This window comes from Chionomys nivalis, chromosome 2, assembly GCF_950005125.1.
Source record: "Chionomys nivalis chromosome 2, mChiNiv1.1, whole genome shotgun sequence".
NCBI lineage: Eukaryota > Metazoa > Chordata > Mammalia > Rodentia > Cricetidae > Chionomys > Chionomys nivalis.
This window is the reverse complement of record NC_080087.1, coordinates 21,545,542-21,689,720: the sequence shown is the minus strand read 5'-3', so window position 1 is coordinate 21,689,720 and position 144,179 is coordinate 21,545,542. Positions and strand designations below refer to the sequence as shown.

Genomic DNA, 144,179 nt, shown 5'->3' with positions numbered 1-144,179 from the left:
ACGTGACTAGCTTTAATTCTGGGTCAGAATCCCTACATCCTGCACAACCTTTAGACCCTTGCTTGCTTCCACAACTAGTACCCTAACTTCCTTTTGTATAGGAACCCCAAAGGCCCAAGTCAAGAGTCAGTTCTGATAGTTCTATACCCTTCATCTATAATTTTAATTTTTTTTCTCACTGTGATTGAACCTAGGGCCTCATTCATGCTAGAAAAGCACTTTAGTATTGAGTTTTAACTCCCTCCTTTTCCCCCCTAAAACCAGGCTTTACTAAGTCGTCTAGGCAGGCCTTGAACTTGGAATCCTCCTGCCTCAGACTCTGAAATAGCTAAGATTAGAAGCTTGCCTCATCAATGTCTAACTATACGGTAATTTTTTAATTCATCATTTTATTTGTGGTTTGACTGTGAATTTAAGAACCTCAGGGTGGGCAAGATATTGTGGCACATGTGTTTAATTATTTGTCACACTTGCAAGGCAGAGGCAAGTGGATCTCTGCAAGTGCCAGGTCAGTTTAATCTACATATCGAGTTTCAGAATAGCCAGGACTATACAGCAAAATTCTGTCTCCAACAAACAGAAGAAAATCTCAGTTTGGGGGACAACTCAGTCAGTAAAGAGCTTTTGGCAAGCCCGGTACCTGAGTCCTATCCCCCTATCCATGCAAAAACAAGCCAGGTGTGTTGGTGCATGCCTGCACTCCTAGTACAGGGGCAGCAGACTAGCCAGTTGGTGAGTTCAAGGATAAAAATAAAGATGACAAGGTAGACAATGCCTGAGGAACAACACCTCAGGTGTCCTCTGGTCTAGACATATGCACTTGCACACACTGAATCTCCCTCCTCATTCACAGAATTCCAAGCCTGGATCCTGAAATTCGTTAATGGAAACTCAAAGGCACAGACTCCCCAATAGTTGTTTTCTTCACTTGTCCTTTCTTTCCACTTGACTGTGTGGGAGTCGGGATGACACGTGACAGCAGATCTCAACATAGAACAGAATCGAAATGCAGAGAATATGAATTCTAGCCTTGACATTCACATGTTTATAACCCAGGGGAAATGATTTAAGCTTTTCCTCTGGCCCGTGACACACCTGTCAGATCATGTAGGATGTATGGTAAATGTCATATTTGATCTATGGCAGATACCAGAAAGTAGCCATGGGCTTTCCCTTTCAGCAGAATGAAATAATTAGCAGATTGGTTATTTTGGAGCAATGGTCTCTAAACATTAACATAGAATCATCTTCAGGAATTTTATACACATACATTGTATCTGAGGTTCATGGCCAACCTGTTACTTCTGATTTTCAGCTGCTCCCAGGCTCAAGGCATCCTGGAATTACAGGTCAGTCTTGAGAACAGTTTCTGCAATGAACTCTTACTATTCATCTCTAAGAGAACCCAGTCAAACTTTGGTCATCTGCCTAATTTGTCACTAGCTCTGGAAAGATGACCGTTCTTCAGTTATAGCAGATATCACTATCAGAGCTCCATCAGTTCATAAGGTTATAGTAAGATTTAGGTGGTCAGAATGTTAATGGAAATTCTTGAGGGATCAGACATGGTCTGCTGTTGTAATAGGAGGAGTGGCGGGGCTATATCCCTACATCTCCCCCTTTTGTCTAAATAAGATAGAACTAAACCAAATACAACTATATACAATAATAACAAATAATAAATATAACAAACAATACTGAGAACAAAAGTTTTGCTAAACATTCTATCTCAAGGAGTCTAAATAACATAAAGAGTAACTATAATTATATAATCTTTAACTCCGTCAAAGATCTGAGAAGGGAATAAATATTACTTAACAAAAGAGAGATATCCAAAATGTGCAACAATTGACAGAGACAACTGACTACCTGGGCAATCACCTAAAGTCTCATTTGTAATGTTGAGTCAACCAACTTTGGCTAAGGCCTAACATAACTGACATACCATTTTTAGAACTATCCTACCCTGTCTTGGCAGGATAAGACAATCCTGTTTCATCCACTTAGGGATATTCTGTATCTTTGTCAGAAGTTGAGGTATGGGCTTTTCTTAACCCAAAGGCCAGTTCTGCCAAGAAGACAAGCTCCCAGTGGAGTGTCTTTGGTGCTCAACATTCTCTCAGGAGTAGAGTGGCATTGCCAGGAGTAATTGTGTCTCGTTGGCATAGAAATTTTAGGTTAGATTAAAGGCAATTTTTTACAGCTCTTCGAAGAGGCTGAAGATCGTACTATCTATACTAAATATAATCTCTATGTAACTAAAAGACCTGATAAACTTAAAAATAAATATGACAAACATATAATTTTCAATACCTATCTAACTTGAAGACTAAAAGAATAAACAACTGTGCAATATATGAAGACAATGATCTTTAACTGTAAAAAATGTCATAGTATCAGAGGTAGAAATGTACATTGTAATATGGTAGATGTATCAATACAATATAGACAAAGTTATAAGCATACTCATACAAAAATAGAGGTAATAACACTCACATTCAATATTTAATATATCAATATACTACACAAAATATTAAAAATGGGTTAGATCAATATGTAAGAGCTAGCCAATAAGAGGCTGGAACTAATGGGCCAGGCAGTGATTAAAAGAATACAGTTTCCGTGTAATTATTTTGGGGCATAAGCCATGCGGGCGGCCGGGTGCCGGGGACACAGCCCCGCCGCTCCATATTACAACAGTCTGCTTTTTTAAAAATTTCTTTTCTCTTTCCTTTTCCCTTTCTCCTTTCCCTTCCCAACCTTCCTCACCTTCCTCCCCATACCCCCTATATGTATGTATTCTTGTGTAAGAAGAAGTTAAAGTTTGTTGTCTTCCTCCATTGCTCTGCACTTTGGTTTTGGGGCCAGGATCTCTTCTGGAACCTATTTGTAGCTGCCCTGCAAACCTAGGATCATGCTGTCTCTGCGGTGGGGAGTGGAGTTCCGTCTACATATTATGTGAGCTTTATACAGCCTCCCTTTTGTCTTTTCCACTTTTCTTCAAGCTGGACTCAACCCCTCAGCTCCAACACTTTCCAGGCCCTGCTGAGAATCTTTCCTAGGAGAGTTCTTTAAAGCCAACAGAACAATTTGGCATGGAATCAGGAGGCTTATGTTAGAGGTCCTGAAAGGTCTCGCTTGAGGTACTGGGTGGAGAGAGGAGAACAGGCAAGAAGTGCATTTGGACTTTACTTGAGAAGTTTTCCCTTTCTACCAGCTCTGCATTTAAAGATACAATACTAAAATAAAAGACAGAAGTAAAAATGTATTAAAAGATAAAGGACTCAAGCTGACTTAAAATTCATAAACAGTGGCATCCAGCCATATCCTTCAGCTGGTTTAGATGGCAACGTTACTACTCGGAGGAACGGAGATCGCAAGGGTGGGTTGATATCGCTGGGAGTGGGTCGTTTAGTCTGGAAAGCGGTGCATACTGCTCCTTCTGGTTTCTTGTTTCTCATCTTGCTAGCATCTTGTGCTTGGATGGCCTGGAAGCCAGAACTAGCTCAATCTGTACTGAGCTATGGCAAACAAGCACACGAGTAGGAAAGTGGCCTTTTCCAGATCCAGCTCACTCCAACACAGCGTCTGGAAATGACTGTTGGGGAAACCTTAGCAAAACAAGCCAGTAGAAGACACCGACGAAGCTACTTTCATTTATTTGGGATGAGGAACTGAATACAAACTTTAGGCTAAAGGGGCAAGTTGTGAAGAATGTTGGGAGCTGAAGTCAACCTCGCAATCTGTATCTATAGACTGAGAGGTTTTTCTGCTGTGTTGAAACACAGAACACAGACCGGAAATCGATCTGTTCTGCCATCCTGGAGGCTCCTGACCATGTTCCACAGTTCCTCTGAGCAGTTCTGCAGGTATTTCGCAATACTGCAAGTGCTGTTTAACAGATTGCAGTCTCAGAAACAGAAAAACCCTGAGGAGTATTCTGCTCTCTTCCGCTCAGCTGCCCCCCGAGACCTGAGAGACCATCTATCACTTTAGATGAGGGAATTCTTCTTAGATGCTCTGCCAAATGACCCTATTTATGGACATGACAAGCCTGATGCCCGATGACACTCTTACACAAAAAAACTAAATTCCCTAAATAAAGAAGACCTCCTTACCCACTGAAACTTCCTTACTCAAAAATCAGGGCTTGTGGCACGCCTCAGTGTGTAAGGGTGCTTGCTGTGAAAACTGATGACCTGAGTTCATTCTCTGGGTTTCGCATAGTGGAAGAAGAAAACTGACTGCAATGTGTTGTCTTGTGACCACCCCTTGTTCATCATAGCATGCACAGGCACACATACACACATACACACACACATGCACACATACACACATGTGTGCACATACACACACACGCGCACACACATGCTAAAATGAAAGTTTAAAATCATCTTAAAAATCATGCCTAACTGTTGAAATAATATGATTTCTCCATGGTTCTCACAATGGATGCATTTACCAATATAAGATTGCAGAAACACCAAAAGGAAGAAAATAGGGAGCTTCAGAAAAATCTCTCTTTAGACAAAAGCATCCTTCCTATTCTATTTGAGATGTCTCAATGAACCGGTGGTTAGCAAAATCCTTTAAAATTATTGCTGTTTGCAGACACTTTAAAGCTATTTAATTTACTTTGGGTAAGGAAATGAATCCACACTTTAGCCTAAAACTGCTTCTTACATCATACATTTATATAATTACTGATTATTACATAATAACATATGAGTTTACTGATTCTTATATATAATATAAGAATTTTATATATCTACTGATATATGCCATTGATTCTGGTTGTGGGGCCCTTAGCAAGAACAGAAACACACAGCACAATGTATCTTCTAATGGGAGGCAGTGGGAAGAAGGCTGGGCCTTCCTAGACCAGAAGAGTAATCTTTAATCAAACTAAAAATAAAGGTGCATGGTCAGATATTTTAAAAATTTGCTAAGAAGAATCCTATGGAGTCTTCATTTGCATATGGAAATAGATTATGTAATTAAAAACACAAAACCGGAGTTTGAGTCTTCTGGGGACCTCAAAAAGGTCCCCCAGGGTGCCATACCTTGTATGGCTCTGCTGTGTATCTGGATGTCCCTTTTATTCCTTTCTCTGTCCTCAGCTAATTGCTTTGGAGTGCCTGATTTTTGTGTGCCATTTGGAGTTCTGAATGAATTGGTCGAGGCTCTTTCCTCCTTGTGCACAGTGGAAGGCGTCTGTACACACACAAAGTAGACAGCAAATAGAAGAGGTATGTAGAGTCGGGACAGCTTGGAGGAAAGTTGGATGCAAAATTTTCCTCCTGTTGTCTAACTACAGAGAAATAAAATCCAAATTTCCAGAAGCCAAATTTCCAGAAGCCAGATTCCCTTGGTGTGTAGCGTGTTCTTACTGCATGGAGAGTTCCAGAACATGAAACAACTTCCTGAGCTTCCACGTGCCATGCCACGCTGTAAATGAGAACCAGAGTCGACTCAGAGTACAGACAAGCCATCCCTGCCTGAGAAACAGAGTTTACCGAAATAAGAACCCTCCATCGCCCACGATCTCCTGTCCTAAATCCAGCCTGAAAGTTTGTTACCCTGACCCTCTGTTCCTTCTCCTTTGGCGTTGTTACTGATAAATAAAAAATAATCTGAGATTCCTCCAGATGAGAATAAGGGGATGGGACATGATAAGCTGGCAGCTTTAGAGCAAAGTAGCAAAATATAGTTGCATACTCCTGAATATATATTGAAAACTTGACTTGTGATCCCAGTAGTTGATCCCAGGAAAAGCCTGTCTGGCTTCCAACTGAACTTAAGGCATTTATTTTTATTATTTTAGGTAGTTTCTTGCAGTTTAGCCCACTCTTACATGGAACTAATATATCTTCCTGCCTCAGCTTACCAAATGCAAAGTTCTGGGTTCATAGGCATGTACCACCTGAATTCAAAAGCTGTAATATTTCCCCTATTAACTGACGTCCTATACCAAAGTTTTCTTGCTTTGTGGCTCTTAACCAGCAGCCAATGTGAATTCGGTTTGAGTGAATCATCCTTCCCGAACTTTCATTATCGAAATGCTCTTGGCTTTTAGGCCTTATGGCTGTATTTCCAATGCTGTCTAGTTTCCTGGAAGCAGACCATGTCCAAGGATCCTGCCCTTTTCTGGTTGGTACCATTTCATTACAGAGAGCTCTATCTAGGCAGTTTGGTTGACAGTACTTGGTAGATTCTCCTCAGGTTTGAGTCCTTTCCACTGTGCAAGTGGTAGGAATGGAGGTCTGACCCCCTTGACTCTCACAGCTTCATATGAGGATGCCTTAGGTAAGTGTGGTGTAGTGTGCCCCTGTCTTGTTCTCAGTTTGTGATTGTGCAAGTTCATAATAATTCCAACCTTTATTGCCATATGTCTGTCCAGCCCCTCCCCAAGCTGTGACTTACAGAGAAAATATGAGTCATATCTTAACAAAGCATATATATATATATGTGTGTGTGTGTGTGTGTGTGTGTGTGTATATATATATAAATATGTACATAGTCACATAATATCTTAGTGTAGGCTACTATAAGAAATGACTAGAGCCCGGGTGACATTAAACATCAGAAATACAGTTCTGTTGTCTACCAGTCTTCTAAACCAAAATGCTGGCAGACGAGTTATCTGCTGATACCTGATGGAATCCTGTTTCCTTTTAGGAGGCGGTATTCTCACTGCAACCTCATAGAATAGAAGCGATGGTTCTTGTCACATTCATTTGCTCATGACCCTGTGACCTGCTCCCCTCCCAAAGACAGTCCTTCCTAATTCCACCACTTTAGGAGTAAATTTTCAGCCTATGAATGGTGAAGAAACACAAACATTCAGATTATACCATGTAATATACCATATACATGTGTCATACACATATGTGTACCACACCACAGAGTATACCACATGAAAAAGATACTATACCATACTACATATGTAGCATGTGATATATGTATATGTATATATGTATGCCATGCCACATCTCTTCACTCTGTACATGTACCAATACTATAAATCCATACCATATATATATATATATATATATACTATCTTACAACACCTATACACTGTTTATACCATTCACAAACTGCACCACCTCACATGTACACACACCATACAACACATATAAGCTCCATACCAAACATACTATACCTCATGTACACACACCCATCATCACCTATGAAATACTTATGAGGCAGGACCACTTGCTGTTCTACACAGTATGACCTCTCACCAAGGAACTCACTTTCCATCAAGAAGTATAGCAGAAGTCATAGAGGAGGCTCCTTGTTATCTGGCTCTGAGACTCATGCTTACCCAGTTTTCTTATATATCCCAGGACTACTTGCCTAGGGAATAGTGCTGCCTATAGTAGGCTGGATCCTTCTACATTGAAAAATAATCAAGACAATTGCCCATAGACATACCCGATCTAATCTGGGAAGTCCCTCAATTGAGACTCCCTTCACAGACCATACTAGGCTATGTCAATTTGGCATAAAAAGTTAATTAAAAACTCGCACACACACACACACACACACACACATTGTACATATTAGAAAAAGGCTCTATCACTGATCTATGCCCCAAACTCATTATTCTGCTTTATAATAATAAAATGACAAAAACACAAATTAAAAGAAAAACACAAAACACTTGTGTAAATGGATGCTTCCTGTCCAGATTGTGCAGTACCATATAACTGACTCAGAGACTGAATATGAATTTTAAAATATTTGGCTGATAGCTCAGGCTTTTTACTAGCTACCTCTTAAATTTAACCCATAATTGTTATCTATGTTTAGCCTCATTACTTGATACCTTTTCTCAGTACAAGCATTCTCATTTTGGTTTTGTGTGTGTGTGTGTGTGTGTGTGTGTGTGTGTGTTTGCCAGTGACTCCCTGACTCTACCCTTGCTCTTTTCAGCATTCTCCTAGTCTAGCTCTTATACTGTTCTCTTCCTACCCAGTTATCAGCCAATTATCTTTTAATTAGCAAATGAGAGTAATACATATTCATAATATAGAAAAGGATTGTTCCACAGAACACTAGCATATTAGTTGCAAAGTTCACCCCAGCAAACCTATCTCTAATTTTTATAGACTTTTTGAGATGAGTTTAATTCATTGATAATGGGAAATTTTAAATCAAAGGGCAAGAGTAGAACTATTGGGATAATATTGAATTCAGAAGTTATTTCTTTCAGCTCCAAATAACAAGAGTCCAAGTCATTGCTTTATCTCCTAATGACATCGTGGACAACATTTAATCCAGAAGAGAAGATGAAACAACAGTCAATGTGTGGATATATGGTATAGTAATGATTCCTCTCTCATAGACCCATGTAGCTTTGGTGACAGCAAAGAGGACTGATGGAATCAATGATGCCAAGGTGGCACCACTTCCTTTTGTTTGTTAGTCTTACCAATATGATTACATCAAATAATTAACTGCTTTCCCTGCCCCTACATTACCGTGTCTTTAATTGGCATTCTGGGAACAGGTAACCAAGCCTATTTGGTTTGGCTGCTGCAATCATGCTTTTACCCTTAAAACTCACTTCATAGACCTCATAATTCAATTCCACCTACTTCTAATGTGACCTAAAATTCATTGCTAAACAAGGATGTTTCTAAGTCCATAGGGGTTAATAACTAGATACACCAGCACATACTGTCTCTCTCATAGACACCTGTCTGTCATCCTCTGCCCAACATCTCCTTTTCTATGCACCCATACTTCCCATTACTGATTCACCTAGACTTTTCACTTGAGCTGAACAACTCACACCCTCTGCTGCCAACATTGAAATTAATCTCAGTGTACTATGATGAAGTCTCAAAACTTCCTCAATGAATCATAGACAAAAGCCTTTCTTTAGGTAATAAAAAGGGTTGAGCAAATAATGTATTCAGTGACACTATAGAAAGTCCATAGAATGAGGATACTCTGAAGTCAAATAGAGATTTTTCTCATCCAGGCTAAATCTTTAAAACTCTGCTGAGATTTAGCTTTTCTGATTTGATGTTTGTCTTTTTGCATTAGATGTGAATTAGAACAGATGTTAATGGCTGTAAAGACAGATATGCAGACAACAGCATGCCATGGTGCCTGAGTTCAGGCCCACATGGCAGAGTGGAGGAGTGTTTTTACAGGTATCAGAGAAAAGGGAAGACCCATAATGTGGATGATGAGTAATCCATAGTACATGTTTGCAGTCAGGCTGTCTCTGAGCCACTATGTGGGTAGGCAGGGTGAGAATTTAAAGAAACAATTTGTAGGTTTGGAGTCCAAACACACATAGTTTGGGAAACTGTCCCAGTTCAACCAAACTGGAGGAACTTTACAATACAGAGTGGCCCTGGCTAACACTGAGAAGGGTGGCTGGAAAGGTGGTCCACCAAAGCTCATTAAGCTCATTACATTGTACTTGGGATCCTTATCCTCTAAACACTCAGCTTTAATTGCTTCTCAGACACTTTCAACACTTCATGAACTTACAGAGTGTGTGGGTTTGTTTTGAATATATTGCTTTGAAGAACAACTCAATGCTTTCAACCCACTTGTTGAAAAAAGCCTAGTTCATGAAAATTTTCATATTGTCTGTTGTTCAGTTCCTACATTCTTGTGGGGGACCCACAGAAATGGGTCTTCTCCGTATTGACTAAATATGTAGGGGCCCACAGAAGAGGATCTGCTCCACCTTGACTGAAGGTCAGATAGTTTAAGGGAAATAGAGTCTCATTATTTTATTTAAGATGAATTGTGAATTTCTTCTGCTTACAGTGAACTTAACTCGTGTATTCTCCATTAATTTTCACAGAAAATTTTCTTTCTGGGTCTGTACAGCAACTACTTAGGTTTCCAGTTCTTTTTCCCTGAACCAGAATTTGGACTGAGACACACAGATATTAATAGAAACAATGTAGGGGCTTACAGAGACTGAAGCAACAACCACATAGCCTGTGTGGTTCTGACCTAGGTCCTCTGACTATATATTATGGTTGTGTAGCTTGGTGTTCTTGTGGGACTCCTAACAATGGGAGCAGGAGCTGTTTCTGACTCTTTTGCCTGATGTTGGGACCCTTTTTCTCCAACAAGATTTTCTCATTCAGCCTTGATATAAGGTCGGTACCTAGTCTTATTGTAACTTGTTATGTCTTGTTTGATTGCTATTCCTGGGAGGCCTGCTATTTTTGAAGAAAAACAGACATCCATAATTTATTTGGGGGGAATATGGGCATAGTTTTCTAGGCTTCTTCCTGCTGATTGGGAATGATGGTAGTCTTATGGGGACTCATAGAAAGTTTAAGATTATGGTCAAGGCCTGACTGGAGTGTTTTGTGAGGTGAGAACATCTCAGCCAACAGGTCTTGAGGCTGTTCTGGGTGCAGAAGTAAGAAGAAACTGCAACATAGGTGTTCTGAAATGTTGGATCATCTGGGGCATCTGTTCCCATTGGAGATTTCTCAGGGGGTCTTCCTTGATCAAACCTTATTTTTCTTAGTCAAGAGAAAATTCAGTCTATCATTTCCTCTGGTAACAAAGCAAAATATCTTATCCAATGTAACATATCTTTTGACTTAAATTTTGAAGTCAAGGCATTCTCAAAATATATAGTTTGGATTAATCCAACAGCATTTATAAACAAATGTGTATCAGTAGCTTTTGCTCCTGTTACAGCAGTCAAACAATTCAAAGACAACGCAATAACATGCAGTATCCAGACTCTGTGTATTTCCCATCTTTACTGAGCTTTTTTTTTTGTTTTCTATTTTTTATTTTAATTTTTAATTGTTTTTGAGACAAGGTTTCTTTTATGTATCTTTGGCTGTTCTGGATCTCACTCTGTAGATCAGCCTGTCCTCAAACACAGAGATCTGCTTACTTCTGCCTCTCAAGGGCTGGGATTAAAGGTATGTGCTACCACACCCGACTATTCAGAGTAGATTTGATAGGGCATAGAATAAGGTCCAAATGCTTCTGTGGGACTGTATGTCTAGATGTAAAATAAACTAGTCAGCAGAGAGGAAGATGGGAACCACACACTAAGGGTAACATGTAATAGAAAATATACCATAAGCTCCTACTGCTTGAGTGGCCTATAAAAGTCCCAATTGGCAGTGGGGGGGGGCGGGGATTGAGCTGTTGATCTTTCTCCCAGATCTGCCAACTTCCTTGCTTGAAAATATATTTTTCAAAAGTTTGTTGTTGGTTATAAGTTGTTATTGACAATGTCAGGGAAAAAAAGCTAAACAAAGGAGATTGGATTTAGAGGTGTTATTTTGAAAAGAAAAAAAGGTGAAATGCTGTGGGATAATGCTCTTGTATACTGTAAAGATTTATCACTCATATTGGTTTAATAAAATGCTGATTGGCCAGTAGCCAGGTAGAAAGTATAGGTAGGGCAACCAGATTAGGAGAATTCTGGGAAGAGGAAAGGCAGAAAGATGTAGTTGCCAGCCAGATGCAGAGGAAGCAAGATGAGAGTGCCTCACTGATAAAAGCTGTGGGACAGGGAAGGACAGATGTCTCCATCTACACCTGGTTTACTGGATCTGTTCAGGGTCTAGGCTCTAACTCTTAACAGCTCCACTAACCCTCTGACCTTAGAGGCCAGTGACTTAGTTAAACAGGCTGTTAGACCATGCCTATCACACTTCAAATTCCTGCTTTCCTATTCTTTAATCCTTTTGGTTTCAGAATGCTTTAATTATTTCAACCAAAATCTACCAAGTGAGCATCCTGAAGAGATATGCAGTAGCAAAGTAGAGATGTGATGGCTGCAGTAGAGTGGGAAGCACAATAACCAGCAATTCCCAACATTCATGTCATTTGTGTGTCATGTCATCAGCCCTGGAAGGGAAATGGCCTTGCTAAATTAAGGCCAGAAGTCATGGATTTATAGCTGAGAATGAACTTAGCATTCTTTTTGATTATCGTTTTTCTTTTTCTGTGGTATTGATGAAGATCTGGCTGCTTGGTTGGGAAACTGTATTTATACAGAACAGTACTTTCTGACATTTGCTGGGATTTCTCCTTTGCAAATTGAATCTTTTCAATTTTTGTCAAAACCTTTTGCTGTAGAATATGTGTTTATATGATAGCTTTTCTAATGTGTCCACACAACTGTGGTCTGTCTCTCTGAAGTATATTTTATTTATTTTAGAGGAAAGAAGAGAGTGGAAGAGAGGGAGAGAGGGGGAAGAGCACATATATGCATGAAAACCACAGCAAGTATGTGAAGGTCAGAGAACAAATTATAGGAGTTAGTTTTCTCCTCCCGCTATAGGACTGATGCTCAAACTCAGGTCCCCTGACTTGGCTGCAAGCCCCTTTATTCACTGAGCCAGCTCTGCTGTATCTGTAGTTTGTTCTCCCTTGAATCCTGACAAGCACAGTTCATAACCCTCAAAAAGCCCTAGGCTAAGCCTAATTCCTAATGTGATGGTATTCAGAGGGAGCATGTATATGTGCATGTTTGTGTGCATGCATGCATGTGCATGAGAGAGATCAGGTCTTGAAATAATGCTTTCATGAATGGGGTTTGTGTCCTCATAAAATGAGATGGATACGAGAGAGCTGGCTACCTTGCTCACTTGTTTTACAGCAGTTGGGTTGCAGAGGAAAGCTAGCCACATGGAAAGCAGAACAACTCTCATCAGAGGCAGGCTCAGCTACCACCTTGTTTTTGGATGCTGCAGTTTCCATAATGGTAAAAAGTAAATCGTTCATTTATTACATCCCATTGTGCCACATTTGTTACAACAGCATGAACCAAGACACCTGTCAAAGTTTTAGCCAAAGAGACTGTGGATTTTATATTACTCTCAGCTCCCTCTCCTTGTTGGCATTTGGTGTTCTCAGTTATTGTTTAATTTTAGCCACCCTGGTAGTGTGTGATACTAATTTGGTCATATTAACTTACATATCTCTACTTAGTAGTTTGAGGATTTTTTATAGGTTTATTTTCCATTTGTGTCCTTTCTTGGATGAAGTCAAATATTTCTATTATATTATTCCAGTGTGTTGTTGGGTTTAGCATATACATTCTGTGTATGCTTTTTTGGAACTGAACCTAAATTTTCTCTTTCTCATAATTATTATGAACAAGACTTTCAAATGATTTTTCAGTACATTCTGACTACATTTAAATATGGATGGTGTTTGTGTGTTGACCACATGCCCTACCCTGTGACTTTTAGTCAGTTTCCCTAAGTTAGTTTATTGTCAGCTTTACACAACCTAGAGTTACCTGAGAAGAGGAAACCTCACCAGAAGAACTGCCCAGATTGGGTTGGCCTGTGACCATGTCTACAAGAGATTTACTTGACTGCTGCTTGATGTAGGAGAGCCAGTTCCACTGTGGGTATCACCATCCCTTAGATAAGTGGGCTTGGGCTGTCTAAAGGCTAGTCAAGCATGAACCAGAGAGCCAGTCATTAAACAAGTTCCATCAGGATGTCTGCTTCATTTTCTGATTAAGGTACTACCTTGACTTTCTTCAATGATGAACTATTACCTAGAACCTTAAGCCAAATAAACCTACTCACTGCCAAGTTACTTTTAGTCATGGTGTTTATTACAGAAGCAGACAAAAAAAAAAAAAAACAAATGAAGACAATGCTACAAGTCATAACATTATACAGAAATTGCTCAACCATATTTTCACTAGTGACTTTTCTAAGCCAGGAACCTTTGGTAAAGGTTAAACCAAGATTCAAGAAAATTTTGGCATTATTGCTTTGTAAATAAGTGGCTGTCCTTTGAAGTAGACTTTCATTGTAGCTAGCTCCATTTCTGTTATATATTTGGGAATTAATTCCCACAGTTCAGAATTTTTTTCCCCTAGCTTCATGTGAAAACAGTTTCCCACTGCCAGACCTTTATTTCTCTCTCCTAGGTAAACGCAGAGATCTGTCTTCCTGAAATTATCTTTATCAACAAGCATTTGGCCAGTGCTTAGGGTCAAGATAAGAATATTCTATTTAAAGTATTCACAGGTATCCAAGGACATAGAATTACTAATTGCCCATGTTGCTGCTCTGTTCTTAACCCACAATCAAAATGGCTGATAACTACATATCCTGGAACTGATAATTTAGAGGCCTGGTTTTCTTTTTTGCTTAGAGCAGTAAGTCTAACTCCAGACCTAGGCCCATAGAAATTGTAGCCTTTGGTGTATTTACTATCTGACCAAGAGCTATGGCTTTTCTCTGACTGTTTACATAGGTTGTCTATCTGCCTATTATCTATCTATCTATCTATCTATCTATCTATCATCATCATCATCATCATCATCATCTACCATCTATCTATATCTTACCTTTTTGAACTGACTTAAACCTCCAGGTCTATAGTTAGTGGAAATGGTAATATTTAGCATCCTTCACTCATCCCTGATCTTGATTATTTTATTTTTCAGTTTCAAAATCTCACCTTGATCATTTTATGCTTTCAATAAAGTTCTCTAATTTTTAGAATGATTGCAGTCTCTGGATGGAGAAATGGCACAGATCTACTCTAGCATAAATCTTCCTTGCCTTCCCACATCTACTCATTTTTTAGATAGCTCTGTTGATAAATAATTCACAAAACATAAAATTCATCTATTTAAAGTGTTTCATTAAGTAGATTTGAGAATATTCAATAGTTGTGTCACCACCCCTATAATTAATTTTAGGGCATTTTCAGAAACACCATCACCAAGGAATAGGTCCATTTTTAGTTATTTCTCATTTTCCCTAAGTTTCCCCAGTTCCAGAAAACAGTTAATCTACTTTCTGGCTTTACAGACTTGCTGTCGTAGAGATTTAACTTGCATTAAATCATATAGTGTGACCTTAGAAACTGGGAGCTTTTGTCGATCATCATAATATGCTTAAATGCTATTCGTGTTGTAACATGTATCCATATTTCATTTGTTGTTGACTACTATACTGTGCATGATTACCATCCTGTGTTTGTTCAACATTTGATATAAATTTGGGTTGCTTCTGTACTCTTAATATTATAAATAATACTAGTGTATAGTAAGTCTTGTTTTGATACATGTTTTCCTATGAGTATACCCACAAGTGAGTTGCTGGATCATATGGTAATTTTATGTTAACATCTTGAGAAACTACCATTGCTGGCACATGTTTTCATCTTACAAACACTGGATATATATGTTCTAAGATCTCCATATTCTTTCCAACACTTGTTATTGTGGCAATGTAGTGTGATAGAAATATCTACTACATTCTAAGAGACTGGAATTTTTACTGGACGTCATAGCCAGAGTTAATAAAGTACCTTGAAACCACTTAAGACTACCAGCCAACTGTGTGATCAGTATGTTTATTTATCCTGTTTTTAAGGGACGATGTATCAAACAACATTACTTGTCTTGTATTTCCCACGTAATCAACCTTTACAACCTAAGCTAATGCAATCTTATTGTGTATTCTTCCATGCCTTTGACACAGAGTAGTGCATGTGCATCCTAGGAGTCATTTTCTGAACACAGTAAAACCAGCAATGAATGTCCACTATAGATTTTGAACCAACATTTGGATATTGCTTGAGAAACAATGTTTGTAGTAATGTTTAGATGTACTGTTATCTGGGTCTTCTGGGGTCAGATGGAGCCAGGGACATAATCCCTTGAAATACTTTGTTAAAGAATTCTGTAAAGTTTTCCCCGTGCCATCCCCATGTGATGCTTTTGATGCTATTCAATAAATACAGAACAAGAATTTTTGTTAAGGATGGATACACGCAGACAGACACAGGGACAGATTCACAAGTCAGCCTGCAAGCAGGCAGATTCAGACTCAACCGATGGAGGATGAATGGAAGATATGCAGCGAGTGCAGTAATGAAATCAAGTCTAAGCTTGAGCTTGGTTAAACGATGCTAAGGGGAAATGCTTTGATTTCTTCCTTAATGCAACACATTATTGGAGAATCAGAGTTCATTATTAATACATTCAAACCAATTGCACTCTGGTGCTCTGTGTGAGAAATCTTTAATGCATTTAATTCATGCAGTTATTTTGATCATCTTTTATTTTGAGTATTCTATTAGATACTAAATCATTGCAAAGCATTCTCATTTTCCTTCTTGTATCAGTCCAAATCATATTCCCCTTGCATTGTAACTTTATGGTAACTTGGAAATCAGGAAGTTTGAATTCTTCAACATTATTCTCTCCTCTCTTTATAAATTTGCCACCCTTCTTTTCTTCTTTCCTTCTTTTCCTTTTGCCTATTCTTATTTCCTTGGATTTATATATCAATTTTGGAATTTTTTACAAACAAATAATCTACAGTTTTAATAGACATTGTGAAGAATCTGCAGATTAACATGGGGAAATATTTTCATATTGACAGCATTAGGTCTTCTGATCCATGAATGTAGAACGTTGTTCCACATGGCTAGTTCTTTAATTTGTTTAAACTTAATACTTTTCAGAATAGAAATTTTATAGATTTTAAATATTTATTCAAACTATTATATATACAGTGTTTCTTAGTTTAATTTTTTATATCACAACTAGAGGGCTTAATTGTATTTTATCCCCTAAAATCTTATTTTTGTATTTTTAGTACTTCTACTATTGTTCCTTCTTTTTCTTTTCTTTTCTTTTTTCTTTTTTCTTTTTTTTTTTTTTTTTTTTTTTTTTGGTATTTTTGAGACATGATTTCTCTATAGCTTTGGAGCCTGTCTTGAAACTAGCTCTTGTAGACACAGGCTGGTCTTGAACTCACAGGCATCTACCTGCCTCTGCCTCCTGAGTGCTGGGATTAAAGGTGTGTGCCACCACTGCCCAGCTGTTGTTCCCTTCTTAAATGATTTGTATTAATTATCAATGATCATGTCACCAATACAAATATAAAATGAAAGCTTTGAAACTCCTAGATGATACTACAGCAAGAAACATAAAAGATGTTGGGTCTGTCAATGATTCACAAACAATATTAAAGGCACAACCTGTAAAAGGAAACAGTGGTAAGGTAGATGTCATTAACATCAAAATACTCGGCTGTATGGGAGACACTGTGTAGAGAATGAAAAGATAGTCACAGAACTCAGAAAAATCATTGCCTGTAATTCAAACTATTCGAAAGAACACTTAAACTCAACAAGAGAAAAATTAACATGCTTTTAAAGATCCAAAGACTTTGACAGGCAAGAAGATACACTGAATACATAGATAAACACAGGGAAAGACGACTACGTCATACGCCACAAGGGAAATGTGGACAGAAACAGTTAAGATATCACCACATACCTACACAAGCAGCCCAACTTTGCAACAACAAACAATGAGGAAGTGGTGGGACAAAAATGACTTTTGTTGTTTGGTGGTTTCTTCTAAAACAAAATATATTTTATTCTATGCTAGAGAAATTTCGCTACTTGGTATTTACACAAATGAGTTGAATACTCATGTTGAAAACCCATACTTAATTTTTTTAACTATGTCTTATCTTTCCCAATCCTATGTACATTTATCCAAAACTATGACCCAGTCAGTCTTTTCCATCTGAATCTGTTTCTATTGTGTATCTGTAATTACTTTCTGACTGGGATTGCTTTTAAAATAGTAAGCGACTTGATTGCAGAGGCCCTAGATGCTGGCCCTGCCTCTCTCTGCCTTTCAATATGGCAGAAGTACCATTACTGCCACCTCTGTGACTGCCGGGTGGGAGCCCTCCTCATCACCTCAACTTTGGGTGGCACCATGCAGCATAAAAACTCTTTTTATCAGAATAAAAGCTAAATTTGCAACCTGGAAATATCTCTGAGCCTGCCTGAGCACTCCTAGCAGACCTGCTCTTACAAACTGCCCAGGCGGGGAGTGGGGCTGAGCTGCCGACATGGTCTCAATTACTTTCTCCTGACCCCAAACGGGCACAAAAGCATCTGGACCCATAGTGGGTAGCAGGCATAAACCCCAAATGTTTTAGACCATGTTGGCACACCAGTTTGTTGTTGGAGCCCACAAGTTTGTTTTCCGATTGCCCTGACTTGAAATAATTGCACAGAAACTATATTATTTTCAATACTGTTTGGTCAATAGCTTAAGCATATTTTTGGCTAACTCTTATACCTTAAATTAACCCATTTTTTTTATTAATCTCTGCATGGCTGTGGGTTACGGTCAAGGTTCCAGTGGGTTCCAGTGGAGGTGTCTGTCTCCTTTGGGCAGCTACATGGTATCACTCTGGCTCTGCCTACACTCTTACTATATATCTTTTCCAGCCTGGTTAAATTTTGTTAAGCCATGTCCGAAAGCAGCTTCTTTATTAACCAATGGCAATAAACATATTCACAGCATATATCACCTCCCACATCAATCCCCCATTGACATTAGAAAACTCAGGATTTGATGCTAGTTCCAGCAGCTCGACTTTTGGTGAATGTTTGCTTCTCTCTCTTCTTTCTAAACCTCAACTTTAAGAAACAAGGAGAGACATATCCATGATTCCTAGGTGCGGGGATTCCTAACTGTGCACGATCCTCAAATGTTAGTATTCATTTTCGAGGTTATTTCAACATTTTTCTATATCAAGTTGTCACTCTTGGGAGGGCCGCAGACATCTCTTCACCGTTTAACTGCAAGGATTGAAATGGTTCTACTCCAAAGTGTAGATTTTCTCTGACCTGCGTGGTTCGTTTATTCTCCTTTAGAAAGAGAAAGTAAGAGTTTCAGTACCTGCACGGACTGTGCATGTGGCTGCTGACCACTGAAACTCCAGTTTAAAATACCGTGAAAGCAACAGCACCAAACTGAAAGTTAGGTGGTTTGGTTTTTTGTTTTTGTTTTTGTTTATTTCCTCTTTATTCTGATTCTAATAGGACCCAGAGGTAAAATCACACTTTTGGATTTGAAAGTATTTCATACATTTTGTTTGTTTTAAGACATCATTTCAATTTTTTTGAAATGGTTATTTTGTTGGTCATAGACCACAATATTATATCTAAAATGCTAATATATGTTTATCTATAACATGAATAATATAGCAGATTCAACACATTTAAAAGTCCTTCAAATTCAAACTATAAACTGGTAGCAAGCGTCAGAAAGGGAGCCCTTTCCTGTAGGAAGTGGTGTGTGTTGCTGAGAAACTTGACTCAAAAACAACTGTAACCCAAGTGTTTCTATTCTTCTGTTTGAAGATGTGGGAGCCAATTGTAATCTTGAAGTAAGGAGACTCAAGGAGCTGGCACAAAATACATTATTCAGTTCCCTGCTAATGTGATTTAAATTAGTTTTCATTCCATTATCTTGGGCTACTGGGCACTTAAGTTGAGGCAGATTTATGAGCATTTCCTAATCAACAAGAGTTCCCCTCCAACAAAGGAAGTAACCCAATTTGGGAGGGAGGGTGTCTTTTTGTTCTCTGTCCTTACTGACTTTCTCCTTCAACACCTCACTTCCCACCAGGCTGGGACTCCATTAACTTTATAAACAAATTAGACTCCAGCCTTTTTAACTGTTCTCACTTTGCTAAAATCAAAAAGGCACTTAATTAGTTTGTCTCTCGGATATATTACTGCAATAACAGGATCTTTACAACCAATATGAAATGATGGTCTAAGACTGTTTGAATTAAGGAAAAATACTTTTAAATGAGTGTGGTCAATACCTAAAGGACATTCTGGACAAGTCTGTGAATTTGTCCAACAGATTCTCCTGGATATAAAAATCTAAAAAACACCTATTTTGCTTTTCTTGGAGATTATGACTGTTTTGAGAAAAATAAAAGTTTGCTGTTTCATTTTTTTTTCCAAGGTGATTTTAGAAGAACCTATTCATCTTTTCAAACTATGAGGGGCGGTCCTGAGGACCCCTTCCTATAGGGAAGATGTCTCCTGATAGTACTAACTGTATTAGATCAATAAAACAAGAATTATTGCCTATCGACAAAATTATATTCATTTTAAAATCTGGTTTTTCACTTTGAACCTTGAAAATAACTTCACAGGCTGTCTTTATTATGTTTCAAAGAGATCTTGTCTTCCCAGCAGACACGCAAACATTGTATGTGAATGGATAATGTACTCAAATGACTTACGAACATTTACAAACATTAGGTTAGGTCTATAAATTATGATGAATGAAAATACCTTGAGGTGAACTAAGCCTGTGAACCAAATAGTTAAGAAAAATTCTTTAAACAGTTTAAGTATTATAATTCTACCATTTTCTTGATTGACCAACTTAAAACTCATAATTAGAATCTAATCAGGCTGTTTAAAAAAGTAGATGCCTAGAATATAAATGAGTAATTTATCCTTGAATATAATTGATTTATGTGGCTCTGCTTTGAAACATTGGAAATAAACCTAGTTTTTCTTCTGTGTATATTCTAAGACCTCATTTCTATTACAAATGGTTTCACAACACAATATTATATTTAATTTAATTTTCATGACTATCTTCTAGAAGAGTTTGTCCACTGAAATATTAAAGAAGTAAGCTGCTCTGTTGCATATACGACTTAACTACCACAGTAGGATCTGCTCTTTTATTTTTTATAAGATATTAATTTTCTTGTACTTTAAAAAATTCACAAGATATTTATTTGTGAAATATTTCTACATTATCTAAGAACTGGTTTCATTTTTAAAATTCTAGTTGTGTCTAAATTCGTAATCGGTGACAAATATTTCCTCCAGTATTGCTCTTAGGTAGGTAGCCAAAAAGCAAGCAAATATCTTTTTAATATAAAACATAAATTATGAAATATTTTACAAGACTGCTAAAAGGAAAGAGTGTGATCGATTGCGATGTTATTAGGACTGTCTGACAAATAAACACCGGAAAAGTCTCCTATAATTTTAAACTCATTGCACCGTTGGTAGCAAGACCAACCCTCTTGATTACAGGCAAAGATCTTCAACTGAGCAGAACTCTGTTCGCTGACACCAGTAGCACTTGAAAAGCCCATCTATCTCCTTCACTACCTCTTCTGCTTCTTCAATATCTCCATTCTTCTTTTATGTTGACTCTTTAAGAATTCACCAGTGGGGCTTACAAGATGGCTCAGCAGGTAAAGAAGCTTGCCACCAAGACTGAATGCTTAACTATCATTCCCAGGACCCACATAGGGGAAGAAAAGAAAAGACTCCTGAAAATTCTCCTCTGGCATTCACATGTGGGCTTTGACATCTGCACCCTCCCCAGCAAGTAAACACATAAATAAAATTTAAGGAAATATATTTTTTAAATGTTTATTTTGATGTTGGCCTTTGGTTTTTCTTTCTTCATCTCACCCTCTTCCTTTTGTTTGACATTATGGAATGATCCCTGTTTGCAGGCTTTAATTGTCCTTTTCTTTATATCTGAGCCATTGGAGTATTTTACAAAGGCCTTTTGTTTCAAGGGGATTGATAATTTCTGATCAAGAACCAGTTGGCACATTAGCTCAACAGAGGCAGAACAGCATAGATTGTAGAGTCGTGGAAAACAGGCCGCTCCTGTGGCACATTATGGGGAACATGGCAGCCGCTGATTGGCGGCTCCTCCGAGCCATGGTTTCCATATCTTCAAAGGAAAAAAAAAATGCTTATTCCAAAGCTTCCAGTGAATGAAGCTTACAAAAGATAAAGTTCTCTAAAGTGCTCTGTACTGTGAAATACTCGTACTCTTATTATTTTAAGACTTAATGTTTCTTTGTCTTCTCTTCCTCCGCTGTCTCTGTGGGCTTCCACATCTATAATTGAATCTGCTATTTTGTCTTTGTTAATATTCTCAGTTTATGCTGAAGCCTTAATGCAACCGTCCTCTGGAGCCCACACAGCAATGCCCCATTCTTTGCAGGTTTATCTATAGGGTCCAGGCGCAGTGCTAGGCAGAAGAGTGTGAAATGTGGAAACACTGAATGAGGAATGAAGAAATGGCAGAGATAAATTAGAAAATTGTAACAAAGAGTTAGTAAGCATGAGAACACTTTTCAAGGCATCACACAGTTGGGTGAGGATGCTATTACCCTTCTCTTGTAAATCTGTAAACATAAGAGGCACTGAATGTTCAAAATAAAAGTAAAATTATCCTGCTAAACAGAGCAAGACAACCAATAGCTTAAACAGAGCCCTTTAAAAACCCTACTGTTTTAAAAATTCTGTTGTATGTGGATTTCCAAATAATTATGGTGTGATGCTATTTTATGTACTTATTTATGTATTATTTCCTTTACCAAAATATTTGCCAAAATTATGCACACTCTTTAACATAAGTTTGATATTCCTAGAAATACCCTGCAAATTTGTCTGCTGCACATGCTACTTACTGCTCTTTAAAAACAAAAACAGAAACAAAACAAAAGCACAACGGGTCTGATGTGGACAGACTAGAATCCCAACACTTGGCTATCTAAAGTAAGAAGATCAGAAGTTCAAAGCCACCCCACTCTCTACAGCAAGGCTTTCTCTCAAACTCACCAACTAACCAAAAAAAAAAAAAAAACAAACAAAAAAACCCCCATTATTGTTATCCCTTTGTTTGCTTCCAAACTATCCACAAAACACTTGCCATATATCAGAGTTCAAGGCTATAATCATATAACAACACATAAAATAGCCATTTTCTCTCTGCTAGCTCCCCCAAATCTCTACTGTCTTCCATTAAGTGTTAAGTAATAATAAGTTTTAGGGAAAAAATTATCAAAGTTGAGACGCAAGCAAAATGTATATGTATATAATTTATATGTATATATATATATGTATATAATGATATAAGTAGGATGGTAAAATACCATTGAAGCAAAGGTTTTTAGGCAGAAAGCTCTTTGGAGAGCCAAGGAAAGAATTTTCCAGACGAAGGAGTAGCAAGTGCAAGGGTTCTACATGCCTCTCATGGTTGAGCATTAACAGGGAGATGCTCTAATAGTCCTTACGTGGGGTGAGGAAGCTGGAAGGCAGTTGGGGTAATAGACATGATGATCTCCTGTAAAATTCAAAAGTCCACACCAATTTTTTCAACCAGAAGAAAAGGTGAGGGAAAAACCAGAGGACACTGAGCAGAGAGGAGATGGGATGCCACATCTGAACAGGATCATCCCTGTTGCTGGAAAAGGATAAACATAAAAGTAACAAGGAGTGTTGTTTTGGTCATTGGATTGAAAATCTACCTAGAATTTGTGGCTCTGGTATTATTAGAAAGTGTGAGAAGCAGTGTGGGGTGCTGTCCTCAGGACTCAAAGAAACAGAGATAACGTGGTGGGCATGAGTTCAGAGTTGCCTGTGTGGGAGGAGAGCGTAGAATCTGCAAGGAAACGGAACCCAGTTGCAGAGATGCAGGGGAACTAGGCCTCTGCTGACCTTCCGTCGCAAGCAGGAGGGCCAATATGTCTGCTCTTCTTCTCACTGACTTTCAACTATGGACTGGAGATCCTGTTCCTGAGCAATCGCGCCAGAAAAAGAAAGGAAATACTTCTACTTTTACAGCCTTGTTTAGTCTTAGGTAGCAAAGCTACCCATGTAAAAGTCCTGGGAAACCTATGTGAACAAAAAGCAAGATTCTTGAACTAATAAGTGAATTTAGCAAGGTCACAGGCTCACAGACTAGCAAGTCAATTTTTAAAAATCCTATTTTTTATAATATCAATGACTATAAAATAGAATCAAAACATTTACAAAAATAATGACACTAACATTAAATATTTAGAAATATGTCTATAAAAGTTTTTAAAACCTGTATGTCAAAAATTACAAACACATTGACAATGAAAATTCAAGAAAATCCAAAAACATGCAGAGATGCATCTTGATAAAGAACATACATTCAGTTTAATAGAGATCTCTATGCCATATAAAAGTAACTTAATTAAACAAGATGGGCAACAAGTCAGTGCTTTACCAAAAAGATTTAAATACAGGAAAATTATGGTCATTGTCATTACTCATTAGAAAAATACATTAAAATTTTAATGAGTTATTATCACACATCTGGCTTTAATTAAACACATTTTGACAAAAGTAAAGGGACTATGACAAATACTATGGAGGATTCTATTTATGTGAGACAGCTTTGCATCGCTGCGATCAATTTCCAGGAAAACAAATTAAAAGAATAAGAGTTTATTTTTGACCCTTAGCCTGTGCATAGCTGGCTTTATTGGGAGGCAGAACATCAGGGAAAGCAACACAAGAAGGAAGAAACCAGCTCACTTCATGGCATGAGTAGACAGAGGGTAAGAGTAAGAGAGTCCTGGGATGAGACAAATCCTTCAAAGTCATGGCCCTGTAGTGGTTTGAGTGAGAATGTCCCCCATAGGCTCTTGTTTTTGAACACTAAGTTCCCAGCTGGTGGTGCTGTTTCCAGAGGTTTAGAAGGAACAGCCTTATTGGATGAAGGACTTCAGAGGATGTGGGCTTTGGACAAAGTCTCTTGCCATTTCTGGTTTTCTTCTCTCTGCTGTGTGCTTCCAATGGAAGACAACGAGCTCTCAAGCTTCCTGCTCTAGCTGCCATGCCTGCCCCTGATGCCCTGCTATGTCCACCACCGTAAACTCTAACCTCTTATAACCATGAGCCCAAATAAACTTTCTTCCATGGGTTGCCTTGGCCATGGTATTTCCTCACAACAGACAAGTGATCATCAGTCACAGTTAGGTTCAACTGTCAGGTTGGCATGATTAGAATCACTTGAGGAGAAGGGGCCTCAGTAGTGAACTTTCTAGTTCAGATTGGCCTGTGACCACATCTGTAGAATATTTTCTTAGCTGATAATTGTTGTAGGAGGGCCCACTCCACTGTGGACATTTCCATTCATAGGTACATGGGCTTAGGTAGCTAAGCAAACAAGAGGGAGTAAGCTAGTAGGTAACATTCTTCCATTGTTAGATTCAGGTTCCTGGTCAAGGTTCCTGACTTAACATCAAACCTTGGTGTAGGGCCCGTGGGTCTGCCCCTGCTCCTGGGGTTCATTTTGAGGACAGTTTCTGGCCAGCCAGGGTTTCCTGTTTGTTCCTATGCTCTCTCTGCTCTGCCTGCCTAGTGATTAGCTATAGGGCATTGTTGACTCCAGCTTGGGCATGGTAATTTCTCACCTGCCTGGGGGGTATTCCATTGTGCAGCAGCTAGGTCTTTAAGGTTTTTCCTAAATTTGAATGAATGGCATTTGGCTGATCTCCTTTCAAATGACCCAGGTCTCTCGTGTGTTCTTTCAATCTCCAGGCCCTTGCCTGTACCTCGTGAGTGGTACAGTGGCACACAGACTGTACCAAGAGTAAGTTTCCCCTGATGATGGTATAACCTGTAAGCTAAGGAAAATGAAGGAATGATGTTCCACATTCTTAAAACCTGTGGAGAGATTTCCAACTGCTGCGTGTGCACGAGCGCTCACCATCTTTCTGAACAGAGAAAACGTGAGCAGTAAACAGTGCCTGTTCTTAAGCAGGTCTTAGGGAGTGGGAGTTGGACCTATAGCCAGATGAGTGGGTGACACAGAGTTTAATGAATGGAATGACAAAGGCAACCATTGTTGTTATGGGACTGCAGCATAAAAACACCCAATTCTGGGGCTACTCTGGAAAAAGCAGAAGGAGTCCCATCCCATGTCTGGTTCCAGTATCAAGACTGAGGTACCACATACTTCTAGAGACTATAAAAAGCTTTGCTATTCACATGACTGAGGTCTCTAGGGTAAAGCCTATCCCAGGACCCCAGTGGCTTGACAGAGCTAGAAAAGGAAGCTGGCTTAAGGTTTTCATTGTGCTGAGGGGTAGGACTAAACTTGAAGCTCTAACTGGATTCTAAGGAGGCAACATGGGTGGAGGTTTTTTATCACACAAATTCAGTTCTGTACAAATGGTGAGGAATGGGTGGGGCTTGATGGCTGTCAGTCTTGAAATGTCAAAAGAGACAGGTGTTTCAGTGAGGTCTCAAGTCCAGTGTAGGTGGAGACTGCTCTTATATTTCCCAACTACTCAGACCCGAATAATCACACAGAAACTTTCAACACTGCTTGGCCAATAGCTTAGGCGTATTCCGACCTAGCTAAATTAACCCACTTCTATTATTCTGTGTATCACCATGAGGCTGTGGCTTACCCGGTGAGGTTCCAGTGTCTGTCTTCTTCAGGAGCTACATGGTGTCCTCTGACTCCGCCTACTCTCTCCATATATCTCTGTTCAGATTTCCTGCCTGGCTTTACTCTGCTAAGCATTGACCAATCAGCTTTATTCATCAATCAACAAAAGAAACACATATAAGAAGGACTTCCCACATTAATTCCACTTTTCTTTCTAAATAAAAAGGAAGGTTTTTAACTTTAACATAGTAAAATTACATATAACAAAATAGGTATCAAGCAAGAATTATAGTCACAATATTCAGTCATCTATCCTATCTTTGTGAATCTAAGGTCTTATATCTAATTTATCTTTTCTCATAACTAAGGAAAACTATTTCTATTCTTCAGCTCCATCAAAGACTCCAGAATGATATAATCTTACGTAAGTAAACAAAAGGTGCATTATAGGCAACTTCCAAAACTCTAGAATTGACAGAGACATCTTGCTGCCTGGAAAGTTTCCCAAAGTTCTTCAGTAAATTTGAGGCATCCAACTTCAGCCTACAGGCCCACAGTATCTGGTAGACTTTTACATGAAGCAGGAAATTTCAAAGACAGTTTCACCTATACTAGCAGTTTGTCATCACTTCTTCTGTGTCCTGCAAATGTCTGGCAGACTCTTTCATGAAACAGTAATCCTAAATGACCATTTCACTCTCTTTAGGCAAGTTCAGCAGTCATTTTTCTGTGGGTCTTGTTTGTCCAGTTTACACAGCATACCATCAAAAAGTCCAGGCAAAAGCAGTTTCTTACCTAAATGGCTAATAAACTTCATAAAGAGCCTCTTTGGCACCCATCATCCTCTCGAAGTAGATTGGTACTGCAAGGAAATGTGTCTCATTGTCAAGAAAAGTGCTAAATTAATAAAATATTTTAAATGCTGTATTCTAGCTTCAGAGAAAAATAGTGTGGGAGTGTTAAATAAAAAGTTAGCTCTGGAGACTGACATACCCCACAAACAGAAGGTAAAGAAGAGCAATTGACAGTGGTTGACTCCAGCTGGGCAAAAACATAATGGTGGTGGTCAGTCCAGATGGACCAGCAAGGCCCCCAACAGGTTTATAAAGAATAATAAGTGGTAATGGTGGACATGAGCTGAGTCTGACTTTGGAGTAAATTTGGCTTCTAAGAGCACAAACTTTCCCAGGAATGCCCACGATCGGGAAGGAATAAAAAAGGGGCATACAGACAGAAGGCTGCTGAGATCTGGACCAACCCTGCTAGGCTTACAGTTCTCATCTAAAGAATCCACTCTTGTTTCTTTGCAAATTTGTATTTTATGTGCATGAGTCTTTTGTCTGAACTTGTGTCTGTCCACCTTGTCTATCCCTGGCGCCAACAAGGGTCAGAGGATCCCGGGAAATGCAGTTATAGATACCATGTGGGTACTGGGAATTGAACCTGGAGGTGGAAAGAGAGAACTATTCTCATGAGGTCGTCTACACACACACACATAGACATACACACATGCACATACACATGCACACATGCCTACACACATGTATATATCCACACACATACACACACTCACAAATAAATACATTTCAAACAATAACATAAAGTGACAAGAGTCCCAATATTTCCTTGGCCCCTCCAGAAGAGCAGCCAGTGCTTTTGATTATGGAACCATCTCTCCAGCCCCTCTAAGTAAGGGTGTGACTCTGCCCTACTGCTGTGTCCTATGTGAACTGTCCTCTGGGAACACAGGAACTGAGTCTGCTGCTGAGGTTGAGACAGGAGAAAACAAAAACTGGAGGAAACTTTTCTGAGAACACTCATGCATCTGTCTGTTATTGCTTATGGCAGCAGGTACAGATATGGTAATTGCAAACAATTGAAATGTATAAAACAAAAATTAAATTTCACTAATTATCTTGCCATCCAAAGTAAACACTGTGAACATTTTTATTACTTTACCTCTAGGTGAGTTTGAACATTAGGAAAAATAAATTATAAAAAAATGACAACATGGATTTTTTTTTCTGTGTGTAGCTCCAGCTATTTTTAAGTACATACATATTTCTTCAATGAGATATTGGTATTGTTGTCATTTTATCTTATTATTTTAAAATGTATTTATTTGTATGTATATGGGTGCTTGGGGTGTGAGGTGTATGTAAGTGTGTGTGTGTGTATGTGTGTGTGTGTGTGTGTGTGTGTGAGAGAGAGAGAGAGAGAGAGAGAGAGAGAGAGAGAGAGAGAGAGAGAGAGAAAGAGAGAGAGAGAGAGAGAGAGAGAGAGGTAACGTTGCGGGGACAATTCTCTCATTCCACCTCTATGTGAGTTCAGGTCACCAGGCTTTGCAGGCAATCATCATCCTTACCTGCTGAGCCATCTTCCTCTTACTGGTCCTCATTGTTATTTTTTAAACATTAAACAGGAAAAATCCAACATTTAGTCAAATTTTCTTTCCAGCTCCGATGCCAGTTCCAGGGTGTCTGGCAGTTTGAAGCTCGGTGTGGTGGTCTGAATAAGAAGCCCCCCACCCCCCCATAGGCTCACGGATATGAATGCTTAGTCACCAGGGGGTGACACTATTTGAAAGAATTAGAAAGAGTAGGAGGTGTGGCTCCCTGAGACTGTTAAACTAGTGTAGACTATGGGGTCCTGAGTTGTGCTGAATGCATGTTTTGCCTCATGCTGTGGCTACAAGCGCACAGAGGCCGGAGTGCTGGCACGTTCACTGATGCTGGCACGTTCACCGATGCCGTGTGTTGTTTCATTTACCCTCTTGCTGCTGCTGCCACAACTGCTGAAGGTGCCACAGTGGTCCCAGGACCCAGCTTCTTTGAGTTTCCAAAATGAACTAAAGACCAGGTCTCTCCAAGTATCCCATAGGTCTTCAGCACTAGGTTAAGACTGCTAATGTACCCAGCCTCGGGTACAGAATGTCTACTGCAGTAGCTCTCAAGCTGTGGGTCCTGACTCCCCAGGAATCACAAATCATATACTTATATTGCACTATAACTTATAACTTATAACAGTAGCAAACATACAGTTATGAAGTAGCAATGAAACAATTTTATCGTTGGGGGTTACCACAGTATGCGGAACTGTGTTAAAGAGACGCAGCAGTAGGAAGGTTGAGAACCACTGGTCTACTTGATTCTCAGCTTTTTCTGTGTAAAAACAGCCATCGCTGGCCTACATAAGCTAGGCTAATAAATCCCCCTTTCACGCATGTGCATCACACATTCTTCAAGTTTCTTTCATCTGGGCTGCGGTCCTGGGCTGCAAAAGAAAGCAGGCTGAGCCAGACATGGGGACACGCTGGTAACTAGAATTCCTCCACGGTCTCTACTTTAGTTCCTCCTCTTAGGTTTCTGCTTTGAGTCCTGTCCAAGCTTCCCTTCACAAGGAACCAGAAGCTGGAAGCTGAAATAAACCCTTTCTTCCCCAAGTTGCTTTTGGTGATAGTGTTTTTATCACAGCAACAGACACCTAAGTAGAACACAAGGTGATAACTTTGAAAGGGCTTGTTTAGATATATCACTTCGGGAAGCCATACTGGTAACCTTGGTGGTCCAGAAGGCAATGTGTCACTTGGCACAGTTACAGCAGTTATATAGAGAACAGTTAGGACACAGTGAGGAAGTGCCGGCCCTGACATCAGAGAAACAAGGGCAGGCGAAGCCCTGATGGAATTCCAGAGAATCCAACTTACAGTCTCGTCAAAAAAAAAAAAAAAAAAAAAAAAAAAAAAAAACACCTTAACATAACCTGCCACCCTACAGAAACTGCAAGAGCAGAAATTACAGGCCTTGGAAGTCTTTTCCCAGGGCCTGAGATCAGTGGTGTCGGTTGAGCAAAGACAATTTACAAGTCACTGACTGGGCACAGCAACATAAATTCCAGGTACAAAAGAAATAAAAGAAAAATGAGCACAAAGGCTAGATGAAAGGGAGACTTTCTTAACTTTTATTGCATTAATTTAATTCTATTCCTGGAAATAATAGAAAATGACTTAAGGCAATTTCTTTTTTCTTTCCAGAAAATCCAAAAGATTGTTCTTTTGATTGGTAAAGGGGAGGCGAGAATAACTCACGAGAATCACCACGAGGGGTTTATAAAATATAAAAGCTATAAAGCAGACTTTTCCAGAAGAGGTAAAAATTTAAGATCTTTGCAAAAACCATGCTCTCCAGAAGCCCCACTAGATTAATGGAGACGAGAGTTTTTCCTATTTTTTTTTTGACAAAAAACTTAGAGTATGCATTAAAATGGAAATCCAACGAGGAAGACACGAGATGATAAATAAGAACACAATGATAGATTATGTAACCTTGAATGAATATATGTTCATATATCTTTTAGCTTCTCATGGGATTGTGAGGTGGGGTACAAGGTTCTTTGAAATAAATGATGTCAGTGAGGGTGTGGTAGAAATTCTGTGCCTCTCTTTAAAATATGTGCAGTTTCTATAGAGAAAAGGTGTGTGACTCCTCTGTTCAGAGAAACTTAACGCAGTATGATGAGTCAAAGAAATTAATCAATATTAAAAGCAAGCCCTGGGGTGGTGCGGGGAGGCTGGAGAGCTGGCTTGGTGGTTAAGAGCCAGCCCTGCTTTTCGGAGGACCCAGGTTTGGTTTCCATCACCCATACCGGGCAAATCCCAATGACCTGCTAACTCCAGTTCCTGGGGACCTGGCTCCTCTGTTCTCTGTGGGCACTCACACTCATGCGCACCCTCAGGCACATTTTAAAAATATTCTTTCTTGGTTCAGAGTGATCTATAAACAAACCAGATTAATATAACTTGTTTCAGATAAATTCTATTTTTCATAAAACTACTAAATTCTGAATTGTTTTTTTTTTCTTCTACAAGTATTTCAAGACGATGAAGTTAAAACAAACGGGAAGCATGGAATGTATTCAATCATTAAGAGAAAAATGTTACACATTTTTAGCAACAACACACATCGATAGGATACACTGTAGATGTTAGACCCTGCAAACTCTGTCTGGTTTCATTCTGACCTATTGCCTCCCGGTACTGGACACTGGTTTCTCGGTCTATGCACCTCCCTGGTTGAGATAACAAGCTGCTGACTGCTCTCCCCTAGCTTTTACTTTCTGAGCTCCTTCCTTTGGCCTTATGTGGTAGAAAACCATCCCAATTACCATAGTTCTCTCAGTATGCTTCTTCTCCATGCAACTCACAGGCTCTCTGTGAATGACTCAAAAGCTAGTCTGTCCCCAAACTGATGGGTTATATTAATTTAACAGCTTAAAGATGTGTTACATTTGTTTCTGCTGCATTTGTTTAATTATGTTTAATAAAAAGCTGAATGACCAATAGCTAGGTAGATGAGAGATGGGTCGGACTGGTGGACAGAGAGAATAAATAGGAGGAGAAATCTAGGAATGAGAGAAGAGAAGAAGAGAATGAGGGAGAAACAGAGGGAGATCCCTGGAGCCAGTCAGGCAGCTACCAGCCAGCAAACGTGAAGTAGAACATACAGAAAGAAAGTTTAAAAGCCCTGAGGCAAATTGTAGATGAGGAGCCACAGGTCAATTTAAGTTAAAGAAAAATAAGTTAGCCAGAAACAAGCACAAGTTAAGGCTAGCATTCATAACTAATACCAAGTCTCTGTGTCATGGTTTGGGAGCTGGTTGCTGGTCCAAGAGAGACAGACTGGTACACAAACATCTCTTTTGTTTTGAACCCAAAGTTCTAAGTTTCCCAAGGAACAAATAAGCATGAATGTCTCACTGTTCATTAAATTTCTTATCTAGGTCCATGTACCAAAATTATAATCAGAATTCCTTTTATCTGGCTGCCACCTGAAAGTCCCACCCGTATTTAGGGTGACCCTCTCCTTGTCAAGTAGGCAGATCAAAACCGTCCCTTGCATGTGTGCCCAGCAGCTTTCCTCCTAGTTGGGTCCAGGTGCAAAGAAACTGAAAACCAAGGTTAACGTGACAGGCAGCAACAACCCGCTCAGGGAAGTGCGCATGCTCAAGAGTCGCCCTCGAGTCCTATTTTTCTCTCTGTCTCCTCCCAGCAAATACTAAAAATACACCGCACATTCCACAGGCTTCTTGGTATCTTCCCCACTGCCATGCCCAGGTCCCAGTCATCCTTTCTTTCTGGGCCTATGAACTTGGTTCCTAACAGGTCTTACTACTTCAACTCTGGACCACTGGGGCTTCTACTCCATGAAGCATCCAGAGAGGTCCTGCTAACGTTGGATCAGCGCATACTGCACCTGTGACCAGACCTCCAGGAGCTCCAAGACCACACATACAAGAAACTCTAGAATCTTCAGTGACTTGGCCCTGCCTCCCTTTCTATTTCAGTCATCGTCCCCTCTCCAGTCTCACCCTGTTCTAGCCGAAGGCTTTCTAAATATACTAGACCTATTCCGCTGTTCTGAATGGGGTGTGCATCCAGGCAGGGATCCTAGCTTGCTAACAGGTTGCTATGGACATTGTTCAGGGAGGTGTGTGTATACACAGTGCATGCTATAGAAGAATCTAAGTTATCAAATGCATTATTAAAAGACGGTTTTGTGCATAGCCCAAGCCAAGAGGAGTCTTCAGTTATTAAAGTATTCCCTATGCTTGTGTGTTTCACTTGAAACAGGGATTATCACAGACAGGCAGGCATGAGTCTTTTCCTTAGCTGTTTCCTAGCAATGGAATTGTCTGTGTCTGGCATGAAGATGTTTGTCCTAATATCAGCAACTTTTACTTAGTTAACTGAAGTTTTATTAAATACAGGGTCCCATAGTTGATGAATGTTGCTCCATCGTACTTATCCATGTTGGTAATCTTCAAATAATTGTACTTTGCAGGGTGGGGACTCATTCAGGTTAGTGCCTGGAATTGAGGCTCTCTTTTCACCCTTTACCCTTTATATTTAGACAGCGCCTCACAATGGTCCAAGCTGCTCTTGACTCTTTCTGTAGCCCAGGAAAACCTTGGACTTTTGATCCCGCCTGCTTTGGCATCCCAAGTAGCTGCGATTATAGTCTTGTGCCAGCAGGCCACACTCATTCTCTTTTTCTAACTCTGAGTTTGTGAGAACACCTAGGCATCATCTCACCTTGCCAAAGAGTTTGTTGTTAAACTTCTGGATTTTTGAGAACTTGATAGATAACAATAGGTTTGTTTGAATTGTTGGAACTGATGCTTCTCTATTTCATTGTATTTTGAGTTTTTTTTATTATTTATTTGTGGGGTTGCATATGCACATATTATCTTGACTTATGTGTGGAGGTCAGAGGACAACTTGTCTCTCTGTGTGTCTTTCTTGTCTCTTTTCTCTCCGTCTGTCTTTCTGTCTCTCTCTCATCAGTTAAATTGATCTATTAGGGCCAGGTAGCTGGGGCAAGCTCGTTAGGGCTGCCAGGGCAGACTGTTTGACCCTAACAGTTCTGGTAATACCAACAGGATAGGTCAGCCACTCATTCCTAACACACAAGTTAAAGAGAAAAGCAATAGTGAAAAGCACAGAGAGGTGATTTCACCAATGTGGTGAAATTGTGGGTGGAACAGATAAAGGGGTCATCATTTGATTGACAGGAGCTTTAGGTTTATGGAGAGGAAGAGATGGGGCAAGGAGCATAAGAGGTTAGCATAATTAAGTAGTGTTGGTTCAAGCAGTCTGGTCATTACTGCCTCACTTCTGGTCCTGCAGAAGTTATCATTGTTTTTGCTCGAGGGGAACAGTCTGGTTCTCAGGATCTGATCATTCTTGTTCCAGCGTGTGACCTGCCGTCATCGATAATAGCCCTCAGGAGTTGTCTGTCCTGCAGGCTACTGGCCCCCTGCTTGTAAGCAGCTTCTAATTGTTGTCATAAAGATGTTGATCCATCCACCCTATTCTTAAAATCCAAGGTGGTTAAGGAGTCAAATGCAAAACCAGAGGAGGAAAACACGGTGTTAGTGAGACTCCTGCCCATGTTCTTCGTTCCATACAAGAAGGAACAGAATGTTCCAGCAAAAACACAAGGTTCCTTTATCTACAAAAAGAGATCAATAGCTGCCCAGTCTTCAGGAACTGAGTCCATTTCGGGAGCCAGACGCCCTGGAATCAGGAATCCTTGTCTTGTCTCCTGCTTAGAAATAAACCCTCACCTGGAAGCAACGGATCTCTGCTTAAGTGGAAGGATTTCATTGTTGTGATTGATTACATATCTAATTTTTCACCTGCCTAAAAGAGCTTTTATCAGTATCACATCACTTGTTAAAAGTTACATAACCTAACTTTTAAGTGCTAAGTTAGTTTTTCTTAGACGGAAAAAGAAAAGAAGTGGGGGGGGGGGCGGTATTCCCAAGTGTCGTTTGTGTTGCCTAGCAGAGCCCTGTACCCACTATTTTCACCATGGGAAAGGCTGGGTTCATCTTAGGAGTGCATTTGAAATATAGACTATCTGGACATGAGCAGAGATAATAGGACAAGAGTGTTCTTTCATGGGTTTCATTTATTTTCTATCACAAATATAGTTTCTTGTTCTCTTGGTGACCTCTAAGACAAAGACTTCTAGAGCATTCTTTCCACCCTGTGTGCCTTCCTTTAAAAGAGAAAGGCCTGTTATAATAGCAAGCCATAATCTAATGGCACCCTGCTAGTACTCCCCACTGCTCCTTGTCTCTCCCTTTTTCAAATATGTTGTCACACATAAATATAACATCTAGAGCCCAAACCCATTAACAGAAACCCCCACCCAGCCTGCCCCCAATTAAGGTGCCAACCCCACACCTCACTCCCAGCCACTGAGGAACAGATTACCTGTTAAATCACTCAAGCCGGTAATTCTCCTTTCTCCCTCTGGCACACGTTTTAGATGCTTTCTGCTTGTGGTTTAAGCAGAGGCAAGGCATATTTAGCATTTTAAGATTAATATGATATATTCTGGACTTTAACAAGGATAGATACCCAGGGAACTGACGTTTAATAGATGTTAATGGAATTTAATTTTTATACACACTAGGTACGAACATTTATCTTCTAAATAAAATAGTATGGAACCTTATATAACACCAGGAAAATTTCAAAACAAATTATTTTTTTTTCATCTGGCAACTCCGAATCGAGTTACTGAGCAGAAAAGCTGCTTTTTTGATATTTAGACTTTAAAACTTGAATCTAATTATCATTAATTACACTGAGAATGTCAGTGTTAACTTTTCATGTTCCATAGCTATTATCATTGCAAAATAGTTCTGAAATGGTATTTAAATAGAAACTTTCTCTACAATCTATTTTCCCAGTGATTTTCATTTAAAGAGGAGTCACTGCTGCAAATAAAACAAAACCTAGTTAATTCAATGAAGCAATTAAATGGAAAGAACCCAAACCTCAATATACTAAATAATAATCAGTATTGGATTTTTTCTTTAATTTTCTTTAATGAAAAACCCTAGAAAGTAATATTCCTCAAAAATACCTTGTAAAAACTAAAAGTACTTGAAAAGGTGTGTGGGGTAAATTATCTTGGTGTTTCAAGACTGTGACCAGGATCATAATAGCCACTTAAGAGAAGTGTGAAGGACTCTGAATGTCAAGGTTCAATTTCAAAATCTAGTTAATAGTATGTGTCTTAGTCAGGGTTTCCATTGCTGCAGCAAAACACCATGACCCAAAAGCAAGTTGGGGAGGAAAAGGTTTATTTGGCCTTCCTGTCCATCATTGGAGGTAGTTAGGGCAGGAACTCAAGCAGGGTTAGTACCCGGAGGCAGGAGCTGATGCAGAGACCATGGGAGAGTGCTGCTTACTGACTTGTTTCACATGGGTTGATCAGTCTGCTTTCTTACGAACCCAGGACCACCAGCCCAGGGATGGAACCACCCACAATGGGCTGGACCCTCCCCCCATTGATCACTGAGAAAAAAAAAAAAAAAAAAAAACCTTACAGCTGAATCTCATGGAGGCATGTCCTCAACTGAGGCTCCTTCCTCTCTAATGACTGTAGCTTGGGTCAAGTTGATACAATTCACAGAGCACAGGTCTCCAGCCACACGCCCCTGGGTGCATCTGATCTTGGAAGCTAAGACGGGTTAGAGATGGTCAGTAATTGGATGGGAGAGCACATTAGAAAACAACAACAGCAACAACAGAAAATCCTGCCAGTTAAACCTCTTCAGTTCCCATTAATGAAGAAAAACATTGGTTTTTGCTTTGGTGTCTGGTATTGTCTACTCAATAAACACTAATGAATAAATATGATTTTGACAATAACCACATAAAAAGAGATAATGTTGCATGAAGTCAGGGGCATGGCAAAGAGAAATGAGATCCACCATGTAAGTGAACTTCAATAGGAAACCTGAATTTTCTGGAACTCTACTTCCTCTGTGTAAATATGGATGCTACAATTGCTATGGAATGGGCTTTAGCTCCTGATGCCTTCTAAATCTTACAATTAGTCACTTCTTTATGTGTGTGTCTCTCTCTGTGTGTGTCTGTGTGTGTGTGTGTGTATGCACGTGGTGATTTCCTGTGTGTATGTCTAAGGCCATAAGTCAGCCTCTGAAAATTTCCCAGATCACCATCAACCTTATTTTATAAGAAATGGTCTCAGTATCTCAGTGAACCTGGACCTCCCCAACCCTGGGTTCTACCTGTCTCTGACTCCTCCCCCTCCCCCAGCACTGGCATGAGAGACTCATGCCCCTGCACCCAGTCCAACTCTTCTTAGTTACATGCAGAAGGATTTGGACTCAGGATCAGAACTCCACGCAGCAAGTTACTCTGCCCACGGAACCATCAACTAACCCCCACCCCCACCCCATTCTTGTTTTGCCTTTCCATTCTGGACTATAGCCAGGTACCTCCATCGGAAGTAGAGGCAAACGCATACTGTAGTCGTTATGCATTTGTGACTTCAGAAACAAGGGAAGTCTCTTAAGAGCCTTGCTATGCCAGCAGCAGAGCCATAGAAGTCCTTCAGCTTCACACAGAGACTTGAGCAAGCACGGGAAAAGTGTGCCAAAGAGGAAAACGAGACGTCAAAAGCCAGGAGAATTTATTTATGACTGATTAACAAATGATTAATTCATAAAAGCCATCCCCTCCTGAGCCCTCTGCTTTATTTCCCAATCGGACAGTGCCCTGAACATAAATACGGGACAATCCCTGCTGCCTCTGGAGGAGGAGAGGCTTCAACAAGACCGGCTTGTTCTTGTCTCTATCCTGATTTACCATATGACCTTGGGCAAGCCATTCATCTTCCTCCAATACAGTTTCCCTAATTGTAAAATGGAAATAAAAATACTCACTGGCTTGCTGAAGATTAATGAGACAAAATGAATGCCCCTAGGCTCCCTGAGGGGAAGAGTCTGTGCTTGAGAAGGCAAAGGACTATTAAGTAATGTTATTGGACTTTTCAGGCAACTTGGGAAAGAAAAACCATGGCAATAAACTCAGGAGCTTTGAGCTTCTTCTTTTAAAAAACAAGCATCAAAAATAAATAAGACACGCAGCTGTTACAACTAGCCCAACATTTCCTGCGTGTTTCTCTAGCAGCTGCTGGGGTTCTAAAAGTCCTGTAGCAGGAAGCCTGGCCCTGGGTTTCTTTCTTCATAGTTCTCCACCCCTTGGTTCTGTAGTGAACAAACAGGGAGTGAATGTTTCAGAGATGTATTGTCTTTTTCTGTAAGATAGTGGATAATGTGATTATTTACCACATATGTTTAGTCATACATGGAGATGCTGGCACATAACAACTTCCAAACAAGTATCTGCTGATAACTTCTGTTTCCTTGTAGCAGAATTATTTTGAACCTATTGAAATATTCCCCCTCCGAAATTCAAAGGTTTTCATGACAAAGCATTGTGGTCATATAATGTCCATTAGGACATTATTTGTACTTTAAGGACACTAGGAACCACAAAGCCCTCTTCCTTCTGGTGAACAAAACAGGTTTGGGACTTGGGCAACGCCTTAAAATTCTAGCATTTGTACACAAGGGGGCACTGTGAGCCTGCTTTGGCAAGGGATAGAGGGCTTGCTGTGATCTGTTAGACAGGGAGGGTCTGTGCTACCCACAATCTTGCACAGGATCAGGACCTTAATCCAGGCTCTGGAAAGGACCACTCGGGTGATCTAGGGCTGGGGACAGAGCAGCTCCACAACTACCCGCATTGTCTCTCTTCTTTCCCCAAATAAAATACCGGCAACTATTTTTCAAGGTGAGATTCTTGGGTCTAGGAGCTTGGAAACACAGACACCCACTCCCCCACATCCTATAACTGTAGAAATACAGGAGCATTTTGGGTCCAGGTCTATCAGGCATTTTCCAGGCCATAAAGATATCATCGGATTCTCAGTGTCCCTGTTCCAAGTGGGTTTAGGCTCCGCCAGTTTAGAGGAAGAGAGACATAGTCCCTTCTCCACAACCTGAAGTCCTGCGGATAGGGACATGACCCTAAAACCACTAGTGTCTACCCATCTATGTCATGGCAAATGACAATCATGGCCCCATTGAGATTTCTTCAGGAAGAAGATAGGAGTCGAGTGAGCTGAGTCTTTACTTCTGTGAAAAGGGAGGAAATTTTTGCCACCTGCAAGGTTTCTTAAGGTTTTGTCTTCTCCCCCAAAGATCAGACCCAGGGAAAGGCTGTGCAGGAGCTGGAGTCACCCGCCCAATACCTTCAAAGAGGGACCTCTGTTGATTTTGTTACTCTCATCTAGACAGAAAGTGCTAGATGTCCTAGCGTTCTTTTTAAAGCAAACTGCATGGTGGTGTATCGATTAACAGGCGATCCTGGGGCAGGAAAGGGACAGTCTGCTGTGATTCCTGCCTCTGAGGCTGCCACCCGGGGGCAGAATGATTATGATGAGAGGTGGAGAAAAGGCAAAACGCAGGCAAGATTGAGGGGGCCTGACACAACACGATGTGTGTGTGTGTGTGTGTGTGTGTGTGTGTGTGTGTGTGTCAGGATGGGGGTGGGAGTGGATGTGGGGGTATATGCACCAGGTAGGGCCACGCTGGTCAAGGAGAAAGTAAAAACCCATCCCAAACTTTCTCAGATCTGATGGTCCTGGAAGGGCAAGTCAATCAGCAGCAGGAGTGCCCCTCCCGAGGCCCACACGCGTGACTAGCTGTAGCGAGGAGGGGCCACACGCCCATCGGGCTGGACGGTCCCCACGTTGCGCCCACCCTGCTGCCAAAACGCTGCTGCTCTGGGCACAGAGCACAGGATCACAGAGGTAGACACACCGTGCGACTCGAGCCTGGCAGCTGCTCCTTAGAAGAGGCATTCTACGTGCATCAAGAAAGGAGAAGGGACCCTGGACTTCACAGCTTTGCTCAGCCCAGTGGGGTGGTGGGGACTTGCCCTTGGACGCGCCAGTGAGAGTCACTATAGGCTTGCGAACTAAGCGAAGAGAAATCCAAGGGTTCAGAGAAGTAGGATTCAACAGAAATGTCGAAAGATATCAAGGGTAGCCACCGGAGTCCGGAAGCTTAATAGCCGCTGGGTCACTGTGACCCCAGGAACGACAGTGACTGACACGCGCTCAGACCAGGCGCTCGCCTGCATCCCCGGGTCTGCCAGTCCGAGCCGCCTCCCTCGCGTGGAACGCGGGTGCTGACGCCCGCGGCGGCGGCCAGAGAACGACATGCAGCGCGCAGCCCCCGGACTGTCCCGGCTGGGTAAACTCCTGGCCCGCGCGGCGCGACGGTGACCCGCGCGGGTGAGAGGGGTGTGCCCGGCCCCGCCCGCGCGCCCCTCCCCGCGGAGGCCGCGCATCCAGGGGCGGCGCGGAACCGAGCGGCTCGCCCAGCCGCCTGTGCCCGCGAGCGCCGCGCCTGCTCGGGGAATCCACTTCGCTGCTAGACGCTTCTCGCTCAAGCTCGCGCCTCCCAGACTGCTTCCCATGGCATTTGCTCTGCGGCCGGAGCCTATCCACTAACCGAGAAACTTTTCCAGCCGTTTCTTCTCCCCCACCCCCTTCCAGGAGAGGATTAAAAGTTCCAAGAACTGGTACCGCCAGTGTCACTTGGGTACTCGCCGGTGAGTTCCCAGTCTCAGCCATGTGCACCAACATAGTTTACGAGTGGCTGAAAGCGTTACAGCTCCCGCAGTACGCTGAGTCCTTCGTGGATAATGGTTACGATGACCTGGAAGTGTGCAAGCAGATCGGAGACCCGGACCTGGACGCCATCGGGGTACTGGCTCCGGCGCACCGCCGGCGCATCCTGGAGGCTGTGCGCCGGCTGCGGGAGCAGGACGCGGCCGCCGCCGGCCTCTACTTCACGCTGGAACCGCAGCCAGTGCCACCCGCACCGCAGGTGGACGCTGTGCCACCAGGCCGCCGGGGGGAGTCATGTGGCGGCTCGGCCCAGGGCACTCGCGGGGACCCCCGTGGTCAGACGAGCGCTCCCCGCAGCAGGGAGCTGGTGAGCTACCCCAAGCTGAAGCTGAAGATCATGATCCGGGATAAGCTGGTCCGCGATGGTATCCACCTGAGCAAGCCCCCGTACTCGCGCAAGGTAAGGAGGCGCCCACTGGGCGGCCTTGGGGGACGCGGCAGGTGGGGACCAGGCCTGGCGCTTCTGCAGCAACTCGGCAGTTGTCTTGGTGACAATTGAGAAGCCAGGGTATTTGGGGTGTCTGGGACTCTCTTCTGTTTTCTACCTTATCTGTGTATTCTTTCTGTTCTGGCGTCAATAATAACCACTCCGTGAGTGTCTGTATCTAGACAGTTCTTAACTTATGGCACTTTGTGGTATATGGTCTTGATTGTCAGGTTCGGGGCAATGGGTACTTGCTTTTGGTGACCCCGGGAAAATCTGATTGGCTCTAGTAGTGTTTGGATTTGAAGAATACCAAAAGGTTGGGTTACATCTGCCTTATTTTCAACCTTCTGTTTTCTTTTTCTTTACTTTTTCTGAGTTTTGAGAAACTTCAAGAGGAGTAGGCTGCTATTCCCAAGGGAGGAGGGAAAGTCAGGTCCTGCTGATCTCTGTTGGTTCTCTGCTACTGAGAAGTGTGCCATTAACAACGAACCTAGGCGGGGGGTGGGGGGTGGGGGGGGAGGGTGGTAAACACAAAACAGGTGCCTATTCACATGATACAGGTTTCCTAAGCGTAAGTATTCCGGGATCGTGGAGTGCTGAACAAATAGGGTCATTGGACCTCAGAGTATGCTTTTGGGATCTGTGGTATGACTAGTTTGAGTTATTGATCCAAAAGAAAGGAAGGTAGATCCTTCTAGAAAGTCCGAGTGAACCTGTTTGGGAAAGGACAGAAGGAAGTTGCATTTCAATGCCCAGAAAGAAATTTTCACATGTGAGACCAGGCTACAAGTTCTCATAGTTGCCCTGTGAGACACGATAACTCGAAGGAGTGGGGTTTGAACAAGTACCAGAAAGTGCATTTTCACAGCTGAGTGCTGTCTGTAGCTCCAAGTGCTTTGGCTTAGTTAAGTATGTCTGTTTGGTGGCAGAGATGCTGTGTTACTCATAGGAAAATGAACATCTCAGGCTGAAAGAAAGTTAAAGAACCCTGGCAAGAACAGGCAGCTGGCCAGGACTGCTACCACAGCACCACAAGGGGAAATACCTGTGGGTGGCCCCAGCCCCAGAGGTGCTCTGTAGCCTCAAGGGAAGGTGATAATGCTGAATGGAAGCAAGTTCAAGGGTCGGTGCTTGCAAAAGTAGACACAGTAAAAAGGAAATGAAGGTTTATTATCATCCACCTGTTATCTTGCAGGTAGGGGAGGCAGCTGAGATCACCTGCCTGACAACATACATTGCTTTTGTAAGGATAGGCAAGGGAGACTTGTCTCAAACACATGTCCCAGTCACCCACTCTGACAGTCCCATAGATGGGGATCAGAAATGGAGAGGGACAACCACGTGCTGCATTGGTGGCTAGGCTTATGGGATGCCCAGTGTGGCGAGAAGAATTACGGTGAGCAGAACACACTCTTAGTCCACGATTAAAGGAGCAGGAGCCCAGCTCAATGATTGTTCCTAATATCCCAGGAGGTAAAGTGAGGTTGCACCAAGAGACAAGCTAGGGCTGGTTTGGTCTTCAGGACAACTACAGTGAGATGTGCCTGAGAGGATGGGAGTCATGGGATGGGGGTGAGAGTGGATGGCATAAAGTATTGTGTTTTAGTTCCGTTATCATAAAGCACAGAATAACAAGTCTAAACATCGTATTTACAAGCTGGAAAGCATTTAATGGACAGATGTAATGTTTAAGCAGACGCTTTGAGCTATGAGTCCTGTTTACAGCATTAAGTAACAAGGCAATGGGTTTCCCTTTCTTTTGGCAGGAACTCTTGTAGCTTAGGAACTCATTGTGTAACTGAGGCTGGTCTTGAACTCCATCCCCTCCTGCCTCTGTCTCTTGAGTGCTGGGATCACATAGTGACCATCACACCTAATGGCAGTACATTTTTTGTAAGTTAGATTTGTATGAAAAGAATTCAGCTTGCTGGCTGGGCAGTGGTGGCACATGCCTTTAATCCCAAGACTTGGAAGGCAGAGGCAGATGGATCTCTGAGGTCTGAGTTTGAGGCCAGCCTGTTCTACAGAGTGAGTTCCAGGACACCAGGATTAAACAGAGAAACCCTGTCTAGGATCTTAGGCCTGCACCTTCACGCATCACTTCCAAGTTTACTTCTACCTTTCTCTCTCATAACAGTGATGCTTAATGATAAAACTTGTCCACTTTCTTTTTTTTTTCTTTTTTTTTTTTTTTTTTTGGTTTTTCGAGACAGGGTTTCTCTGTAGCTTTGGTGCCTGTCCTGGAACTAGCTCTTGTAGACCAGGCTGGCCTCGAACTCCCAGAGATCCGCCTGCCTCTGCCTCCCAAGTGCTGGGATTAAAGACGTGCGCCACTTTCACTTTCTAGTTTTTGTTTTGTTTTTCAAGACAAACTTTCTCTGTGTAGTCTTGACTATCCCGGAACTAGCTCTGTGGACCAGCCTGGACTCCAATTTACAGAGATACACTTGGCTCTATCTTGAGTGCTGGGATTAGAGGCTTGCACCACCACCACCCGGCTACTTTTGCTTTCTATATGTACTTAATTTTCCTTCTTTAACTGATGAGAAGAATCAAATGAGAGCAGAAATGTTCTCATTACCTCCCTCAAAAAGCTCCTTCTGGGGACCAAAAGAATGGAGCTGGAAAACTTTTTTTGTAAGAAAGAAAAACCACATATAGACATGGGAATCAAAGCATAATTGATACATATTAAACTAAACATACAACCATGAAGTAGCAAATCGTATTGCTCATTTGGAATTTGTTGTTTGTATGTGATGGCCTCTTAAGTTCTAGATTTTCAGTCGTGTGGGAATTTGTTTTCTGATGCATTTCTTTCTCCCACGAACAGTGCTGGGACTTTTCTTTTAAAATGTGATCACATCGTAGTTCTGATTTTCATGATTTCCTCGGCTCTGTCATGGTCATGATCAGAATGTGCATTGTTCATTGTATTGTGTTGGAACTCAATCTGATAGAGCAGGCTTTCTTTACCTGGTAGCCATTAGCATGGTCCATCCTTGGGACTTTGTACTGTGTGACATGGAGGTGATCATGCCAAGAATGGTCACAGTAGGGATGACAAACCTCTTGAAAAGAAGTCTGAATTGAGTAATTTTTTTCAAGAATGACCTGAAGGGATTGTAGAATTTGCATTGGTAAAACAGTCCAGATTTCCTGATCAGTGAACTTAGCTTTAATAACAAAAAACAAAACAAAACAGAACAAAAAAAAAAAAAACCCTTTTCTTAGGGTTTTCTTTATATTGAAAAACCAAGAGCTTGAGAAGACCAAGCTTCAAGTCAAGAGCACAGAGGACCCCATGGCTGCTCTTTTGGGTTTTTTTGTTTGTTTTTGGGTAGAAATTGTTGTGATTTCTACCTGAGTGATGAGATGTACTTATATGCACACATACACAAACATAAACGCATATAATATATATATAATGTGTGTGTATATATATATATATATATATTTGTGTGTATAACTTTTACTGTGACTGAGTTTCCCCAATGCATATCTTCTTTAGGCTATAGCTTACAGTGGTTGGCAGGACTCAGGCAGGTATCCTGCCCTCAGATGTGTGAGGCCTAGCAGGGAACAAACAGATAGAATCCAAACTGGTTATTCTATGTGTGGCATTGCCTTGGTGGGAAGCATAGGATACCATGAACAGGTGCATCCAACTTTTTACAAGGAACTGAGAGCAGGGGAAATGTTAGCAGAGAAGTCGGAGGAAGTAGAATTCTAGAAACTACTAGACCTCACTAGGAAGCCATGATATTTCAAGGTAGAGAAACTGTTCAAGAGGTCACATTGTGGCCAGGTAGGACATTAATAGGGTGAATTTATAAAGTTCTTTAAAATTTTAATTTATTTATCATTATTATTGCTCTGTATGTGATGTGTGTGTATGAGGGAGTGTTGTATGAACCATGGCACCCGTGTGAAGATCAGAAGACATCTTTGTGGAGTTGATTCTCCTCTTCAGTCTTTCTTTGGGTTTGAGTTTAGGTCAGGTTTGCTCAGTGAGCTCTTATTCTGCTTAGCCATCTTATTCTGGACAGTCTTCCGGAGTTCTTCCCTGGAAAATGTTTCCTTGTTTCTCTACCAGTGGAAGCTATTTGAAATGGAATAGCTTTATTTAATAATGTTGTAGGAATGTTAGCAGTCATTCACACATTAGTATAAATTAAATTAACTCCACAGTAATAAGGTTGTGAGGGATACTCAGAGGGGGTAGTCCAAGATGAAGAAATTTGGAGAGACATGTTCCTACAAAAAATTCTCTGCGTTGAGGGCATAGAGCATTAGAAAGGAAGAGATTCTGGCAAAGACCTGCTGTGTCCTTTGGAATTTTGCCTGGGGTCTTGGCAGAAGACAGCATGACAATAAATATTATTCCTCCCAAGAATTCTTTCTGCCTCTGTGACATTACGAAGACAGATTGGAAGCTGATGAGCTTCAGTTTTTCCAGTTCAACCAATATCCTCAAGTCTAAATCCTTCTAGGCTTTTTTTGTTTTGGTTTAATTGGAACACTGAAAAGAAGAAATGAAAGGATGCAAGAGCTGATGCTTTTTTCATGCTTTCAACAATTTACATACAGCATAGAGAAGGACATCCCACATCACCTCTCCTTTCCTGTCTAGATAAAAAGGACGGTTTTAACTTTAACACAGTAAAATTACATATAACAAAGCACTTATCAAGCAACAACTTTAGTTACATTATTTAGTCCATTTACATTTCACAATTAAGTAAAATACTCTATCATCTATCCTATCTTCGTGAGTCTTAGGTTTTATATCTAATTTATTTTTATCATAGTTAAAGAAAACTGTAACTATTACTATCTGTTCTTCAACTCCATCAAAGACTCCAGAAAGATATAATACTACCTAAGTTAACAGGAAGTGCATTGGAAGCAACTTTCAAAACTCTAGAATTGACAGGGACATCTTGCTGCCAAGACATCATCGATGCCTTGTAACATTGTGGCATCTGTCTTCAGCCTACAGGCCCATAATATCCAGAAGACTTTTCCATGAAGCAGGAGATTTCAAAGACAGTTCCACCTATATTGGCAGTTTGTCAGTCACTTTCTTCTGTGTCCTGCAGAATGTCCAGCAGACTCTTTCATGAAACAAGAACCCTAAAGGACCATCTCCCCTTTAGACAAGTTCAGCAGTCATCCCTCTGTGGGTACCGCATGTCCAGTGAAGCAGTCCAGGCAAGAGCAGTTTCTTGCCCAAATGGATAACAAACTCAATAAGGAGCCCTTTAGATGTCCATCATCCTCTTGAAGTAGATTGGTCCTGCCAGGACAGGAGCAGATGTGTCTCATTGTCATGAAAAGTCATAAGTTTTTAAATATTTTAAATGCCATATTCTGTTAGTGTTTGAAAGGTTTGAAGAATAACTATGCATCTGAAATATATCTCTGTACATCAAGAAAACCTAACTAATATGACTACAACCTTGACTGTTATAGATGACTATTAACCTGTATTTCTTAATTATACATTTTATTTTTAAATGAGTTGCACAAAAACAGTACCTTAATCAAGAGCAGAAATATACATATAACAAAACTGACCTAAACTTTTTATCAATAGACCAAGATTCATACCAATGTGAAGTATTCATATCTATAGCATAACCCCTTTAATTGTAAACAAACATTTATAAGCAATATTTGGGAAATTGAGTGTAATTCTCTCCAAATTGCTTCCTGCTTTTATTTGGCAAAGTAATTTTAGCATTTTAGAGAAATCTTTCAGGGGATCTTCTTCTATCAAACCATATTAGACTGGAAAGAATCCACAGGTTCTCATCCTCTGTGGAAACAAAAGAAGAACCTCTTTTCTAAAAACAACATATCCTTAGACCCGAATTTTGAAGTCAAGATACCTTTAAAATATATATGTATGTTGGTTTAGTTTAGCAGCCTGTAAAATACACACACACACACACACACACACACACACACCTTCAGGGAATCTAGAAACAAAAACAAAGAACACACTCAAAGTCTTGGAAACATAGTTGAAAAACCATGGAATTTGAGCTGTCAGGTAAAAGAGATGTTAAATTTTCTACTCCATCTTGAACAGTTCCTTGCTCATACTGAGTTTTCAGGTACCACCCTCATAGATCTCTAATTGGTTTCTCACCTCAGGAACTTAATACTGTTCATGCCTTGGAGAGATGACACTACTGCTTTTGAAAATGGTTAAGTTTAGTGATATTTGTTAAATGAACACATCACATATATAATTTAGAGTTGTGCAAACAGGGAGATTAAATCATAAGATTTAATTTATTCTTAATTTTTAGAAAGAATGTTCTGTAGCTCAAGTCAGCCTAGAATTCAGAGAAAACCTCCCTGCTTCTACATCTTCAGTGCTGGAATTACAGACATGAACCATTAAATCTGGCTAGAGATGACACACATGTAAAGTCAGGCAGGAAAGGTGCCCTGCTAGTGTTGCTAGCTAAAAGCGAAAGGCTTCTGGTGAGTTGTATTAACAGGTGTTCTGAAAGAGCATTTGGCAGATGGAAAGTCTGGCTTATAATAGTACTTGGCTAGGTTATCCCCAGTTTCTTCGGTACCCCAAATCCATATGCTATGTAATACACACAGAGCTATGTGCAATGGAATGCAGACACTCTATATGTACAAGGGCCTCCTGACACCAATGGTAGGGGAAGTTGGATAATACCCATTTAATAATAATAAACCCATGGTAGACTTTTCATGCAAATGATGTCAAATCAATTCTATGTGATGAAGATTATGATAATGGAAATTATTTCTTAAAAATAAAGCTCTTTCAAAATTGGGTTGTGATCTTTAAAATATTCACTTAGACAATTTTAGTTTGCTGATATTTGATGTATTTCTTGAACTCCATGCATACCAAGATGTTCTTGGATGGTAGTCTTCCATGGTGGGAAGCTCTTATTCTTCTCTGGTAGATGTGATTTGGGGTAAACATCTATATAATTGAAACCAAATCAAGCAATTAAGAGGATTGATGTTTAACAAATGTGAGATGGAAAATAATCTGTCAACAAAATAATGTAATTTTATTGTTATGTATAGAGTGGGTTTTATGATGCATGACATTTATATCATTCTTGTATTTTTACAACAATAAGGAACATGACCTTAGTGTGGGTTCATGTTTGCCAACGTGGAAATTTCCACAAAGGTTTCATAACCTACAAAATCAGGTCCACTGTATTTTCAAATGACAAAGCACCAGTACTGATCTCTGCCAATAAGTAATTATGATAACGGTGTCTGTGGTGCACTGGGGAGGACTTAGGTAGACTACAGGGACATCCACTAACTGTGTTTTACCCAATACTTTACTCAGCATTCAGATGGTTCCATGGTATCCTTAGGGCTTGGCATTTGCCTCTCCTTCTGTTCTTGCAAATCCCTTCCTAATGCTTCCAACTCAAGTCTTCACAGTTTTCAATGCATTCCTTCACTTGAGTGGGAAAAAAAATGATGCTAAAGCAGGCACATAATCAGAGGTGCCCTGTGACACAATGAGACTCGTGTCTGTTCTTGCATGGTAAGGCATGCTGGAAAGTGAATTTTTCTGAAGGTCTGTCCCATGCTGAAGGTTAGGGCTGGCTCTTAATATAGTCAAGTGCTATCTTAGGGTACTTGGAAGAAAATTTTCTGAGGTGGAGGCAAATGCACTAGAAACTGTGATGCTCAACGCTTCCAGAGCTCAGAGCCTGGATAAAGTTTGAAGCAACGTATATTTCTTGACTGAGGCAGACGTCTTACCACCACTTCTAGGACTGAGGTTAAATGATTTTATCAGGCCTTCCGTAAGTTTTATGAAATAATGCTATTTGAATTGATTTCTGATTTGGGTTGGGGAGAACTAGAAGAGGGAAAAAGACAATATTTGTTTTCAGTCAATATAAAAACTATTAAAGACCAATGACTGTGGATCATGCCAAGAGGCATTAAGCATACAATTTGTCTTCCATAAAGACTAAGTGACATCTAATACTTTAAAGAGATCTCATTACCACTTCTAATTGAAATAAATGGTCCAAGAATCTCTAAAAAGCTTGCTGTTAAATTTCCATAATGTTACAAATATAAACAAAATAAGATTTACGTCATATGGAGCAGGTTAGAAAGATAAGAAAAATAATTAATATGTATTCTCTACTACCCAAACTCACAATGAACAGATGTGACAAATTCTAAGATTTTTTTTTCCTCTATGAACACAGTAGGCTAAAGATAAACCTACCATGCTTGACATCCAGTACATCATCATTCAACATCTCATCTCTATTTGACAAATTATTTTAAGTAAGAGTCATACAATAATTCACTATTATTATTTTATTCATTCCTTACTTTTAAAGCAATGAATAACTAAAATGAGATAATTTTAAATTGTTCAAATTTAATAGAGGTATGTCATCTATTGAATAGAATCTTTGCTTAGATATTTTACCCTACACTTTGTATTTCATTTTACTCTTTAAAAATCTTAATACATAACTCAAGTGGTCACAGAAGTATAATAGAGTTGAAATAACCCACATGTTATTGTTTTGGTTTTATAAATCATGATACTATGGTTATTTGCTTCAGATCGACCACTTCTCTTGGGACTATGTGGTGCTCTGATGCAGGTGTGACATGCTGTTTACTCTCTTGAAAGCACTCTTGGAGCTACATCTGCAGGTGTGGGAGTGTCTGCATTACCATCCATGTAGACCTCAACACTTATCAATGACAGTGGGTAAAAGATGTAAATTTGAAGTTTATACAGACCTCTTAAGTTCAGCAGACATTCCCCCAGCCCTGCCCAGAAGAACTATCTTATCACTGATATTGTTGAAAGTGATTGATATGGTTGATGCTTTTCTGTATAGGTGTATACGTGTATGAGTGTGGTATACATGATGTATGATGTAAATATACATGTAAGTCTATGAAAGCCAGAGGAGGACATGGATGTCCTAATCTACCTCGCTCTGTATTTTACTCCTTTGAGACAGCATCTCTTACTGAACCCAGAGCTCGTCTGGTGGCAAGCACTTGCCAGTGATCCTCCTGTCTCTGTCCTCCCCAGTGCTGGGGTTTCAGGCATAGCAGGCCACGCTTGGCATTTTTCCTTGAGTGCTAGAAATCTAGAGGTATTCTTGTGCATCAAGTGCTATTACCCACTAAACCACCTCTCAGTTCCCATAGGGCATATTCTTGATAAGAAGTCATTTTGTGGATCTCTGTGTCTGCTTCCATCAGTGACTGAATGAAGATTATATAATGACAATTAGGGTGGTCACCAATCTGATTACAGGGGAAGGCCAGTTCGTGCACTCTCCCCACTATTGCTAGGGTCTTAGCTGGCATCATCCTGGGAGTTTTCCTGACACTCGGTTTCTCCCTAACCTTACAATGGCCCCTTCTATCAAGACAGCTATTTCATTACTCTCCCACTCTGTCATGCGCCCAACATCTAGTCCCTCATGATCCCTTATGTTCCCATCCCCCATCCCATCCCCCTACCCTCTCCACCCCTAGTTTATACAGAAGATCTCACCTATTTCCTGACCAAGCTCCAGGAGTCCAGTGGAAGAGAGGGAGGAGGGATTATATGAGCAAGGGGGGGCATAAGGGGCAGGTCACGATCATGATGCGGAAACCCACAGAGACAGCTGACCCGGCTCATGGGAGGGAGCTCCTGGACTCTAGGCTGACAGCTAGGGAGTCTGCATGGCATCAACCTAGGCCCTCTACATGTGAATGACAGTTGGGTAGCTTGATATATTTGTGGGGCCCCTAGCAGTGGGACCAGAACCTGTCCCTGGAGGATGAGCTAGCTTTTTGGAACCTATTCCCTATGTGGGATGGCTCACCCAGCCTTAATGCAGGGGTGGGGGAAGGAGCTTGGTCCTATCTCAACTTGATATGCCATGCTTTGTTGACTCCCATGGGAGTCCTTACCCTTTCTAAATGGAGATAGAGAAGGAGTGGATGGGAGGGGGGCATGGAAGGGAGGTGGGGAACAGGAGGGAGGGAAAACTGTGGTTGGCATGTAAAATAAATTAAAAATTTTAATTTAAAAAAGAAGTCATTTTGTTCTTAATGACTCCTACAGTCAGCAACTTTTCTGTTAGTGTAAAATATAAAATCCTGATGGTTTTAGGAGAATTATCTCCATATGAAACCATGCCTAAATCCATCTCAAAGACAAGTAATATGAACTCGATGATATAATGCATGTGAAGCTACTTTGTAAATATTAATGAACTTTTCAGATTTAAGGTGTTCTTGTTGGCAATGTAAATCATATTCTGCTGATATGAATTTGTTTTTATTGAAGAGTAGGACCACTGCCCTGAAGAAGTTTGGAGAACAATGAGGTGAATTAAGAGAAATTTTAAATAGCCTATGTTGAAATTTCTAGCATGACACTGCTTGAAAATTTTTAGATTTCATGTTTAAAGTCATATATGTGTAAAAATACCTGGTCTAGATAGATACACAAGGCTGAGCCTGTGTCAGAAATTACCATTTGCAAATGGACTTTTCTCAGCATTGTGAAGGCACAGTTGACAAAACCAAACATATTTATAGTGTTGTACAGTGTGATATTTTTATATATGAGTTCATTGTGAAATGATTCAATCAGCCATTAGTTTACTCATCACCTCACATATTTATCATGTTGTCTTTGTGATAAAAAACATTGAAGATCTAATCTCCTAGCAATTATTATATGTACAAAACATCAATATTAACTCTAATCACTGTACTGCATAATGGATCTCCACAATTTATCCTAATTGGAACTTCATACGTTTTAACCAATATGTTCCCAATTACACCCCACTTCAAAAGTGATTTTAATACTGAGTCATGCTATGTCTCATCAGTCTTACTTGGCTTCAGCATTCCCTCACTGGGCTGACACCTACACGTATTGTTACTGATTTTTATAATCTCTGTGATTTGAAAATGTCACTTTAAGAAATGGCATTTTCTCACCCTCCACGCTGCATTTCTTCAGTTACAGATAATACCCCTCTATGCTTGTGGTTTTCTTAAAATTCCAGCTGTGTTTTCCCTATTCTTGGCACTTTCCCCCTCCTGTTCTTTGCCCTCTTCTGTTTATTTTGCCAGTGCTTTCTACATATTAATGACGTTAATCATGTTTTACTAGAGGATGCAAAGATTTTTTCCAAATGTAAGAATGTGTTTAGTTTAAACTTTTACGGATTTCTGTATGTCCATTGCCTTAAGATTCTTATGTGTTCTACTTTATCAATAATCTTTCAACTATTCTAAGCTGCAGTTATACAGGTGACAGGTATTCAAGTAGCATGCAGTTGGGGTTTTATTTATTATTTATTTGGAGAAGTGGTTTCATCTCACTAAACCTCATTCATAAAATGGTTATAATCTCACCCATTTTTTAAGCTCCTGTGATGAATGAATGAGATACTATGTGAGAAGCGCCTCATGTAATACCTAGCAGAGTGGTCATTCATAAACATCGAGCCAGTAGTCTGATATTATTTACAGCCTAATGATTGTAAATTATTCTTAATCTGAAGGTTATGTCTTCAGTTATTTATCTCTTTGCCATTCTGTTGAGAAAAGATCATCCCTTCATAGTTTAAATTAATTTTAAAAAATTAAAAAATAACTAACAACAAAAAACAACGTGTTGAATATGATGCCCCATGATGTAATTCAACTCTCAGGAGGCTTACAAGAGGAGGCTGTAATTCAAGCCCAACCCGGGCTGCACAGTGAGTTCCAAGCTAGCCTCAGATACATGGCAAGACCCAGTCTCAACTGAAAGTACCAACCTGTAATCCAGCTACTTCTGCATTGGAAGCAGAAGGATCAGGAGTTTAAAGTCAATCTAGCTACAACAGTGTTCTAGGCCATCTGGGTACCTGAGACTCTGTCTTAAAACAAAACAAAACAAAACAAACAAACAAACAAAAAACAGAGTAACAGTCTCCAAACCCAAAACCAAATCAAACCAAACAAACAAGAACTTTTTGGCCCTGTTATAACTATTGAAAATATCTTACTTGAATTTTCATTTGCTTTGTATACTTTCCTTTACAGAGTAAGGAGACCCTATCTTGATTTTTGTGATTTTTTGTATCCTTACAGAACCCCTATTCAAGTCCATTGTCAGTTAATACGCATATACATATCTTTCTTGGTTTCCTTTAAAAAATTAACCATTAATTTGTCTAAATTTTATTTTGGTACATGATATGATATAATACGCTAATACTATTCATAATTTTGTTAGACTCATCATTGTCTACCCTATTTACCGAAATTGCATTTCTCGTTTCTTTTTCTAGTGTTATTGCCTTGGGCTCAGTTTATAAAATAGGGTTAAATAGTTATGACAAATTTTAATGTAAAATTGTAAGGATTTTTGTTTCAACTCTTGTGTCATCCACTCAGAGTTTAGGCCTTCATGGTGTTAAGAAAGCATCCTTCTTTTACTAACTTTGAAATAGTTTCTATTAGGAACAGATATCAAATGTCATTAAACATGTTTTTGACAACTTAAAAATAGTTAAGTTTTTAAGCTAACAAGATGGCTTCGTGGATAAAGACTCATGTTGCCAAGAATGACAACCTGTGGAAAGAGACAACTGATTCCTCCTTTTTGCCCCTTGATCCTTTTAGTGTGCCGTGATGAATATGCATTGATGCTTGCACATACACACATACACACACACTAAAATCATAAATGTATGAAATTAAAAATAGATAGCCTTTTTCTTATTGAGCTCCATGTTGAGAGAGTATTGAACCAACACACCTCCCAATATGGAAGCATTCTTATATAACTTCATGAGTATTAATGAAGTTGTTTTTTGAAGCAAACTGGTTATGAAATAATGAATTAATAAGAATCTTGTTGCACGCGGTGGTAGCACATGCTTTTAATCCTAGCACTCGGGAGGCAGAGGCAGGTGGATCTCTTTGAGTTCCAGGTCAGCCTGGTGTACAAGAGTTAGTTCCAGGACAGGCTCTAAAGCTCCAGAGAAACCCTGTCTCAAAAAACAAAACAAAACAAAAAAGAAACTTGTTATCCAATCCTTATCATATTTTTTCTGTTGTGTCTTTTTGTGAGTAATTCTTGGCATTCGCCCTCAGTCATTTAGTGTCTTCACCAATCATTGTCATGATGTTGTTATATTTGGCCTTATGACAATTTTTTTTTTAAAGATAGTGATGTCTGTTTAGGGGATGCAGGTGATAATTAACTGTTCCTGGCTTCTATGGCAGTCTTGTTTTTAACCAAAAAGAGACATTCCAGACTAGTGGGAGGCAGTGAATCTTTTTTCATAGCAAGGAAGAATTTTTTTCTCTCTGCTCTATGTAGTTATGGAAATTCCTCCCAGGCTCTGGAAACCCATCCTCCTCCATCCTCTCCACTTGTCCACTCTGTTCTTCCCCTCCCATGCTCTGCCCTTTTCCTGTTTTCAGTCAACTCCCAGGCCTCTTAATGGAAGATACAGACTGTGAGCTTCTTGCCAGATGCTATGACACATTGAAAACCCTTATAAGAAATTCCAAAGTGGCGTTCATTTTCATTGAAATATTTGGCTTTGCATAGTAGTAACAACTCAATGCATAACAAAGGGAAAACTGGAAAACTCTACGAGGGGTACTAATTTAACAGACCTCAATTTATATTTAAACTTTGACTGAAAGGTCAAATAGACGGAGATTTTTAAAAATAGAAAAAGTCAGTGAAGTAAGGATTAAAATTGAAGCTTAGGAGTAGTGCGTTTGCAGAGGAGATGTGTAAATCAGGTGCTGAAGGCAGCTGAGTTTGCAAAAATGGATACACCCAACACTCCGCAAGCTAGCCATCAATCATGCGATAAAGATATAGCCACTTTAAAGGACCCATGTATCAATGCAGACTCCAACAGTGCTGTATTATGAAGCACTCCTCCGGGAAGCCCTTGATTGACAAAAATAGTACTGCTTTAAGTAGTAGCAATATTTTCATGGCCAGAAAGTAATAAAGCTATAGATGAGCTCCATGAAAAGAAAATATTTGACATAAAACCCCCAGAGCAGTTCTTAGGAAATATTTCCTACAGGATTAGGTTAAGGCGGGAAGTAGCTCTACCCAATGTAAAAGCTGATAATTTGATAGGTTGCTAATTACATCCAGGACCCCGGCATCCGAAGGCATCTGAAGAGAGAATGGGATTAGTCGCCACCCGGAATGACAGACGCACTAGGAAACAAGTCAGGAGATGCCTCTTGCATCCATTATACATTAGAACGGAGCCAGAGGGTATGCAAAGTAATTTACTCTTGGAGACCTACTTCATTACGGAGAGGTGGTGGAGAGTTGCTGTTAGATTGGCTATGTTCACGCTCAGTTTTTATTGCTGTGTCATTTTAAATCAGAGTTTTTACTGCTGCTTTTGGCATGGCAATTTGGGCCAGAGCTAGATCTCTGTTAATGGGATCCTTGAATGGATATGCTTATCCTAGAAACGTGCTGAATTGAATCTTTTATCTTCCGATCACTTCTTAAAACAAGGTGACTATAACCCTCCACCCTAGAATTGATGGGCCATATCAGGGACTTCTGACAAGAAGTGTGCTACCCAGGACTGGAGATGTAACTCAGTTGGCAGAGTGCTTGTCTAGGAGGTGAAAAGCCATAGGTTTGATCCCCAGCATCTTGTGGTAGGGGTGTGCCTATAATCCAGTATTTGAGAGGCAGAGACAGGAAAACCAGGAGTTTACCATTATTCTTAGCTATGTAACAAATTCAAGGCTAGCATGGGCTACAAGAGACCCTGTCTCTAGAAATAAAACAACAACAATTATGATATGCTTAATCACCCCAACGAAACTGGTTCGGGAGCCGTATGTAGAATTATATTAGAAGTGACTTCAGGAGGAAGGCAGAGTGTGACGATATTGTTTGTAAGCAGGCTTATTGCAAAGTAAGAGCTGGCCAGTTTACTGAAGGTCTTTTCACGGGGTTTTCATTTTTATTAATTGTGTTAGTCAGACTTATTCTTCATGTGGCCATATGTGAATCAGTTACAGACATGTTTGATTTTTCTCCTCACATCAGGAGAAGAAGTCTAGGTTTGCATTCCTTTCCTCCCTTCCTCCATGAGTTTGGAAAAATAAAATGCTGGTTTCAGTTCTCACCCCGATCTGCTTTGTACATCAGCTTTGTACAAGTGAGACCACTGACTGGGATAAGTCAGATGGTAGCTGTAATTTGAGAGTGGAAGTTGTTGTCCAGGGAAGAACTGTAGGACGCTGTTTTATTCAAATACCACGACAAGCCTCTGAGGCAGAGGTTACTTTGGTTGTTTCTGCTCCATAGATGAGGGAAATGAAGCTTAAAGAGTTTGAATGCATTTTACAAAAGTCTTACAATTAGCAAATTTCACTGGAAAAACACATGTTCTGACACCAAAACCCGTAACTGTGATTCTGCCTAAAAAGCAGTGCATTGTGGGATTTGACAGCGATCTCTATCTATTGTGAAAAAATTGACATGGGAAGGGAATTGGATATGTCCTATAGTTTTTAGTAGCTTTTTTAAAAAGTTAATGTAGAATAATAATTAAATTTCAATGATGTAGTAGAATATACCCATGTTTTATATTTGAGTTAGCATATAATCCTTTCATTGTTTCAAAATATGTTTTAAATAGGATAGACAAGAGGAAGATGGACAAATGGTGATCTATTAGTCAAATCATAGCAATTTGATAAGTAAAGTTCTTATTAAAGTTGGGTATCCTTGGTCTTATTCCTTATTCGCTTATAGCCAGAAGAATTAGTTAGTCCTCATGACCTATGGGTGACAGTGACTGTTGCACATAGAGCAAACATGAGCTTTCTTAGCAGAGTTCATGGCTCTGGCAGTTCTAACCCTGCCAATGATTTTTAAATCCATGTTTTTCTAGGTTAGTTGAGGATATACTCTTCGGATCCAAAGCTCTCCTTCTTTGGGCAATATAGAAAACAATATAAAAGCAATAGCCATGTAATCAGATGGTTCTTTTTGTGGGTCAGTTCTAGACATAAACTGGCTGTTATAATACGCAGTATAGTTTTGAGTATTCATAATGGCTATTTTGGATCTGAGGTTGAATTTGGAAACAGTCTATAGCCATTTTTGTAGACAAATTAGCTATTGAGTAGTCTCATTGTAAGATCCAAATCCCAACAATTAAATAACAATAAAATGAAAGCACGATTGCAGATTATCCAGTTCTGGTTTTAAGGAGTGGACATATACAGGGGAATTACCCTTTGTCTTGATCCTTTGGGTAGCTTCACTGATAACATAAGCAAGGGATCTCAGCAATAATTACTTTCAAAGATATAACTTGGTAAATATGGTTTTTGTTTATTTGCTTAAAATATGCCTAAAACTTCTAATAAGCAACTAATTTATATAGTCATGTATTTGAAAAATCTTGACAGATTTAAAATTCCATTAGAACCTTTTAGAAACTTGGGGAATGGACTCCCTCCTCAGTCTTCTATAGGAGGCATTTAAGCTTAACCGAATTCTTAGTTGTTATTTAAATAGCACTGGTAAGGCTTGGCCTGCATTGAATCTGCGAAGGAATGTGTTTTCATGGGACCAGGGCTAGACCACCATCAAAATTTTGACTATGGACTCCCAATAACTGCATAAGTCTGGAACTCAAGCTGGTGATATTAACTGTTCTTCCTGCCCTTCACTATGATCTCGGGTCTGCAGATGCATGCCTGAGAGTCCACCTCCTCCTACACCATCTCTGTTCACTGGAGACTCCACCTCTTAGGACAGACTCAGGGTCCCTCTAGCCCTTTCATCCCTGTCTCACCAGACATCTGATTTGCCCTACTATAGACTACTTTCAGGAGCCCCTCCTCCTAACACTCCTCCACTCCCTGAGGATCTCTCCTTTTGGTGTGGACCAGATTTATCTAGCTCTTTCCATTTGTCTCAGTCTATATCTATTCTTCTCTGCACCTACCGACTCGCCGAAGCACTCCCTATTGGCTAAGTGCCTGAGAGAGTATCAGCAACCAAAGAACTGAACACTCGCCCAACAAAGACAAGACCAGACATTACCACCCAGAAACACCTCAATCATGTTAATTCCAGATGCCTAGACCCCAAGGCAAAAACACAAACAGGAGCAGCCAAGACAAGATGCCTCCACCAGAAGCCAGTAATCCTGTTACAGCCAGCCCTGAGAGGTGCAGCAGAAGGCAAGGATTCCAAAATAGCAATTCTGAATATGTTCATAAACTTAAAGAGAATACGAATGAATCACTTAATGATGACCGGGAAAACATAAAGAACCAGTTGAATAAAATAATGAAAACAGTTCAAGATGTGAAAGTAGAAATAGAACCTCCATAGCAGACCCAAATTGAAATAAAACTAGACAGGAAAATTTTAGGAAGCCCACAGAAACCTCAAACAGCCTCACCAACAGAGCACAAAACCCAGAAATCTCGAGCAGTGAAGACAAGGTAGAAGAGATGAAAAATCCCAGTCAAAGAAAATGACAAATCTTAAATAAATAAATAAATAGATATCCAGACATAAAGTGTCTAGAAAGTCTTGGCACTAAGATATGAACAATAGGAACAGAGCAAGGAGAAGAAAGCCATGTCAAAGGCACAGAATTTGCTTTAAAAACAACATTTAAAACATCTTAAATGAAATCATAGCAGGAAATTCCCTCAATTCAAAGAGGAGGTACCTAGCAAGGTACAAGTAGCACTCAGAACTCCAAACAGTCAAGAACAGCAAAAATATTCCACATGACAGATAGCAATCAAAACAGTAACCATTTTGCAGAATAAAATGAGGAAATTAAAAACTTCAAGGGGAAAAGACCAAGTATCAAATAAAGGCAGACCCATTAGAATAACACTTAAATGCTATTCTCAGTAGAGACTTTGGAAGCCAGAAGGGCTGGGATAGATGTTCTAAACACTCTGAGAGACCACAGATGTTAACCCAGCAAAAATTTCAATCATAATAGATGGAGAAAAACAAAGACACATTCTGTGATAAAAAACCTAATTTAAGCAGTATCTCTCTATGAATCCAGCTCTACAGAAGGCACTAGAAAGAAAACCTGTCTCAAGAGGTTAACCACATTCAAATAGACACAGGAACTAAATAATACCAGAATAGTAAATCAAAATTGGTACAGGAGAAACCCACACCATAACAATAAAGTAACAGGAATCAGTAAAAAGTGTTCATTGATAACTTCCATTAATGATCTCAATTCCCCAATAAAAAAGACACAGACTAACAGATTGGATTAGAAAACAGGATCCATCTTTTTGCTGATTCCAGGAAACAACCTCACTGTGAAGGACAGACATCACCTTAGAATAAAATGATTGGAAAAAAATTTTCCAAGCAAATGAACCCAAGAAGCAAGAGGTGCAGCAGATCTGATAAAATAGACTACACACTAAAATTAATCAGAAGAGATATGGACAGATACTACACACTTACCAAAGGAAAATCACACCCACATGGCAATTCTACCAAAAGCAATCTATAGATTCAACGCAATCCCCATCAAAATCCCATCAAAATTCTTCACAGATCTGGAGAAGACAATAATCAACTTTATATGGAAAAACAAAAAACCCAGGATAGCCAAAACAATCTTATACAATAAAGGATTGTCTGGAGGCATTACCATCCCTGACTTCAAACTCTATTAGAGAGCTACAGTACTGAAAACGGCTTGGTACTGGCATAAAAACAGAGAAGTCGACCAATGGAATAGAATAGAAGACCCTGACTTTAGCCCACAAACCTATGAACACCTGATTTTCGATAAAGGAGCTAAAAGTATACAATGGAAAAAAGAGAGCATCTTCAACAAATTGTGCTGGCAAAACTGGAAGTCAATCTGTAGAAGAATGAAAATAGATCCATATATATCACCATGCACAAAACTCAAGTCCAAATGGATTAAAGACCTCAATATCAGTCCAAACACACTGAACCTGATAGAAGAGAAAGTGGGAAGTACTCTACAACACATGGGCACAGGAGAACACTTCCTACGTATAACCCCAGCAGCACAAACACTAAGGACATCATTGAATAAATGGGACCTCCTGAGACTGAGAAGCTTCTGTAAAGCAAAGGACACTGTCACTAAGACAGAAAGGCAACCCACTGACTGGGAGAAGATCTTCACCAACCCCGCAACTGACAAAGGTCTGATATCCAAAATATACAAAGAACTCAAGAAATTAGACCGTAAAAGGTTAATCAATCCAATTATAAAATGGGGCACTGAGCTGAACAGAGACTTTTCAACAGAAGAAGTTCAAATGGCCAAAAGTCACTTAAGATCATGCTCAACTTCCTTAGCAATCAGGGAAATGCAAATCAAGACAACATTAAGATACCATCTTACACTGGTCAGAATGGCTAAAATCAAAAACACCAATGATAGCCTCTGCTGGAGAGGTTGTGGAGAAAGGGGCACTCTCATCCATTGCTGGTGGGAATGCAAACTTGTGCAACCACTTTGGAAAGCAGTGTGGCGGTTTCTCAGGAAAGTCGGGTTCAACCTACCTCTTGACCCAGCAATACCACTATTGGGAATATACCCAAGAGATGCCCAAACATACAACAAAAGTATATGCTCAACTATGTTTATAGCAGCATTGTTTGTAATTGCCAGAACCTGGAAACAACCTAGATGTCCTTCAATGGAAGAATGGATGAAGAAAGTATGGAATATATACATATTAGAGTACTACTCAGCAGTAAAAAACAATGACTTCTTGAATTTTGCATACAAATGGACGGAAATTGAAAACACTATCCTGAGTGAGGTAAGCCAGACCCAAAAAGAGGAACATGGGATGTACTCACTCATATTTGGTTTCTAGCCATAAATAAAGGACATTGAGACTATAATTCGTGACTCTAGAGCAGCTAAATAAGAAGGTGAACCCAAAGAAAAACATATAAGCATCCCCCTGAATATTAACCTTCATCAGGCGATGAAAGAAGACAGAGACAGAGACCAACATTGGAGCACTGGACTGAAGTCTCACGATCCAAAGGAGGAGCAGAAGGAGAGTGAGCACGAGCAAGGAACTCAGGACGGCGAGGGGTGCACCCACACACTGAGGCAATGGGGATGATCTATCGGGAACTCACCAAGGCCAGCTGGCCAGGGACTGAAAAAGCATGGGACAAAACCGGTCTCGCTGAACATAATGGACAATGAGGACTACTGAGAACTGAAGAACAATGGCAATGGGTTCTTGATCTTATTGCATGTAATGGCTTTGTGGGAGCCCAGGTAGTTTGGATGCTCACCTTAATAGACCTGGATGGAGGTGGGTGGTCCTTGGACCTCCCACAGGGCAGAGAAACCTGCTTGCTCTTTGGGCTGAGGAGGAAGGAAGACTTGATTGGGGGAGGGGGAGGGAATGGGAGGTGGTGGCGGGGAAGAGGCAGAAATCTTTAATAATTAAATTAATTAATTAATAAAAAAAATCAGCAAGAAAAAAAAAACAATTCTAAATATTCATGAATCAAACACAAGGGTACCCAGAAAAGAAACACTACTGTAGCTAAAACCATGTATTGGCCCTCAGACACTGATAGTGGTAACTTCAATACCCCACTCTTGCCAATAGACAGGTCACCTACACAAAAACTAAACAGATAAATGCTGGAACTAAACAATGTCATAATCAAAGGGACCTAGCGGATATCTACAGAACATTTCACTCCAATCCCAAAGCATATGCTTTCTTCTTAGCAGCTCATTGAACTTTCTAAAAAATCAAAGCAAAGCAAGTCTCAACAGATATAAGAAATAGCACCCTTGTATACAATCTCAAGGAAACTAAATAGCTTACTACTAAATGTAGAAAAAATGATCTTGAATTTCCGATCCTCCTGCTTCTTTCTCTCAAGTGTTAGGATTGTAGGCATTCTCCATCCTGCCTCATCTATGTGGTTCTGGGGATTGAGCCATGGTGTTTGTGTATGCTAAATGAGCGTTTACTAATCTTGCATCCCTAGCCTTTCCACTATTCTCTGTATGTGGCCAGATAACCACATACTAAATCAAATAACCCAAATAATAGCCAACCGAAGAAATAGGAATATTTAAGAAGTAGATATAATTTATATCGGGGTTACTTAATCTTCTTTTCATGCAGTCCTTTGTGTTCAATAAATAATGATGAAACATAGAAAGTTTCTTTGAGTTACAAGGAAAAAGTTTAAAATAGCTAAACCTAGAGTGGTCAAGAAGTTGGAATTATCAGGCAGAATTTAAAAATGGCAGATAAATATAAAAATAAAAAATACTAGTTAAAAATTTTAATAATTATATAAACCAGGCACACAATTCTCCACAGAGTCCTCATAATTTCTCTATGACTCTAAACCGTAATGTATGGAAATAATATTGTTAAGGAATATATTTTAAATGAATCTTTAATAAAATAAAGGTCATGACAAAGTCCAGGAGGAAGTATTTTTAAATCCTATATAACGTAAAAGACTTATAACTAGACAATGTAAATAATTTGTACAACAAACTAGTAAGATAAGCAATAAAAATATAGACAAACACATAGCTGTAGAAATGGCTCAACAGTTAAGATCACTTGTTGCTCTTGCAGGTGACCCAGGTTCAGTTCCCAGCACCCATATGGTGCTTCACAACCATCTGTCACTTCAGTTCCAGCAAATCTGATGCCTTTTTCTGGCCTCTGCAGGAAATGTATACATGTGGTGCTCATACATACATGTAGGTAAAACACTCCTACACAAAAGTTTTTAAGAAAGAAAATTGACAAATATTTGGACCTCCAACAAAGGACGTGTATGGATGAAAATTATATACATGAAAATATACGTAATGATAACATCATTAGTCATTAGGGAAATGCAAATTAAAACACAATGAGACATGCCACAGTTAGTATGGCTATAATTAAAATTTCCATTAGAATCAAGTGCTATCAAAAATTTACAAGTGGAATTCTTAAACATCCTGGTGAAGAAAGAAATGGAGAATAATGTGAGAGTTTCTTACAAAGTTGAGCATAAACTCTCCAAATAACCATTCATTGCCCCATTCTTAGCCATTTACTCAAGAGCCATTGAAACAGAGTCCTATAGCATCCTATGTATGAATATGAACAGCAGCCTCACTTGAAATATTTTCAAAGTGGAATCAACACAAATGCTCACCTATTTGATAATGCAAAAAATCAATAGTCACATATTCATAGTGTAGAGTAAACTCAGCAATACAAAGACCCATACTGCCAATGTTTTCAACAATGTGGATAAATCTCGGAGTTAGGGTACCAAACGAAATAAGCCAAACACAAAAAATTGTGTCTGATTCCATAGGCAAGACAAAGCCATACTCTACTGATAGTAGAGCAATGATTGTCCTGGACTGGGATGGAAAGAAAGGATTGACTACAAAGGGGCCCAGGGCAAACATTTGCGATAACAGTGAAAAATATCTTGATTACAGTTTTGGTTATAGGACCACAAGGATTTGCTAAAATTCATTTAAAAAAATAAGCAATTATGCATAGGTTATTTTTTAAAGCCTGCATAAAACTTTATTAAACTCTAGGAGAACATCTAGAAACCATCATAAAAATTCCTAATTAAAATGAAATTTAAAAGGCTACTAATAGTCTGTAACCATGCTGTGCTGTCTAGCAGCAGGGCACATTTCCCCAGTGCCTTTGTTTCCTTATATATAAAATAGGATAACAATATTATCTTGTATGTAGTACCTAAAAAATGTTCAGGACACAGTAAGTTCTCAAATAATATATCTATCACATTGAAGTTGCTTTAATTACTCTGCTGGACAAGAAGCAGCTGTGTTGTATCACTATGTGCTACTGAGTCCCTGCAGAAAAGAGCTTGGAGAATGTTAGCATTTGATATTAAAGTTGATGTTTATAGTTCTGCATGGCCTCATTTCTGCCCTCATTCAAAAATTCTTGTTGACATTCTTTCTAGTGTTGTTATGATGTAATAGAGTTACTATGAAGTTGAATGCTCTGTCTCTGCCCTCAAGAACTCACTGTGGAAACAATTTTATAGGCACTACGTTAACTCTGTTAATTACTATGAGTAGACTTGTGGACCAGACATGGGATCCGTAGACAAAAGAATCCTCTAAAGCAGAGAGGAACATTACCATGAAAAAAAAAATGATAACGCCACTGGGCCTCAGAGAGAGAGAGATGTCTTGCAAACAAGTGGGTCTTCAATTTTTATTTCTTGGGGTGACTGTCCATAGAAACTCCTCTCCCACAAGGCTCCAGGAACACCATGAAACAGATGACAAAGTCAGAGGTTAGGAAGAAAGCTTTGAGAGAGTGTCTTTAGGACATGGCATGGCCAGAACACTTGTGAATTCACACATGAATCACTGCAGCTATGGTGACCTACACAACATTGAGCCATCAGCATTCCATCAAGAAAGGTTCAGGGACTACTGACAGTAAATGGTGGTTGTTTGTGTGTGTGTGTGTGTGTATGGGGGGGCGTCAGTGGGGGTGGGGTAAGAACACCATTTTCTTCTGTGGTATAACTCTGGTTAAGATGCCCATGTTCCAGTAAATCACCCCACCCATGCCCATGCACACAACCCTGTTTAATTTCTGTGAGTCTCTCTCTCTCACACACAAAAGACCCGAAAGTTGGAAGGGGACTTGGGGAGAAGGATTTCATTGGAAAGAGGATTGGGGAAGGGTGAGACAGGATAAGAGGTAGTGATATATATCCATCGTGTGTGTGTGTGTGTGTGTGTGTGTGTGTGTAACTATCAAAGAATAAAAAAGAATAGCAATAAACATCCACGTGGCATTAATACACAAGGGAAGCACAGTATATTGATTGCTGTGGGAAAATGGTCTGTACCCTGTCACTTATATTTTAAATAAACAGTGATTGGCCAGTAGCCAGGCAGGAAACATAGGCAGGGTGACCAGGCAGGAAGTAGAGGCAGGGCAACAAGAATTCTGGGAAGAGGAAAGTTTCAGTCTGTAGTCGTCACCCACACATAAAGGAAGTCAGACATGGAGCAAGCAAGATGTGACTGCCTCACCGAAAAAGGTACCAAGCCATGTGGCTAACACAGACAAGTATTATGGGCTAATATAAGTTATAAGAGTTAATAAGAAGCCTGAGATACTAGGCCAATCAGTTTATGATTAATATAGACCTCTGTGTGTTTATTTGGGACTAAGTGGCTGCAGGACAGGGCAGGACAGAAATCTCTGTCAACAGTTGATAGCCACAGAACACAAAGAATGTGATTCTAGTTTTCCCTCATTTGTGTCCTGGCATTGTGGAAGGCTGAACATAACAAACCAAAACCTTCTAAAGAAAGTCATGTGGATTTTAATTAAGGCATAAACCATATGATTGAATACTGTGTGATTAATATTGGCAATGCCTATATTACAGTCTGATGAAGAAGTCTTTGGAAAGTATTGTTTACTGCCCACACCCCTGGCTGTGCTCACCAGCTCCTGCCTCTTGAGAAGAATTGATCTGTTGACAATATGCAGGGGAAAAAAAAAAACACCTTTGAGAAAGCCAACCTGCGTCTCAGAAATGGAGGTGTTTCTAATGGTGATTGTAAGGCATTATTTCTAACCCAATCGTAAGTTCCTGATGCAGGGACAGGGCTAGGTGATCATTAAGTATACCACAGAGATACCAGCTGGTAGCCTCTGGGCACTCCATCCCTGTCACACACCCCCTTCGAATGGACTGTCATAATATAATCCCTAGGACAGGGCTTGGATGGGGAGCACGATCTGTGAAGCTTCAGTTAAAAAGCACAGCCATGTGCAGAAGGCATGGAGACGACATTGTACAAATCTAGTGTTCTTAGGCTTAGATATGACAGGTTGCATACTTCTGATAAAAATTGCTCTTAACATATTATCTAGTTATTATTAGTGTTGATGATGACATTCAGCACATGTTTATCATATTCCAATATGCAAAGCATTTTTTGGGTGTTATGTGGGAGAACTCCAAGATGGCTGTGGTATAACTTTTCCCTAAGAGAATTTATGATATAGAAGAAGATATGCATATGTAGACATGCCCATGTATAAACATGTGAGTATATATGCATTTTAGTGTACTGTGAATGCCAAGAAGAAATATAAACAGAGCTCTATGGGAGCGCCAAGGAGAGACTTGTTCATTTTGACTGCACTTTGAAGAAACCCTGGAGAGGAATCCTAATGTAAAGACTGGGTAATAGAACTCACTAGGGGAGCTGCTGTATGGGCTAAGCACTGGAAGCTTCTAGAAACTGTGAGCCTGTGGACAGAAGCAGATATTGCCCATTTTATGAGCTTTGGTATGTTCAGCATCTTGTTGAAGATATTTGTTGAATGAGTGAGAATGAATAGAATAACATACCCAAGATTCAGACAGGCTAGTGGCCTCTTTCACGCTAGTGGTGAAACTGAATGGCTGTCTGACACGAGAATCAGCCCAGATTTGGGCTGTGTCCACTGTCCATCACTGGGGTAAGATACTTGAGATAAATCATGTGAAGAAGGGGCTGTTGATTTTGTCCAGTGATTTCAGAAGTGTCAGCCCATAGTCCTTGGCCTTGTTGCTTTGGGCTTATGGTGAAGTAGAGCATCATGGGGCATGTGGGAGGGAAACAGAATGGAGGGGGAAGCAGGTGGAGTGGGGAGCAGGGTAGATGGGGAAGTGGTGTGGATGGAGGAAGTGAGGTAGGGGGAAGCAAGGTGGTCTACAGAGCTAGTTCCATGACAGCCAGGGCTCCACAAAGAAACCCAGTCTTGAAGAAAGAGTATTTGCTACTATTACAGAAGACGTGAATTCAATTTCCAGCACCCACATTAGGTGTCTCACGCCAGCCTGCAACTCCAGCTCCTGTAGACACCCTTGTCTGGACTCCATAAGTACTGGTAAATACATATGCCTGCCCAGGTCCATACACACAAAGAAAAACTTCAAAATCTTGATATAATTAAACAAAATGGGATAGGACACTGTGAAATATTTTGTAGTATAAAGCATTTTAAAATATAAATATATTTATAAGCATATTTAATGTATTTATAAATATATTAAAATATAAACATTAATATAAAACATTTTTAAAAATTTTATCATTATAATAGCTTCAGACATTACTCAGTTTATATAATGTCATTGAAATACGCATACTTTATAGTGTGTTTGAAAGAAAGAACTTAAAGAACTGGAGAGCTGGCTCAGTGGTCCTTACTGTTCTTGGAAAGGACCTGAATTCAATTCCCAGCACTCATGCCAGGTGGCCCACAATTACCTGTTTGTAACCCCAGTTTCTGGCCTTTGCAGGCAACTGCACATATGTGCACACAAACACATACATACAAATGAATGTTAGGAATATGTAAGAGTGAAGTTAGTGAAGAATGGTTTCTAATTTTAGATCTGGTTTGGGAGGACATTTAAAAGCATATACTGCTAAGATTCTTCAGCCACATTTTCTTAGAATGGTGTTTCCTTCAAAATGGCTTAGCTCTACTGTGTATGGGGAAACTAATGTCCTGATACCAAGATTATGTTTTCAAAGCTAGCAACGGAACTATCAAATATTTGCATTAGGTTTTACCTCAGCAAGGAAATGATTTGGACTGGCGATTTCTGTTCAGTAATGATTAACCTTGCACTTTTAACTCTAAATAAAAGCAATATGGAAAGGAGTCGCAGGAGGAATGCATTTCGGTGGTGCAGTAAAATACTATCCTGTTGTATAAGTATGTATGCATATCCAGGGCACATACGAACACATGAGTGCATGTTCCTGCACTTATTGTTGGAATTTGCCTTGGAGGAGCAAGGTCTGTGTGCAGCCTTCGGGAGGCAGGTGCAGAAGGCATTTTCCCCCTTTAGTGATAGGGCACGTCAGTTCTCATTTCCCCTCAGCTGAGGAGTAAAAAAAAGGCAGCCTGCTGTGCCTTCTGGGGCCAGTCAGCTCCATCCTTCCCTTGGCATCCCAGAGACAAGCCATCCAGCCAACGCTTGCCTCCCCACTTGCAAACTGGCTGCGGTTTTGTTTTGTGTCTTGTCTTATAGAGATCTGTGCAATTAATTTAATAAGGAGAACAGCAGCAAGAGGCAAACCTTGCAGATGGGAGAGTTCTTATAATTGCTAAAAAGACACCAGCTGAAAGGAAGTGAAGCAAGCCTGCAGAGTCTCATGGGACTGGAGTTGATGAATGAGTCTGGCCCGACCAGTGGCTCCCAATGGCAGAGCAGGCATATCCTGGGTGCCGAGCCTGAGGCATTTTGCATAATCAACCTTCTATGTGGTTTCTATTTGATGTCTTAATGTGTTATTCTGAGAACTACAAAATCATGAAATGCAGATCCGAGTTAATCCAAGTTAACCTCTGAACTTGACCTGGTTTCATTTAGAATTAGCCTTGTTTAAAAAATGTAAACTGCTGTCTTAACTCTAGCATATGAAATAGTGTCCTGTTTATAAAACCCAGACCGCCTTCCCAGATCCTTGCTGGCTTTAGAAGTCCGGATAAGAAAGCCAGAATGGCAATTTCATTTATTTCAGAACATTTAAACCTTTGAGGATTTAAAAATAATAGTTTCTTTTTCATTTCTGTCCAGTTTTAGAGTTGAGAAGCTTTTTTATGCCTCAGAGTATGTTAGTTTTTATTCTAATTTTTCAGAAGAATGCTTGACTCTTGTTTATGTGAATCAAGTCCAGTCCACATATGGAATTACACTGAAGCCATAATGACCAGTTGTGATTATGTAAATTGTAGGACGGGATCTGGCTAGGCATTTCAAATATCCTGCCTGAAATGACAGTGTTTAATTGTAATCTTAGATTATTATCAGGAAAATTGCCATTCTAAGTCCTCTTATTTCCATAAGATGTGAAGGCAGGACCCCGTGTCTTAGTCATGAGGTCAGCTGAATCCAAGACAAGTCCTGGTGGGCACCTCGAGAGTGCAGCCCTAAATGAGAGGGTCAGCTTTGCTCACCAACTTAGTATACACACACACACACACACACACACACACCACAAACTCCGGTGTTCATGTTGGGAAGCCGGTACAGCTCTTAGACAGAAAAGGGCCTTGACAGCATATGGGGGTTTCAGACATGATACCTGGACACAGCCAATCTCTTAAGCCAATAAAAAACCAGGATTCTGAGGCTGGATACTTAAAAAAAGCTTTAGGGAGCCAGGCAGTGGTTGTACACGTTTTTAATTGCACCACTCCTGTTGCAAGGAGTGACCCAGCCACAGAAGAAGCAAGATGTGACTGCCTCGCCGAATAAGGTACCGAGTCACGTGGCTAACGTAGACAAGTATAATGGGCTAATGTAAGTTATAAGAGTTAATAAGAAGCCTTAGCTAATGGGCTAATCAGTTTATAACTAATATAGAACTCTGTGTGATTTCTTTGGGACTTAATGACTGCGGGAACCGGGCAGGACAGAAACCTCCGTCAACACACTCTTGAGACAGAGGCAGGTGGGTATCTGTGATATCGAGGCTAGGCTGCTCTAGAGAAATCTTTTCTTAAAAAGCCAACAAAACAAAACTTTAGGGAAGAAAAGTAAAAGTTAAATAAAGGATTTGAGCAATAGGCCACAAGTCTTAAACTTTATGGTAGCTCAGCCTACTATCAGCGAAGAGAGTGCTGAAGAAATCATGCTTACACCTTGATATGAAGGTAGACAGCAGGGCTAGATCGTCAGTGGTGACAGGAGACAGCAAGAGGAGGGTCACCAAACTCTGGCAGGATAAAGAACACTGTATTAGGTAAGCAGCAGCATAGAATATCTCTGTGTTCCCTCTTAAGGGACTGTGTCACTTGGCTGAGGAGCCTTTGCAGGTTTGGCCATCTGAAGGATACCCCGGCAGACTGAGTTTCAAGGAGAAGCTGATGTTGCAGTGTTGAGTCTGAAGGTAGCCTGGGAGCAGAGTTTCCTCTTTCATAGGGAACGTCAGTGTTTTCTCTAAAGCTTTCAATTGATTGGATGAAACCTGCCCGTATTATTATATTATGCAGGAAAATTACTTGACGCAAACGTAGTGACTTGTTATCTCTCTCCCTGTTCCCCATAATGGAGAATAGAGCCAGTGTCTTGTGCATGCTGAGCAAGCTCTCGGCCACTGAGCTACATCCCAACATTTAAAATTTGGTTTTCTTTTTCTAGTTAGATTACAAAGTATCCGATTTCCTTGTAGCATTTTCCTACACTAAGAAGTAGAGCACGTTTGCTTTCAAGGATAGAAGAAGGAATAATAGAGCCTGAGGGATACCGTGAGGTGAGGGCAAGGGAAATGGGGAGGCCTGGAGCTGGAGAGAGGATCAGTCAAAACAACATAAGGAGGTCTTACAGGAGCAGGTTACTGCCTGACACATTGTGGAGACAGCTTCTGACACCTCAAATGGAGTTGTCTAAGGGGGCAGCAGTTGAGTTAGGGGTTGAGAATTCTACTCTGTTGTGAGTTGCTTTAGTTTTCAGTCTGAAGGAGGAGATGCCTTTTTCTCTCTCCAGCCTGAATTCTCCTGCATAAAGTGGGAACATTTTCAGAGACCTACCCTGCCAGAGGCAAATGGACTGAATGCTTAGTTATTGTTTTCTCTTATGTAACTCCTTTGGATAAAGGGTATATCCCTGAGAAACCTGCCCTCCCCCAGCGGTTAACAGCTGTTCATCTAAGTGAATGATTGGGTGGGAAACAACAAAGAACTACGCTCTTGAGCCCGTCTGCCCTGGAAACCCTGGAGAGGGTCATGCTTACCCCACCTCGCTGAACAAACGACTGTCTCAAGATCATGGCATGATGAGATCAAGACTTGAAGTAATTTTTCTTTTCAGGGCTCATAGTTTTGCTCTTTTGTGTATTGGTTTGCTTAAACAGAGCCCCCACCGGCTAGAAATATTTATACTGCTTAAAATGATAGCACACAGGAGTCAAGGGTCCTTTGCTTAAGAGATCTCTCAAGACAGTGGAGCCAGAATTAGAACTTAGTTTTATGTAAAGGTGAGAAATTTTAACATTCAAAAAATTCACTGTTGTAATGTCCAAATTGTTCATATTAGTGCTGATATGTTTGAAGTGCTTGAAGCAAACTTGAGCATATTCACTAGAATTGTGAGCACACTCACTAGAATTGTGAGCACGCTCACTAGAATTGTGAGCACGCTCACTAGAATTGTGAGCACGCTCACTAGAATTGTGAGCATACTCACAATATTAAAGTTTAGATAACTTGAGGAAGGGCATATAGTTCTGACATTATACAAGCGATAGATAAACATTTACAACTATGCACAATTTTCTTTGTGATTCCCAACACTAAAAATGACACCGCAATGAGCAGACAGTTGATAGGAAAAGATAGGAATTTGTGAAATACGTAATGCATGAGTTAAGATCAACTTCAGGCAATGAATTTGAGAATCTGATTACTGAACATACTAAGAGAGTAGGAAGGACTATAAACACGTTACAAAGGGAGCTATCCTTCCAACTTCTATTTGTTTTGCTTTGTTTGAGTTAGGGTCTCATGTAGTTCAGACTGGTTATGAACTAAGAATTACTCTCACCATCTGACCCTTCTGACTCTGCCTCTCAGGTGTTTGGGATCACAGGTATGTGCCACTACACCTGGCTGGGAAGTTTGAGTTTTAAAAAGATAAATTGTGCTGCAAAATCAGTCTCATGATAGAAATAATATTTGTACATATGCTTATGCAAATCCCATCACTTAGGGAATATTTATTTATATGACTGAAAGATAGCAGGCTGACCATCTGCTGGCCAAAAGTCTAAGGACCAAAGTGCTCCCGAACCTGAAAGATTTTGAGCAGTAGCAGAAGCGAAAAGTTCCACGTTATAAAATTGTTTCATGTGAGGAACGTGCAAGACTATTGGATAGAGTTCCCACCTGGTGATGTGTGTGAGGTGTGCAAAGCAAATAAACTTCCCGTGTAGTTCAAACTCAGGTCTCAGTTCCTTCATCAAAGTAGCTCATCCTGGATATGCAAATGTTTCAAATTCCCGAACCCAGCCATCTGAAACCGGGTCCAAAGCAAAACTGGGCAAGGGTAATTCAGTTTTGAGACACCGGTTTTCCTGCCTGGGGAGAGAGGCTTATGCAAATTCATATGCCTAGAGAAACAACTTGGACCATAGTTATCAAAAATGCTTATCAGAGGAGTACTGTGATACTTTATGAGGTCGTTATTTTTATTAGTCATTAAAGTTATATTCGGAGTACGGCTGACAATAACAATGGCTTCACCACTCACACTGAATGCTCATGTATGCTGGTTGCATAAATAAGAGTGATGCCATCATGTATTTCTTCTTCTTTTTCTTTTCTTTCTATTTTTTTTTCTCTTTTGCAGATTTAGTGCCATGCCTTTGTTATTTTCACAGAAAAGATTCTGATGTTGGTATTATAGGATCTTTTAGAGTTGACTGTGTTGGGCAAGGTGTGTTTGTTGGTAACCTGGGATGCATATAGTATATCCTGTTAAATTATTTTAATTATATTTTTGTATAACATTGTTGGTTTTAGAAATATAAAATCCTGAGTGAGTAGGAAATAGCCCTCATAATTTTGTGGGCTTTTCTCCTTCCTTCTTTCCTTCCTTCCTTCCTTTTTTTTTTCTTTTCTTTTTTTCTTTTTTTTTCTTTTTTTGCTCCAAAATCAACTCTTCAAATCTTGTAGTGTGAAATGTCCTTTCTCATTGTTATAAACAGCAAATGCTTTCAAGGTTAATTCTTTAAGTTCGCAGAACTGAAATTCTTTTGGCAACAAAATAATTCTGAATACTAGTAGGAAATTTATGGATTTCAATTAGAGTTTGTAGTGTATCATAATTCCAGTTTTATATTCCATGCAGTTCAGTGTTTTGGATTTTTAATGGGGCCAGCGCAGTAATAATAAAAATGATTCAAAATGCACCCAGTAATTACAGAGATTTGCTGTTGCCTCTGCATTAAAAATGATGATGATTTATGCCCAGTGAAACTGTGGTCTGTGGCTCTATGTAGGGTAAGTCTTGCTATTAAGCTGCTTATTAGTTATGGTCAGTGATTTAAGGCTTAAGAGCTACATTAGAGGCTGTAAAATTATTTATTTCTTAATAGATAATAGTAAATTTGAAACAGACGTTAGGTTAATTATAATCTTGTACATTAAAGAATGGGTATTAGCCCTTTGTCTCTTTTTAGGTCCTTGGAAATTCATTTCAAGTGAATGGGAGAAGTTTGAGAGGGAATCTGGTCTGGTCGTTTCTGCCCCCTGCTTTGCAGGCAGTGAACGGACCTTGTTTTAAACCTCTTGCCGTGGGTTTTCATTAGCTAAGCAAGTGCTGCTCTTCATTGTGATTTGTCAGACTTCCAGGTTCACGTTTTTTAAAAGAGACCGAGAAACCAGAGAGGTGGGATCCTCTGATTAGGGTGGGATCAGTGAGAGGTGCTGGAGGAAACATACTTATGAATAAATACATTTATTTGGTTTGGCTAGAGGAAGCTTTTCACTATTCCTATTTTTAGTAATCATGTAGAGATTTGCATGTACATAGGTGTGTTCACATACCCATATGAAAATTGGGATTTATGCTTCTTATAGTTTGATATAAGAAATAATTCACTTTAGGTATAAGGATGGAGCAGAAGAGGATTTCCTGGGACTCACTGTGTAGACTAGGTTGGTTCCAAGCTCACAGAGATCTACCTGCCTCTACCTCCCAACTTTTGTTGGGATGAAAGGTGTGCATCACCATGTTTGGCCTAGAACATACATTTCTTGTAGCATGAACTAAGTTTGGCACATGAGTTCCTGTGTAATGCTTAGGTATTATACTAAAGGAAGAAAAGGATCTGAGGAAGACAGGCTCTATCAAGCTGTGGATGACACAGTTGAGAAGACTTCTGAGCATTCAGGATAAGTCAGGCTGTCCTTTAGTGAGAAAATGTCTGGGCTCTCTCAACCTCTAACTCAAAACCATAACATATTAAATATTCATTTAGGACTGGACAGAGTCCTGGGTGGTGTCTCTGAAAGCTTTCTTCCATCTTAAGAATCAGGGATCCATGGCCCTCTTATGACTTATCTCAACACTGTTTTCTAGAGTGAGGCAGGATGTGACTGGTTATTTCTGGCTCCATCCCACGGACCGTAACTTCATTCATGGGCCACCATCTACTGGTCAGTGAGGCTAGGAACCAGACTAAAGCCTTTCTTTGTATTAGAGAAAGGAGAAATAAAACAGCGTTGGATGAACATGATTCTTCATGTCCTACATTATGTAAATGCTTCTGAACTATCAGCATATGATCTCATGAATTCACAATGAAGAAACTACCATGAATATGTGACATCTTTATTTCATGATCTCCCGGCTACTCCTGACCCACATGCTAATTAATGAAAAGAAAATCAGTTGCGTTGCCCAGATTCCTATTGCCGTGGCTCAGTGTGTGCTCGTTTATCCTGGTCTTTTTGACTCTTCCTTCCTTCCCAGCCATTGGTTGCATCCCCTAAGCATACCCTGCTCAGTGGGCTGATGATGTTTCCAATTAGTCTGCCCCACGTTGGGCCCAGCCTCTCCATCACTGACCTCCTTACTCTGTCCCACGTGAATTCCTTCCTTTCAGGAGAATTAATGGTGCACATTCGAAAGATGGGAAAGAGCCATTATTTAGCCGTTTAGCAGAACACTGAAGTTGATAAATCCAGTTACATGTGGTATTAGTTTTCTATTACTGCATAATTAATTACCATAAACTTAGTGGCTAAAAATAATGCCCATTTATCATCTCACAATTTTGTAGGTTAAAATTCTGGGCTTGATCGAGTTCCCTGCTCAAAGCTAGATTCAAGGTCGGAGCTGGATCGGACTCTGGTGGAAGTGTCGAGGAAGGCTGTGCTTGCGAACCCATTTAGGTTTTCAGATGAATTCAGCTCCTTGTAGCTGTAGAGGTGGGGTCTCCACATTATGCTGGCTGGTAGCCACAGCGCACTCTCCGAATCGAGCAGCTGCCTCCTCTCCTTTGCACATGACTTCCACTGTGTTCCCAGTAGCAGTGGTACGTTGTCTTTTCCAAGTTCACATCTCTTTGATTTCTTATTCTCCAGAGAGAGAGAATCAAGGTGCTTTAAAGGGTTAGCAGGATTAGCTGGTTGGTGATTTTCTGCTGTTGTATACTGTAACCACCTCTTGGACATGCAGCTCATCATGTATTCACAAGCCTCTCTTCCACGGACTTAGGAAGGACAGTTCTCCAAGATGGAGAATCACAAGGTCAGTCACAGAACTCTGTCTACCACGTGTGTCTCCAAGACAAGGTAGGAAGGGCATACTGTTCAGTGGAACGCTGCACTTCTGCCCAGGTGCAGACGGAGAAAGAGATTCTTCAATGAAAACTAGTTGTGAAGGTGTCTGAAATTAATCAGGAGAAAGAACGAACTGTTTTTGGTTCACAGAAAAACCCAGCCCAACCCAAGCCAAACCAAGCAAAACACCGCAAAACCAAGAAAACAAACACACCAACAACAAAACCCAAAACAAGAAACAGATAATGGCCATATAAAACAATTTGCATAGCTTTAAAATTGCAAATGATATCGACAAAATTTTATTTAATGAGTGCAATTATTTTTATGTATGAAATCGAAAGATTGATTTGGCGAAGAATGGGTAGTGAAGAGAATGCAGAGGGTGACATCACAGTAGAGAGGTGACACCCTCGGAGTGGAGGATGCTGCTGCTGACTCTTATTAAAAGCCATGCTTTGACTGTACAGGAGTGGTTTAATGGTTTTCTTCTCTGCTGCCTCCTCGGAGAGATCATCACTTGTAAGCTGGTACATTGTCCGTCCCCCCCCCCACCCCCGCATCGCTTCGGTGCTATTTTCACAGAACATGACGGAGTTGGAAGTTATCTCCGTTACTGACATGTCTAATTGCTTGTTGTCTACATTTAAACTCGAATATAAAATGATAAGCATTATGTCTGCTACCACCCTTACCCTGGCAGGGAATACAGAGATCCAATTCCTGTCGGAGTTCTGTTCTTAACTTGCTTAAATGTTGCTTCCTCGGTGATTTCTAAGAACTGAGACACCAGCCCTAACATGGATAAATGCACATATAGAATCTAAATGAGATCAGGTTGCCTTCAAAGGTATGCCCATGCCTTATTTTCTCCTTGGAAGCAAACTTTCCTGGAACTGAACATTTAGGTTTTAGAAACTGTTTAATTTCTAATTTAAAACCATTTCTTTGAGCCATGTGCTAAAAGAAAACATGGTATCACGAACAAGCTTGCACAGGGAGCCCAGAGTGAATTGGTTTCCTATCTTCTGCTTTCTGCCTCCAAATGTATGGCATAGTGTCTCTCTCTCTCTCTCTCTCTCTCTCTCTCTGTATTTGCATGTGAGCACATGCTTGCCCACACATGTCCAGAGGTCTGTTTCAGGCAGCTTCCTCTATTTTTTTCTCCATTAGTGTCTCTCATTGAATCTGGTGTTTGGTACTTCAGCTGGATGGACTTCCAGTGAACCCCCAAGATCTGCCTGTGTCTTCCAGGTGTATAGACAAGCTCCACCAGCCCAGCTTTTCAGGTGGATGCTGGGGACTGAAACACACATCTTCATGCTGGTTGTTCACCCACGGAGCTACCTCCCTAGTCTATGTTGTGGTGTTGTGGTGTGTTCTGCCAGTGCGCTCTTAGTAACCTCTCCTGTCCTGTTTCTCCTCAAAGGGGATTAAGTGCCCTTGCCCTTTAAACTATGACATGCTTTGGTCAAGGAAAGCTCTGGAGGACTGGTGTGGGCTTATCCTGATCAGCATCTTTACAACCCCATTAAAAAAAATCGTAATTTAAATCTCTTCCCTTAGTCTTAGAACAGACAGTACTCCTGAGAGAGATGGTTTGGTCAACTTCGTACCTCAGCAAAGAAAATGGCATAGAACTATAGCTGACCCTTACTAGGCTTGTAAGAAATAATATGAGTGAGAAATAAGCCTTTGTTGCAAACTATTGAAATGCTGGGTCATTTGTTACTGCAGCATAATTGGACCGTCCTGACTGATACAGATGGCCTGGCTCTTGTGTGCATCACTTCAGAAGACCTTGGCCTTAAGCTTATTCTAGCCTCTGCTGAGCAAGCGATTCCAGGCAGACTTCAGCTGACATCACCTAGGTCTGAGCTGACAGCTCATTGGTTTAGGCCCCTGCTTGCTTGGTGCTTCAGCTCCAGCGCCTTTGCTCACTGTCATGGGCTCCCTACTGGAGCTGACTAAGCACTCACATGGATAAACAGGAAGTGCAAGGGACTTTGACAAGCCGGTAATGGGAGCTGCTGGAGAAATGTTTCCCTCCTTGCTCTCCTCTTGCAAGATTCTGAGCCTTGTTTCCCAAGGCTCCTGGGAAAGCAGCATGTAATTGAGCACAGTGGTTAATTCCATTGTACATCTGTACTGGCTTCCTCTCCATTGCTTCATTCTTTTCTCCCTCCTTCTATGCTCAGGAATTACGTTCCTAAACAAACTCCTGCCTAGGGGCCTTGGTCTCAGTCTTTGCTTCCTGAAAGAATAAGACTCAGTCTTCAGCTGAACCAGTCTAAGCATTGTCTACCACCATAAGTGACTATACTGTATATTTGCAGTAATTTCAAAATGCAATGATTTTATTAGTTACATTAGAAATTATTTTTATTAGATGTGTTGATCCCAACACCAGTCATTCCCCATCCCCAGGCACATAGCTAATCTACCTTCATGAAGATATTAGTTCTTAGTCATGACATAGCACATCAGTCTTACTTGGATGAAATCCGTGTTTGCTGGTTTGAGTTGGTGGCTTTCTACGATGCAACAAGACCTTGAACAGATTGTGTAGCCTAAAATAAACAAACTTTAGCTTTTCCTTTTTTACTTTGTAAGTATTGCGATTATAGTGTATGACCAGTTTTATGCAGTTTTGGAGACTGAAACCCGCATTTAATGCATTTTAGACAAGAGTTGTACCAACTGAGCTGCATCCACAGCCCAAATCTACTGGTTATGAGACTGGAATTTTGAACAGAACATTGTGAGAAAAGCTGAAGTGTTAAGCACAATGGGGGTTTTGGCATCACATTACCTCAAAATACTTGGTTGTTCTTCAGGTCTGAGTTGTCAGTCCACCATCGGTGTCTTGTGGTGATGAGGAATTCCCTTCTGTATGCTGTGAATACCACTGGTTAATAAAGAACTGCTTTGCACCTGTAGCAGAGAAAAACTTAGGTAGGCAGGGAAAACTAAACTGAATGCTGGGAGAAGGAAGGCAGAGTAGAGAGAAGCCATGTAGACCCACTGGAGATGGACACCAGAACTTTAGCCAGTAAGCCACAGCCTTGTGGCGATAAACAGAGTAACACAAATGGGTTAAATTGATATGTAAGAGTTAGCCAATAAGAAGCTAGAGCTAATGGGCCAAGTGGTGATTTAATTAGTACAGTTTCTGTGTGATTATTTCAGTTCTGGGTAACCAGGAGGAACAAGTGGCCTCCTCACAACATTGTAAAACAGTTTTATTTTGGAGGACCATAGAAATTGCTGTTTTGTTTGGGAATTGAGTTGTCTGTATTCCAATAGTTCCTAGGCTCTGCTACTCTACTGCTTCCTCTTCAGTCTGTTATGGGAAATGTCAAAAGCAAAACACAGTAAGACAGAGAGTATCTTCAAATCACCCAGGCAATCTCTTTATGTCATATATCAAAAAAAAAAAAAAAAACAGGTCCATAGACATTAAAGGAATTGGTACATTTTGTGGTGTAGGGGAGAGGCATGAGTAGGGAACCATTGGGAAGATGCCGTTCCCTTTCTGACATAATTAAATTCTTGATTGTGATGCTCTTAAATGAACCATGAAACCCTAAGCACTTGCTGTGCAAGTGTGATTTCTAACTGCAGCTTTTTTTTCTGCCCCCCAAATCTGAATGTGAAGGTGTCAGATGCATAACTAATCTTAGCCGAGTCTATATTAAGAAACCGGCAAGGTGTCTTTATTTAACTTGCATATTCCGTGAATGTAATGTAGTGTTAAGTTGCATGATTTCGCACATTGCTCTGAAAATAAAAGCAGCTTCTTTAATGGGAAAGGTTACTTTGTATTTAGTTTCAACAGAAATGAGAAATATAGAAGTAAAACACGAATACACATGATCACAGCAGTTGTGTGTGTGCATGCATGCGTGCATGCACACTTGCATGCTTGCACGCGTACACAAGCTCAAGCATGCATTTCGGGTGCATAAAAGCCAGTGCTTGGGATTGTGTCCTGTGTCACACAGAAAAGGGTGACTCTAACATCCTTTTCTCCTACTCTAAGTTTTCTGAAAATCCTTCACCCCAGTGGGCTGTGATTTTGCTTAGGAATACCTCCATGGTTCTGCACTTAGTTACAGGAAAGGCAAGGACTTTCTATTTCATCCTGGAAGCTCAGTTTCTGAAGAAACTATCAGGGATTATCTGCATGTCTGTCTAATGTCTTTGCTGCAGCAGGGGCAGATTACTGAAGCAGTGAACAATGGCATTTCAAGACCCAACTGTGGAAGAATGAGTGAGAGCAAACCGGCAACCCTGAGTTAAGAGAATAACTATTAGCCTCTTCAAATGCTGCTCCAGACTCTTCCTGCCTGTTACACACCACCCAGTGCAAGCAGAGAGAGATCCCTCATGTCACCTTTGAAATTAAAACTCTGGGTCTTGGCTTTTGCTCATTTAGCCCATTTGTCAACTAAAAAAATTCCGAAGATTCCATTGCACTCACTGGGCAAGTGCTCCAAATCTAAAGGCAGCAGGGCCTTGAGTTAATGCAAAAGATCTCATATCTCTTCGGCACAAACTCGCTCCATAAATGGCATGCTTTATGTAAATATGTTTGACGTTCTTGAATTCCTGGTCACCTTTAAAACAGTATTTTTCTTAATAAAAATACAGTAGGAAAGAAATAAACATGTCATATTGTAATGTGTGGATGTGTGCATGTGCATGCACACCCACATACCTGGAGGGAAAGCCTACGGTTTCTGAAACAATTAAAGAGGTCTTTATGCTTCAACAAGCTGAGGACTATGTCTGTGGCAGTTATGTTCTATAGGGCATGCTTCACAATGCTAAATGAAATTTTGAAAGCTAATGGCTAAACAGTGCTTAAAGCACACACATTACTCATGATCTATTTTAACAATATTGTGGGTGACTAACTCAATAATGCTGCCGAACACCCATTATGGTTTTGTTCAGAAGCTATGCCTGAGCATCTATGCCTCCTTAGGGGTAAGTTTGCATTCCTCAGTGACTGAACAAAACAATGTATAATTTCATGTCTCTGTACAGGGAGATGCTTACACAATGTCAGGTATTGCTCCAAACAATACTTGCTACAACCGTCAGTGATGTGGAACAGGGTGGTGTTCATATTTTGACAGAGGGTACGCTGAAACTGTGGTGACTTTGGATGGACACAAATTCACCTAGGAAGTGATGAGTTTGGGGTTGAATCCAGCCTTGAACTATGCCCGCCAGCGGTTTTCACAGCTGTCCTTGGAGAAAAGAACAAGAAGGTTCCAGAGCTACCTAGAAAATGAATGGCCATTTAAGAGCCCTCTGTCCCCTCTTCTAGCCACCCTGCTTCTACGTCTGCATTCACTTCACATTCATATTTGTACCTATCCCTGCAGCAGGCAGAGATGTGAGCTCTTCTCTCTTCTATCTGTTTGACACTCTGCTTGCTCTTCTTTTACTGGGTATCAGCGCTGCCTAACAGCTAGTGTGCCTGGTTGAGAACTCCAGGGTATGATGGAAGGCGGCCTGTTCTACATGCCTGGCTGCTGCAGGTAGCCCCTTCACACCTCCTCCAAGTTCAGACAGGTGAGGTCAGCCTCCTGAGAGTTGGCCCCGTGGACTTGGTATGTGCTGCTCTTTCAAAGGCCTGAGATGCTAGTCCAGGAGAGCTGGCATCTGAAGGGTCTCTTTTTCCCCTGCCAAAATCAGGGACAAAGAGAGTCATGGAAATACTACAGCTCCCCTGAGCCCTTCCTTCGAGCTGCCACTAAACATGCAAATACGCCCAGGATGGAATTGCTAAAGAGGATTACTGCACTTGTCCCGCTTGCCTGCCCATTTCAATTTGGCAGGTGAGGTCAAGGCCCAGCAGAGGCCACACTTCAGTGTTTGCAGGCTGAGTGTAGATGCTGGGAGAACACGGTAATTCTGATAAAGCAGAAATGCCCGAGTCACTTCAAAAGCTCTTGCTATTTTCAAGGCTGGCAAGCTAAGCCCCCAAGAGAAGCATGCATTTGTGAGCAGACCAGCCATCTTTGCATATCTTCTCACCAGACAGGAAAGGGCATCTCCTCTGTAAGACAGGGAGGTCCCAGGTCTGTCGGACTAAGCCAGATGGGAGGACAGGAGGGTAAGTGCGAAGTGATTGTCCGGGAGGTGTTGTCGTGTGAAAGGGCAAAGTATAATATATTCCAGATGGAGGACTTGGTCTGAGACTCGCTGTGATCTCTCTGGTCTGGGGTGTTTAGAATAATGAAATAGTGCAGTGGGTCTCAAAATGTGTTCTGAAGACACTCCAGGGTGTCCTCCAGGGGACTTTGAGATATAATGTCACAGAGATGTCGTGCCATTATCTGCTTTTTCACTGTGTAGATACGTGCATCCTCAGAAAAGCAATGGTGGACACAAATGCTGTCACATTAACACTGTCTCTGGACTTTACCCCACTACCACACAGTCACAAACCCAGAGGAACCATTCTCCAACATAACAGCCTCGATGATGCAATAGGATTAATAACGAAATGATGAGTTCATTTCATCTCAGCCTTTGTGTATGTTCCCCCACCCCGTTCTGTATTCTGTGTGACAAAATGGAAGTACCACTGGGAGTGCAAAAGGTCCTGTTTCCATGCTGAACATTGATATTGTCTGTTGCTCTGTTTCCTGAACATGCTTCTCTATGCAGCAGCGTTTTCCCCGAAGAGAAAGCTGTTGTGGGTAAGTCACGAGTATTCAGACTGGGATACTTGGAAGATTTAATGAAAAGAGATGAAGTGAATCCAGTACTTTTCTTTTCTTAAAAAAAAAAAAACTATAAATCTATGTGTGTGTGTGTGTGTGTGTGTGTGTAAGCATGTGTGTGCAGTTGTTCACAGGGTCCTGAAGAGGGGATCAGATTTCCTGGAGCTGGAGTTGCAGGCAGTTGTGAGCTGCCATGTGGATATAGGGAACTGAATGTAGAACTTCTATAACATAGCTAGATCTTCTTAACTGCTGAGTCATCTCTAGCCCTTCAACACGGTATTTTAAGAAAGACAACAGATAATATTTATTGTTAATGATGAAGTATGCATGTCTAAGGAGAAAGCAGAAATCTAGGCAACTCTTGAAAGTTCCTTGTGTTTCCTTTTCTTTAATGAGATCTATCAGTGAATATATGTGTTCATAACTATTATGTAATACATACATAAATATATTATAGTCCTTAATGTATTTTTATAAATTATGTTTTCCATAATCCAAGCAATCTATGTCATATATAGACTAGGAAGAGGCCAAGCTTTTCCATATATATATATATAATTAGTGATATAAACAAAATGAAAATTGGTATTTTGAACAATAGCTAAATACTTTACATAACATTGTAGGTTCTGTGTGAATAAAATTCCCCTTCACTAAAAATTACATTTGCATATGCTTTTTAACAAAGCAGTTAAAACTACCGCTAAGAGCATTTGACGAATCCTGTGTGTTGCTGAAAGTGCTCTGCGTTTGTTACCTAAGGGTGTGGTGACAGTTATCAACAGCTATGTGACTTAAATCAACAGAGAGCTTTCCCATCCTGCTTCTCGAGGCTTGAAGGAAAGCACCTTGGGGTTAGGAAGACTGGATTCCTCTAAAGACTCAGGAGGGAGCCTCCTTCCTTGTCCTTCTGGACCCTCTGGTGTGTCTAGCTCTCAGGGCAACTGGGGCTCATTCCTGTCTCCACGTTTCCCTTCAGATGACTGCTTCATCTCTTTTTTATGTGAGGACACCATGCATGGGGTTTAGGGACCACCTGAAATCCCCTGTGATTTTAACTCAGATCTGTGACAAATTCCCACTGATAAAACCCTGTTTCCCACCGAGGTTCCATTCTTAGGATTCTTGAACTACTTCTTAGGTACTGCAGATTGCAAATCCAACTTGACTGTCCTGAGCAGATGTAATTTGATAAGGTAGAACTTGCCAAAGGGCAGAACTGTTCTGCCCTGGATTATCAGCTTTTCCAGAGTAGCTCATCTGTGTCTCGAAGCCTCAGCTTCTCCATTTATTTATTAATTGGGTTCTGGCTCACTAACAAGTTGGTGTGGGGTAGGGAGAGATTATATGCAAGTACACATTCGCAACATGGTGCCTGCCAAGGAAAGAGTTCTCTCGGTAAATGTAATAGTGTATGTCCTATCATGGGTTAGTAGATAGTGAGCGTTATTGTACGCACTTGACACCTTCTGAAATGCCAAATGTATCAGTGAGTAGTAGAAACAGGCATTGGGGTTGATGGTGACTTCAAAGATTGTTAATAAATAGTAGTGCATGATGCTGCTACAAGTAGCACAAGGAGACAGGGAGGGGGAAAACGGAGTAACAGGACCCTGAGTGAGTGGCCCAGGGCGTTGAGTAGACATCAGTGTCACCAAGAGCTTTAAATTGAAGGAGTATGTTTCAAAGAACTACCCTGGAGGACCATGCGCTCTGAAGCACACTCCCTGGGATTTCCAATCTTCTGTGTTGTATTCATGGGCCTGTACCTGGTTCCCATTTGGGTGCCATTTGAAGACTTTGAAACACAGGGCAGAGAGGAACTCTTAAAAGCCCCTCCATACTGTTATTCTGTGCCATCCCATCTGACCTGCTTTCTCGCAGCAGACCAGTTCCCTATCCAAAGTGGGCTTGGTGGACTTCAGTCTTGAACCTTCTCCTTAGAGTTCTCACCTTCTCGCCCATCCTGCAGCCAGTCTTGACCCATCCCTGCTGAAGAAGGAACCAGTACCTTCTCAGGAGCTGCCCTTCTCCAGACCTCAGTTGTGCTGCTGCTATCTGAGACTCTCTGGGCTTTCCTGAAGCATGGTCCCTCTTCCCTCTATGACTCCCCCTCCCCTGATTATCATTCTTGACCTTGGCCATCCTTGTGGCCCTTCCCTGCCTGTGTCAACTCCACTGAATCCCTTCACTCAGGTCTGGAACCATGGCCAAGCTCCCTGTCTGTTCCAAACTGACCACCACTTCTTGTCCTCAGCCATATTATTACAATTCTGAATAGAGAGATGACCTAACTTTGTGGTCCTGTTCTGACTGGCTGTTAATTATTTCAAAACAACAGACAACACGATGCAGAATCCCCCGCAGTTAAATTCCTGAGTCTGTGTTACTGATGGAAGAGATAGATGAGGCTCTGACTCCAGGCCTCGAGGAGCTCCTGCCGTATTGGCTGTCCCTGACTGACCACAGTCCTGCAGGTTATTCTGTGTGTAGGAAGTCATTTCACTTCAAGCACTCGCGGCTGAGGGCTGCAAAGCAGTTTCTTACACTTTTGAAAAACTTAGGAATTTACATAACTATTCAGTTGGAAAAATTATAGCATCAATTAATGCCCCAAGGATAGCATAGACAAAGATGCTTTTGCTTTTTAACCTCCGAGTGTGTTTGTGAGAGTTTTATGAATAATAAGTGGGTAGGAAAATTCCCAGGCAGCCTCTCTAGTATAGTGTGCATTTTCTGGAAAGTTGTGGACAAGTCAAAGAGTGAAGATTAAAAATGTTTGTGTTCAGAGGAGTCATGGAGAGGCAGTTCCTCATAATCCGTTTAATTTGTTCCAGAAAGAAAGCATTAAGTGATCCCTTAGCATACAAGGATAGAGACAGATTGGATAATCATCAGGAACTGTTCATCATTTGACTGAAGACATTTAGGTATTTGTTTCTAAAGGAAAAAAAAATTGATGCTTCTATAGAATCTAAGGGAAGCTACTCGGTAAGGCTTCCCTAGGATAGAAGACTGCTGAAGGTGTTTTATGTGGTAGCTGTCTGTTCAGTATCATATCACATCTTCTTTCTTCTTGGGGCCATGAGCATCCCCAAGCAAAATGCTGAAAAGAAGAACTAAAATGGCCATGAAGACCCACGCAAGCCTAGTGAATCTGTGAAGCTTTTTCCCTATGCAAGTGAAGGAAAATGGGATCCCAACTGACTTTCTAGATTAGAATCTTGCAACAGGAGCTTATTTCAATGAGACATGTGCAAGAATGATAACATAGATGGTTCTAGTGATCGTAACAGTGAGAAAACACACAGAGACAGCATTCCTGGGGAGAAAGATGGAGGTCTGAAACGGAGGTTTGTGCTCACAGAGCTTTCCATTAGAACCAGGCTGTGCTTGTCTCTTCTCTAAGAACAGCCCTGCCTTTCTCGGCTCAATAATAATGGCCAGTATGTCATGGCCGAATAGCAAAAATCCTAGTTTTAGTATGTTATGAAGTTAAAAACAAAACAAAACAAAAACTATCACGAAGCATCTAGATTTTCAACTTTGGTCTTCATCTCTTATCATCTAGGAGACACTGTCATCATCCTAAAATTAAGGTTTGGTTTTTTTTCCTGTGAGACAGCTCCCCCCAATGCAGGAAAAGAATATTAATTATTCAAGAAGACCACTTTTTTTGGAGTAACTAAACACGGATCACACGTGGCTATTGGATTGGCATCTGTGGCTGTTCTTTAGAGTAATATCAAAGTTTAGACTAACTCCTCAGGATGTGTTTAGCTTGCACCACAGAGTTCTGATTGTCTGTAATCAGGGGAAGAACCACAAGCCCCAAAGAGTAACAGACTTGAAGTTGGCTAAAAATCAGAATAATCAAACTGGGAAAAATAAGATCTCAGAAATCTTGATTTTTAAGTGCAGAATAATGGTTTCTTTGTGGGTTGAACTGTGTTTCCCATCATGGCCCCGAACCCTCTGTACGCATACACTGTTTCTCAGACTGTGGTTATAGAGTTGGTAGAGATGCAGAGACAGTAACTGCCAGATCCTTGAAGAAGGAGCCTCCGCTCAAACCTAGAACAGACATGACTGAGAAAGAACCAGCGTAGACCAAGAACTAGGCCTGCAGGTCTCTCATGTGGAGACTGAGGAGTGCCCTCCAAGTTGGGGAGGAGAGTAACAGAACGGACCCACCATAATGTAACCCTTCAGCAGTGATTTAGAGATGATAATTTAGAAGGCTAAAAACAAGCTGCTGGCTACCTTTTAAAGTTGTTATGATTATTTTTAAATTTATCTTATTCTTTTAAGGCAGGGTCTCACTTTGCAGCCCTGGCTTGTCTATGTAGACCAGGTCAGTCTCTTATTTTAAGGAGTTTGTCTCAAAGGACTAGGACTATGGACGTGTACTACCATACCCAGCAAGATATTCTTCCCCACCCCCGCCCTCTCTCTAACTTACACTCTCTCTCCTTCACTCCCTCCCTCCCCTCCTCTCTTTTTCTGTCTGTCTCTCTCTCTGTCTCTTGATAAGGTCTCATGTAGCCAGACTGATCTCAAACTCGCCATAGAGTTCTGATTGTCATGTGTCCTTTTTGAGTGCTGGGAATACAGGTGTCTGCCACCACACTTAGCTTAAAGCAATGCTGAGCATAAAACCATTCTTTTAATCTTTTGACACATCTGGTCTTTAAAAACAAGAAAACTCTAGCAGTTTTAAGACCTGAAGCCAACGTAGTATTCGTTCTTCCTAAGGTTGGGTTAGAAGAAGTTTGGGAGCACACCAGATACAATGTTGCTTCCATGGTTCTTCTTTGCATTTCTCCTCCAGTGCTGAGAACTGAAGTCCGCACCTCACACATGTTAGGTGCGGAGTGTACCATGGAGACACATCTTCATCTCACTTTCATGATGGTTAAGCCAACCTTGCTCACTAACCAAGGAAACGGGCACAAATAACTCTGACTTAACATTATTATATTGATATATAGCAATCAAATATATCGATAGTTTCCTTGGTGGAATGAAAAGAGACCCATTTTTCCTTGAAGGAGAATGCCAGGTAATTTAGGGGGAAAACGAGCAATGGGAAAGTAAAAAGCGAGGTGTGAGAACTGTGCTACTGAATGTAGGCTTGACCCTAAGAGGTCTTTGTTGCTTGCTTAGCTAGTTGGGATTCTGAGTCTGCTCATTTCTATTTCATTTGAGTGGGACTTGTGAGGGCTGCATGAAGCCACAATGCCCTGAGAGCATTCGTAACAGGGGAAATATTAACATTTCCCAAGTCGTGATGCAACACGGGCTCTGCTAATTGCTGTTCTCTGTGGCTGCTCTCCCAACTTGAAGCTCTCCATAACCCAACTATGGAAATCCTGTTTGTCGGCCTCTCGCTCTCTTCCCTTAGGAAGGAAAAATAGCAAATTGCAAGACTCAGCTTGTTAAGTGAATTTGCTTTGCTTTTGTGGAACCAAAGGCAAGTGAGATTTCAGAGGCTGTTGGTTCGCGGTTAGATTTGTGAAATGACTTCATGCTCCCTTATTGCCAAATAAGTTTAATGTGGAGACTGTCAATACTTGAAGGATGTTAGCCTGTCCAAAGGCGTTTACTCTCTTCAAATGTCCCTGGAACATGTGAGGCCATGAAGGCTGTTTAGGTAACTTCATTCAGAGTCCTGCCTCCTCTAGGGCAGGTGTATAAGGGACCTGTTCTTTCTCAGCCAGGGACTGTCTTCCTCCTAGTGACTGCTAACATCCTAACTTGAGTCTCTTTCTGATGCTCACTCTTCTTCTTGACACCAACAGCTATTACCTTGTGCCACAGGGTAAATAGAATTGTTGTTGCTAATATCCTGTCATTTGCTTGTCAACTACAGCATTCCACAATGAAGAAAACTTACACCTTTGTGTTACAATGATCTCTCCTCTCTAGGACTTCACCTTACTCCCCTGCTTCCCTACAGACCATCTCAACAACTTTGCTTGTCAAGATAGATTAAAGATTATGCTACCGCAGACTGCAACAGGAAACGATTTTAATAGAGGTATTAAATTAGGCTAGATTTTTAAAAGGTGACTTTTGAATATATTAATTAATAGTAAAACCTTCTTAGTGTTAGAGCCAAATACCAACCCAGAGGACAATAAATACTTTTCTCTCTGGAAGGAAGAAAAATAAAGCTTGGTCAGTAATACTTCCTACCAGCTTAAATTACCTGATGGTGTCCCCCAGACTAACAGACTAACAGATAATGTGCCAGTCAGCAAGTGGCCATTGCAAAAGCAAGGGTGAGAATTTTAGAGAGGTGTGTAGAATTGTCCTCTAAAGGGGTCCTCTGCCATATGATTTACATTTGGGGGGCATTGCTAAATTTCAAAGACTAAACTTCTGTATAAGGAAGTTTAGTGGAGTGAGAGATCAATTAGGAAAACAAACAAACATATATATATATATATATATATATATATATATATATATATATATATATATATATATATACAGCCTTTCCCAAAAGACCCTTTTCTCATAAACAACAACAACAAAACCCCAAACCAAACAATTGGATCCAAGAAATCCAAAACCAGGGAACAGTCTCAGGTTTCTTTGTCCCTTCACCTCTTCTGTTCTCCTCTCTTTGTCCTTCCTGGTCCCGTCAGGGGACTCAGCACACGGCAGAGTGTAATGGATGGGCAGAAAACTATCATCTGTGGCTGTCTTTCAGTTTCAGAGGAGTCAGTGTGACAATAAAGGGGTTAACACGTCAACCCCTGGCAGAACTTGGAGATGATTAATGTGTTGTAGACCTGAGGCCCTGGACGCGGATGACCACATAGCAAACACATTCTGCTGGGGTACTGCTCTGACAGACACCCTTATTCATCCACCCCCAGCTCTTGCTTCTGAGATGCCTTGCAGAGGAAGTCATTGTTTATGCATACAAATGATAATGATTAAAGATGATTGTGAATCGTCTTTATTTTGGAAGATGCATTCTGAATTAGCACTGGCGTCTACTGTTACAAGTCGAATACAAAAGTTCCCTTTGCACGTGAGATAGGCAGTCATTAGCATTCGAGCATCTGCAGGATGTTAACTAAGGCTCTGTTATTAAGAGTTGCTAGCACATGTATTCAACAATGTGATGGAGAAATCCAAATTATTGCAAGGTAGATTTGAGGTTTTCATTTTCGTTTTTTCACAAGGTATATATAAGAAAAAAAAGTAGACCATTTAAAAATAAACCAAAGGCTTCAGAAGAATATAGTGCGTTCTCCATTTATTATCATAAAAGAGAAAATGAGTATTGAAGAAACGGAAGCACTGAATGCTGTTTTTGTTTTACAAAAGTCTACAGGGTAACCAGAAAGGGACGAGCCTGGCTTGAAGGCAGGAACAGCATCCGTGATGGACTAGGGGAAGGATGGGTAAAACGGAACCTCAGTAACCCAGATATGTTCAAATCCACAGGTCCCAATGGCCGGCATCCTAGCGTACTTAATGAATTGGCCGAAGTCATCACAGAACCGCTAGCTATGATTTTTGAGAGCCCGTGGAGGACTGATGAGGTGCTGAAGACTGGAAAAGGGCATATTTAGACTCTCCTTTCACAAAGGGAACTGGATGATGATGGTGACTCTGGAAACACTCATCAGCTTAAATTTTTGGCTTGGAAAGTTCTGGAATAACCAACTTAGTAAGCTGAATAACTTACGTGTAGCTAGTGTAAGGCAGCAACGTGCTGCCCACGAAAATCCATTGAACTTGGTTTAAAAGGACACTCCATGAGGGACTAAGTTCAATACATCTCTTGGAATTTCTCTCCTTTGCTCTTTGAATTTTTCATTGTAATAGATGGGGTTAAGACTTGTGGGTAATTACTAATTTTAAGTATACTATACCAAAAAAGGTTTCTTACAATAGATAATTAATTATATCACTTTCAAGTTAGCCTCTATCTCGAGAACAGTAACTTTCATTTTATATTTTAACAAACAAGTTATTCTACTTTGGCTAGAGCTCTGTTTTTATTAAGTTGTGATATGTCGTATAATCCTATATAAAGTAGTTTGGTGAAGGAACTCTTACTTTAGGTGCTTCATATGGTGAGTTCACATATAAATAGAAGCAGAATACTGACAGTTTAAGGAAGAAATTCTTTTCTAACTTTTTAAATTTAATCTGGTGGAGGTATGTTGTTCCATTAGGAGTGCTGTGTCCTGACATGATATTGAACACATGAGTTGTTTCATTCTTCCTTGCCCGGAGTCTTCCCCAGCCCCCCACTTCCCAAGTTGCCTTGTATCATCTCCCTCTCTTTAGTAGACTTCTGATACCAGTTTTGGGGCAGGGACGTGACCTGTGGCAGTAGGCAAGAGGAGCCTTGTCCATGGACCAGTACTTGAGGAAGATAGAGGGAAATGGGTGGGAGTGAGGAAATTAACACGAATCTGGAGTTTGGGGGTTTGTTTTATTTTCCATGTCTCATCGTTATTCCCTTTGGATGTTGTTAGTTTGAGTTCCTGCTAAGAAAATGCAAGAGTGAAGATAGGGTCTGATCTTAGATGAGAGAAGGCTATGGGAGATTAAACAATGCCAGCAAGCTGTGGGGGCTAGCAAGTTGAGAGAGCCCCTCAGCTGTCCTGTACCGTGGAATTGTCCCTTCACCACTCAGAAGTACATCAAAGATGCAGGCTTATGTCACTAAAATTATGGACAAGAACAGGAAACCTTTAAAGGCAAGAGATTGGCATTCAGCTTGTGTCTGGGAACAGGTAGGCAATTAAGAAGGGATGAGATTTCCAGAGGCATTCCTGGCACAAATACTGTTTTTAAAATCTAAAATTTAAACACTCGAGCTGCTTTCAGAGATTAATTTATCACTCTGTAAAGCCTTTCTCGAGATTAAGTACAGATGTAAGGAAATTAACTCCCAAGAGCATGTTGTGAGTGGCTCCTTCTCCAATACAATCAACTGCTCCGTCACCTTTTCAAATAAGCTGTTCTTTAAGATACCTGTTAGACTTTCTTATTTTGAAGAGGTGTGGGTGTCTGCATAGACCACTGATATGATTTATTGTGATAATGAATTGCTTCCTGGTTGAGACCTCATTTCCAGGTGCCACCTCCGTGACGGATTTATTTCACAGATGTCCATTTGCATGCATTTGTTGAACTGTGGCTAGTAAGGACCCAATTTCTGAAAAAAAAATCTATTATTTACCCTAGAGGCAATAAGAATAAAATCCTTTGCAACCAAAAAGGGCTCTCACGTCCTTTTAAGTTTTATTTTCCATTTCAGTGATGTCCGACTTCAATTATTGGGCTGAATTTAAATCTTGTTTCTACGCCACATTGGAATTCGAAATTAACAATAGCCTACCTAAATTATGAGTCACAATTTAAGATGGTAGAATAGCCAGTGGGTCTGAAAGGTTTCTTGGGTAAAGAAAGGAGAATAAAGCTCCACGGAGAGAATCAGTGAGAAGGAGCTTGCTATTTTTTTCCTGTGCATTAAATCAAAATGAGGTAAGACAGCATACCAAAGGAACTCTGCCCTTGAATTGTTCTATAGGGACTTATCTTTAGGAAGAGTCAATTTATCAGCATGTCTTTTCCTTTTATCTAAATACTGGTGATTTCATTAATATCTGAATGTAAAAAATGAAAATATGATAACAGCAAGACTTGCGCCTTGATATGTCAATTCATAGTTCCCATGCAAATCAGATTCTAAGTGACAGGGTCTTATTTTATAATATTGAGAGGCTTAGAGAATCACAGCAAAATTTTCTTCATCTTAAAAAAATTGGGAGTGTATGAAGAAATCCAACTCATGCAAAATATTGCTTCATCAAGTAGAGTGGCACACATCTGTAATCCCAGCTGAATTCCAAGTTCGAGGCCAGCCTGGGCTATGTAATGAGAATTCTGTCTCCATAAACAAATCAGAACAAAACAGAATAAAATAGGTGGGACTATGGAGAGAGCTCAGTTAGTCAAGTTTGTGCCATGAAAGCATGAGGACCAATGTTTGAGCCCTAGAAGATACCACGTAAAAAAGCCAGGTATAGCAGTATGCACTGGGGAGGACAAGATGACAGACCCCTGGGGCTTGCTGGCTGGTCATTCTAGCCTACTTAGTGAGTCAGTCATAGGCCAATGAGGGACCCTGTGCCAAAACAATCAAAGCAGAAAATCCAAAACAAGATGTTCCTGTAGAGCAACACCTGAAGCTGACCTACACATGAGTATGTATGTGCGCACTTGCGCACACACGCACACACATACACATACACGTGAAAACACAATTAGGGAGGGAGGAAGAGAAGGAGGAGGAAAAGAGAGATATTTCTGGGCATAAAGAAAATAACAATTTAAGGAAAAAAATAAAGCCAAAAATCTCAGAAGCAAATGTATAGCCATACAAGATAGTAGCTTCTCAGTCCAGAAAATCAAGTATTTTTTTAGATCAGAGAAGTTTGCATCATGGTTGGTAATTTGAACTACAGGAGGACAGGGAGCATGAGGGCTTCCTTTGAAATTACTCAAATCATAGTTCAGATTCTAGAACAATCCCAGTAGTGCTTTATTGAGCCAACACTCCAAGGTACACAAACTCTACGGTAGCTTGAGGAACCATTGCAAATAACACTGAAACTTAAAGCTTCTTTTCTTTCATCCATAAAATGGCAAAAATAAATATCCCTTCCACTTAAGAAGCTTAGGAGTTCTGCAGCTTATATCTATTTTCAGTCCTGGGCTCAGACATGGCATCAGCAAGCATTGACTGTCTCTCTCCCTACCCCTTCCTGAATGTCAGTGATTTTCTTCATTTCTTTTTATGTGGAAGAGATTACTTAAAACCAACTAGAGAACCAAGTATATATTGCCATGTTCTGCTGTTGTTCATTTAAAAAGGCCTTTTGCTTTTGAGGGGGGCTCAGAAAAAGCTACCCCCTGTTATCATACTAGGAGTTCAGTGAATGATTAGTAGCGGAATGAAGAGAGTTTGATTTAACAATAGGCTGGGAGATGGCTTAGTCAGTGAGATGCTGCCCTTTGAAGCACACAGAGCTAGTTAGACCCCAGAATCCTCATTTAGAAAGGACAAGTCTTTGTAATCCATTGCTGGAGAGGTGGAGACCATTGGACCCCTGGAGCTAGCCTGGCCTACTTGATGAGCTCCAGGTCAGTGAGGGACCCTTGTCTTTCTCTCACATGTCCATAAGGTAGATGGAATCTGACGTACAATATCTGAGGTTGTCTTTTGACCTGCACACACACCTCCTGCTCTAACATACACACACATACACACACACTAGAAAGGGTTCAAATTGTCTGGAGAAACTGTCTTTTTTTTTTTTTTTTTTTTTTTTTTTTTTTTTTTTTTTTTTTTTTGATGTATTCATTACTTTTATTCTTTTTTTTTTTTTTTTTTTTTTTTTTTTTTATTTTTATTTTTTATTCTTTTTTAATTAAAATTTCCACCTGCTCCCCGTTTCCCATTTCCCTCCCCTCCTCCCAAATATTGCCCCCTCCCCCCACTCCCCTCCCCCTATCCCCACTCCTCTTCTCCTCCCCCCACACCATTCCCCCTCCCTCTCGATACTGAAGAGCAGTCCAAATTCTCTGCCCTGCGGGAAGACGAAGGTCTTCTATCTACGTCCAGGAAGGTGAGCTTCTAAACAGGCTAAGCTCCCACAAAGCCAGTTCATGTATTAGGATTGAAACCTAGTGCCATTGTCCTTGGCTTCTCATCAGTCTTCGTTGACCGCCATGCTCAGAGAGTCCGGAATCAACCCATGCTTATTCAGTCCCAGACCAGCTGGCCTTGGTGGGCTCCTAATAAATCAGTTCCACTGTCACAGTGGGTGGGTGCATCCCTCGTGGTCCTGATTTTTTGCTCTTGTTCTCCCTCCTTCTGCTCCTCATTTGGACCTTAAGAGCTCAGACCGTTGCTCCAAATTGAGACTCTGTCTCTACCTTGATCCATCGCCAGATGAAGGTTCTAAGGTGATATGCAAGATATTCATCAGTATAGGATAGGGTCATTTCAGGTTCCCTCTCCTTAGTTGCCCAAGGTACCAGCTGGGGACATATTCCTGGACACCTGCGAACCCCTCTAGAGTCAAGTCTCTTGCCAACCCTAAGATGGCTCCCTTAGATAGGATATATACTTCGCTGCTCCCGTATCCATCCTTCCTATATCCCAACCATCCCAATCCCCCGAGCTCCTCCCATCCTCCCCTTCTCATATTTCTCATCCCATTTCCCCTTTGCCCCATGCCACCTCACCCGCAAGTTCCCATTTTTTGCCCTGCAATCTTGTCTACTTCCCCCTCTCCATGCGGATGACTATATGATTTTCTTTGGGTTCACTTTCTTATTTAACTTCTATAGGATCGCACATTATATGCTTAATGTCTTTTACTTATGGCTAGAAACCGATTATGAGTGAGTACATCCCATGTTCCTCTTTTTGGGTCTGGGATACCTCACTCAGGATAGTGTTTTCTATTTCCATCCATTTGCACGCAAAATTCGAGAAGTCATTGTTTTTTACTGCTGAGTAGTACTCTAATATGTATATATTCCACACTTTCTTCATCCATTCCTCCATTGAAGGGCATCTAGGTTGTTTCCAGGTTTTGGCTATTACAAACAATGCTGCTATGAACATAGTTGAACAGATACTTTTGTCATTTGATGTGGCATCTCTTGGGTATATTCCCAATAGTGGTATTACTGGATCTTGGGGTAGGTTGATCCCTAATTTCCTGAGAAATCGCCACACTGATTTCCAAAGTGGTTGCACAAGTTTGCATTCCCACCAGCAATGAATGAGTGTGCCTCTTTCTCCACAACCTCTCCAGCAAAGGCTATCATTGGTGTTTTTGATTTTAGCCATTCTGACAGGTGTAAAATGGTATCTTAATGTTGTCTTGATTTGCATTTCCCTTATCGCTAAGGAGGTTGAGCATGACCTTAGGTGTCTTTTGGCGGAGAAACTGTCTTATGGGCACACATGTAGCTATTTTGCTAATACTCCTGTTTCTATAGCAGCATCAGGCAGTGAATGTGGCGTATGTGTGGATTCCTGCTTTCATTACTGTCTTGCACAGTGAGTGCAAGTGCTTCCCCTCAATGCTACATCTGTAGTGGATTCAGCCAAAAGATAATGAGGAACGAGCCAGCTCTTTTGTAAACTGTAAAGAGGAGTCAGTCATACCAATGAGCAGAAACAGCATTGACGCTGGCCTATCTGAGTATTTTATCACTTAGAGCCCGAGTGTTGTACACAGTTCCCTTAAATAGAGAGAGGTTGAAGAAGAACAGAAAAAGAGGCTAAAGAAGTTAAAAATATGGGGAAAATGCTCCACTCATATCCAATGTGAGGAGTATCTAAGTTGTTATAAAAATAGCTTGTCAAGGCAGATGAAATATTCCTTACTGTCAGAAATATAAGGGAATAAGAATAGAGGATTGGAGCCAGGGAGATAAAAACGAAGACCCAATCTCCAATTGCCAAGTCTTAATCCCAACCAAGTAGCAAGAATTGGAAATTTTTGCATGAGATAAGCTGATAATGTAGAATAAACCTAAGGGGTGTGTCCACAGATGCTTTACTAAGTAACGCCAGGTTGCCCAGAGCAAAGCAAGTTAGGCTTTGGTTTCTAGAACTTTCTGATCTTACTTTTATCATGAGTCTTAACCTTAATTATATATTTCTACATCAGATAGTCATAATGCTGAAATTTTATGTTAATTTCTAATGAGATAAAAACCAGTGGCTTCCTTTCATAAATACTAATCACAGTTGGATATTACATTAAATGCAAAGGGAGAAAAAAAGGCAGAGTGATGGAGGAGGGTATATGTGTTACTTTCATTGGTTAATAAAGAAACTGCCTTGGCCCTGATAGGACAGAAAATTAGGTAGGTGGAGTAGACAAAACAGAATGCTGGGAGAAAAAAGCAGATTCAAGCAGTCTCTGAGACAGACACAGGTTAAGATCTTTCCTGGTAAGCTACCACCTCGTGGTGCTACACAGATTACTAAATATGGGTTAATCAAGATGTGAGAATTAGCCAGTAAGAGGCTAGAGCTAATGGGCCAGGCAGTGTTTAAAAGAATACAGTTTCCGTGTAGTTATTTCAGGTGTGAAGCTAGCCAGGTGGCAGGACACAACCCCACCACTCCATCACTACAGCAGAGAACTTAGAAAAATGATTTCATTTATCTTTCTCTTTCTACTCGTCAAATACGTATTTTCTTTTTTAATTTGTCTATGTTCTAGAAATAAAGTTTCACATTTTATTGCTAATGTTAAAGATACCTTTTAGGAAAATAAGTGCTTAAATTGTACAATAAGAACCATATGCCATTTTTTTGCTCTTTCTTTCCTTTATTTTTATTTTTTTTAACAGTTTTCCTCAAATTTCTTCCTCTGGGCAAAAATCCAATTAGTGAAGTTTTAAACATTTAAACTGGACAATTTTTTGTATAAATATGCTATATAATGCCTTTTATTAGATGAATTTTTTTCTTATTTCAAAAATGAAATACTGTGTTGATTTTCAAAAACAAGGTGGCTATTTGAAGGAGACAGATGTTAGACAGTCTGTCACTCACTACAGTTGCTGCCCTATTGACTGAGCCTGTGATGAGATACAAGTTGGGTTATTAAAGTCATTCATTAAAAAGTTGTCCCCATATAGAGGTTTGTGTAAGGGGTTTGGAAGTCAACATAGGCCTTTCCTACTGCTCAAGCACAGATTTTCTGATTGAAAGTTACCATTTGGATTTGTAAACATAATGACGAAATAGTGTTTTCCCTCTTTCAGCTGTTGTTTTTTTTTAAGATGGACAGTATGTGGCAAGTCTGTGACAACCCTAATTGGGATATCTTTGTGAACCATGTCATGTATGCAGCACTGTGATTTGCAAACATATGTCTCCCTTCAATAAATGTCACTGCTTTCACAGTGGTTCTACTTGGCCTCTTTTGTAATCTTTTGCATTCTGATATAGACAACAGTTTGAGCATTCTTTAAATTGGTAACCTGTGAATATTTATGATGCAATACCACATTGGTGAGCATGGAAAAATCAGAGTTCCAAGTGCAAAGAAAGTCTCCTACACTACATGTAAAACTATACATGAGCCCGTTATGTGTGCTTGAGTGGATCTGTGTAGAGGTTATATGTGAACCAAGCCACCTTCCCTTCTGTGATTCTGAGCAGTTCCAGTGGCTGACTCAGTGGAAATGGTAGGCTGTGCTGATTGGTAGGAAGACTTCCCGCAGCAGTTTCTGCACATGGACATCCGCTGGGGCTCCCACAATGCTGCCTCCACTTGAGGACAGTGGTAATTCAACAGCAGATAAGCCGTACCTTAGAGATCATTAGACCCTGAGTCCTGAATTCAAACCCAAGCATGATTGATTGGGAATGTGAGAACCTTAGAGTGGAATAATCATTTTATTTGCTTATCATAGTCCTAAAACATTAGTTTGAAGTTTGGCAGAAACCCGGACAACAGTACGGTGCTTTGGGCTATATGTGTTGAAAATTTTTAGTTAAGATTTTTGTTTACATTGAATATGAGATGAAAGTAAATTTAAAGTGAAGATGTAGTTGGTTTTTCCCAAGACCCCTAATCTTGTTTTTTCTTCATTTATGTTCCAGTACATATGCATAAAAAGTGATATGACATTTAAAAACAAAAGGCTCATCTTTCTAGAGTGCCCTGAATTTGAACTTTGACCATCAGTTCATGATTTAGCCTTGGCTCTTGTCCATATAGTCCCAGGGCCCTCCAGGAACCAGGACCAGGCTATGAAATCCAATATTTCACCTCAACATCTACCTTGAACTCATAAGCATTTTTAGAAAAGTTCATGGACTTGATAGACAGCATCGAAACACTCTTTTTTTTTTTAATTAAAGAGATACACGCAGGCAGCAAAGCTCACGAGCATGAGGTTTTTAAGAGAATAGATGGTTTATGTCATTAGTAAAAATCAGTTCACATCAGGCAACTTCTAAAAAGTCTTTCATCTGAATCTGGATAACGAGTGACCCTAGTTTCATCTCAGGCCATCTGGAGCCCCACTGAGAATTTTTGTTAATTTAAAAGAGAAATCATAAACAATTTTAAATGAAGAAGTTACTCCTTGCTCCCTCCTAGACTCAGCCCTGAGGACAGAACAGATTCATGTAACTATGGATGCTTTTTTGGCCAGCATCTTCTACTTTAAAATACATTCTTGCACCAAAACCAGGATGACTGTGGAATCTCATCTGCTTCTTGGTTGAGTAATGAGCACTGATTGCAAAGTCTGTGTATTCAGTGCTCATCACTTCACATTCCTATCCGCTCAACCAATTTCACTCCAACTTCTTTCTGGAAGTTCTTCAATCGACCCAGCAGCATTCGCAAAAATAGCCACTTGGAATGAAGAACAAACATTTAATTTTGTTCTAAATCTGTCAGTCAGAAAGCCCGAATCCAGTCTTGGCTTTCCTGGTGAGTAGTGCTGTCTACGTTGCTTCCTCTTCCACCTTGCATCTCCCATCTGTGAAAGCATTGAGGGAACAGAACAGCCCAACACACTCTGGGGAAGAGAGGAGCAGACAGTATGTGAGTAACAGCACGTCTATGGGAAAAAATCGCCGAGTGACATCACCTGAAGTCATTGATGACCTCTGCCAGGCCATGAGCATATTTGTTCAGCCCCCATTAAGCTCCCTCCAACTTGGTACTTCCTCTGTTCCTGGCATATTGTTTGACATAGGCCTGAATGAATGAACTTCTCTCATTCTGAAGCGAACTACACTCCAAGGTCTGTAAGTTGGTTCTACCAGGGCATTTTCTGTTGTCAAGGAACTTGCAGAACACTGTGGCTTCTGTGTTTGTAGGACAGCATGCCCTTCACCTTCAGACACAATCATACTTCCTGTTGCTAGACATTTGCCTTGCATGGTTTCATTGTTATGCAAATCTTCTAGATTTTCTGTTTTCTTTTGTATAAAATCAAATAAAATTTTATGTACTCCATGTATTAAGTAATTGATGAAATCAATAAAATGACACACTATTGGAATCAAGATTTTCTTTTCATTATTTTTCTCTTTTGAATTGTTAGAGAAATGTCTTCTATTCCTGCAAGTAAAACTAGTAAGTAGCCATCTATTTCTGCAATGAAAGCTTGTCATACTGTGGTCAATGAACTTGTCTGTTTCATGTTAGTATATGGTTTCTGCCAGACAAAATATAGAGGGATAAACCTCCTCTTAGCACTATGGACACCCTCTGTTTTACATATAACTAACATGAAATTTGTGCTCTATGACTTTGTCCCTTTAAGAATTTTTTTTTTCACCAGGCAGTAGTGGTGCACACCTTTAATCCCAGCACTCAGGAGGCAGAGGCAAGTGGAGCTCTGAGTTCGAGCCCAGCCTGGTCTACAGAGAGATTTCCAGGACAGGCTCGAAAACTACACAGAAAAACCCTGTCTCAAATAAACAAAATTTCTCTAAGGTTACTTCTGCTTCCTACAAGTAGAAAGGTATATATTAATAAATAGTACAGGGTTCTTCCGACCTGGGTTTGAGCCCCTCAGAGCCATTGAGAATTATGATTGCTTCCCCTTGAAAGGATCATGGCACTCTGCAGTACTTATATATCTGCTTTCTTTCCTCCCTCTGATATGCACAGATTACCTGCAAGAAAGGAAAAGACCTCAAGCCTTTAGATTCACAAACCTAGACACAGATTCCAGCAGCCCATACTTGGCTTTGGGGCCTTGTACAAGTTCCTGAGTCTGTTCTGTCACTTGAAATCAGGTTTATGCCTTTAAAACATCATGTAAGCCAACTGGTAGCAGATTTTATGTTGATGGAAGATCCATCCTTACTATGTAAAAGGTAGGTATTTGTAAGCAGAGGCTTGTCTCCTGTCTGTCTGCTTCCAAACCCCCAGCAAACGCTTCCCAAATTACCACACAGAAGCTTATCTTAATTATAAATGTTTGGCTGATAACTCAGGCTTATTATTCACTAGCTCTTACAACTTAAATTACACATTTCTATTAATCTATGTATTACCACATGGCCGTAGCTTTTCCAGTCCTCTGGCATCTTGTTTCCTGGGTGGCTGGCTCACATCTCCCTCGACTCCACCTTACTTCTCTCTGTATTTTCAACTTGACTTTCCTGCCTAGCTATAGGCCAAATCAGCTTTTATTATCAACCAATGAGAGCAATACATATTCACAGCATACAGAAGGATTATGCCCCAGCAGGCATTGTTTGCAGAGAGAAGGGCAGGCATCCTGAAAGGGAATTGTGTAAGTTATGAACTAGAAACTTTCAAAATATATTAGAGAATATGCTTATATTCATGAATCAGTTGAAGAATAATGTTCAAAGAACATTTAATACATACCAAGCAATCACACCCATGATATAATCTTCATAAGAACTTTGGGAAAGTTTTTTTCATCTATGAGTTATTCCAAATCTACAGTTGAGGAAAGTAAGATAAGATGAGGTTTTGGTAACTTAATCCAAAGTCTCATGGCCAATAACCAAGAATCTGGAATTTGAGTACCAATAGTGTTTCTTTAAGCCTATTTTCTTTACCTTTATGTGTGTATGGAAGTCAAAATTATTGCCAGAATCAATTATAAAGACTACCAAGAAGCCAGAAAGAGGAAGCTGGCAAGAGTTATCAGAAAAGAGGGGTTGCGTCACGTGTGAGAAGCTCAAGTGAAGATGGTGTCTAGTCCGTTTGCACTGGAAGGGAATACCAAGGCCTCAGTTAGTGATTTTTGCAAGGCTCTGGCAGCAAGGAAACCCAAGACGAAAGTGTTGGCAGGTTTAATTGCTGGCGAGAGATGCCATGACCTCACGTGGCTAAAGGCAGAATCGGGAGATAGCAAATGAAATGTGAACCCTCCTTTGCCATGGTCTTCTCATTCACAAGGACTGAGTCCCCTACACACCATTTCTTCTAAAAGTTCTTACCTCTTGATACGATTATAATGGAGAGATGAGTTTGGATGGAGTACATTCAAACCACATGAGTTCTCCCGATCCACTTCACCTTATGAGAAATATATCCATTCCATCCCAGTAGTTCTCATAGTCTTAACTCATCCTAGTATCAACTAAAACGTCTAAGTCTGGAGTCCTTTCCATCATATCAGTCAGATCTGCGAGTAAGTGGTGGGCTTCATACCGAGGCCAGTTGCTCCCCACCTGTAAACTTGATGTAAAACATGTGTTTCCAAAATTCAATAGTAAGATAGGAATATGAGAGTGTCATAGCCACTGTTCTATTGCTGGGAAGAGATATTGTGACCAAGGCAACATATAAAAGAAAGCATCTTACTATGGACTTGCTGAGAGCATCAGAACGTTTGTTCATGAGCATCATGACAGAACATAGCATAGGCAGGCAGGCAGGCAGGCACACAGGGCACTGTACCACTAGCTGAGAGATCATGTCTTATCTACAAGAAACAGGTAGAGAAAGAGTAAGACTAGGCTGGGTATGGGCATTTGAAACCTCAAAGTCCACCCCCAGTGACACACATCTTCCAACAAGGCCTGACTTCTAATTGTTCTGGACAGTTCAACCAGGAACCAAACTTTCAAATATATGAGCCCATGGGGGTCATTCTTCTTCAAACCACCACAGAATGACATCCCCATTCCCAAAGGAAACAACAGCAAAGAAGGAGAAAGTAACAGGTCCCCAAAAATGCCAAAACACAACAAGGCAAACATTATATTTTAAGGCAATAGAATCGTCTTTTTAGACTGTACGTGCTACTGTCTGGACACATTGTTTCAAGGATTGGATGCTCAAGGATCCAGGCAACCCAATACTCATAGATTTATATCGCAGCCCTTTTGAGTTGGAGATGCTTGTTTTTCCTCCTAGACTTTTTATGCACAAACACAAATAAAAATAAGATTAAGTAAATGCAAGATGATTCTGTTAACATTTTTTGTAGACAGACATGTGTGGGGTACTTTTGACTCATGTTCAACTGTGACCCTGTTGCCCTAAAAGTTTTCTGACCTTCAGGTATGCCATTAAAGAACACCTATGTGAGTCTATGCCTCTGAATTTGACCGAAATCCTTCTGAATTTAATTGTTGGAACTTTTTTGATCTTTCTCAGGATTTTGAACCACAACCCATTCTTTCTTCAAATAACCACTAATTGACTTGTTGGCTGAAGTGTTAAGGGCTTGTGGCCCTGCACTTGCATCACCAGGAATGGCAGCCACCTTCTCACATATGCATATGGTGAACTGATATTCAAAACTGACTGTCTTGTGCTAGAAGTACATGGCTTAGTGGCACACTGCCTATGTAAGCTGCATAAGACCCTGTACTTAATCCCTAACACATAGGAAATGGACTAGGTTCTCAATTGTTCTTCATCCTTGGTTCATACACTTTAAGTGCAGAAGTGTACGCATTCAAAGCAATGAAGTATACTTGTCTGTTAAGTTATAAGGAATTTTGACCAGTTATTTGATTTTAATCACTCACCCTTGTCTTTATCAATGAAAAGGTATTCATAATTTTGCCTTGGGCTTAAAAATAATAATATATATTCTGTTTGTAGTTGAGCCTGTGTTAACAGTCTCTAGTGGGTCTCAGATATGATTTACCCCATAGAGATATAATCCATATTGGTAATGTTTGGCTTACTGCCCTACTTCAGTGTTTTATGGAGACCTCTGGCTCACAGAGAGCCCTTAAACAATGATTTAAATATCACTTTATAGAATTTAACCCTCCCCTATGGAACAATAATAATTTCTTACTTGAGCGTTTTTATTTTTAATAACAATGCCAGTAATAGCTGAGTCCTCTAATACCTGTTTACTTGCTCACTATCTAAAGCAGGAATTTCTTCTCTCCATTCATTCAGGGTAAGAAATTGTGCACACACATGAGCACACATTTACATATGTGCATATGTATATGAGTAATATATATTTATGATGTATTTAATATATATTATATATAATTCATATATGTATGGTGTGTATAATATATAATTCACATATATGTATGGTGTATATAATATCACTTACATATATGTAATATTTTTTTCAAGAAGAAGCTCAAAATTTATCAAGTTTAACTTAAATATTAGAGTTCTGTTAAAGCATTTTGAAGTTAACTATTTTCAGAAACTCTGAAACAGAACTCTAATTCTCTCCTATTCTTTAAAGAATGTTCTCTAAGGATTTAATGGTGCTAAACCCCTATTTGAAATGGTGCCATGGCAATTATGAGAGAAAAATAATTTTTTGTGAAAATTTTAAGCCCAACAAGTAATTTTCTATTATACAATTTAATTCTCCCTATTGTACCTTAATGTCCTCCATCCTTTTGTGAATCAATAATCATTCCATTGGTTCTATACCAAACTGTGAGGGCCCATGGTTCTTAACCTGTTCCACCTCAAGGCTACGTTAGAGGTACTACTTTTAGAAAGCCATTTGTTTCATTGTGCTCATCACATTCAGATCACACAAACATCAAATATTTGCTGTTAATACAGTAATTTAATAAGTACAATTAAGGCTTATATTAGAAGAACTTTGAAATTATTGCCTCAAGTATTTTTAGCGTTCCTACTTGATGTTTGCTTTCCTTTATTCCCTTCTTTCTTTCTTGTTCTCTTTTCAAACGTTCTTGAAAATGACAGTGAAATGAATTGACTATATCTCGGGTAGCCTACTCATTTGATTCCTCTGCTTTTCTTTTGCCATGCTTTAATCTCTTTCCAAGCACATTTGGAGAGTAAGCGAGCATACTTTCTAAAAACATTGGCATATTTCCTGGTTTGGGAGGTAAAAAGAAAGGGTTGGCCAAGAAAAAGTGATTTTTTTGAATGAAAAATTAAGTCTATATTTACATTTAAAAATTCACAGAGGAAAAAAAACTGGTGTGAGCCAAAGTAACTATTTTAAGTACAGGAAACAGCTAAATTGTATGTTATTTTAACAATTGTGTTTTTGAAAAGCACATAGCAACTGGATATATATGTAAGTTTAATATACAGTACATCTATAATATAAGCCAGAGTGTAATCTCAACCAATAATTGGGAAAGAATAAGAATATGAAAACTATAATCTAGCATCAAGTCTACTACTACAAAAGTCCAGTCTATCAAAGTAATAAATGTGGTAAATACAATTTTTAGAACAAAGGGAACTTTCTTATTTTGCCAAACAAAGGAGAGAATTTGAAATGCATTTACATAGTTCACATGAAGAAGGTGTTGGTGGAGAGATACAATAGAGTACAGAAAAAGCTAAATATTTGATGACCTATTTTCCAGAAGAGAGTTTTCTCTTGATTTTATAGGGTTTTGGGGATTCTGTCTTGGATTTTTTTTTTACCTGTAATTATTAATTGCTTAACCTTTATTTTGATATAAAGTCTGTAAAGCTGTATCATTAGTGGAACAACTCATATCTCTCCTATATTATAATCAATGAAATACTAAAATAGGTTTTATATTTCTATACACACATATGTATGCATGTGCATATAAATATTTGCACCCATATCCATTCTTACTTTCTTGAAGAAAATGGTGCTTAGGTTGTAAAAGCAGCCTGTTCTGCATCATGCTCCTGGTTTTGCCTTTGTAGATCACAATGGGGTTTTTAAATCAGTCATAATAAGTTTCATGAGAATGTGTCTTTACAATAAAGGATGAATTTTCTTTTTCCTCTCTCTGTGTGATATATATGTGCATATGTGTGTGTGCATGAGTGTAGAAGTCATGTCTTCAGTTTGTTCTCTCCCATATATATTTCAATTGTTTAATAAGATGAGGTATCTAAGAAACAAAAACGAATGGTAACTTTTCATTTGAAAATTGACATTTATGCTAGAGTTCAAAGACCTTTAATCACTTTTACACAATAATAAAGTAAAATTTGAAGTCATAGTAAGTTGAACACATAGTTACACTTAATCAGATTTTATAAATCACAAATAACATTGGGGCACTTTTATATTCAGATCAAGGCTAGAATCATTTGATTTGCATATGACTAGATTTTTCTTTTTTTAAATTTATTTATTAAAGATTTCTGCCTCCCCCACCACCGCCTCCCATTTCCCTCCCCCTCCCCCAATCAAGTCCCCCTCCCTCCTCAGCCCTAAGAGCAATCAGGGTTCCCTGCCCTGTGGGAAGTCCAAGGACCACCCACCTCCATCCCGGTCTAGTAAGGTGAGCATCCAAACTGCCTAGGCTCCCACAAAGCCAGTACGTGCTGTAGGATCAAAAACCCATTGCCATTGTTCTTGAGTTCTCAGTAGTCCTCACTGTCCGCTATATTCAGCAAGTCTGGTTTTATCCCATGCTTTTTCAGACCCAGGCCAGCTGGCCTTGGTGAGTTCCCGATAGAACATCCCCATTGTCTCAGTGTGTGGGTGCACCCCTCGCGGTCCTGAGTTTCTTGCTCGTGCTCTCTCTCCTTCAGCTCCTGATTTGGACCTTGAGATTTCAGTCCGGTGCTGCAATGTGGGTCTCTGTCTCTGTCTCCTTTCATCGCCTGATGAAGGTTAATATTCAGGAGGATGCTTATGTTTTTCTTTGGGTCCACTTTCTTATTTAGCTTCTCTAGGATCACGAATTATAGGCTCAATGTCCTTTATTTATGGCTAGAAACCAAATATGAGTGAGTACATCCCATGTTCCTCTTTTTGGGTCTGGCTTATTAAGTTTTGTCTTTGGGATTCATATAGTACATTCTGATGGCTCTCTCCCTGTCGCCTTATCTCCCTCCTATCCCAATCAATCCCCACCCCTCCCTACCTGTCCCTTTCCCAGATTCATGACATTTGTTTGGTGACCCATTTATTTTAACAAGGGCCTTCTGTGTGATTATATTGCAACTACCCAATGGAGCCCAGTGGGTTACTAGTGGATACACTACTGAGCATAAAGACCCTTTCTGTCTTCCTGATTCTATAAAAACTAAGTAGTTCAGCAGTGAGAAATAGGGTCTCTGAGCCCCCTTCCCATCTGTGCTTAACTACTGATAGGTCCATTCTTGTACAGGCCCAGTGTAAGACAGGGTCTCTCACTGAACCTGAAACTCAGTAATTGTCTAGACAGGCTGACCATTAAGCTCTAGGTCCCTGCTTCCCAGCACTGGATGGCTGTTATTTGTTGGCATGCTTAGCTCCTGTATAGTTGCCAAGGATCCCAACCAAGTCCCTCATGGTTGTGTTGGAACCTTACCCACTGACTCATCCCCTTCAACACCCTCTCTTCCTCTCTCTTTAAACACAGCTGTGTCAGATTTTGATCACTGAGAGAATTTTTCTTCAAATAGATTATTCTGTGATAAAAATATAATTCCGAGAAATCATCCACTTTTACAAAAAAATAACAGTTTCCCCTTTTATTGATTTGGTGCTGGTAGACATGAAGAATCATGAACAGACATGAAGAATATGAATAGACTGTGACTTACGATAGGCACCTTGTTTCCAAAACAACTGGGAATTAAAAATTACAAGGAATATATGGCAGAGGCAGAAAGTTATATGGGAAACAATCCTTGATATTTTATATCATCAAGAACAATATATACAAAGTGGTATAAACCTAGACCAAACTTATTAAAGATGACAAAACATAGTACATCAATAAAAGAGAAGAAAAGGTATTAGGTATTCCTCCCTGACTTGCCATGGGTTACCTGGCTCACCTGTCTTAGGTTAACATGGGTGTTTTGCCTAAGTGTCGAGTAAGACTTGCCATCACCATAATAATCATTTCAATACTTGATTAATATACTTCTGAGATTATATGATGATTTAAGACACCCTCCCCCCATTCCTACTTAAAAGCACATATTGAGAAGGATTTCTGGAGCTGTGTACACTGCAGTGATGACATTGGGCTCTGCGGGAACAGTAGGAGGAATGAAAGCCGATTGCTGTGTATAAGAGGAAATTCAGAGAATCAGTCTCCATCAGGATGGAACGCTATTCAAGACAAGAAAATTGTGGTATATGCTGAGAAAGTAAAGAGGTATGTCCTCTAGATAAAATGCTTTTACCAACCAGGGAGAGTTGTGATGCCTGAGCACAAGTGCAAACGTGCAGGATGGAGGGGTCCCCAGACGAGGTGCGAGGTGTCAGGGGTGCACAGTGTTTTGTTGTCGATGGCTCTGCACCAACGATGAACTGATGAAGAAAAAGGATCCTGTCTGCCATCATGTTAGAAGCAGGATTCAGATTCTTAAATTGTCTAGTAAAGGGGGGAAATCGAACTTTATGGACTGCTTATTTCCAAACTGTCCTCACATTTATGACTTACGACATCTCAGAACCAGTGTATTTTCATGCAATGAGTATACCAGGTACCACCACAACATATTAAGAAAAATGACATTTTGCGTCTGCCATCTTAGGATTAGCTCTAGAGGAAAGATGGGCATCATAGCAGTTTGGTGCTGGCTACTACTTTCTCTTCTACTCATAAAGGAATCTCAGAATGCAACTCTGTGGTTGTCTGGTTATAACAGTGCTGCTTTGACAAATCGTGCATCTGAGAAGAGGGTACAGGATTCACGGGCTCAGTTCTGAACCTGTTGAGTTTGAGTTCTTTAAGGGGAGGTGTGGCTTAGATATTTGTATTTCTATAGAAAAAATCCACAATGGAGGTGTGTGTGTGTGTGTGTGTGTGTGTGTATGTGAGACGTGACAGGAATGGGTATAATGCTCCCCAGCAATTATACTGAAATTAATGGAGATGGACCAAAACCAAGATAAAGCAGCCATGACAGACAAAGGGAGAAACAAACACAAAATAAAGGACAACCAATTGTGTCACAAGTCACAGATCCTGTAAGGTCAAGACACAGGAGGGCAGTAAAGTTTATGTTATATGGAGTTCTCATGTCATACAAACTAGAGGCTTGAGGAGAGCAGTTTCAGTGACATCAGGGTACCCAGGCTTTCCTGGATGGGTGGAAGTTGAGAAAATAAAGGCCATGTCTTATAACATGTCTGACTATGCAGGGCAGCAAGCTGGGATAGCTACAGCTGGAGAGGAACTGAGGGATAGGTGGCAGACTTCTTACAAGGCTGACTAGAGTTGAATGGAAGCGAAGGTGTCAAGGAGAAGGGTGGGTAGACAAAGGTTGAAGATGCAGCGGTGAGTTGATCATTAAGGGACCAACCACCAAGAAAGGAAGAACGCGGGGTTTTGGATATTAGACTAGGAAGACGCCCAGACTTGAGCAGAGAGTGGGGTGGTTGTCCAGTTTAAGGGTGGAAAGGTGGGTGTGACTGCAGCTGTCACCAGCTCCAGGAGATAGCAGTTGAGAAAAGCATTGTTTGTGCTGTCCTTTACCCCAAACCAGCTTTATACCCAGGATTCCTCAAGTCACTTTATATGTGAATGAGCATAAACATCCCTGTGAAGAGATTTCCTATTCAAGTCAGTGTGCATCTGGCTGGTGTATCACTGTAGTAATTTGTCTAGCGCCCTCTATAAATGGTCTTGGTAGCAGCTTGTTGGTTCTGCAATACAGAGGAACTTTAGGCATCCCCTTTAGTTAACTGAACTAAGGCAGAAAGCAAGCACAGCGGCGATTGTTTTGACTTTTTTCCCCTTGCAGTTGTATCGCGAGTGCACCGTTCTAATTTTAAACAAACCCTGTGAAATCATGTCCTTGAGTGTCTAAACTACCTAGTCCTGAGCAGTGAGTGAGGCTTGTGATTGGCCCAGATGTAATCACAGGTCCAGCCTTCTGTGCTTCGCAACATCTGCATGTGTGGAGCCGGGTGTGTGTGACGCTTGCCTGCCACCCTATGCAGCTGATGACCTTCACAGATGCTGGGAGAGACACACGTGCCTCAGACATGCTGTGTGTGGTGAGATGTGAGGGGTATCAACGTCTGAGGAAGTCTTGTTATGCAAAATGAAAATGTAACTAAACACCGGAATACTTAATGATTTCTTAAAGTCATGTGCCTTTTCATTAAGGAACAATAGGATGTATAATATCCATATTTAGTTTAAAGATAACACATTTCATTGCGTGACTATTTCTCTCGTATGAAGCCGAGCAGCTGTTTCTCCAGATGCCACATGAGGCTCTGAAGGGAATTGTTGCTAAATCCTCAGCCATAGTTAGCTAGATATTGAAGGAAATACTACACGATGTATCTGCTCTAATCAGTAAGCCTCAGTGAGCGAAAATTTAAACACCCAGTGTGGAATTAATGTGGGAACTTGGATTACATTCTAAACAAGGGAAATGTAATTGCTGCACTTCTGAGCTTGCCACATTGTGATTTTTATTATTTAAAACCTATTAAGGACCCATCACACACGCAGGAAAAAACCCTCTTTGTTTTTGCTATAATCAGTTGTCATTGTGGCAGCCAATTGTTCAGAGAGTCCAAATACAACATTGTCATTTATGAGAAAGAGCTGACAACACATGATACAGATTCTTAGCTGACTCCAAAGTGCCTGGGCCAGCATGTTCAATTAGAAGTGTCCTGTCTGAGTGAAGCCCGGCAAGTTGCAGGTGGATCCAGAACCTTCCATGCTGAAATGAAAACCTGCTCATCAGCCATGGCAGAACCATGCCCTTCTTCCCTACAGTGGCAAAATGATGGGTGGGGGAGATTTATAGAAGGATTCAATTGGTTTACAATGAGAAACTTGGAGAACATGTAAAAAATGGAGTTTAAAACATGCACACACACACACACACAAAAGCTTGGCAATTTAGCTTAATAGTTTATTAGTGGTGATAGAGAGGTGGTTCATTCTGTAAAGTGCTGGCTGTTCAAAATATGAGGACCTGGGTTCAGAGCACCAGCACCAAAATGTAATTTGCAGTTCTAATCCCGGCTCTGGGGACACACAGACAGGAGCATCCCTGGGGCTTGTTGGCTAGTCAGTCTAGTCAAACTAAGGAGCTCCCGATTCAAGGAGAGACCATGTCACAAAAGGTAAGGTGTAGAGCGATTCAGGAAGATACTCAACATTCACCTCCTGTCCCTCCAGCCAGCCAGACACTTCCCCACACATGTTCACACAGGCACACACATGCACACACGTGAACAGATACACAAATTATTAAGGAAAAACAATGTTTTGACTCAAGATGATTCTATTGTTTCCCCCCACCTCTATAATATTCTTAAATATTCATTTACGTTGCTAAGTTTTAACAAGGCTTAAAGTGTCCTGATTTTAAGAAGTATTGCTTTTATTGTAGATATATGCAGTTAGGAAACACTGGGAAGTTAGATGTGGCAGGCGAGCAATTCTTTTCTCTGATTGCTATCATGCAGCCATTTTATTATTCTTTCCTTTGTTACGGAGGGCTAGCATTCCTTGGGAATTACTCCCATGATCTTGGAAACACAAGCCCGTAAGCAGACAACCCTTAAGTGCAGGGTTCATGCACACCCTTCAGCCGTTTAGCTGGCTTGTGCTTTCACATGTACGGATTCCTGTAGTTTGATCCACTCTGGAACTCATTCCCATATATGTTCCCTCTCAAGATCCACAGCCTAGAATCTCTGACAGTGTCATTCCTGCTGTCCTCCACCCCTATCCTCCTCCCACTTCCGCGTGTCTTGCCTCGTCTGGAGCCGACAGCCCCTCGATTCTACACAGCCTCTCATCACTGTGAATTCATTGTCCCATTAAAATTGCATCCGTATTTTGTTAGCACAATGAGCCTTCTTAGAAAAAGTAAACAGAAGGCCTGCATTTCCCTTGAAAGTGTTTCAGGGAAACAGTCGGTTTAGGTCTGTGAGTGCCTAGCGAGATGTGCTTGTGTGTTGTTCATGGCAGATATAATACCAGCTATAAAAGCATTATTAGAAAACGTGACTGGAAGGCAGGAAAACATGAGAGGAAAATCATTGTGATGTCACAAAGATAGCCACTGCTAAGAACATGTGTAACCAACCAACAGTTCTTAATCTTTTCGAGTGCATGGCTTTGCGAGGACACGGGATGGATTTGGATTTGGAAGACGGGAGTGCATGTCAGTCCTGTACCCGGTCTGGTACACTAAGCTTGCTCTCAATCACCAGTTCCAGGAACTTGAGGAAACCACTCTGATTTATGTGATGTGTGCTGGGGCAGAGGATGGACTGAGAACCATTGACAGCGGTGTGAGAACATGGAGATTGTCACAGCTGTGCCTAGACGGAAGGTTCTATAGAGAGGGATGGAGGCCAGTGGGGGGGTTCTAAGCTTCGACAGGTTCACATGCAGAACCGTAGAGGCGACTCTGAGTAGGTGGGAAAGGATGAGGCCAGCAGCCTTGGAGTATAAATACTTTCCTAGTGACTGCTAGGTCAGAGAATAGGCCCCCAAAGTCAATAATTAATCTCACCAAAGAGAGTCCTGTTTTGCTCTTAAGACCTGGGATGGGCCTCTGGTGAGCTCTATGTAACGGGCAGGAGCACATAATGAGAAGCGACCAAGTGCTCTTGCTTGGTGGCTGCACAAGTAGCCTCACACCACTAGGAATTCATCTTATAAATCACAGCTCTAGCAGAAGAAACCAAATCACTCTTTAAAAGCCCAAGAAGGAAAGTGTTCCCAAGGAGTAGCAATTTACCCTCAGCTTAGCTAGACCAAAAACTTCCTGTGACATTCAAAACCTCTGGTTGTTTGTCAATTATAAAAGCATTCTTAGGTTCACAAACAGCATTTCATGAGTTTCTGAAGACCTTGGGTTTTCTGGAGTTCTGATGCTATCCCAATACGTATTCGTGTGTATCTTTACATATCATGAAGGCTAAGCACAGCTAGGAAGACAGTGACAATTTCATCAAACGGACTGCAGGAGAAATGAGTTGTGAATGAAATCAAGCTCTTTGTGTCTCCGTTCTTTGTCACACGGTCATGGCAAAAGCAAGCGGGTCCTAATAAAGAATGGGAAGGCAAGAGTGTGCGCTCCGAGCAGAGTCAGCTGTCATCCTTAAGGATGGCCATCACGTGGTGTCATGATTAATCACGGCATCTGCCAATCATGCGGCCTGGAATCATTGCTTTGAAAGGGCAGAGCGCCTGGATATTTACAGAGGGATCATCTTCTCATATTCAGAGCACAGCGCAGCTTCCCCTGGCAGCCTGTGGCTTGTTGGCAAAATGTCTTCAATTATGGGCAAACTGCCTAGTCTCATATCGTAACTAACCAATTTGTCAAGAGTGTGTATTTGGAAAGCTATGGAGACAGAAATGTTTTACTTATTTCAAATGGTTTGGGAGGAAAACCTGCTGAACATACATTCAAAACTACGGAATCTTATGAAACTTCTCTGATAGGTAAATATTTAATAAAACTGCCCATGCCTTATACAAAGAAAAATTAGAGAAAAATGATGCTAATAAAAATGGAACCTATGGGTGTTAACACATAATTCCTACATGGAGAAGCTAAATTCTTTCTTTCTGCACTCCACGTGTAAACTAATAAGCAGCCATGCTCTCTATTCTGCTTTATCTTTTTATTTTATTGTATTGTATTCTAGACAGGGTTTCGTTCTCAGTCTAGCCTCAAAATCACAAGCCTACTGCTTCGTTCTCCCAAATGCTGGGATTACTGGCATGTGTCACGACACCCAGCTATGGTGTGATCTTTTAGTCCAAACTGCAGCCTAGTCTACAAGAGCTAGTTCCGGGATGGGCACCAAAGCTACAGAGAAACCCTGTCTCGAAAAACCAAAAAAAAAAAAAGTCCAAACTGCCAAGATTTTTTTCAAAATCTTACACATTCTGTGATGATCTTGGGATCCAAGCACTGGCTACTAAAATTTATATTACAAATTATGTAGACACATATAGACTATATAAGAGAGCCTACAACATCAAAAGTAAAATACTGTGAAGGCCAGTTAATGCAATAAAAGCAGACTGAAGACATACGTTAGCATTGTTTCATTTTTCTTGCTCCTTGTCTATCTTTAAGAACAGAATTCAGGATGATGTGAAAGAGTAAATAGTTATTAGCAGATAACTACAAGTGACACCGATTCTGTCTCTATTCTTCCGCAGCATGTGTTCTTTGGAACATTGAAAAATATCGACTTTCCCACAAAGTCAACTGTAAAGTCTGTAGCTAAAGTCAGCAGGCATTTCCTTTTCAGTTTCACTCTGGCGATTTTGAGCATTTATTTACTTGTGTGATCATTTGTTTATTTCCTGTCTTCCCTACTTTATTAAAGACTTAGGAGAGTAAGAACCATGTGTTCTTCAACGCTGTACTTCCAGTATCTACAGCAAATAAATTTTCTAATGGTCGTTAATGGGATATGGTCTTTAAATTTTCTTGTGGAATAAATCTAACATTTCACAGAATAAGTAATATAAGATATTCTGCTATCATGTAATAAAGATAATGTATGAATAAAATTGTTATGTCTGAATATTTATAATTGTTATTTTGACTGTAATGTAGGAATATAATTGCTAATATAGGAATAGGAATGTGCATTCTGGTACTCAACTCACCACAGAATTACTTACCTTTCTCTCCCTTTGTATTTTCAAGGCCCAAGCCTTGGCCCATTTTGTATCCTGTCACAGAATACCTGGGGCTGGTAAGATAGGGACATCAGGTTTGCTTGGCTCACACTTCTACAAATCTTACAGCACAGACTAGCATCTCTTTGCCTTCTGGTGAGACTCTCCCACGAAAGACCAAGAGGTGATAGGAGGCCCACTTTATAATAACCTTCTCTCTGTAATGAATCCAGACCTGCAAGATCCAGCTCACTCCTGCAGGACCTCACACAGTCTCTCCAGAAAGACGTTAATCCACTGGTGGGCCTAGATCCATCACCACACTGTCAACTCTTAATTCTTTGCCAGCTTCAGCACACTTAGGCTTAATCAAATTTCAACATGAGTTCTGGTACCATAAAAATTGGTAGAACTTTTATTCTTCTGGGTTTTCTCACTCTCTGCCGTGGTATGTCCTCTGTCTATCAAAGCAATTGCTTCTTCCTGTCTTACCAACCAGGTTTTAACATAGCCCTTCGCCTCCACTTCTCAGCTGACCTTGTTGTGACAGGGCAGGCCTGCGCAGACCTGCTTTCCTGAAGGGTGCTCCGTGCTCTCCTGGAGATGCGTGGTGCTGAGGAGCTTTGCATTCTTTCAAACTGAACTGTGGGCCTCTTAAGCTTAGGACTTTGTACATAGACTTTTTAGGGTGAGAGATACTTTTTTTTCTTCGTGAAGTTTACAAAACAGAAGCAAAGAAATTGAGCTTTAATGAAGGAAGTGAGCAGTAACGTGACCTTATCAAAGCCCAGGGGGCAAAGTCTAAAATATGAAGCTGCTTGCAGACTCTCTTGTTTATTCTTGGCAGTCGTCAAATGAAAGTAAAGAAGCTTTGGTGGGAACACAGATATACATCTAATTTATTTCCAAATATTTATATACATGTGGACTATGAATTACATCGCCCACTTTCGATGACTCATTTCCATTTCCTGAATGAATTTGTTTTCTTATTCCGTGAATGATGGCCATGTAGAAATAGCTTATGGAAGTCGGCTTCTCAAGCAGTCTGTGCCCCGATGTAACATTTGAGCTACTGAAGAGAATCACTTACTTAGGGAAGCATGGCTTGGGATGGAGTATTCTGTTTTAGTACTTTCTCCTAGTGTTTTGATTCCCTGAAGAATACGCATGATGTCATGCTAGAGCTCCCTGACTTAATTCTGCATCTTTAGTTTCTGTCAATTGCCTGGGGCCACTGCTTTCCGTCACAAATTTGTGTGCTAATTTCTAAGGTCAGTCCACCCACAGAATTCAGAACACATCCATATAGTTTGAATTTCTTTTGCCTTGTTACTCTCCAGTTTGCCCACTGTGGCTTGTCTTAGATGCCAATAAAAACCAATCAAGATGAAACACGAAGGACTGGGAGCTGAACCAGACACTTGGGTCCAAATACTAGCTTGGGCATTTGCTGGTTGTGTGACCGCGTGTGAGTATCCAGCCTCTTCAAGCCCTGTGTCCTCATCTGTCCCTGGCAACACTGGCGGTTCTTAGAAAGGCAGTAGGGCCGGCCTACGCCCCAGTTCTCAGCTGTGCGAGCAAAAGTCCCCGCTCCATTCTAACTGCAGGCTCTGGGAAAAAAATCACGTGATTTGGCAAAGATGAAAGTTCTTAGAATAAATCTCAGCACATGGAAAATGCTCAGTCAATGTTAGCAACTGCTATTAGAAGGCTGGGGATTAAAGATAGTACAAATGCCAGCGCTTAGCGTGCAGTCCGTACTCAGCCAATGAAATCTGCGCGTTTACCTGGCACGTCTCTGGTTTGTGTCCCATCCGAATGCCAGCGATAGCGTGTGCACCATGGATGTTCGAAGCCAGTGCATGCATATGTATGTCTGTGTGGGATCAGAATTAGAAGCCCAGAGCCGGTCCTGCTTTCTATCTTCAGATAGACTGCTCAGGATGCCAGAACGCAGGGAAAGAACTAGCAAGTGCCAGCGCGTTTCAAATAAGATGCAAATACAAACTTCACTTGTTTTTAGAGGGTGTATATAAAGGCTTTGCTGAATTAGAAACACGGAAAAGACACATTTTAGTTATGCCGTTTATTTGAAGGGAGAGCCATAATTACGATGGTTTAATGGTTGCAGATATTGTGTTCCTCTTTTTTTTTTTTTTTTTTTTTTTGAGGAGAGGGAGTATTTATCTTTAAAGGGGCCACACTGTTTCCTCAGATGACTTGCAATATATTTTACTAACTTAAGGGGGGAAAAAGCTTAACAAGAAGGGATAATTCTTATGCAGAATGAACTCTTCCAGTGGATAGCTTTCTGATTGTCTTACATCCCTCATCAGTCACACATGAGTGAGAGACTCAGGGAATGGGAGTGGAATTGAAGTGGAATTGAAGGACTATCCTACACAGTAGAGGTCAAGCCAGGCTTAAATTAAAATCTCATCTCTCTCTCTCTCTCTCTCTCCCTCCCTCCCTCCCTCCCTCCCTCCCTCCCTCCCTCCTAGGGAAAAAATCAGTAATAAGAAGCCTTCTTGATACTCTATGCATAGTTGTGAACATCTCTTTCTGATCAGCTTGTAATTGAATGTCTGTGATATAACAACAGGCATTCTGGGTGAACTATCTGGATAATGTGTTGCTCTGTTTTCCATTGATATGGTAATGGTATTAATTTAAAAATAGGACATTCTCACTAATTTGACTTATTATGCTTAGAATAAGAATAGAAGGACTGCTGTGACACTCTTGGAAAATGACTTTACTGCATAGGAAAGTACCTGCCTTTGCATAGGTCTCTCCTACCTCTAGCCGGTCCGGGTTCCGTGAGTGTGAAACATATCCATTGGGCCACCTCTGAGCAGGTCTGTCCCGTCCTCAAGCAGCAATTCTGTTGCTCTTCTCCCTGGCTTCTCTCAGGTCTTGGATACAGGGATCCCTCTTTCCCTCCTTTCATGTGATAAAGAGGTAGGGCTAATTGAGAAGCAGAGAGGCAATAAAGGTCCTTTGTGGGGACTTAGCAGGAGCACGCTACCTGACTGGTCTGCAGAGCTCACAAGATGTCTCTGGAGGAAATGACATGTAGGACAAGCTGCAAGCACAGCCCCACACAAAAGGATTGCTCTGAGAGTTTGAAAAGTGAAGTCCAGACTCACTCAACCCATTTCCCATCTATTTCTCAACTTGTGTCTCACTTGGTCCATACCCAGCTTCCCACACAGATCACCACATCCTCACACATTTCAGGTCCTCTTGATGTCTGCCATCCCCTACTTCCTGATTCGTGGAGCTCTTCTGCGCAGACAGTTTCCTGGCTGCAGCCCTGCGTTGTTCTCACAGTGAATGGGACCCGACAAGCAAGCCCTTCTTTTCTTTAAGTTGCCAAAGCTTGGATGCACGAATTAGTGGTACCTAGCAATAAGATGATGCTTATAAGAGCTGCATTGGCTCTTCTGTAAACCTGCCTGTATATCTGTAAGACAGCCAGTATCATCCCTACTGAAGGGTTGCTTGAGAAACAAGAGAGAACATGAGTAAAGCTCCCAGTCTTGTAGCAGGCACAGGATGGGCCATCACAGATGCAATAAGCGTCACTGTGACTCTCTTTCCTAACACTGTGTCCAAGAACCAACAGATTCATCTATTGTTGAGACCTAGAATCTCCTTCCGCCAGGGTTAATATTGTATAGTAGAATCCTGGAATATTGTGAAGGCCATTAAAGCTGTGTGCTGTTGGGCTTGTGTCCATATAGCAGAGAAGGAAGTGGTGTATAGCTCAGTGACTTTGATGGACCACACATGAAGTTAGCATCTGCGCATGGAACCCAGGAACTTATATGTTCATCTGTCTGTCCATCAGTCCGTTTGCCTGTCTGTCTGTCTATTGATCATTCACTCATCTATTTATTCATTTTCTTGAGTGTCAAAAAGCAACATGTACCCCATCTCATGCTCTAGGAAAATACTTGGATTTATAGTGCCAAACGAATCAGACTCCAATCCCAGTCTCTACCAACTGCCAGCTCAGCAGAGAGCCACTCAAATGACTATATATGTGATCAATGCACTAAAGCCACAGGAGGTGATGAAGCCAGAAGCATAGGGAATCTACTTTAATCTGAGGGACCAAGAAGAGCTCCATATGACCAGAACTATCAGATAAGCACACCTTTATCCATGCTACTAAAAGCTTGCTTAATACATTTGGAATGTTCTTTACAACAAATGTGTTCAAAATACCAACCAGTGCCCCAGAGCTGTGTAGCGGCACCGGCCACTTATCATCTGTGGTTGGCTGACTGTGGTATTTTTCATGCTGTCTTACCTGAAGGTCTTTCAGAGGCTGACAAAGCTCAAACACAGATTTTATAAGAATTAAATCCACAAAAGCATGCATCCGGTATTTGAGCGCATTGTGCTCTTTTCATCAGCGTCCTTGCGTCCGCATTCCTTCTGTGTCTGAAGGTTAGGGAAGGCAGCCTTGCAGGAGGAGGCCTGCCAACTTTCTCCACAAACCCATCCCAGCAGCAGGAGGAAAGGAGGGAAGCGCAACAATGGGCACTTTCATTATAACTTAATTAGACTGTGTGTGAATTATCTGAGCTCTCGGGTCTTGTCCCCACCCCCCATTCCTCTCTTGTTCATTTCTTTGCTTGTTAAGACACGATCAGAGGTTAGGAAAGAGCAGAAAGAGGAGGATGCAGTCGCCCCAACTCTCTTTATTAACAGATCTTGCCAAAGGTTTTGGTAGCATGGAAGAGGAAAAGTAAAATGAGATTATAATGAAGTTTACAGATGTCACTTATTTTAATTATGCCAAGTTCTGTAGCAGAGCTAAATGAAATGGAGTTGCCATGACAAGTTCTCGTCGAATCCTTTCTGCTACAAAGGCATGTATTGGTAATATCTGTTTTCACTCTACGGGGAATTATTAAACAGACAGTAGACTTATGACAATGGAGGACTCTTTCCAGCAACAGGGCTGGGGATGTAGCTCTGTGGCAGGACACTTACCTGTCCTGTGTGAAGTCCTGGGCTTGGTCCCTAGAACTGCAAACACACAAAAGGGGAAGGAGGCAGGACAAAGAAGCAGGGAACAGCCCAGCGTTCATCCAAATGGCAATTGGTTGGAAGAGAAGAAAATTTGAACAGTCTTCACTGAAAATCAGCAGGGTGGTCCCCAGGTAACATGTCTCTAAACTTTGGTCATATGAGGAAAATCTGTATCATTTCTGCTGGCTCCTTAATAATTCCCAAGGAAAGCTGGCGTAACTTCAGTGTTGGGTATTACTCTGTTAATTTTCTTGAAATGGTAGTGGTTTTCTGTAACACTTACTCATTTGTTTTTCCAGCCCTAAGTCAAACTTGATCTCAATTATTAATGTAAAGCTAATGGAAGCTGTTAATTCTACATGGAAGACAGCTGTGGGTTAGGTCACCATGAGAACCTAGATAGCAGGGAGCCTCGCTCCACCAAGAAGCCCTGTAAAGCATTTTCCAACATGTTTGAAAAGTTTGCCCCTTCTTGGGAACCTGTTTTTCGACAAAAAGTACACAAATGAACATTACTGATTTTACAATCGCATAGGGAAATATCGTGTATCCTTTAGTTCCCCCTTTTAGCAGCCAGAACCTTGGAGTAACTTTCCTAATAATTCATAACATTCAGGCTTTAACTCGGCTCTTCACTCCAGTCCTCAGGAACTTGATCTCTGCCTCCCTCGGAGTTAAGGTGTTCTAGGCCGGGTTCTCACTCACCGCCTGTCAGTAGGGTGACAGAAGCAAAGAGTCTTATTCCTAGGCAAGCTATCCTTATTCCTCAGCCTTGAGTGTTCCTACCTGGAAAACAATAATACATACTCTATATTCTGCCTCGAGTTATTCTTAAATTGTTTGTTCATTTTTATAACACAGGGATCAAACCCGTGGTCTTGTACATGCTTCTTAGGCACTTTACCTCTGAACTATCCCCCAGGCCTATTAAGATCTCTGTATCCAGACACAAGTGAATTTGCCCCTGCTGTTTAGCAGTGTACTGGGCTTGCCAAAGTTAGCAAAGAAAACATCTTTGAAGTGTTCTGTTTCATTACGAGCTCTAGCTATAACCGCTCTGACGTTGGCCAGGCTCATAGTTAGCTATGATACTCTCATGGCAATGTAAAATTAACTGAAAACTGTTTAGAAAATAAGATTGTGTAACATTTCTTTTATCCTCCTGATTTTTCTTGCTCTGGGCTAGGATTATGGTTTTTTTTTATGTATTGTCCCCCCCACACCCAAGGTTTTCTTTTTTCTTGTTATTAGCAGTCCCTATAACTTCTACCAAACAATGTGTCATGGTATGGACAGGCTGTGGACCACACCAGTGTCTTTATCCACTATGTGTTTGGCATGACAACTCTTATATAACAGTTAAAGTTTCAACTTAGTATTATTTAACAATGAGTTAAAAGTTTATTTCCAGTTTCAGATTTATAAAACCCACGAGTCTGTGATTAATGTCTTAACTGATACTCTAGCAAAATTTTGGCTTGTGTGTATATGCAAGTGATTATCAGAGACTAATGTTCATTCTATAAAAATAAATTTTCTGGAAAAATAGGATACCTATTTGCTCTGAGTGCCATTTTTAAAAGCAGATTTGAATACTGAGTTATTAAACATCATAACATCTCCTTTTCGCTGATCACCAATGAGCAGTTAAGGATGACTTCGTGAAGGTTTCAGAATGGTTTATAAGCTGTGTTTAATTTATTTTCTTTGCCTTTATTAGCAGCCCGTCCCCACTCCATGTATGTTTGTATGTGTGTGGGCCTGGGGGGTGAGGAGGGTGCATATGTATGTATGTACATGCATGTGGAGGCCTGAGGTTGATGTTGTATGTCTTATGTTATTGTTCTGTACCTTATATACTGAAGCAGGGACTCCCCTCAGACTCAGAACTTGCAGATTTGGCTAGTCTAGCTAGCGAGATTGTGGGGGTTCACCATCTTTCCCTCCCATATGCTGTGACAACAAACATGCCCTGCCACTCAACATTCATGGAAGTGCTGAGGATCTGAACTGTAGCCCTCATGCTTGTGTGACAAGTGTTTTATCCTTGCTGTACCCACGGAGCCATCAATCCCAGCAGCATTTCTTGTTAAAATGGCGTCAGACACTTGCAAACATGCTCTTTGCATACATGTGTGTGTATCTCTACCACTTTCGAATCAGGTGCTGGAGAAGAGGGTCTGTGTGTCTCTGACTTTGCGTGAGAAGTGCCTTGTGGACATTGGACCAGCGGATGATAATATATCTTTATGCTTTTGTAGAAACTCTCATCGAGGTTTTAATTTTGGAGCTTCGTGCCTCAGATGAATGATGTTTGGTGCTGTTCATCATGGTGAGAGGTTAGTGTTAAGATGTGGAGGTTCTGAGTCATCATGGCCAACCGGGGCATCACCTGATTCATGGGAGCCCCAGTGTCCTAGGTTGCAGTGTTTGAGTCGGCCAGAGGGTGTTTTAGAAGAACGTTCGTCATCTAGATGCTGTTCTATAAAATTGGCATTTTCTCAACTGTAAGGCTGGTGATTTTTAGTATTAATTACTAGAGTTATTAATCCAAACAATTAAATTCTCTCCTAAGAGTACATCTGTTTGATGAATTTATTAATTAATCAGGGGTTTCTCTAGATGTCTGTTGGGATACTGTCCCTTGAGCCATGCTAAGATATGTTTTCAGATCATGAATTAATTCTTCTCAGTTAGTCAACTTTATAGTAAAAGGAGACTATTTCTAAGAGAGTCCCATTGTGAATTTGCTGTGAGCAGAGTCTATTTGTAATTATTTCAAGTAATCCTTCTCATTCACCTTGGGTGACATACTTCGTCCCGAATTGATAGATAATGTTAGATAAAATCTTAATAGCTTTCCAGATGTATTTCCCCACTATCCTAGAAAGTGTGCTTACAAAATTAAACTTTGTAACCGAAAAGAGAGGCGTCATCATGTGGTAAAATAGGATTTATTTGCTGTGATAAAGTAAGAAATTATACTAATATTTTCCTTTATACAAATGCCACAACTCTTTGAGAATTATTACTTTCTAGGACAAAACTTTCAGGGGTGGGTACCAGGTGTGATGATGCATACCAGCAATCCTAGCATTTGGGAGGCAGAGGCAGGAAGATTACTACCAGGGCAGCCTGGTGTACGCAGGGGAATTCTAGAGCTATAGAGAGGGCTCTGTCTCAGAATACACCAAGGGGTAGTCTACCTTTACCTGGCTCTAATTTTGAACCTAGGAGTGTGGGTCCCCTGGACAGTCCTTCTCTGACTCTTTCTAGGAATTCCTAACGAGTCATTGTCTAGTACCTTTCAGGGTGACTTCCTCCTCTAGGCGTGACTGAACTACCCTGTCGTTTGGTCACTCAGATGCTGTTGAGAAGGGGCCTCCTCAATATTGCTGGGTCTCTGAGAGATACTTAGACCACGGATTCTGGGTCTTGTTAACAGCTTCCACTTTATGCTCTTCACTGTCTAGTGTTCATGGAACCTTCTGTTAGTAAGGCAAGAAATCGGCTTATCAGCAGAGGACAAAAGTCAAGTCAGCAGGCATGCAGATATTTTTTGCAGTGGGGTAAGAATAGCAATCACATCTTTAGCTCTGAGTTGCAAAGAGGCTCCTGTGGGTAGAACAGGTGTGGAAGATGCTTCCTTATGACTGTGAATGCACCCTTTGGTGATGGGCTGTGATGACTCCTGCAGTGCTCTCCTTGATGTTGGGGGAAGGAGCCGCTTGTTGTTCCTGGCTGCTTAGCCCCAAAATAACCACACAGAAACTGTATTAATTAAATTACTGCTTGGCCCATTAACTCTAGCTTCTTATTGGCTAACTCTTACATATTAATTTAGCTCAGTTCTATTAATCTGTGTACCACCATGAGGTTGGGGCCTACCAGCAAAGTTTCAACACATCTATCTCCAGCAGCAGCTCCATGGCATTCTCCTAACGTTGTCTTCCTCTTCCCATGTAATAGGCCAAGCCAGTTCCTTTATTCATCAACCAATAAAAGCAACACATAGACAAAAGGACCTCCCACATCTTGATCCCTCTTTTATCATATATTTCTGTGTTCACTTCAGCTCAGTTCTCTAGAGTTCCTTGAGAGCTACCAGGTGTGTGAATAGAGAATGCAGGCACCCAGGTCTTGGGATGTTGCATCTGATTTGCTGGTGTAGTGGTGACCATAATATTTGTGTAGAGTTTGAGGTGTCAGACTTTTATATAAATGTATAAAATTTGAGTTTCATACAGGTTCTCTGTTCTTGCTATATAAAGGCAAGCCAGAAAACAGACCTAAGAAATAACCAGTATCACATTTCATTTCCTCTTGGAATCCTGCTCTCTCCAGATCAGAGTCCTCTTTGCCCTCAGCTTGCCCTTCTTTCTCTTTAATTTCAAAATTAGGCAAAGGAACATTATCTATTCTCAGAGTGCATCACTTTCTTCCCACTTTCCCTCTCCTCATTTAGACTCCTCTGTTTTGACAGAATTTATCATGGGTTGTCACCCTTGATGATTAAAAAAGGCACTAATGAGATGGAGCCTGTCAAGCCTGATGGCAGGGCTCTATGTTCTGTTGGGTGGTAATAGGACATCTTTGAAAGATGTGGGGGAACCGAGATGTGTGTAAACAAATCACAGCTCCTTGTGGCTAAGGGCAGGGATGAGGCAAGTGTACCCAAAAAGAGAATTTCTTAGGGAAACCAGATACCAGGAACGCGATTCTACCCTGCACTGTGTGTTTGAGTACACAGGTTAGAACAAAATGATCCCTGTAGTGGTGTCTTCAAAACATGTGTATGAGTTTTTCTTATGATTAGGCCTGGTCTATAGAATGAGGTCCAGGAAAAAAAAAGAGAAGAGAAAGGAAGGAAGGAAGGAAGGAAGGAAGGAAGGAAGGAAGGAAGGAAGGAAGGAAGGAAAGACTGATCTAAGATTGTCTGAGTAACAGATAGAACCCAAGAGTCTGCTGACACCATTAACAACCTGCTGTGGGTTTCTTGTGGAATATGCAAACTGACTCCAGGCAGATGAGGCTGTTGACCCACCCTTCCAATGGGACTTCTTGCTTGAGATCTGGCTTTTATTCTGGACCAATGTGTATAACAGGCAAGTTGGCAGCTCTTCACAAGGAAATGAGAATCCAAAACTAAATAAATCACAGAATCCTTCCCATATCTGCCATATGAACTCGGGGTTATGAATTTCCATTATTGTGTATATCCTAAACAACATCAATCATATCTTTGGTGGGGGTTACTGGCAACTATTTCATTCTGATTTTAAAGCCTCATGTTTCTTCATGTTCAGAACAATGTTTTAATTCTATTTATTTGTTTACTGCTTTTTGAGGCAAGATCTCATCATATAGCTTAGAATGGAACTCACTGTATAGATCAGGCTACCCTTGAGCTCAAAGAGATCTGCCGTCTTCAACCTCTAAAGTGCTTAGATCAAAGGCAAACACTACCACAGCTGGCAGAACAACTCTCTAACTCTTGTTAAACATTTTTAGTAGAAGATTAATAGTTCACCAACTAGTGACTTGATGTGGGATTCCCCTCTGTATGCTATGAATACCATTGGTTAACAAAGGAACTGGATTGGCCTTGTAGGATAGAACCGAGCTAGGTGGGGGAAACTAAACTGAATGCTGGGATAAAGAAGGCAGAGAAAGGAGAAGCCATGTAGCCCCACTGGAGACAGGCCCTGTAACTTTAGCCAGTAAGCCACGGCCACGTGGCAATACACAGATTAATGGAGATGTGTTAAATTAAGATGCTAGAGTTATCCAATAAGAAGCTAGAGCTAATAATCCAAGCACAATAACATGGTTTCTGTGTGATTATTTTGGGGATAAGTGGCCGAGAACTAACTAGCGGCCTCCTTACAACAGTGACTCATGTTTTTAAACACATAGGTGTCTATTTAATGTTGCTGTAAAACAGTGGTTCTCAACCTGTTGATTGTAACCCCCTTCAGGGCTACATATCTTGCATATCAGATATTTAAATTATGATTCATAGCAGTAGCAAAATTACAGTTATGAGATAAAAATGAAAATAATTTTATGGTTGGGATTTACCACAGCATGAGAAACTGTATTAAAGAGTTGTAGCATTAGTAAGCTTGAGAACCATGGCTATAGAAATTGGGCAGGTCTTGAGGACACACTCTTTAAATTTCCACAAATGACCACAAGCTTATATTATCTGAAGACAAGCATATTCGAGATTACAATCCTCAACTGTGGTCGTGTATTGGAATATATGCTACAAAGACATGAAATATGAAGAAAATAAACAAGTGGAGGCATTATTTCTCTCAAGGATAATGGTTTTCCTTGTCTCAAGTGGGACTAAAGAGTTAACCAGGGCGTGCTGTTGACCAACGGATACACTTGACACAGTTTGCTTCAGTGTGAATTCTATTATGTGTTCCAAGGCCGTCCTGAAGAAGCAGCTGCCAGAAGGAAAGGGTGCTTGGGAGCATTCATATTTTATGAAAACCATGTTGGTCCATTGCCTCATTCACTTGAATTAGCACTCAACTATCCTCAAGGAAGGGCTGTAGGCCCAGGAGAATGGAATGGGTGTGCCACCTCCTTAGGATGGCAGCAACTGCCCGCGTCGCCCATCATTACCGCAACCCGCTTCCCTCCTGACATTTTGCTCTTACTTTGTCAGCAACAGTATAGCCTTCATTTTGTAAATGTCTCAGTACAGATTGAGAACTGTACAACAGCTTGAAAACTGGTAAAAATCTCTCACATTAAATATCATCCACTCGCATCTGAGATTGGACAGGCTAAAGATTGCAGACACATTTAAATTTTTTTTTCATGAAACTACATCAGTTTTGACATAATATTTTCCATTCTGAGCAGAATATCGAGCCTGGGAAAGTTGATGGTTATAGGAAGAGCCATTAAATCTTTCTTTAACACTACATCAGAAGGCAGAGGAGATGGCTCAGTGGGTAAAGTGGTCATCCCAGGAGAATGAGGACCTGAGTTCGGATCCTCAGCGTCCCCGAGAAAATCTGGGGTGGCAGTGACCATCTGTATTCTCACTATTCTATATGAGTGGAGACACAATTTCTAGATATTCCTGGCTAGCAATCTAGCTGAAACATTAAAGTCCAAGTTCAGTGGGAGACACTGTTTCAAAATTCAGATGTAATGACTGAAGAGAAGGTTGGTGGTTAAGAGCACTCACTACAGTGTTCTAGAGGACCTGGGTTCCATGCCAATCCCCCACATGATGGTTCACATGTATGACTCTGGTTCCAGGAGACCTGATTCCTACTTCTGACATCCTCAGGCATCGGACATACATATGGTGTATATATGCACACACAGAAACTTACACCTACACATTAAATATAAGTAAATAAATCGTAAGAAAAAGACTGAAAGAGGCTCCTTATATTCACAAGTACATGTAAATACACATAAACACACACACACATACACACATCAAAAATCATATTAAGTTTTTTAAAAAATTATCTATGGCATATTGTATCATATGTTGGAACTGTCTGAACTGATGCTGTGCAAACAAATACACTTACAAAATCTTCTCATTCAATAGACTAGGAATTAGAGGACTAAAACTGGAGACAGAAGAGAGAAACATTTGGGGATAAAATACAAGGTGTCATTTAGGAGGTGGGCACACAGTGGAAAAACAGCACTCACGTGGGGTAGAAGAGCATCAACTAGGATGGTGGAATTTGAATTCGCATCTAAACTGCACAAATCACTGCTCTAATTTCCAAGCTGAGGGAAGGTAGACATGAAACCAAAAAGATGAAGAACCCTGTAGAGGGCGACTCCTCATTTGTTTCCCAGCCACTCGGACCCAAATAACCACACAGAAACTATATTAATTACAACACTGTTTGGCCAATAACTTAGGCATATTTTTAGCTAAATCTCAAATTAGTCTATTCCTATTAATCTGTGTATCAGCAGCATGAGGCTGTGACTTACTGGTAAGGATCTGGCGTCTCCTTGACTCTGCCTACTTTTTCTCTATATCTCTGTTCAGATTTCCTGTCTGACTTTACTAAGCTACTGGCCAAAACAGTTTCATAAAATAATATATATTCATAGCATACAAAGGGGAATCCCACATCAGACACCAATTGTATATATTGCCCATCTTCGGAATGACATCATAAACAACCACAGGAAGTTACCACTGAGTTACTACAACAGAAATTAAGTTGGCTTTTGAGTGTTGATAAAACAAAGCCAACTGTTACTAGTTAATTTAATATTTCAGGACTTCAGATGTGCTATCTGGGAGAGCATAGCATTTTTAGTACGATAATTTTTGTGATCTTGCAGGTGTCTGTATATGTTAATCTGGGTCTCTATTGACAAACAGATCTTTTTCATTGACCTGACATTGTTTTAGAGTCTCCCATTCTCCCAAGACAACCCTTACTTTAAGCTGCAGGGCTAGTGTTTAAATTTGCTCTCATTAGAACCTGACAATAATACACTGAGCTGAAGGGGATAGACATGTGGCACACTGTCTCACCGGCAGCGTCTTCCTGGACCTGGCCCTGGCCCATTCACACTGGTTATTTGGGGGCCTATTCAGGGAATGTCACTTTCTTGGTGTCACATGGCTCATTACAGGTCATTCCAGATCTCAGACCAGAGTCTCCCAATGCCTTGATCAATCCCTTTCCACTAAGATGTCACAGTGAGTCCAGGTCAATTGACAGTTGGTATACTTATGAGTGAAACAAGTCCATTGGTTACAAACAAACAAACAAACAAAAAAATCTCCCTTCCTGGGAGGTAAAGGGTGGATGAAGGAGCTGACACCTTGACAAGATGCATTTCTAAGTTTAGGAATTGCTATTGTCTAGAATCCATTAGTTTATGAAGATACACAAATAGTTCTGATGTTAGTTTGTTTGTTTTTCTATGTATATTATATGTGTCTGGAGGGGGAATAGCATGCGCCTGTGCATGTATGCAGAGGCCAGAGTTTAGCAGTGCTGTCTTCCCTTGCTCTTCACACACATTTCTTTTTGAAGCAGGATTTCTCAGGAAACCTGAAGCTCACCACTTTGACTAGGCTGGCCGGCCACTGAGCCACCAGCATTTGCCTGTGTCTGTGTCCAGAGACAGGTGTACCTCCACACTAGGTTTTTACATGGGTGTTCAGGATCCAAAATCGGGTCCGTAATCTTTCGTAGCAAGAACTTTGCCCACTTAGCCATCTCCACAGCTTATAGCTTTGTGTCTTAATTGGCCATAGTAGTTGGTTTAAAGTACTTAACTTTAAACTCAACCACCTTGGTAAAAAATCCAAAATATAGACTTAATATTATCATAAAATATTTTTATTACTAATCCAAATACTGACAACTGCAGAAATTGCAGATTTACAAAATTATCAAAGTGAGTTAGTTGTGCCAGAATTATTTCTTTTTTTATAGAGGTTTCCTCCCCTCCCCACCCCTAACCCATCATTCCCACTACTATCTTGTGATGGTTTGAATAAGAATGACATGACCACCCCCAACCTCCACTCCCACATCCCCCACAAACTCCCACACCCCCTCCCCCTTTCTACTCATATATTGGAATGCTTAGTATTCAAGGAGTGTAAATACTTAAGAAAGATTAGGAGATTAGAAGGCATGGCCTTGTTGGAAGAAGTATGTCACTGGGAGTAGGCTTTAAGATTTCAAAAGCCCAAGCCAGGCCCAGAGTTTCTCCTTTCCTGCTGCCTGTGGTTCTAGATGTAGAACTCTCAGCTACTTCTCCAGCACCAAGTCTGTTTGTGTTTCATCATGCTCCCTGCCATGATGACAATGGACTAAACTTTTGAACCTGTAAGCCAAAGCCAATTACATGCTTTCCTTTATAAGAACTGCTGTGGCCATGGTGTCTCTTCATAGCAACAGAACCCTGACCGAGACATTCTTCTTTTACACAATGCCTAAACATCAGGACTTGTGGTTTCAGTTAGTGCTTAGATCAGTGAAAGCTCTCATTTTAGTACTGCCTTTTATTTTTCCTAGTTGAGAGTTTCAGCAGTCCTGAAGAACTTGCCTGGAGGGGACAGCAGACATTTCAGGCATTTTTGCCACTGCTATGGGACTGAGAGGGGACTGCACCCTTTACTCCACCATACAAGCCTCAGCCAGAAGACAGTTTCCCTAATAGATTAAATGCTAGGCAATCACAAAATCACTTTTAGGAAGGGGGTATTTTTAATTGGCAGTTCTGGAGAGTTCTCAACTCCCAAGTCCGTGCCAGCAGCATTAGAGAGAGATCCAATTTCAACTCTGGCTTTCAGGGGGAGAGCTAACATTGACTCATCTTTCCTTGCAATGCCAAAGATTTTTCTCTCAGCTTGGTTGGAAGAATTCTTTGGATTCCACTAGTTCATTGACTCAGTGAAGTTCCAGCTTTATGGGACTGGTGAGGCTGAGCTGGTAAATTCAGCAGATGTGAACATCTCCCGTGTTCCTGCAGTAGAGGCAGCTCCCCCGAGAAGGCCCCTGGAACACCTGCACTGATGTTCATGACACTTCTGGGAGAGCCTCACTGGGCAACTGGAACTGGAGACCAGGGTAGCTATCTTTATTAATGAAATTAAAAAGAAAAAGAGTAGGGAGCATAAAATACTTGCCAGAAATAACTTCCAAAGCTCTAAGGTGTGGCCACTGACTTTTGTCTTCACAAGGTAATGAAGATCCATGTGGTGGTATTTCTACTGGCTGTCTCTGACTGTTTTATGTGTTATGTTTTGTATTAGATCAATGTCATGCTCACATTGCTGTCTTTAGCAGCATTTTAATCTTATAAAATGTACTGGCAAGAAAGATGGTGAAGATTCTGTAAGTAATCCTTGTAGTTTTAAAAGTATCCTGCAATATACTTAGAAAATAAGTATTTTAATGCTTTCATATAAGCAAAGCATGGGCAGAAAATGAGGTGAATGGAAAGAATCTCTCGTAAAATATTTATTTTTATCCTTGTATCTCTGTGTGTGCACATGTTGTATTCATGTGTGTGACAGTTTTTAATGTGGAGGTGCATGCTTGCTTGTGTGTTTATGTCCATGTGTGTATGTGTGTGAGCATGCATGTGTGTGCACGTGTGTATATGTTTATGTGTATGTGCATCTAAGTGTGTGTATGCTTGTATATGTGTATGTATGCATGTGCATATATATGTAAGTGTGCATGTGGATATATGTGTGCATACATGTGTATATGTGTGTTATGTATGTGTGTGTTTATTATGCATGTATACACATATGTGTATATCTGTGTATGTATGTATATATGTGTATGTGTGTATTTGTGCACATGAGTATGTGTGTGTGTTGTTGTTGTTCCTCGGGTGCCTTCTACTTTGTGTTTGAGACAGGGGCTCTTATTAGCCTAGAATTTTGGGTAAGGTTCTACCCCACCACTGCAATGGCCTCTCTTCTGCCTGTCACTGGGTTATGGTCAAACACTGCCATACTTGGTTTCCTACGTGGGTTCTGGGATATGAACTTATGTCATATTCTTAAGAGCTTTTCTGGCTGAACCACCTCCCCAGCTCTGTCTTTAACAACATTAATCCACTTAAAAACCCTATTGGGTTTACGGCCCATTCCATAAAGGAAATGCACACCTGGTCCTGTAAACTTGAGAACTAAGAACCCATCCATGGCTGGGGAGGCTATTGGCCCCATGGGTGAGGCTACTACTATTATTTTGCTAAATGGGCATTGTATCAAACTCCTCTTTAAATTTGTATTTCTACCCATAGGTCAGTGCCACTCTCAGACTTCATTAGAGAAGCTTCTTTGTATAATTGATACAGTAAACACAGAAACACACAATTAGTCAAAACTCACAGAACAAGTGCAGTGGAGAACTCAGCAACAAATGGGACACCTCTATTACACCTTTCCTCCCAAGGCTGGGGGTCCACCATGGATCACTCAGCAGCAAATGAGACACCTCTATCACTCCCTTCTTCCCAAGGCTGGGGGTCCATCGTGGAAGAGGAAGCATACGGAAAGATTGTAAGAGGCAGAGGCTGGAGAAGTGTGTTCTGTGGACCCAATAGACCTATGAACTCACAGCAGCAGTGTTACCTGCACAAGGCCAAGCCAGTCAACATCCTAGCATTGGGATGGGTCTAAAAAACTCACCCTTATCTGAGGGGACACTGAGAGTTGATGGCATCTGGGAGAGAGAGTCAATTTTCTTTTAAGGGTATGGGTCTTGGTAGGTTGATGGCACCCATGAATATGTGATGAGCACAAAGTGGACTAAAAAATGCAAAGTTGGAAAGGAATAAGGAGTCAGGAGTACATTTAAGAGGAATTATAGGAAGAAGTTAGGGTGTTTATGATCAAAACATATATATATAATTCTTTTTGTTTTGTTTTCTCAAGACAAGGTTTCTTTGTGTAGCTTTGGAGCCTGTCCTGGAGCTCACTCTGTACACCAGGCTGGCCTCAAACTTACAGAGATCCATCTGTCTCTGCCTCCTGAGTGCTGGGATTATAGGTGTTCACCACCACTGCCTGGCAGTATATATGGAATTCTTAAGAAATAATAAAATATTATTTAGAAGTGGTAATCCACTTTTAAAAGTCTATTGAAATGCCATGAAAACCAACCATTTGCATTTTTAGTCTCCCTGAATTCAATAGAATAGACACTCTTACTGGCAGTGATTCTCCAACTGTGGATTGTGACTCCACAGGGGCTTGCATATCAGCTATTCTGTATATAAGGTATTTATATTATGATTCATAACAGTAGCAAAATTACAGTTATAAACTAAAAACAAGGTGATTTTATGGTTGGGGTTCACCACAACACAAGGAACTGCATTAGGATGGTTGAGAACCACTGGACTGCAGCATTTTGTAGAACTGTCATTCAATAACATAAGAACTGATGATGAAAAGGGGAATAGAAATTTCCAAATGAGGAAAGTGGCTATGGAGGTCATATGTGTCCCTGGGCAATGTGTCTCAAAGGGAAGAAATTTCCACTTGTAAAGATCAAGATCTATAGGACATAGGGAGACACCGTTCCCATGAGGGATGTGTACATAGTGAATGGAGGGGAGTAGTTTGTGAGCATTACCATCGGGGTATGAGGACGAATACCTAGCAAGCTTCAAGTGTTGTCTACTAGTGTGTAGTCACCTGCTGACTTTGAAAACTGGAGGATAATGACTTGAAAGAGGAATCAAGTAGGTTCTGTTTGGTTCCACAGACAGACTTTCACAGCAAAAGGAAGACGCTCCTAGTACAAGGCTCTCTGTAGGCTGATAGGCCTCCACAAAAGACTTCTACCATGAGGCATAGATTGCTTGACTTGTGACCGAACATGTGTGCAGAAAATCAGGTCCAGTGACATCTGTGGCTTTTTATTTTGACAAGACTTAACTTTTCTTGAGTGTTTCGGTATCTCCTGGATTTTCTTTTTTGTTTCACAATCTTAGAGGTTACAGTAGTTCCCTTGAACTTAATCAAAACATGCATGGTTATGATTACACAGTCCTGATGGCTCCAGGAAAGCTTGTGATCGTGATACTTATGGTATACAGACGGCATGAGATGCAATTGTTTTCATGGCATTTTAGTGCTTGCTTTGATTTATTCATTTAGATTTTTAAATAGCATCTGACTTTATAATAGATTAACTTATTATTTTCAGAGAGCCTAGCTCGTGGATGATTGAGAAGAATTGGAGTATAGAGCACAGTAGCTAAAATGTACGAAGTACTAACTAAGCTGAACACTATTATAAGTCATACACAAAATTGTATATGCATTTTTTTTCTTTTTTCCTTTTTTATTGTTTTTATTGAGCTATATATTTTTCTCTCTTCTCTTCCCTTCTTCTCCCTCCCCTTCTACCCTCTCCCATGGTTCCCATACTCCAAATTTATTCAGGAGATCTTGTCTTCTTCTATTTCCCATATACAGTAGATCCATGTATGTCTCTCTTAGGGTCCTCTTTGTTGTCTAGGTTCTATGAGATTGTGGATTGTAGGCGGTTTTTTTTTTCCTTATGTCTAAAAGCCACTTATGAGTGAGTGCATATGATATTTGTCTTTCTGGGTCAAAACTGTATATGTATTTTACATAAACACATATACCCACCATCTACATAAACACATATACCCACCATCTACATAAACACATATACCCACTGTCTACATAAACACACATACCCACTATCTACATAAACATATATATCCACTATTATGTCTTCCTTACATCATCTTTGTATGCCCCATTTTACAGATAGGAAAACTGAGGAACAGTGCCATTTGGAAACTTTTTTCACAAGGAGATAGTGAAACCAGGATAGAATTCTTGTAGATACCTCCCAAATGTGTCCTTTTGTGAGTAGCACATGTTTTCAAGTTAGAAAATAAAAAAAGCCATGGTCTCCAAATACATTTACATACATTCTTGCTTTATCCAAAGAAAATACCACTTATGAGATTCCCACTGTCCACTTTGCCACTGGTCAGCCTAACTCCAGGCTGTAGGCAGTGGTTAGCAGTTTGTGGCCAGATGTGGTTGTTACCTTACATATGAAGCTGTATAAATCCCAAGTTTCCAGAACTGTTTTCCTTACTCCAATGAATTCCAAAAGTCTTTTGTTAGCAGGAAAAAAGGCCATTTCTGAAGAATATATATTTTTGCATTAGCAGATTGGTAAGAAGACTCTTTCCCTCCTTGAGATAGGGTCTCACTATGTAACTCTGGCTGGCCCAGAACTCACTATGTAGACCAACCAGAGTGGCCTGGGACACACCCAGATCTACCTCCTTCTGCCTCTCAAAGGTCAGTGACGAAGGCTGTGCATCACCATGCCCAGTTTCTTCCCAAAGCTAATAAGGTTTAAACTTCCTGTTACGGCTTTATCTGTGCCCCTCCCCACTGTGCATGTATACGCTGAACTCTGAACCCCAGCACCCCAGATTACAACCTTATCTCAAGCCAGTCTTTAAGAAGGTATCCAGTTAAAATGAGCTTATTTTAATAAAAATTACTGGGGTCCATAGAAATCAAGGAACTTTGCAGATAAATATGCTCACAGGGAAGACGCTGAACTGAAAATCCCTTCTCGTGTTCTAACCATGAAGAGGAACATGAAACATGTCCTTCCCTAACATCCCCAAAAGGATCCAGGTCTTCTAACCTCGGCATTGTATTTAGCTTTCCTCATGGTGAGACATTCCATCTATGTTGTTGGAGCTATCTTGCCTGAGGTTAGTATTCTGGTAAACAGCCATAGAAAACTTAGAAGACAGAACTATATCTTTGTTGGACTGCACAGAGAACTTCATGTTTATGCCAGATTGCATAGAAAACTCCATACGTGTGCTAGACTACATAGAGAACTCTGTGTGTGTGCTGGACCACACAGAGAACTCTGTGTGTGTGTTGGACCTCATAGAGAACCCCATAGGTGTGCCGGACTGCATAGAAAAGAGCGTGTTGAGTGTATCATGGATGGGGGGGGTTGCTTTATATAAAACAGTTATTGTCCGAAGGTATCTTAGGATTTAGTTTTTCTGACAGTTTGGTTTTAGTGAGCACAGCTGTGCCTCTTTGCCTGTTCCTCCACTGTTTGGGAAGGCACTTCCACAAAGTAGGAGGCCACACACTATATTATATGCAGTCTGTAAACTAGAAGTGTCCTGTTCTCACTTACAAAGAGTTACCATGCTGGGCACAAATATCTCTTTATACATCATGCATCATTAATGTTCAGGTCTACATTTCCATTCGTATGTGAAAGGCATCCGGTCTGTCTGATGAACACAGAGAAAGGAAGGAAACAGACAGTGTATGTAACTGAAGCCTTCAGTCCATTGCAATTTCGGTGATTCTTAGCTGATCACCCCTTTGAAGGAAAATAATATAGAAAAAAATCCTCTCAACAGAGACTGTGTTCAAGGGCATGACAGACTTTGGGGCAGTTACTGTGCTCTTGGGAGCACTTGTCACCCTGGAAAGTGTTGGATGTGAGCTATACTCGGGGATGCAATTTCATAACATAGCATCCTTCCCATGGCTGTCTGTCATGTGGTATATTTCCTGTATAATTGGAATTGAAATTTGTATCCTTACCTATAGATTTTGAGTTCTTACTAGCTGGCTATGCCAACATTCTAATGGAACATATTGAAAATTCAAACACCGGACCATTGTTTTAAATCAGACCTCAGCTCCCCTGGAGCCCCTGAGCAGCTCAGTTCTGGGAGACAGACCAAATTCTGGAGTCCACATTTTTGCAGAGTCTGCTCTTCATTCTCTCGTGGCTATAGAAATTCTGATCACGTTTTGGGGGAGATCTCAGCGGATTCCCAAGAATGAGAGCCATTGGGAAGAACTGGATGAGAGAGTGTCTGGGGTCCACAGACATCATGGCATTTACTCAAAAGCAGGCAGATGTGGCTCTGGAGTGATGGATACAAACCTTCAGCAAGAAGGTACAAGCTAGGGATCTCAAGACTGGGAATCTAAATCAAGTGAATGCTGGTCAGAAGCTACCAAGGAATGCAAGGAGCAATGGATGTGACCTCCAACCTCTGTGTGTGTGTGTATGTGTGTGTGTGTGTGTGTGTGTGTGTGTGTGTTATGGGGGTGAGAGCTCCTCAGTTTTGCTATAGTATGATTTTGCTAGTTAATAGAAATAAACTCCCTGAAGTTACCTGAAGAACTACAGCTTGGTTATTAAAATCTCTGGCTTGAATCTCATTTACATAGTTGGTTTTGAAACCTGGGGACCAACTGCTCATACACAAGATCCTGTGAGGGACATTTCCCATTCAAGGCACACGACATAGGACCATCCACTCCCTACAGCTCTTCTTTTCTGCTGGCAGTAGAGCCCGCCCATTTTCTCCTCTCTGTATCTGTACACTCAGTACTATCCACACCACATGCCATCCAGAGGGAGGGATAAACTTGTTAAATTATCTCTGTTCGAGAAATAGCCAAGTTAGCTAAAAGATAGAACAATTATATTTTTATTTATTATAAGTGGCAAACTCCCAAAACAGGAACGAGAAGTCCAAGCTCAGCTGTGCTGTGAGGGGAACCACACAGAGAGCGCACCTGGGCCACGTGCCATTTTTCTATGGGTCCCAGAAAGCCACACCCTAACTTGGTCCACCTCTTAAAGATAATTGGTTGACAAAGATTCTTCATCTTAAACTGATGCTCGGGGAATCTCAGAAACCTGGAATTCCCTTAAATGCTCATTGAGTGAATTAACTAAGACATGAAGAGGAAAATAGGAGCATCCCAGGAGAAAGAAGCAAACTGTGAGGTTGAGAAGTGTAGAGGATGAGAGGAGGATCCAGGTGGAGGAAAAAGATGGAGGACCAAAGGTGGAAGGGTAAAAAACTAGCAAAGAAGCAGAAATGAAGAGGAGAAGGCATTGTGGGGATGCCTGTCTTCATGGTTTTTTCCATCTTCTATGGCTGCTTCTTGTTTGGACTCCTCCACCATGTGACTGGTTATCTTCTCTCCTTCCCTGTTCTGGAAATCAATGACTGTATAGGATGGAGGTATCAACACTTGTGACTCCCTCCCTCCCTCCCTAGAACCTGTAATACGCTCACGAGGCATAGTGAGAATGGGTGCAAAAAATTTGGTCTGGGGAGGTGCTGGGTGTGCTGAGAGGGATTTGGGGGGCAAGGAGGATGGGCTGGTGGCAGGGAGTACAGACTTTAGGAGACTGAGAAGGAAAAAAAAAGGCCAGGGGGCATCAGTACCTGAAGGAACACAGAAGGATCTCAGAAACTCTATTGGGCAGAGCCAAAGGAAAAACAGGTAGTCTCATAATGCCACAGAAGATACACACACACACACACACACACACACACACAATAGGTGGGATTAATCTGATGTTAGGAGGTATGTTGTAGTAGTATAGTCTGAGGAAGGTTCAAGAAGAACTTTCTAATATTGTATGTTTTCTATATGTGGACTTGGATATTGAGTGTATGGGTTTGTACATATATTGTAACTCATCAAACTGTGTACTTAGCATTCTTACATTTTAATATTTATATATATTATTTTACAAAGCTAAGCAGGATGAAAATGCACTTGTAAATCAGTGTGTAAGAATGCAGTTAAATAAAGCAGAGCAGCCTCTGGTTCTGATTTTACAATTTTTTTTTCTGGATTTTAAATGCTGGTTGAGATTTAAAATTAGGTTTTACCCACACCACGGGAATACATTAGAGCTCTGATTTTTAAGATTAAATTCCACAAATGTGTGCCTTTAAATATTTATTAACTTAAAAATAGATCAATGATAATGTTTATCTCATGACTTTGGTTGTCTCTTTTCTAGGACTTGGGAGAAAGTGTTCATTTTTATTTACATCAAAATAAGTTGAGGAAAAAAAATCAAATGGGGGAGCATTCATTATTCTATCCATGACTATGAACTTGTTTATTAAAGTCTTCCAGAAATAGGGAAAGTAGTTAAATGAATACTATGCTAGCAAAATCCAAATATTGATAAATGTTTAGTTCTTCCAAATATGCCAGAGATGTGTCAGTAGAGAGACATGCAAACATTGGCTACAACGTATATTTTGTGTGCGTGTAGACAGACTGTGTCTGCAGTCTGTGTCTTTTAAATGATGACTATTAACTATTAGCACCCAGTGTCTTCACTGGAACCCACTATTGGAGATGAATCATCTTTGCTTGGCTTTAAGAGAAGATGCTGCAGAGGCTGGTGCTCGAGGAGCTGGTTGCGGTCAGTCCTTGTATCCTGGTGGGCTGTGCCATGCTCGACTTTTCCGCCTTGATCTTTCTGAGCTTTGCTTCCTCAGTGGAGCTACCAAGAACTGTGTCAGTGTGCGGTCTCATGGGGACAGAGTGATCAAAGCTGGGACCATGGGTCTGGCATATGGCAGGTGCTCATGCAGGGCTCTCCTCCCTCCTCCTTTCCATGACTCTCCTAGGCAGAAGCAATGATAACTGTTGCTTTGGGGCTTAAACAATTCTGCTCACATGCTGACAGATCATAACAGAATATACAGTGGTAGAGAGAGGGGATGACATTTGGGTCTTTTCTGTCTTTTTATTTTAACTGTTAAGAAATTAATCTCTATCAGATAGAGCTAATTAAAATTGCTTCTGTGATCTATCTGTAAGAATCGATATCTTCCAGCCTGGGGATTTTTTTTCCTTTTCTCTTTTCTTTTTGCAGATCTAGGGATGGAAGGCAGAACTTCAACAATGCTAGACCATCACTCATACACTGTGCCTTGCCCCCAGCAAGTCTCTTTGTCTCAGCATTGGTCTGCCTCAGTTATATGAGGTGACAGACAGCCATTTAGCAGGGAAACTTATTCTTTGTCTGAAAGGATGTAATTCCCTGAAGAGGAGATTTACATAGGCGGTGGGATACTAGAAATGGTTATTTTCCCACAAGGCTGGTGGGAAATGATCAGAAACTTCCACGAAAGCAGTATCTCTCCTGTGGTTTGTAAATAGGTCCAAATAACTGCAAGAGCCAGGGTGGAGGGCATGGTGGGGCGGGGCAGGGAGCAAGTTTTCTGATTCATTGGCCTTCGGAATTGGTTTGTGCTCATAGACTCTCCTTAGAACATAATGATGTCATTTTCATCTTCACAAATGTGACGTTCTCTCTGATCTGAGCTGCCGGGATGGCTTTATGAGATGAAATCGCCCCACCATTCTTTAAATGGAAAGTGCAGCATCAGCACTGTGGCGGTATCTCTTCTGGAAGCTGATTGGAATTGCTCTGGCGGATGCCAGAGACAGATGCTGGGGTGCATTTGCTCATGGGGCCACTTTCTCCACATCACTTCCAAAATCACTCCTATGCCTTGGGTTCTAGGAGGGAGCACAGGGCCAGGGGAAGGAGTGGCTCCTGTCCCTTCATATATGACATATGTCTAGTGATGTCATAGGTCTGTCTGTGACTGGCGGGTGCCTTGTGCAATAACAATGTCTGTTTTCTGCAACTCCCACACGAACTTGTTGACACGGACTTAATGTAAAATTATTTAAAAAGAAAAATAACTCACTAGTCAAGTAAATTATCCAATCTTTAATACTGACTATCATTATACCAATACTCATTTAGTCTATGGACAAAGATCTCTTAAATTGTATCACATGCTTAGAATATGGCAGAACATTGTGTTTAAACTTACTGAATCCTCCCAATGGCCTTATAATTTCTATTTTATAGGTTACTTATTGATATAACAAAGACTAAAATGTAAAGCAAACAAACAACAACAACAACAACAAAAAAAAACCCCACAAACTTCCTAGACATTCGTTAAGTGCTGGGAATATTCTAGACATCTGGCTGCAGGATAAGAGCACACAAACCCTTCAGATATGCCCTGGCACTCAGACTGATATCAGAGTACAGTAGCAGAGAGGAAAAAGGTGGAGTTATCAACAAACCTTTCTTGAAACTCAAAGATGGGTCTAAAATGGCTCAGTGATGAAGGAGTCCCATGAAGGGACATGCATCACCCTTAAGGAGGTAGGGGTGGGGTGGGGTGAGGTTCCCAGGAAGTAGGAAGCAGGTGGAACCTTGGGGGATGGTAATTAGCATCCAGGATGCTAGCGGCACCTGCAGGAGAATCTGGAGTTGTGGTCCAGGTATCGGATAACAAAACAAAATAAGCCAGGACTTCCAGAGCCAGCAGAACACAAAACTCAGGGGACTGTGCCCTCCAGGTAGCCATGCAGTAAAGAACCCTGTAATGGTTAATTGTCAGTTCTTGACATGAAGGAATTTAGAATCACTTAGAAGATTAACTTCTGAGTGTGTGCATGAAGGTGTTCACGGAGCGCTGCAATTAAAGGCTTACCTGGACATCACACCAGCTCTCCTGCTGGGCTGTGACAGGATAAAAAAGGAACAAAGGAGAAAGGGAGCTGAGAACCAGAATCATCTTCACACTTCCTGACTGCGGATGGAACCCAGTCAGCCGCAATGCCTTCCCTGTCATGATGGACTGTATCTTCAAACTCTGAGCCTAGACACTCTTCCATCTTTAGGTCACTCTCTGTCAGGTATTTTGTCATAACAATGATGCAAACACCTAATGTGATCAGACTGTACCATCAACACCCAGTTCTTACTGCTTATCTCAGCAACTTGAGCAACTGCTCACGTTTGGAATCCATTTCTAATCTACCCTAATGACACCACCCACTCAGGGCTGGTGTCACCCATGAGCACAGGAAAGATAGTTAAAGAAACTGCCCAAGCTTGTTCTCATTTGCTGCTAACTCACTTGAGCATCATGCCTGGACCTGTGGAGGTATCTCTTCAAAGAACTGTATGCCTTTGGTGCAACTGATTGTATTATTCATGTTTTAACGTTACTTCATCTTTCAAAGAGAAAGCATCTCTAGGAAAGTGACAGGAAACAGTGGCTAGGGTTTGGGTGTCTCTTTCTTGAGTGATGTAGCCACTGATAAGTAGCCCAAACTTCAGTAAACAGCCTCCTGTCTATGTTCATGCATCAACCCAAATTATAATCAGAGGCCCATGCACATGAAGGGCAGGGAAGTAGGGATTGTGTGGGGAAGAGGGGTTTCCACTGGAGGACAAAGGGGACTGAGTATGGGTATTGAGGAATAGAATTACTAAAATTCACTATATGCATGCATGACTCTATTAAAAATAAAAATAAATTTAAAGATTAAGATACACTTTCGAATGATTTAAAAATGAAGGTTTCTTCATCCATATCTTTTTGATGTCGTTGTTGTTTATTTGTTTGTTTATGTTTGAGACAGGGTTTGTCTGTATAGCCCTGGCTGTTCTGAATCTCACTTTGTAGACCAGGTTAGCCTTGAACTTACAGAGATCCTTTTTCTGCCTATGCCTTCTGAGTGCTGAGATTAAAGTTGTGCACTACCACTCCTGGATCCATATATTTTAAAAATATAAAATATACACTCTGAAATTAAAAGAACCTAGAAAGTTACTTTTTGAACTTGGAATGAATGAAATACTTAAAGAACATGACAGCTATCTCTAACTTCCTAGAAGCCAAGGTAAAAGGCGAATGTATCGGGTCATTTGCTTTTTATACCCTGACAGGAATGAAGCACTCCTTGACCAGGAGTGACACTGAGTTCTGAGTTCTGTGTTCAGATCCTGTGTAGACAGGCCATTCACAAGACACATTCATGTAAGTGCCTCCCAGGCACTGTGAAGGTCATAGAAGAATACAGGAAAAACCCTTCATTTTCTGTTCTTAACTGTTATTAAATGAAAAATGGTCCCCTCTCTGTCCTCTGTGGTTTCCAAGAACTGGTCCTGCAGAAGGACTTACAGAAGAGATCATTCTGGGGACCAAGTGGCAGAAGGATTTGGGGTACTCCATTTGTCCCAGTCAGCTACCTGGGACTTGGGGGAGCACCTCCCTTTCCCAGTGTCTAGAGAGGCTGGCACAGGGAGATGGGAGCCTAACAAACAGGGAGGGTGCCACCAAGTGGTGATTACCCCATGACCTCATCTCAAGTCCTCTGCTTCTCCCATCCCTCTCTCTGAAGCCTGGCCCACAGTCTCTGTGGAACCCTGCTAGACAGTGGGATTCTTGATTCTAGCTCAATGACACAATTTTCTAATTTAATGGTTGAGAGACACATTATTACCATTTGAATTGTTGCATTTTCTACAGGAAGTTTAATGAGTCAAAATGTATCGAACATTGGTGTTTGGCCTTGGGAACCATGTGTCCCCTCACTGGAAAGAGCAGCCACATTGTTCTTTCTCAGTACCATAGGGCTTAGCCCTTGCTAGGGACAGCCCTGTGGATCCCTTCCTGGCCGTTCCAAGAACCAGTTCTTCCTCCACCACCATCATTTTTTGTTCTGATTGGGCAATGCCTTGCATACCCTGTTCCCATTCACTTTTCCTTACCTCCCTGTCCATGGAACGCTTCCTCACCTAACCTCCTCAAGTTAGTCTCCATCTTATGCCTGAAGGACCCCTCAGCAGGCTGACCATGACCCTTTGCCTGAGCTCTGCTGTCAGAATGAGGACTGTACTTTACAGCAGCTGGTCTGCATTCTTGTTCCTTTAACTCCTGTTTACTTTGTACACTAAGCCTGGGCTTTAAAGGACTATACATAGAGGGAGAGAGAGTCTGCTTCAAGGCCATAATATCAAATGCATAAGATAAATCACTGAGGGAGGACCACACATAGGACATGGGGAGACTGCATGAAGGAGACTGTACTGGGCATGGCTTTCTCACCAGTGTACTGGATCCTGAAGACTTTCATGGCTATCCTTTAGGCAAGGGGCTCACTGGAGGGACTTTATCTTGGTGAGTTGTGCTAAGAACAGCATTCTCTCTGTGGATGCCCAGCTATGAAGACAGTAAGAGCATTTTATAAGAGGATGAGATGCAGCCACTGTGATTGTGTGTGTGAAGTTAGAAGGGACTCACAAGGCATGAGGTGTGGTGGTTTTAGGATTATAGTCCCAGCACTTAGGAGACAGAGGCAAGGAGAATTGCTACAAGTTCAAAATCAACCTTGGTTATAAAGTAAGAGCCTGTCTTAAAAACAAAACAAAAATATCAAAATGAAGTAGAAGATAAAAAGGAGGAGAAATGGTAAGATAGAATTAGGAATCATGCCTCTCTCTCTCCTCTCCTTCTGTTCTCCTCCCCTCTCCCCGCCATGTATGTGTAGAGCAGAAGGAAATGAGCCCACTGTCAGCAGGTGCTAGGAAAGGTGGGCCCGTTTGTCACCATACATAGTCTCTGATGTCAGGCTAAGGAGTGTGACTTTTACTCTCAAGGTATAGGAGTCAGTGCACATGTCAGAAGCAAACAGAATGATGTCACCTCAGAAGAGCTTTATAGACATGCCCACACACTTCTCAGGCTGCAAGGAGAGAGAAGGTGGTGATGAGAAGACCTCAGGGGAAGTGTTCGAAGTTTCACATGCAGTAAGACAGCAGCAATGAGATCACAAGGTTGGGAAGATGCAGGGGGGAATCTTGGACAATTGTGGGACTCTATACGAGGAAGGAAGGAGTGTGCCAACAAGTTGGAAGCAGGACAATAGAGAAAGTGAGGTTGGGGAGCTTGAGCCTGGAAGCTGGGAGAATGCTTATAATGGCCAAGTGACATCCTCCCTCTGTCTTGCTGAGTCAAAGCTATTTCCTGACTCCATTGAACGGCTTAGGATTGGCTTGAGCCCATCAGTAATAGTCTGAGAAGAGAAATGATCTCGGTCTCCTTAACAAGTTCTATTAAAAGGAAGTCAGCTTGGGACCTCAGATAACTAGACTTGCCAATACAAGGACCTCAGTTTGATTCCTAGAATCCATGTTTTGTAAAAGCCAGAAAACGCAGTGCATGCTTGCAGTCCCAGTGTTAGGAGGCAGAAATGCTGGCCAGCTAACTGAGTCTACTTGTTGAGTCCCAGCTGAGTGAGAAACTCTGCCTCAAGAAGCTAGGTGGATGACACGTGAGGAATGACACCTGAAGCGTTCCTCTGGCCTCTAATGCGTGCACACTCACACGCTCACCTAAGACATACATACACGGCAGCAATGGGGCTCTTGGACAAAGCAAAACAGCTAAGAGGATGCTGTTTTCCTAAAAGGTAACTCTGATGGATGCTGTTTTCTTGCGTGGGGTAGGGACAGGCATCTTTGGCCCACAAAGAGGATACCAAGAGCACCATAAAAAACCCATCTGGGGTCGGGATTCCTGCGTAAATCGGCAAACTGTCCCACAAAGAGACATGTGTGTTTTGTTGCTTTCAGCCAGACATATCAGAACTAATAAAAACAGCTCACAAGAAGATGAGAAAGGAGGAGGGAGACATGGTTGGGGATTGGGGAGCTTCAGGCTAAAGACACAGCATCAATAATATTTATTTTAATTTTTCTAGTCATGTGGGCTTTATCATCTAAGTTGATGGCGTATAAAATGTTATTGCTTTTTTTTAAATTAATTTATTTAATTATTAAAGATTTCTGCCTCTTCCCCGCCACCACTTCCCATTCCCTCCCCCTCCCCCAATCAAGTCTTCCTCCCTCCTCAGCCCAAAGAGCAAGCAGGTTTCTCTGCCCTGTGGGAGGTCCAAGGACCACCCACCTCCATCCAGGTCTATTAAGGTGAGCATCCAAACTACCTGGGCTCCCACAAAGCCATTACGTGCAATAGGATCAAGAACCATACCTCCCAGGATGGGCAGGGGCCTTACTACCTGTCTTCTCTATGTGCATCACAGAGAACAATTTAAAGTGACTTTGGATTCAAAGGGGACTCACAACAAGACTTGGGATAAGAGTACTAAGGCATGGATCTCTGGAAGGCTAGCATTCCAGGGTTGCAAAAAAAAGGCTAGCCTTGGGTAAGGGTTCTAAGGCTCAGAGAATGGCACACTGCCTCCTATTCCTGGCGGCAACTCTTCCACTACTTCTCAGGACACAGAGCAGCAAGAAGACTGTCCAACCAAACCTTTTGTTCAGGAAGCCCACCCTTACCCCAGGTTCCTTGGAGCCGGGTCCATATTCTTAAATAGGCAATCTGGCCTACTTAATCAGCCGCTCAGACTGTGAGGTGACTCTCAACATGGTGCTGGGGAAGGGGAGGACAACAATTAAGTGGGGTCCTCATGTGCCTCACAGAAGCCCTAGAACACATCTCTTACCTCAATCACTTACACAGCCTTTTCACATAAGCGAGGTCTTGTTGAATAACTAGCCACACATGGCAAACA

The 144,179-nt window shown here is 40.8% G+C and overlaps 1 protein-coding gene across 1 annotated transcript; it reads left to right on the top strand.

The window, feature by feature from the left end:
- Positions 1–39,968: 39,968 nt before the first annotated feature.
- On the top strand, positions 39,969–93,097 carry Samd5 (sterile alpha motif domain containing 5). The gene is made up of 2 exons (XM_057751029.1): positions 39,969–40,528; positions 89,224–93,097. The coding sequence occupies exons 1-2, from the start codon at positions 40,070–40,072 to the stop codon at positions 89,284–89,286; spliced, it is 522 nt and encodes a 173-aa protein (XP_057607012.1). The 5' UTR covers positions 39,969–40,069; the 3' UTR covers positions 89,287–93,097.
- The last annotated feature ends 51,082 nt before the right edge of the window (positions 93,098–144,179 follow it).

Bases quoted from the DNA above. Each gene is read 5' to 3' on its own strand.
- Samd5 (XM_057751029.1), top strand. From the start codon at position 40,070: ATGTGCACCAACATAGTTTACGAGTGGCTGAAAGCGTTACAGCTCCCG. The intron at 40,529-89,223 runs GTAAGGAGGCGC...TCAAATCCACAG, and splicing joins AGCCCCCGTACTCGCGCAAG to GTCCCAATGGCCGGCATCCT.